The sequence below is a fragment of the Protopterus annectens genome, chromosome 12.part0 (assembly GCF_019279795.1).
Source record: "Protopterus annectens isolate FY-2018-M chromosome 12.part0, PAN1.0, whole genome shotgun sequence".
Taxonomy (NCBI): domain Eukaryota; kingdom Metazoa; phylum Chordata; order Ceratodontiformes; family Protopteridae; genus Protopterus; species Protopterus annectens.
In genome coordinates, this window is record NC_056746.1 from 982,538,345 (window position 1) to 982,682,523 (window position 144,179).

The following is a 144,179-nucleotide window of genomic DNA, read 5'->3' on the forward strand; positions in this document are numbered from 1 at the left end:
ATAACCTACTAAATAACATATATTTGTGAACTGGAGTACTGCATTAAATGCAGATGTGAGGTGTCATTGTCATAATGTTGTAAAATCCACAGATAAACACAAGTGCCCCATACAGGATATGTACACAGGAATCAGGGATACAAATCGAAGGTATAACGTGTAATGAATGATAAATCCATAGACTGTCCAAATCCACCACCTTCCCAAGAATCATTTTACTTTTCTGTCTAAATTAGTGCAGGGGTAAGGGGAGTAAGCACTATTAAGTGGGAGTAAGTACATTCAAGCAGTAGTAAGCGGGTTTAAGCCTGTTTCCACAGGGGTAAGCAATGTGCACACAGGTTAAGTAATATTGAAGCAAACTCTCTGTAATCATATTTAACCAGAGGTTAGCATTGCTTACCTTCTTGCAAACCTGCTTACAATTGCCTTAATCACTCTGTATGCAACAGCCACTGTTCTGCCCAGAAACAGAATAAACAGCCCTTGCAAGTCTTGAACCCAGAACCTTGTACACTGCCATCACAGTAGTTAACCACTAAACCATCACAGCAATACATACAATTGAGGTATCACCAAACAGATCCTCACTATAGGAATATTAAACTTAACATGTGAAAGGAATGTATATACAGTTTTATGTTGTATAACCTACTACATAATATAAATATGTGAACTGGAGTACTGCATTATGTGCAGATGTGAGGTGTCATTATGATAAAGTGTTGAAATCCCCAAATAAACACAAGGAACCCATACAGTGTACGTGCACATGAATCATGGATACCAAACACATATATAACATGTAATGAATAATAAATCAATGTCAAACAGCAAATAGTATGCAAATTAAAATTTAAGCAATGCTAAGCTTTGCACAGCCCTACTTACTAGGTGTAAGCAGTGTGTAGGCCAGCTAAATCAGTTTGCCCATTGGTATACCCCTTTAAGCAATGCCAACCTTAGGTAAGCAGGCTTGCCCATAGCTTAGCATTTTCAAAACAGTCCAAGCACAGCAAAGTGCGGGCAATTGGCCTATTTAAACTCCACAGGTGGGAATACATCTCATAACTGGTTGCAGCTTCCTCCTGTAGGCACTATGACTGGTATGGGAGAGGGAGTGCACTTTTGGGCGCAGCGCTGGGGCATCCAGGAATCCAAAGTCATGGCAGGACTCCTTGTTTTAAGACCATGACCAGAGACTGCTGCAGGGCCAGTACCAAGGTTCCCAATATAAAGCAGAAGTCTGGCACTGTCTCACCCATGATCTCACCCGTGCCACTGGCATACCTCAAACTGGTGAGCAGGTCAGGCATCACTATGCTAACCTGAAGCGGAGAAAGAGGGATCTCTTGGATCAGTGGATCCAAGAGGCTAGGAGGACAGGGGATGTCCCAGCAATGTGTAAGTATCAGTCCACTACCTGTTTAATAATTTCAAGCTCATGTATATTATGGATAGGTATGGCTAAATATTCTGACAGTGGCAGATGAGTGGGATGTGAACCGAGAAGCCCATGCCTGTAGATTGCAGATGTTGCGTAGCAAGGCAGGTTAGCAATACTCTTGCATGTACTAACATAAAAAAAAAATCTAAAAGTAGTAGTAAGTTAATTACCAGTATAAAACCTGTATTGTTTAAGGTATGTACTGAATACACCAGAGAATATGGCAGGAAGAGGCTCATATTGGTTGTATGTAAATAAAAGGTTAACAGCCTGACAATAAAGGTTTAACTGCTGGATTGCATGTGCTTACTCTAGTATCATATGGTAATGTAGAGTTGCAATCTCTTAATAGTACTGTTGTATTAAGCACTGTTACCCACACTGTGCTACATAAATAAAATGTGTAGGAATATCTGTATATGACTGTTGTAATCACAAGAGGTCATATTGTACAACTGAGAGAGACTTAGACAGAAAACAGTGAAAAGATAGACAACATAGTCCAAATAGCACACTCAAATGAGATGTGAACTGTTGTATTTTTTGCACACACAGCCATGGTTTGAATCCTGGGAGGGGTAGAAAGCTGTATGCGGAATCATACCCCACAACTGTACAGATATGTCCAGAATGTCCAGTTAATTGGCCCATATCCACTGCCTGTCACCCTGTCCCCTTGGCAAATCAGTGGAATGATCCCAGACGTTTAGGCAGCAACAAACCTGTCACTCTAGCATCTCCCCAAAATGTTATGAAAGTAATAAGCCAAGTATGTCCCATCTCCACCCCCATGTTGTGAAGATGTGACCAGAGTGTGCAGTAACAGAGTGAGATGTATGTGCATAATAATAATGTGGAATCTGGTAATATGTGTTGTAACATTCAAATAGTGCTAACAAACATTGCCCCCCCAGGTCTGTCAGATATGAAAACTGTGCCTAGAAATAAAAGATTGAAATCCTGGACTGATACTGTTTACTCTGGTATTGTATGGCATTGTTAGTGTTGCAGTTGCTCTGAATAATAAGGTATTACTCATCACTGTCATCCATTCTGTGCTACATAATAAAACTGTCTAGGAAACCCTGTATAAGAGTGTTGTAATTACAAGGTCAGATTGTAAAACCATGGGGGACTTATGGCATATCAGTGTGCTAATCTCTGACATGTAGGCAGCATTTAATGTCATATAACTGACTGTCAGGGCTGTACATATTTGGAAAATGTCAGTGAAAACAAACCTGTCATTGTACAATTCAACAAAGGTTTATAAGGCCAATAGTCAAAATATATCCCGGTTTCACCTGCATGTGGTCAAGACATGCCCAGAGTGTGGGCAATAAGAGATGGACAGGTATGTGCGTAACATCAACCTGGAATCTGGGAATATGTGTAGAAACAGTCAGGCAGTGTTAACAAACAATACCTCCACAGGTATACCAGGTAAGAGGTGTATACTGCAGGTAAAACCCATATCATGTATATAGTTGTCCACATCCATACCACTGCCCAAATTAAGGCCATAGGGTAGTGTAATAATATCTGTAAGGTACATATCACAGCACTGACTAGGAAAGTAATGAGAACTACAAGAATATACTAGTTGTTAATTGACATCTGCCACCCCCCACCATATCTGCAACAATAAACTAAATACACAACTCATTCGGTATGTGCTCCATTAAATCTACTGTTGGGACATATGTCCTATTGTTTGATAAATATTTAAATGTGTTTCTATGCATGTGCCATGTTGAAATACTCCCAAATTGGTGGCATGCCATCAATGTACCTGCATGCTGGAATATCTATGCATGCTGTTATACCTAATTCTGGAATGTGTTGACTATTACTAACCCACATATGTTGTAAAATTTAAACACCATAGCATGTTTTGGAAGGTCGGTCTCAGCGGACCCACCTCATCTGGCCATGGCACTGGGCATCAGCACATCTGCACCACCTTTTTTGTGGAACCATGTCAGGGGTTGGGGCTCACCCCCCACTGGTAGCAGGAGTGGACAGGAGACTGTCACCCGTCACCAAGTCTGAGGCATGGTGCATAGCAAACTCCGCAGGGAGGTTGGAGATCTGCAATGCCAGATTGAGGGCCACGTGGTGCAACTAGAGGGTCGGCCTGGCCCTCCTACTCAGTGCCCAGCACATCCACCTTCGGGGCAGTGAATATGTAGTGGTGACTGCCCATGGGTGGGGACCACAGTTCCACTGTTTCCACTAGGGGGCTCATGGGCTTCCAACTTCCAAATACCCCTACCCATCCAATGTGTTTACCCCCCACATGTGTCATATTCTGCCCATGCATGCTGTCTTGTCTGTCTTGTCTGTTATCCTACCCAAACTACATCACCAAATATACCTACTATACCTCCCCAACATCCAACTCTCACCTGAAAAAAAAGGGCAATTTGTTCCCCCCAAAAAAATCTCGCCCCATACATAGCTGTCCATTTCACACACATGTCTACTGGACACATGTAATATTGTCTAATTAGCTTCAAAACATATTATTGTTGTCCTCACCCCTCTCTTAGGGGTATGAGTATCCAAAAGTATCACCAAATTAGTGTATATGCACAGCTGTTGCTGTAGAAGAAAGGGGCAGCTATGGACCTTCCCTACACCTGTCCTTCACATCCCTAGCTATTTTTGCTACTGTCTTTCCCTCTTTGTGCCCCTTTTTCACCACTTTCCTATCAACCCTTTTTCATTTCTTTTAAAGAAATTAGCGCATGTTTAAGTGGGAGAAAGCACATTTAAGCAGCAGTAAGAGTGTTTAAGCTTGTTTGCACACAGGTAAGCAATGCCTACACAGGTTAAGCAACTGAGAAGCTAAATCAGTATAAGAAACTAGAACCAGACATTAGCAGTGCTTACCTCCATGCTAACCCACGCAAACCCACTTACAATTGCTTAAAACTCACTTAATCACTCTGTATCCAACTGCTCTTGTTCTGTGCAGCAACAAAACAAACAGCCTCTGCGAGGCTCGACCCCAAGACCCTGTACACCACAGCCAAAGTGATTTACCACTAAGCCATGTTAGATATACTTGATGCTGTTTTCACAAACATATCATCCAGCACAGTCATTCAACAGTACAGAAAATGTATTTATACATGTAGCTGTATGTGTATGTGTGTATGTATATATATATATATATATATATATATATATATATATATATATATATATATATATATATATATATATATATATATATATATATATATATATATATATATATATATATATATACAGATATATATCTATAGATATAAAAGAGAACATAACAAATATATATATGACCAAAGGCACCGTTAATGGGGGTGAGGGGGCCCAAGTGAAATATGTCTTGTTTGATATCACCCCTTGCCCCACAGCAAAACAGATCTGCCCTGCAATACAATTCCAACTGTTGCAAGTCCCATACCCAGGACCCTACATAACTAGGGCACAAGATGTTAACAGTAATCCATCCCACCTGTATGATGTCAGGATGGTGTCAATAACATATCATGCAGTACAGTCTGGCTACCATAGGGAATGTACAATGTGGAAGCAATAAAGTTTCCAAAGATACATATACACACACTCATATATGCAGATATATTTATTTCTATATATATATATATATATATATATATATATATATATATATATATATATATATATATTAATCTATATATATATATATATATATATATATATATATATATATATATATATATATGAAAAATAAATATATATATATATATATATATATATATATATATATATATATATATATATATATATAGAAGCTGCGGTGTTGCAGCGGTAGTGTTGTCAACTCACAGCAAGGGTTCTTCCATTTGATTCTGAGCTGTAGCGCCTTCTGTGTGGAGTCTGCATGTCCTCCCCGTGGTCGAGTGGCATACAAAAGACATGCGAAAATGGGTGTGCTGACATTGAAGGTTGGGCATCAAGCTGGCACATTGGCACAGTAAAAATCTACTGCTAATCATTAGTGGACCAGAGTTCCGCTGTGGTGACCCCTAACCGGGAAAAGCCAATAGAAGAACAACAACAATATATATATATATATATATATATATGTGTGTATGTGTGTGTGTGTGTGTGTGTGTGTAACTACACATACACACACAGAGATATCTATAGGAAGATACATATTAAGAAGGTGCACAGCATACTGAACAGCCAGTATTCCTACAGTTGCCACCTTATCAAATGGACAGTGTATGAGTTACCCATACAAAAGACAATTGTTGCCTGAAACATATACCCACAAAAAAGTCAAAGGATATGACACCACACACATGTTTGCATACATAAGAAAGTTTTATTTGTGTACTATTACAGTTGTATATGCCACATTATATAGCTGTTTAGACTTTGAAATACATACTAACTGATTAATGCAACTCTCAAGCAGATCATTTTATACAGTAATTCGAAAGCATAACATATGTTTCTGTCCAGGCCAAGGCCTTCAAGTAGTGCAACAGTAAAGACAGACTGGGCCACAGGATAACAATCAATCAACAGTAAGTAATGCAGATGTATAGTCCAGAAGCCTGTAACTACACTCTGTACTCAATCCCTAGGGGGAAAAGACTTAAGTTGACACAATAGGATGTATCTGTTACATAACAATGCATAACTGAAAACATCACAATTACACTGACAAACAGAACAGTCTGTATGGCAGTAAGCAGTAGGGCAGCAATGTTCCCAAGGTTAAATGTATGGTAATGTGCAGCCATATACCCTTAAGATGGCTTACTACTGATGTCCCTCACATGTTGCAACAGCCTAGGTTATTTATGCTGCATACCCCCCCCCATAGACTGACTTACAGGGGTATAAAACACTATTACATACACTGACCTCTGGACTGCAGAACGGCACAAATGATTTGTGCAGCTAAAGCCCACATATATATAGACCCTAAGCTGCAATATGTTTGGGGGCCACAATAGCACTGGAATGATGGCAGGAATGGCAGCATGACATAATCACAGGCCACTACATAACAACCCCTTACTGCATGTCGTATTGAAAAAGCCTGTTATGTAGGTAGAGGACAGAGGACGGAACACAGGCCGATATGTGAAATAGTGTTGTCCTACACTGAGTAAGTTGCTGGTGCTATAGGATAGTCTGCAATATACCCTTAGTCAGGAATATGAAGTCAGAAACACAAATGGATGTAGCCATGTACTAATAGCACTCAACACACACACTGTCAGTGATATATCTGACACAAGACCTGTGTGGTGGACAGACAAAACATAACAGGCACACCTCTGGCCATCATGTGGATAGACCCACACTTGAGAGCTATGCAGACAGACAGTATTCCATGTTAAACTAGTATGTACATACAAACCCTGTAACACAGGTGCTATACAATGCATATAACAACACTACTCACACTCTGTCTGTAGTTCTGGAACCTTATATAAATATATAGCTGGCCTGAGTCTGCAAGTCCTCTTGTAAGATGTATTGCTACCTGCTGTATGTGCCCACACACAGGAAGGATGTCTACCATACAGGAAAGCTAAAAGGACCACGCCCACATGATGTAGGGATATATAGTAGTGGGTTGTCATGACAGTGGTAATTGTAAATACTGCACAACATGCTGCATGCAGGTACAAGTGGAGGACATTGATTGGTGCAGAGGCCATCACCTGATCATGTGCATCACCTACAAGATCCATGCTGCAATCTGTTCAAAGCAGCTCAATCCATTTACTGGAGAGAGACTGAGATAGATAGAGGGAGAGAGAGAGAGAAAGAGAGAGAGAGAAAGAGAGTGAAAGCAGGAAAGCCAAAGGCAACGGCAAAGCCAAAGCAAAAAAAAAAAAAAACAAACAAACAACAAATAAAAATTAATACATCCAGCAAACTATTCAGAACAGACATCATTCCCACAACAGGTATGTGAAGTATATATGCATGTAATTGAATGTAGTACTTGGTCCATAATAATGGGATAGATGATGTTTAATGATTTATATGTGCCATCAGGTGTTGTTGTGATGATGTCCAGCTGAACAACTGCCATGGACAATAGTGTCTGTCCCTGTGGGCATTGGGCCATACCCACCAAATGTGAAGATCAGAACTGACTAACAAGATGTAAGCCATCATAGTGTGCATTGTATAATGAACATGTATAATAGTGTGGGCAATAGCTGGTGGTAGAAGTAATGTCAGTATGATGGACACATGGGTTCCAGAGCCCAACACTTGTAGGACACTCAAATTAATGTGTAATGTAGCATGCAGAAATGCCATAGGTGTATAATAGACTTACCTGCAATCTGTCCCTATATATGACCCACTAATGTTAGGCTGTGTCCACATGTGGCACCTGTCTGTGTTGTAGCAAGGCAGAACAATGCAGCTGTGCAGGAAGGAGAGTTAGAGAATGTGGACCTGATGTCTGAATATATATATATATATATATATATATCTACTTCCTTTGCCCTGACTTCCAATTGACTGACACCCATTTGCCTGACCCCATTTGACTGAAATTTTATTTGACCAACACTTCATTTGACTGACACTTCATTTGACTGACAAGTATTACTGGCAAGTAAATGGAATATGTCCCCTTCCCAACTGCAGTGCGACTCTGGAGTTAGAATATATAGTTGGGGGGTATGGAGGGCACTTTTGTTTTACTAAGCAATATGAAAGCAAAACCAAACAATATAGTATGAAATTAAGTGGGGTGCCTCACCCCCCACACCAACCATTGTAGGGGGCTGTGCCCCCACCCCCCCAACTATATATTCTAACTTCAGGGTCACACTACAGTGGGTAAGGTGACATATTCCATTTACTTGCCAATAATACTTGTCAGTCAAATGAAGTGTCGGTCAAATGAAATTTCAGCCATTTGGTCTCGGGCAAATGGGTGTCAGTGAAATGGAAGTTAGGGCAAATGAAGTAGACCCATATATATATATATATATATATATATATATATATATATATATATACATACATGCATAACTACAGATATGCAGACACCTATATGTATTTATATGTACATCTATATATAAACACACACACACATATATATATATATATATATATATATATATATATATATATATATATACAACACATATATATATACACACACACACACATAAAAATATATATATATATATATATATATATATGCGCGTGTGTGTGTGTGTGTGTGTGTGTGTGTGTGTATATGTGTGTGTGTGTGTGTGTGTATGTCTCCATATATACAAACACATACACACATATGTATATAAATACATGTCCGCTAGTTTTACATCACAGTGCTGCATGCTATGTGTGAGGGAACATCACACTTATCAATACACACACACACACACACACACACACACACACACACACACACACTATATATATATATATATATATATATATATATATATATATATATATATATATACATATATATAGCAGTAAGTGTGTACAACATGGACGGTTATGTCACATGTGAACCCCTTGTTGGGACCACATTGCCCTTATCTGTGAAGGTGGGATTGGGAATTTGGGGAGAGATAGCAAGTATATTTGTGGAGGTAGTTTGGGTTGGTAGATAGAGAAGACAGCCTACAGGGGCAGTATATGACACATGTGGTGGGTAAACACCCCGGATGGGGAGTATCATCTGCGATATGGAAGCCCCAAGAGCCCCCATAAGGAAACAATGGGAACAAAGCCCCCACCTGTTGCCAGTCACAACATGCACTTCATAGCCTTGATGGTGCCTGGACTGGCGGCTGAGCAGGAGGAGCATGTGGACCCTGTGAGTGTGTACTGAGAGCATCAAGGTGCTGTAGCTCACCCCCCAAGTCTCTGTGGAGCTCCATATGCATCAGACCCTGGACCTGACCTTGGGTGACAGGATCATGTCTGTGTGTGCTCCCAGGGGAGGGGGAACACCATCCCCTGAGGTGGTTCCACCTGAAGGTAGTGCAGGACCAGTAGATGAGGAGGGCTCAGGGTGGGTCCCACATGTGATGTGGCCTGGTAACATGGCCAGATGAGGTGGGAGAGGTGGTTCTGCTGTTCCCTAAACATGCTATTGTGTCACTGTTATAGAACATATGTGGGTAGTAATAGTCCACACATTCCCGGATCATGTCCAACAGCAAGCATAGATATCCCCAATAACACAAAACAACAGATGTGCAGCATCACATAGCAAACAGACCGCATGCATATATGGAACAATAGTGACCCTTACAATGGCATGCAGGTGACATTGTCTGTAATGGGCCAGCAATGATAGTGTCCCCACATGGAACATGGCTACAAACACATAGCACAAAGTGTGGTACAATACAAAATATGTCCTAATGCTAGGTATTCTGTAGCCATACCTGCTGAGTTGTGTGATCAAATTGTTGTTGCAGATATGGTGGGGGGAAGACAGAGATGTGCATTAAGAACTATGGTAACCTTGCTGTATGAGGTGCTCAGACCTGTTTCCATCTTTATGTCTTTCAGGCAAGATGTTGCATGAGAGATTACCTGTTTATACAGCGGATGAAAATAAAGTCAACATCACACACCTGGTGCAGCACTACCAGGTGTTGCTTGGCAGAACAGCCCATGAGCAACAGGGGCGGACTGCCCTGTGGAACGATCTTGTCCACAGGGTAAATTATGTTGGCCTGCATAACCGCAGTTATGAGCAGGTCCGGTATCATTGCAGTGACCTACTTAGCAATGCTCATCAGTGTGCTGCTACAGTCAGGGGGATCACCTCGCAGCTGGGGGGGGTCATGCCATCCACCCCCTACGACATGTGTTGAGGAGCTCCTTGCCAGCCTTGGGGCACCTGTCCACCCGCACACACAACTGGCAGAAAGTATAGTGGAGGTGGGTGCTACCCACACACTATCAGAGGAGCATGCAGGTAAGGCCACAAGGCACATCAGTAGACCACTGTGGCATATCCATCAGCATCTGTACAGGTAGATCATGCATATGTGAGATGACATATATATAGTCTGTTGCTGCTTAGTAGTAATAAACAGATGTGCATAAGCTGTAGTATTGTGGGCTTGTACCGTTGATGTACTGTAATGCTGCAACCACCCTGTACCAATGCCACAGCTGTGGCTACTGACATCACATCTCTCACACACTTATGTAGGTCCCTCTGGTATACCTCCAAGGCAGCAGCCTGTAGCTAGTGAGTAAATGTTTTTTGTTCAGGCTTTCCAATACACCGGTCATGTTATGGCTATGGTATATTCCATGCACACATTTAACACACCTACTCATAATGCATGCCGTACATGTTTACATATAGTTGCTGTTAACTGCACTGCATCACAGTGGTGACCATGATGGTGTATCTGAAGGGAATGTCAGACTCCTGCAATATAACTAACATCCTGTCATTGCAAAATGTGTCCACAGAGATGGAGACAGCCTACACAAATGGCCTACAGTAGGGACATGTCTGAAATATCACCCTTATACACTACTACAACAGTGTATATACCAGTATTACAATGGCAACTCTTACAGATCTGCACTATGGCATATCATGATACTGCGGTCTACAACCCTTACAACCTGCAATGTGATACCAAGCATGAGCAATGAGTGTGTAATATGGAATCGTAGGTTAGGGCAACAAATATGGGGAATACATACCTTCACAAAAACTGAAAGCATATGCGTGCACACACTCCAGATGAAATATAGTGGAAGCAGCTGTTGAGGTACTGACTGCATGCATTTGTCATGGAAATGCACCTTCCAGCAAGTATGTCCCCAATGTCACACCAAGTATTGGTCTGCTGTCCAAGAAGTTTGACCATCAAATGTGCACACTTACCTGCAAAAGATGCAGCAGTGGCTTGCACACATCTTACATGACATGGCATGGGTCCCATACCCAAAAGGTAGCACCCATGAGCTGGACATGTAGCCATACCTCACCATTGCATATGCCATGGCAAACAGTGCAGACAATAATTTATGTGGCAAGGATGTATGGGACAGGAATGATGTAGGAAATAAACAGATGGCCATCCATGACAGATGATATCACATGTAGCAAACTGGTCATGCAGGCTGCCTAGTAACATGCCACAACATTGAGGGGGATTCAGGAATATCTAGCAAGTACTGGCTGTGCAGTACCAGTGTTAGCAATTGCCTGGACTTTGCAAACATGTGGCCTTTGGGTTAGGGTAATCAGATGTGACAGTTGTACCACAGGAAACATCAGCCAGGCCTATCTACATGTAGCATATGCATAACAGAAGAGGTCCCCAAAAGGCATGCATTGCAATCTGTACTGGTGTACCAAGATCACACTGGAAACCTACAGACAGTATCACGTAAGATACATGTACTGCACAACCAATGCCTCACCCCACCTCAGGCCCACCATTCCCATCTGTACCATGCTGGTGCCAGTGTACACCTGTATGTTTGCCATTCATTAGCTGGGACTAGGCTATTACCCCTAGTGTTCAGTGTTTGGGACACTGCAAACTGACACACATGTGTAGGCTATAGTTTTCAAGCATCTGTAAAAAGGCTGAAGGTGGGGAAGGGATGTCATCATGGCACAAAAGTGCACTGCAGCTGGGATCCAAAGGATGCTACAAATGGCTGTATCTGCACACAGTCAGGGTCAGGATCTGCGGCAGATGTAACCCTTACTCCACAGCAATAGTCATGGCAGTGTGTGAACTCCAAGGGATGTGCACATGAGTTGACCTTGCAATCATGCAGAGTTGGGGGACATGTGTAGGGCAGACTGACCATATACTGACAAATGTAGATGGCCCATACTAGTATACCCCTGCCAGAAATAGTGGCTGCTGTGGTACACATAACAGTAGATGCAACAAACCATTATGATAAGGGCGTGCACACATATGCACCCATGAAGTGTATGCATCTCAGTCAGCATCAGCACAAATAACACATTTGTTTGACACTGCATTTGATTGTACAGGACATATGTCACATATCAGGCTCATGTAATGTTAACATATGCAGTAATGTGGTCCCATGGTATATCAAGGAAGATGGCATCATATCAATAAGACTGTGTACGCTCCTCAAAGCCACGGTAAGGTTTGACAGTTGTCAGTGTAATAGTATCGTATTGGTCATACATACACCACTGATGATGACATCTGTGAACCAGACATCAGGCATTCACAAATGACATCTGTCCACATATCATCCCAGGTATGTGTCAGACAAAAACATAGGGGCTGTGAGGATTAGATCAGACATAACTGATACAGTAATACACATTCAGCAATGGTGTGTACACCTGTGAGGTATGGTGCACAGTACATGGCAGTGTACTGAACAAGTGCACAGCAATACTCTGTACATGGGTGCAGGGTTTTCCAGGGGAAGGGGCATCACCTACTAACACAGCCCATGCATCACACACATGTATACTGTTGCTAGCATGGATTGACTATAGCCGCACTGCATGCTGTTGAGTACCATATGTTATGCATGTTGACAGATAGGTAATGGGAGGTCTGTGTGTACTATCTTTTTGCAACTTCACCTGTAAGTTTGTGTGTGTGTGTGGGGGGGGGTGGGAGGTTATTATGTCTATAAGTGCAATCTGGTGGAGTGGAGGGGGTTGATGCATGTAGGATGTGTGTGTGTGTGTGTGTGTGTGTGTGTGTGTGTGTGTGTGTGTGTGTGTGTGTGTGTGTGTGTGTGTGTCCATGTATGCACATGTGTGATTGTGGGGTTGTTCATATGTCAGTACTTCCCTTTGGAACTGTGCAGTACATGGACATGGACTAACACATGAGACACCAGAAATACTTGTCTGATATGTAATCTCAGGACAGCTGATAGTATAATAAGGTCTGTAGCATGGAAGATGCATTGGGAGGGAAACAAGACACCAGGTATACGTTAAAATTACAATCAGCAGAAAGATGAAAGACTACCCACATATGCAGCACTACAGATGCATTGAAGAATTACTAGACAACACCAGTGAGTGTATCCAAATATTACTGTTGTCCACATATGTTGATTGAGCAACAGATCTTGCATCTACTGAGCAATACATATGACACTCCAGTGTGTGACATCATTAAGTGATTGTAGTAGCCCCTAACATATGGGGGCCATGCTCACGATATCCAGACATACCCAGGGTGAACACTGGATGACAGCAGTGAGTCCATGTAAAACCTACTCCAACCAAGTCAAAGAGGCAATGGGGTAACAGGTCATGTTTTGTGATCACTTGTCGAGGCAATTAGCAGAATGATACGTTAATAATTGGTATTAATGAGTGCACATTTCCAAGTATGATGCAGGATGGAGAACTTATGTGAATAAACTTGGGATAGTCCGTAAACTCAAGGACAGGTAGGTATTATGGTAGAATGTCAAGATGTGGGTGTGTGTGTGTGTGTGTGTGTGTGTGTGTGTGTGTGTGTGTGTGTGTGTGTGTGTGTGTGTGTGTATGTGTGTGTGTGTGTGTGTGTGTGTGTGTGTGTGTATGTGTGTTTGTGTGTGTGTGTGTGTGTGTGTGTGTGTGTGTGTGTGTGTGTGTGTGTGTGTGTGTGTGTGTGTACGTGTGTGCATCTATGTGTGTGTGTATATGTGTGTACAGTTAAGCAATGATGTACAGGTCTTAAACTGTGTTTCTTGTTTTCCTCTCACAGGTGACAAGCTGGGTCAGGGTCCCTCCTGCATGCAATCTGATGGTGCCCATAAAGACATTAAAAATGATGATAGGTGTGTCGAGGAACAGGTGTGGTTGCCAGAGGCCAAAACTGCACCATCGTTTGACATCCCCCTGTTATCCACACCACCCCCACACACAGTCACAGTGCCTATACATACCCCATCACCAGTGGCCATAGCAGAGAGACAGTTGGCGGTTCGTGGAAGTGCACATGACAGTGTGGTATGTATGGCTGCTATGTCTAGACACAGCAGACATAGCCAGATGTCTGGCAGGGTACCACATAGGCAGATGTAGCGGGGTGCTCATGGGAGGGCCGCTGGTCATTGGGCCCCTGGAAGAAGTGTTACATCTGGTACTACCAGATGCATGTTTCAGGCTGTCATGGAGGTGCAGGCACGTATGGAAATGGTACACCAGACATGGTCTGCAGCTGCAGAGGGCTGCTTTTTCATCTGTAAGTGACAACATTTGTGATCTTGCAGGTGCCCAACCTGAATATACAGAGAACATGGATAGATAGTTGGGTGAGATGGTGGGCCTCATCAACTGTGGATTGCCCATGCTAGAGCATGTGGTGGGAGTGGTGCGACAGCTACGTGCACATACGCCAGCAACACCAACATCTGGCAGTCGACATGGACATGCAAGGACACCAAGCTGCTCCCATAGTGGCAGTACCAGCCCCAGCAGTGCAGGGGGGCTGTCCCACTACACCACAGCAGGCCACGTGCATGTGGCCCTGGCCAGTCCCAGGAGGGACCTGGTTCCAGCGGGCATATGTCATCACCAGGGGAGAGTAGCATATTCGAGGCTTGTACCTGGATGTGCCCATGGAACCCCTGGCAGGCACAGTTCTCATGCCCATGGGTGAAGGCAGTGAATTGCACACCCTGCCAGGTATGGTCTGCAGCTGTCCAAGAAACACCAGTATAGGGCAGCCACATGGCAGAATTGTGTGCATGCATACCCACACATAATATGAACACACCTAGGGCAACCCCATACCTAAACACACCACATCACCATGCACATACCATTAACTTACACCCCCCACTCAAACACATGGTGTCAAATGCATGGCCCACCCTAGGTCTCTGGCAAACCAACAACACACCTGTGCATATGATGATATCTGTGCCACATCCCTGTCATCCATAACATTGATGCAGGGACAGGCTTATATGGTTCTGATGCACATGGTGACTGTACTAAAGTGCACCAATGTATTGCTGTGTAACATGTTGTCAGCAGTAATGTTTAATGCTTACATGTCAGGTAATGTAGCTGGCCAGTCATGATTCATTATAGCTGTTAGTAACACTGAGTGATTGTGGTTTCCATAATGTTATCCATTTGTGTTGTAGGTGCAAGTGTGTCAGCAGGAGGATGGTCTACTGTCATATCTCACAAGGGCTATGGCACTGTGATGACATCATGGCTATACCATATCTTGAGTACAGTTGAACATCTGTCACATGTCTGTATGGGTCTATATTATAACATTGAAGTTCAAAAACATCAAATGTTATAATATCAAACCCTTTAGTGTGAAAGTTGAGAATAACGAAGCCTTGGAACATTGAAATTTTACCTAGGGTAAGATTTCGGTGGTCCGTGGCTTCGCTATTTACAGCAGTGTGGTGCGATGGTTACGGACTGGGTTTAGGGAAGTAAGCGAATTAAGGTTATGGATTGGGTTCAGGTAAGTGTGGTGTGATGGTTATGGACCGGGTTAAGGTAAGTGAGCGAATGGACTGGGTTAAGGTGAGTGTGCAGTAGTTAGGGACTTTAGGGTTAGGGCACGGGTGAGGTGAGTATGCGGTAGTGACAGATGTTAGGGTTAGGGGTGGGTTAAGTGAGTTAGGGTTAGGGCTTGGGACAGGTAAATGTTCGATTGTGTGGACGTCAGAGTTAGGGTGGGATAGGTGAGTTAGAGTTAGGGAGCGGGTAAGGTGAGTGTGCGATAGTTAGGGACCTTAGGGTTAGGGTTGGGTTAAGGTAAGTGGGTAGCTAGTGGTGTATGTCTGGTTTAGTGTAGGGTTTCATGAAGTGTGTGTGTGTGTGTGTGTGTGTGTGTGTGTGTGTGTGTGTGTGTGTGTGTGTGTGTGTGTGTGTGTGTGTGGATTATTTATTTTGGTGTGCTTGAGTTGTGTGTATTTTTGTCGGAACAGCAATTTTTTTCCCTTGGAAAAAAATTGCTATTCTGACTGTTTGGTTTTCTGGTGTTTCGAATAAATGGGGTCAATATTATAACAGTCAATGTTTTTAGACTTCGATGTTATAATATAGACCCGGTCTGTATAACAGTTACTGCCTGTGCCACATGGAGATGACCCCCTGTGACATGTATATTCAGCAACCTGAAGTAGATCCCTTCACATACATGCACACTCTTACTTGGCAACACTGGGACTAGAACCCTACCTAGGTATGTAGTGCTACTGATGTGTGTGGCTTTAACTGCACACAGCACACTGTGTTTAGGATGAGGTGTGTTCCAGGTTACATGTTACATTCAGAACATCCCCTGGAACATACAGTATGGTAATGGGGGATGTAATGTTTGTATATGGACAATACATAGTGTGACATACCATTGTACACATATTAACAAACACATAACAGCCAGACACACATCCGAGAGAGCTGGGCCTATCAGTGCTAACTAACTTATCAGTGTGTCCAATGAGTTACAGGTAGGCTGCACATAGCACATGCATAACTGGGCTGGTTAGTGTTATCAGTTACCTGTATGGTTTATGGTGACAGTGGTCACCATACAGTGGTACATGGGATATGTACTGGGGGTACCATGGTATAATTACAGTATATCCAGCACCCACACCCCACTGTGGATATTGTATGCACTGGATCCCATGATGACAATCTGGCATACACACCATCACACATTGACCAGGACTGCATTACAATCCTTTGTCCATCCCAAGAGTGCTACTACAGGGATATGCATCTAATGCACATGCCACAGGCATAGTAGGGTGATGCATTGTTATGCCTCACCTATGGGCAGCAACATCACTATCACTAATACTGTGTGGCAGTGTGTACTGTAATAGGAGTATGTGGCCTCAGAAGGCTGTACCCTACATATATACACACATGCACACATATACACACTTGACAGAACTCAGTGGATATCCCATGCCTATAAACCCATTTGCACAGCATTGTTGTGCTGGTACTGCAAGGCCCAGGGAGCCCTTAGGGAGAGGAGCGTAACAAGGTACATGTAATGTCTGGTACAGCAGCAGCCGCATCTAACTATGGCAATTGGTGTTGCGGTGGGTGTGAAGGGCCTCAGGGTATTCCCAACTACAGGTGTACTAACACACAGACACTGATATCCTCAGTAATGCACACGTACACATTTATCAGTACTGGGGTGCATCGCTACAGGTGTTCATAGGTGTGTAACTGGCTATTTTCCATGGAGAGATAGGAATTGTAGGGGATGTGTGTACAGTGGTATAATGCCACCTGCCATGTGCCAGCAGGCAATCTATCTACAGACACCACTGTGATGACCCTCAGGGTGAGAGTGACATGCATCAGCCAATCCTCTGGGTGCCTCCTGCAAATGGCCAGTGAGGTGCTCCAGCTGGCATGTATGCAACATGTATTACATAACATGGTTAGTGTCTGTCTTGGAGACCTGTACCCAAGCATGTTCTGTTGACTGTGGTAGTGTAGTGGAGGTACCCATGGCATGTGGTGCATACAGGGTGTTGTGTCCTATCTTTGCCAGTTATAACACAGCTGGGCAGACATGTCAGTGTCAGTCAAGCATAGGTTGCCTGTACGTATCCAAGTTGGATAACTGACATCTGCACATCTGTACAGGGACTGACAGACATCAGCTCAACAACTAGCTATGCAGTAGGATGAATGTGTTGACAGATAGATGTCTGACACCAATAGGTATGCCATTACTACATGTTGGCAGCCCTCACTAACGTGCTATACAGACAGTAGTCTACAGTTAATTTCCACATGTCAGATCATTATCCAGTAGGAAATATATAATGTGACAGCTCACACACCAGGAACATGATGGCAGGGGTGTGTGTTGCCAATACTACAATTAGCAATCTTCTCTTGCTTGAGAAAGCACTGTCAACAGTACTAACGTCATGATACACTACATGCCAGTGTGACTGCACATAACATGGGATACTACCCTTGTATGTAACACATTCACATGGATAAGAATGTTGTACAGGTCATATATACTTAAGTGTCCTAGACAGGAGACTCACACCCCTTGCTACTGTAATGACAACACATAGATGCATGTTATGTACATAGCATTACATACACCTATTACAGATGTCATTACCCTGCTATGTTATCAGACTGGGATGTGAGCGCAGGTTACCAGGGCTGAGCCATGCTTAGCAGGTGTCAACATTGCTGCAATATAACAGCTAAGCAGATTTGATCACTGGTAAGCGAAGCCTACATGGTGTAAGCGCCCGTACGTTTAGCCGTACCTTAGCACTACTTAGCTTCACACAAACCCGTGCAAAGACACTTAAAGCTGCTGAAAACTGCCTTAACCACTTTGCATCCAACAGCCCTTGTTCTGCCCATCAACAATGTAAACAGCCCTTGCAGGTCTTGAGCGCAGGACCCTGTACACTAGAGTCACAACAGTTAACCACTACACCATGACAGCTGTGAAGACAGTTGTTGTTTTTCCAATACATCTGTCGGTAGACATACTGAATAATATTGAACAATTGCTGTCACTTCTACAATTGTATAGTACATGTTAGTGATATTACTGTTGCATCACATATGTTGTTATATCTATATATACACATATCAGATACATACGTTGTGATACATCTGTGAAGGTATACAAAACAGTAATATTTACACATGACAAGGATATGGATATATACATATACATATGTAGATATATGTCTACATGTACATCCACATATATATTCATATATATATATATTTATACACATCTGTATAGGACATCATATATATGGCCATTTATAGATCTTTCTGTATATATATATATATATATATATATATATATATATATATATATATATATATATGGGTCTACTTTCATAGACCGAATGTACGAATCGCCGACACACATGTTCCCGACCCCAAACAACCGAAAACACACCACACCAACAACTCAACATACCGAACACCATAACACCGACACAAAAAACGCCAAGTACACATTGCACACAACAACATATCCACTAACCTTAACCTAAACCCTAACCCTAACGTCCGACACTACACTACACACTTACCCAACCCGCACCCTAACCCTAACTCACTTAACACACCCCTACACCTCAACACCGTCACTATCGCACACTCACCCTACCTGCACCCTAACCCTAACTCACTTAACCCACCCCTAAACCTCAACACAGTCACTACCGCACACCTTACCCTACCTGCACCCTAACCCTAACTCACTTAACCCACCCTAAAACATTCAGCCCGTCACTATCGCACACTCACTCCACCGCATTCTAACCCTGACACACTTAACACTACCCTACACTGCTCTACGTCACTTCCACACACTTACCTCACGGAACCCTTAGTCCGACAGCACCGCACACTCACCTTTCCCACACCCTATCCTAATATCCCTCACTATCGTACACTTACCTGTCCGCTCCCAATACTACATTTTTCACTTCGACACTTACCGTATCGCTCACACTCTGCCGTTGTCGGTCTCTCAGCCGCCGGGATTTCGCGTTTTCGGTAACCTACCTGTTCGGTCGTTCCGTCTCGGTCTTCCGGGTGTCGGTGACGTGGCGCTTCGGTCTATGAAAGTAGACCCATAGATATATATATATATATATATATATATATATATATATATATACATCATATATGTACATATATATCTATTTATGTTGATATATATGTAGATATCTATAACTATATGTGTGTGTATATATATATATATATATATATATATATATATATATATATATATATATATACAATGAAATACTGGTAGAGCAAAGCAAGGCACAATAAAACCGTAAAAGGCATAAAAAATGTTTATTTGTGAGCACTTTCATGGCTTACCATGCCGCTTCATCAGACAATTTTGAAAACACATTGAAAGTTATATTTAAAAAAACTCATAGCCAATAATAACGTAGTAACAACCAATTATCTAATTAAACAATTGAAATCATAGTCAACGATTTCAACAACCAATTATATTACTAACATAATGTAACTACCTAAAAACTACATAAAGTTTACTAAAAATTGTAACTAACATAAAAAATTCTTCATATACAAAAAAATCATGTCATGCAAAATGTACTGAGAATATGTCGATTTTTTTATTGAAACAGTTTAGAAGTGTCCTCAGCAACAACAAACGTGTTAATTGATACAAAAAAAAATTTTAAGTGATCTATATTTTTTTGTAAATCAAATAAATTGTGCCCCTTTTTTACTTGTAACTCTGGATGTCCAATCTTTATTTACTTGTATACCCAACGATATTGGTATAGATTTGTTAAAAGACTATCTTTGTACTAATAGTAAATTTAGTGGGACATTTGTAGAGTTATTATGTTTATTTATGGAGATTATTCTTGAAAATAATGTTTTCACTTTTGATGGATCATTTTACTTGCAACAAAAGGGTGTAGCTATGGGCACTTCTTGTGCCTATAGCTATGCCGACATTATCATGGCACACTGGGAGACTGCTAATATTCTTACAAAATTTTCAGAAATCACCTTCTATAGGAGATTTGTGGATTATTTCTTTCTATTATGGGAAGGTGACTTAAATTCGCTACTTAAATTTTATGAATACTTAAATTCAACCACTTCTTTTTTAAAGTTCACTCTTAATTATTCTATGGATTTTATTAATTTTGTAGATGTTACTGTATTTAGATTACCTGCCAATTCATTTTGCACTAGAACATACAGGAAGGGCTGCTACTGTAATAATTACCTTCACAGGAAGAGTATGCACCCACCTCATATCTATCGTAATCATAACATTATTAAGAGCCAAGGCCTTCAGGCATCTAGATTAAATGCTATTGATGCAGATTTTGTCACGGAAACCACATCTCTTTCATTGAGGTTTCATGAAAGGGGCTATAATAAATGTGAAATGGACAATATTTTAAAAAAGGTAACACAGTCTCATAAGAATGAAGGGAAACCTTATTTTTCTGAGGGACACTGGAATAGTTCTATGCATGTTGATAGGACTAAGGGTTTAGTAAGGGTGCCCCTCATTCACTCTGGCAACATCTGCAGCATTGAGAAGGTTATAAAAAAAACAATTGGTCTGTACTTACTACTGATCAAGAAGTTACATCTATTGTGGGCAAAAAGCCTAGTTTCTTATACAAAAATGAAAAGAATTTAAAAAGATTGCTATGTTTTCCAAAAATTTTGAACAATGTCTTAAACAATATCAATGGCACTTTCCCATTTAAGAACTGCAATTGGTGCAAATTTATTGATAGTTCTAGTGAGTTTTTGTACCCAGACAGAAGTAAACTTTTACATTTTCAAGTCCAAGCTGACTGCAACACTTCACATACAGTCTATCTAGCTGTCTGTCAAGCATGCAATAGTTTATATATAGGCAAAATAGACCGTCAATTTCGTGATAGGATAAGAGAACATATGTACAATATAAATAATTCCATTTGCACCCATGCTTTGGCTAAACATATAGTTTCACATGATGCATTACACACCTTTAAATTTATGGTTTTAGAGGTCATTAATGAAAATATTCGTAGGGGTGACATCGAAAATAAAGTGGAATCTGCTGAATTAAGATGGATTATTAGAATGAGGGATAATAAAGGTAAAGGGCTAAATGACAAGATTTGTATTAAACCGGTTTTAAAGAATATAATGTTTAGATGATAGAGACTTTATACAGGATGATTTTTTGTATATGAAGAATTTTTTATGTTACTTACAATTTTTAGTAAACTTTATGTAGTTTTTAGGTAGTTACATTATGTTAGTAATATAATTGTTTGTTGAAATCATTGACTATGATTTCAATTGATTAATTAGATACATGGCTGTTACTACGTTTTTATTGGCTATGAGTTTTTTAAATATAACTTTCAATGTGTTTTCAAAATTGTCTGATGAAGCGGCATGGTAAGCCGTGAAAGCGCTCACAAATAAACATTTTTATGCCTTTTACACTTTTATTGTGCCTTGGTTTGCTCTACCAGTATTTCATTGCATTTATTTTAATAGCTACTTTTGTGGTTTTGACTGGTGGCACATTTTTCCTCTGGTGGAATCTTATTTTTCTCTCTCAATGGATATCTATATATATGTATCTGTGTAGATTTATATAGATGTGTATATGTATATATATGTGCATGTATGTATATATATATATATATATATATATATATATATATATATATATATATATATATATAATATATATATATCCTTATATGTATGTAGATATGTATATGTCTATATATTTATACAGATATATGGCTATATATATATATATATATATATATATATATATATATATACATATATATATGTGTGTGTGTGTGTGTGTGTTTGTGTATACACATATATGTTTACTATATGTCCAGAACATGGAGTGGAGTCATACCTCAGCACCAACAGTCTCAACCTCTTAGTGCAAGGGGATGTCATGTATGTATAGCAGGTAAATATGTAGACTGTTGCTACTGTAACAGGGTTTGTCTTAACAGACATGTTGTATGTTGGGGGGGGGTCACATCTGCTATTGACATGTACGCTATCAGTTACTGACAGACATCCTAAGGACATCATAGCAAAGTTCCCCTGATAGCAAAGTAATGATCCTGTGGACTACAGCAGAGATATGACCAATATATGTGGACAGTCTGGCACACTCTGGTCAGTCCAGAGGTATGCACAGATCCCCTTAGTGTGAGACGTGGACCAAGCCTGACAATGTGGATATTAACAACCATGTACATGGATATATCACGTAAATACTGGACTAGATATGCCCACACATTTTAAGCATTCACACACTCCTCTCTGTCCTGACACATAATAACTGGTGGTGCAGAGGTCACATGGCCACATGCTACCCAGTAGTTAGTGACATACATCTGTACAGCATCCCACAGTTTTGTCAGAAATACAAAACAGTTTTGGTGGCTCGGCAGCAGTACATCTTGCAAATATCTGGACATAACATCACAGTGGGTAATTACACTAATCTGTTAGGCATGTAACAAAGCACTGTGCAAGCTACAGGCAGACTGCCACAACACTGGCCTACATTTCATATGGGGGAATTTACATGTACCTGCAAATATAGCAGGCTCTACAGGCATGTCGCAGCACAGAGTAACAGAGAGTAATAGACATCTGTGCAAAAGTGCATACCCACAACTATTGTGAATACAGCCACAGCCACATATGGTATGCAGGCTTAATATTACACTATATGGTTTACAAAGAAAATGGAACAAAAACAACTAGAAAATCCCAAAAGGAGAGCCAAACTGTAGGTAGACCAACGCACTGTCCAAACACAAAAGTGTTAAAATGATAAACCAGCAACGGCCAAGCAGTGAACCACAAAAAATATATCCAAACCACATTTAATTTGAAGCGCTTTTCGTTTGCAACAATGTGCAAACTTCATCAGAATCTGATTGGTGGCTGGTTTATCATTTTAACACTTGGCCGTTGCTGGTTTATCATTTTAACACTTTTGTGTTTGGACAGTGCGTTGGTCTACCTACACTATATGGTTTGTCTGATCAACACCATCCTCATATGTGCCACTCACACACTAACCCTACATACACTGGGTGATGACACTGTGTGGTCCAATGCCTATCTGTGGTATGGGACACATGTGTGTTTGGCCCTACAAACATGTGAGCCAATAGGGTGCCATACACTGGAGCAGCATGTAACATCAGATAGAACAGGACCAAGAACAATGTCATATACCACAGTCTGTACACAGGCCAAGGTACATATTCACAATTCACATACTGTCGACAATCATCATAAGTACAGACCCCACTACTGTACACACAACCACAGAATGCCCAGGTTATGTCCTCTGAAATAATCCTTACTATACATAACATGTCTAGCAGTGTGATATCTGCCTGGCTTGTTATCAGGTATGATGTCAATACATAATGGTGTACAGAACATATGCACCTCTTACTGAATGACATATGTACAAAGGTTGACAGACTTGTGGCTGGAGCCACAAACACTGGGCCAATATTGGCATGTTGCTGTGATACCCTCATACATTTACTGTTGTAACAGGGTTTGTTGTGACATATGACCTATGAGGGATATGAAGTCAGTAACTCTCATGGCTGTCACCATGTACTGACTGCAATCCTCAGACTATGCTTCTGCAGTTCTCAGATAGGTGAACTGTGAGTAACACAAGACACATAAGACTCCAAACACTGGCCTGTCTGCAGATAACCCTACAGGTGGGTGTTTCCTCAAACACATAACACTGTCATGACATATATTAAATCATTTAGACCAGCCATATCCACTCAAACCCTGTTAAGCCAACATTAATCCAAAGGCAGAAGAGCAACACTTACATTCTGTAGTCATGTCTGGAACATCCCCTTCCTGTTTGTTGGCTTGTCTCCTCAGTGCATGTTGTTAGAGGTATATCCCACTACCATCTGTGATGCTATTTGCCAAACACTGACATGACGACCTGCTCACAGTGAATGAAAAGGGCCGACACCCACATGATGTTACTAGTTATAGGAGTGTGTTTCCATGCAATTGGATATGGAAATGTTACTACAGCTGTCCCACATGCAATCAGCTAGTGGGGGACTGCAATTCATGCAGAGGCCATCAGCTGATCATGAGCAACCCTTAAAAAACATAAGCTGCTGCCTAAGCAAAGCATGTGTACTTTTCCACATCCACCAGAGAGGGAGTGAGAGAGACAGACAGAGACAAAGTAAGACAGGGTGGGAGTGGGAGAGTAAAACCTAAGCATGTTTATGTCACACACTTACCAGTACTGGGTTTCAAGCCCCTATCTGGCTATGTATTGCTATCACATGTCTATGCTGTTTTTGCATGCGCCACAGTGCTTATATGCTAGGAAGCTTTCCAGAGGTATATTCGATGGTGAGTGACATCCGCAACAGTGATAAAGGAGGGATAAGGTAGGTGTAGTGCATGTGCCTGTCCACATGCACAGGAGGTGTCAATGTCAACACAGCCACACTCTCTCTGGGACTCACACACATTATCACAGTTGGCAGGGTCAGGCTTAGACTTCATAACTAGCTAGTTTGCCACAATACAGTAAAATGCAGATATCACATGCTCCACATGGGTTATCAGGATGATAAATGGGCAAAGGGTATTCCAGGGTGTCTGACATCAGAAGGTGTGCTTCAGTAGGCCAATGGGAGGTGCAGTGAGTGTGAATGATGTCCAGATCATTATACTCCACACACACACACACACACACACACACACACACACACACACACACAGGTTGGCAGTACTGACATGCATGGGTGCATTGCTTCACAGGTGTGTAGTGGTTGACTGTGCCAGAAGGCTGTACAGGGCTAGATAAAGGGTATACCTTGGCATCAGGCCACATGAAAATGGTCTGCTGTGTGGCTCAGGGGTGTAGTGTCTACATTGGCCCACACAAGTGGGTATTGTATTCACCATCCAGGCATATGGGTTACTACTGTGGGTGGCCAATTTTTTGTATTGTGGAAGCATGGAGGTGTTTAGGTGAAATGGCAGTGGAGTTTTTAACTAGATTTTTTAATGAAATCTTGGAAAGTGAGAGGATGCCTGAGGAATGGAGAAAAAGTGTTTTGGTACCTATTTTTAAGAATAAGGGTGATGTGCAGAGCTGTAGTAACTACAGAGGGATTAAACTGATCAGTCGCAGCATGAAGTTATGGGAAAGAGTAGTGGAAGCTAGGTTAAGAAGGTAGGTGATGATTAGTGATCAGCAGTATGGTTTCATGCCAGGAAAGAGCACTACAGATGCGATGTTTGCTCTGAGAGTGTTGATGGAGAAGTACAGAGAAGGTCAGAAGGAGTTGCATTGTGTCTTTGTGGATTTAGAGAATGCATATGACAGGGTGCCTAGAGAGGAGTTGTGGTATTGTATTAGGAAGTCAGGAGTGTCAGAGAAGTATTTAAGAGTTTTACAAGATATGTACGAGGGTAGTGTGACAGAGGTGAGGTTTGCGGTGGGAGTGATGGATGCGTTTAAGGTGGAGGTGGGATTACATGAAGGATCAGCTCTGAGCCCTTTCTTATTTGCAGTGGTGATGGACAGGTTGACAGACGAGATCAGAAAGGAGTCCCCGTGGACTATGATGTTTGCAGATGACATTGTGATCTGTAGTGAGAGTAGGGAACAGGTGGAAGAGACCCTGGAGAGGTGGAGATATGCTCTAGAGAGGAGGAATGAAGGTCAGCAGAACTAAGACAGAATATATGAGTGTGAATGAGAGGAAGGATAGTGGAATGGTGAGGATGCAGGGAGTAGAGGTGGTGAAGGTGAATGAGTTTAAGTACTTGGGATCAACAGTTCAGAGTAATGGTGAGTGTGGAAGAGAGGTGAAGAAGAGAGTACAGGCAGGATGGAGGGGGTGGAGAAGAGTGTCAGGAGTAATTTGTGACAGACGAGTACCAGTAAGAGTGAAAGGGAAGGTCTACAAGAGGGTAGTGAGACCAGCTATGTTATACAGGTTGGAGACAGTGGCATTGACAAAAAAGCAGGAGTCAGAGCTTGATGTGGCAGAGTTGAAGATGTTAAGATTTGCACTGGGTGTGACGAGGATGGACAGGATTAGGAATAAGTATATTAGAGGGTCAGCCCAGGTTGGAAGGTTTGGAGACAAAGCCAGAGAGGCAAGATTACATTGGTTTGGACATGTGCTGAGGAGGGATGCAGAGTATATTGGGAAAAAGATGCTAAGGATGAAGCTGCCAGGTAACAGGAAAAGAGGAAGGCCTACGATAAGGTTTATGGATGTGGTGAGAGGGGATATGCAGGTGGTTGGTGTGACAGAACAAGATGCAGAGGACAGGAGGAAATGGAAACAGTTGATCTGCTGTGGTGACCCCTAACGGGAGCAGCCGAAAGAAGAAGAAGAAGAAGAATTGTGGGTGGCCAGTGCTGTGCAATGCTTGCCATGTATGCTTTCTATAGTCCTTGACATGGACAATGTCTGGGATGTGCACACATCCCACATGCATGTTCTGTGACATGTGGAAGTGTACCTGGGGTGTCTGGGGCATGTTGCGTACACAGATTGTTATCATCAGATGTGCCATTCCTGGCCTCATGTGGTGAGAACTGGCAATGGACACCAGGTTGACCCTGTACCTATATTGACAGAATGGTACAGGTATTCCCTGGTGTCAGTGGCATCTGTCCATACAGGGCATGTGTATAAGGCATGGTATGTCCTTTGTGGGTTAAATTTGCTGGCTCTACAGTTGTTGAAGGTGTCCAGTGGGGAACATAGTGAAGGAGTACTGTATGCAATGATGTGCCTATTGTAGGGATGGGACAGAGTGCCATGCCCTCTGTAGTCCACTGCAATCACACCATGGTTACTATCTGTGGGCAATATGCAAGGAACTACCAACTTAGTGGTTGTTGCCCAGCCGAGTGTGTTTGCGTATGAGACATGGGTTGAGAGTGTTCTCTGGGTAATACAAGGGTTGGCTATATTGTTTTCCAGGCCTTAATGTCACATGTAGGGGTATGGATTGTCTACCCCAGCCTCTCTGCTGTTTGACTTCTGTTATCCTTGTAAGGTGGACATTGTGACATATAATAGGGCCAACATACAAGAAATTTGCAAAACCCACTCCACAATGAGTCCAGTTGTTACACACTCACAGCCACCTCCACACAGAACATGAATAACAAACACACACACCTTGTCTCACAGTTGTCATGTCTGGGATTAGAACTCCTGCCTAACTAGTACATCACACTACAGCATTACACAGTCATAGGACACACCACGGAGATTACGGGGCTACTTTTTCCCCAAAGGTGTATTTCAAAGTGAATGACGTCAGCAGGCTTGCCAAAGAAGGGCAATGGAGGTAGTAGTGACTGTGAATGGCTCAAAAGCATTGCTCCCTACACAGACAAACATACAAACTTCTACACTTGCCATGTCTGGGAATAGAACTCCCACCTAAATAGTATATCACATTACAGCATTACACAGTTATAGGATGCACCACAGAGATTACTGGGCTACTTTTTCCCCAAAGGTGTATTACAAAGTGAATGACATCAGCAGGCTTGCCAAAAAAGGGCAATGGAGGTTGGGTTATAGTGACTGTGAATGGCCTCAAAAGCATTGCTCCCTACACAGACAAACAAACACACACACAAACATTCATACTTACCATGTCTGGGAATCAAACTCCTACCTGAGTAGTATATCGCACTACAGCATTACACAGTTATAGGACGTGCCATGGTGATTAAGTGAATGATGTCAGCAGGATTGCCAAAGTAGGGCAATGGAGGTTGTAGTGACTGTGAATGGCCTCAAAAGCATTGCACCCAATGCAGACAAACAAACACACACACAAACATTCATACTTACCATGTCTGGGAATCAAACTCCTACCTAAGTAGTATATCACATTACAGCATTACGCAGTTATCAGACACATCATGGAGATTACTGGGTATTTTGTCCCCAAAGGTGTATTTCAAAGTGAATGACATTAGCAGGCTTGCCAAAGTAGGGCAATGGAGGTTGCAGTGATTGTGAATGGCCTCAAAAGCATTGCTCCCTACACAGACAAACACACACACAAACTTGCCATCTCTGGGACTAGAACACCTACCTAACTAGTATATCACACTACAGCATTATGCAGTTATAGGACATGTCACAGAGATTACTGGGCCATTTTTTCCCCAAAGGTGTATTTCAAAGTGAATGACAGCAACCTTGTTAAGGTTGGGCAATGGAAAGTGAAGTTCATAGGTTCATAGGTTCATACATTGATACTAGGCTATCGGCCCTAGTGCCTATACATGCCTAGACATGACAATTCCCTGGCTATGACTTCCCACAATATTTACTTCCCTGCACCCCTGTCTAGCAGGGCAGCTGACATGATCCCTGGGGTCAATTCCTTATCTCCCATCCAATCGTCCAGGTTCCTTTTGAAAAGGGCCAAAGAGGCAGTCTGCTTGACATGTATGGGCAGTCTATTCCAGAATCTGGGGAGTCTCTGGGTCAGGAACATATCCCTCCAACATGTATTGTTCATTGTAATGACAAGATTTGGATCCCTGGTGCATGTGGCTGTAAGGGTTTGGAATTCTTCAAGTGTAGCATGTCCAACAGCTGTAGGTTTGACATGGTATGGTATGTTTAGCAGAGATCGCCTCTGAGAACACAATACGTGACAGAGTATAGATGGATGATTTTCAGACAGTCAGCATAGAGTATCTGGTTTAGGCCTGTGATTAATTTTGTGAGGTATGTCTGCAGCCTCTCTAGTTGTTGCAGATCTCTTGTGAGGTACATACATAATGGGCCATTGTAGCCTGTACTGGGTCTACTGAGACATGACTACAGTGGGACAATGGTCTCCTTTTCCTGGATGCAAAGCCCTAAGTGGGAGGTGTGCCACATAGGTCGGTTTCCTGACTGTTGTGGCAATGTGGTTATCAAAGGTGAGACCATTGTCCACCTGTGTCCCTAAGTCTGTTATCACACTTTAAGTGTTTAGTGTACTGCCACCTATGTGTTACTTCACAGGTACATGTCCCTTCCCAATGGGGATAACTATATATTTCTTGGCATTGATCTTGAGGCCATGGCTCAGGCACCAAGCATGTATTTCTGTAAGGCCTTTTTATAGAATATCCACATCATGTGGGGATTCATTATTGGCTCCCAGTGTGCAGTCATCTGCAACCATTGTTTGCCAGTGTCCCTTACTGTTGGACTGTACTTCAGAGCAGTAGATGCCAAACAAGTGCGGTGCCAGGACTGAACCCTAAGGTACTCCAACTGTAACTTATCTGGGGCTGGGGTTGGTGTCACCTACATTTACAGTGTGGTTTCTGTCAGTACAGCAGTTGGCAGTCGGTTGGGTGACATAGGGATTAATGGCCAGCTTGATACATTTATCTATGATACCAGACTGGAGGATGGTGTCGTAGGCCTTGGCAAGGTCTGGATAGGCTGTGTGAACCACCTAACCCTCATCTACAGCTCTGGAGCCAGATTCATAGTTGTCATTCAGGTTGAGGTGACATGATCGGCCCTTCACAAACCCAACTGGTTAGGGTCCAGTGTTTGCAGGTTGCCAATGTCTTTGTTTTAATTTCCATGATAATACATTCTATGGCCTTGCAGATCAGGCACGTCATACTGCTAGGGCTGTACTTCCTAGGATCCAAGGTGTATCCTCCCTTGTGGACTGGGATAACTGTAGCTGTGTGTCACCCACTGGGCACAAAGCCGGAGGTGTGGCTTTGATTAGACATGGCATGTAGGTGAGGTGCCAGTTCAGTTTGTAGCTCCTGTAGTACACAAGCCGGGATGTTGCCTGGTCCCATGGCTGCTCTTGTCATAGCTCTAGAGTGTGTTTTTTACTTATGTGGGCATTATTACCGGAATATGGCAATCTTTCCGTGTTGAGACGGGCCCTTTGGGGGTTGGGAGGGGGGTGCAGTTGGCACTGAATCGATCTGCCAGGATATTGGCAATATCCCTGGGAGCAGTATATTTAATACCATCCTGTTGTAGCTCAGAGCAGTTCTGAACATTGCCATTTAGATTCCTCACATAGCCATGGAATGGCCTGCAGTTGTCTTTGACATCTTTTGCTATACTATGGTGTAACTAGCTTTGGTGGATGTTATGAGGGATCTCTGCCTCTTGCTGTAGCTGGTAATGGAGTATTTTGCATCCTGGAAATTCCCCCGTTTCAGCAACAGTTTCCTCCTTTTGTTGTACAGTGTGTTTATGGCAGGGGGCACCACATTGGCTTCCTTTTCTTGGTGAGGAGTGTCTTGGTTCTATATTGGACGACATGATTCATGCACGAGTGGATGTGTTTGTACAGTACCTGCATGTATGAGTCAGCAGTCGTCCTTTCAGTTCCCATCTGCATGGGTGACATGACGTACGTCTGACATGTGTAGCATGACATTGGCTTTGGAGATGTGTGTTACAGAGGTTTCCTTACTGGGGTGTGGGTGAGGGATGTTGATTTTAAGGGTGATCAGCTCATGTGCAGACCTGATCACCGATGGGTGACCATAGGTGTGGAGCATTGATTTCCCATGTTGGTAATGACCAGGTCTAGGATATTAGAGCCCCTGGTGGGACTATGGGTTACTTGATCCAGGGCATTGTGATTATGACTTCCAAGAACCGTTGGGCACACGTGTTGGTACACAAGTAGTTTTCCCAGTTAATGGCAGGGAAGTGTAAGTCACCCAATATTAGGGTGTTTGCTTGTATCATAATATTTCATAGTATGTTTCAAAAGGTGTAGTGGCTATCATGGGGCGTGGGGGGGGGGGATCTGTAGCAAGCTATAAAATTTGAAATGGAGTTTAACCTACTGTTAGTTGCACCGGAGGTATTTCAGACACATTCTGTTGGGCAAGTAGCCTGGTGGTGTGAATATCCTTGGTGAATATGGAAACTCCTCCACCTTTATTGTTTTGGTCCTGGTTTCATGGCCAACAGGTGTGGTGAGAGCACCACCTGGTATTGCAGGGGTGCTATCTGGAGCCTTGGATCAGGTCTCTGTTACTGCACAGTTATCGATGTTCACCATTTTCAGGTGTGCGTAGTGACTGTGAATGGCCAATAAAACATTGTTCCCTACACACACAGAGTTTCACAGTTGCCATGTGTGGAAATTGAACACCTACCTAACTAGTACATTGCACTACAGCATTACGCAGTTATAGGACACACCACAGAGATTATTGGGCTACACTTTCCCCAAAGGAGTATTTCAAAATGAATGACATCAGCTGCCCTGCCAAAGTAGGGCATTTGACATTGTAATGAGTGTGATTGGCCTAAAAAGCATTGATCCCTACACAGACAAACAAGGTTTCACACTTGCCATGTCTGGGAATAGAACACTTACCTACCTAGTATATCACACTACATCATTACGCAGTTATAGGAGACACCACAGAAATTACTGGGCTATCCCTTCACCAAAGGTGTATTTCAAGGATGAAGACATCAGCAGGCTTGCCATAGTAGGACAATGGGAAGTGCAGTGTGTGTGCATGGGCCATAACCGATTCATCTAGAGGCAGACACACAACACTCAGGTACACACAGGTTTATATTCCACAGGTACATGTATACAACTGCTAGATGACTACTGACTTGTACAGTCATGTTACGCAGTTAGCACAAGCACCACAGACACTATATTGCTGAGGGATACCAGAAGCAAATGTCTACGGTGATAGACATTCGCACATCATGTGGTTTTAGCCAATTGGATGGGTGCTGGGTAGGACAGGCCTCATGATGGCAGGCGGTTTGTCACTGTCACTCTCTTCCATACATCTATGTATGTGTATTTTTGGCCTATTATAGTGTGTTGTCCTTGGATATATGTGTGTATTCCTATCCAATGTGTGTGTGCAAAGCATGACTGGTGTATACTGAGGAGTTTATGCACTAACGTCTGCGACTGTCAGATATGTATGGTCCACTGTTGTTGCCAGACATGGGCTTAATTTAAGTGTGTGAGCATGCCCAGTATGACCTTTCAGTATTTTGTTGTCTGGCGTGGCCTTCTTTTCTCTAAGTGTGGGAGCATGTCCAGTATGACCTTCTGTAATGAATGTGTGAATCCATTCCAGGTAGATTGTACTCCAGTGCAGACTTTTGTGTTCTACACCTACAGCTAGCAAACTGTTTCTGCATGATATCTGTAGATTGGTTGAAAATATGGGGTCAAAATGGGAAAAGGATAGCGAGTTACTGTAGGTAATTGTGTCTGTGCTGCCTCTGCTACATGGTCCTGGTGTTAGCAGAGTCATTCAGACATATGTACTGTTTTACACTGTGATGTTTTATGTCATTAAGTAGTCAGGTATACATATTTGCTTGCAATGATATCCTGGGGAACACAGGGTGAATGCAGCTGTGTCCAGTATTGTGGTCAGCAGCCTACATATTCTTGCACAATCATGCCATTCTGGAGGGGAAGCTGCAGACACTTGCTGCTGGGTCTGTGTAAATGGTTCAGCACCTTGGTGCAGTGGTGGCAGAGGATCTCATGCATGTACATCCATTGAAGTGACAGTAGGCCATATCATGCTGTGGCCATACCTCACAGCTGTACAGATTCACACAGGTTATCCAGAGACAGGGGTCATAATTCTCGACATTACCCCTTCACATTATTGTTTATGAGCAGGTTTGTAGCCACCCATTCTTGTGTTTGCAGCTAGGGATAGTATGTGCACACGGCTGAGTTTCGGACTTTACACACTCCATGTCACCCATACTCGTACCCCCCCCTCTGTTATTCTATCCTCTGCCATACATTATGCAAACATTATCTGATATGTTCCCTATAGTTATCACCTAATCCCAGCAGTAATTTGGTGTTGGTCCACAGTTCATGCAATAGGACATGGTGGGCATGTTACTGTGATTTGTCCACATGGTCTTGCGTTTGGGTTATGTGGACTGTGTTATGTTGTTATTTGGGAGTCCATGACATAACATACATTGGCAGTATGGATGAGACACAGGCCTTTGGCAGAGGACTGAAGCCATTTGGTAGTGATGCAGGCCAGCTGTAGCAGGCCATTGCATTCTGTCATGCCTACAGTCCCAGACTGCAATACACTATATTCCCCTAGGGTGACAGGGTAGGTGTGCAAGGTGTTCATGCCTATACTTTTTGTCATTATTGATCCAATTATGTGGATGCTGGCAGGGTGCTGCTTACAGCTGTTGACACACCTGCATGGGACACCTGTTCTGCATGCTGCATTCTTTAGCTATTGCCATACAGAGGTGGGGTCATATTGTACTCAATCTCAACAGCAGGGATAAGAATGGAGAGGTACCTGTGGGTGGTGGTGGGGTGAACTGGGTGCATGTATGCTATGGACACTACTTGCATCTGACTCACAGATATGCATGGGACATTCCACTTATGCTGGCTTGTGCAGGGACATCAGCTGTTTCTCAATACTTCATTCCTATGACATTTGTGGTTTGCCAGGTGTGTCCATTTGACAGTTACATATTATACACTGTCTGTCTGGGGTACTTCCCCCTGTGTATTGCTTGTATGTCTGGGTACACATTCATGCCATGTCCATCTTTCAGATGGTGATACATATTACTTCCAAACATTTACTATTGCTTACTGCTGGAATGTGTTTTGCTGGGAAGCATTGTGTTTGGCACTGCAGTTGTGAGAACTTGGCCCTGTCATCGGCAGTACTGGGCAGTGGCCACCAAGACAAACCTCACCATGCATACATACTGACCACTCTCACACAATATACGATGCACACTAACCTAACACACACAGCTCTGCATATTGTACACATGCTACAACCTATCCTGCTACCTTGGCCAGCTCAGGTAATCTGTGCTCCACTGTTATTATACCTACACATGCATGTTACTACATTTCTACATAGGAGTGGAGGGGCACACCTGACTGTTACTACATTTCTACATAGGATTGGGGGGGGGCACACCTGACTGTTACTACATTTCTACATAGGATTTTGGGGGAAAATACCTGACTGTTCCTACATTTCTACATAGGATTGGGGGGGCACACCTGACTGTTCCTACATTTCTACATAGGATTGGGGGGGCACACCTGACTGTTACTACATTTCTACATAGGATTGGGGGGGCACACCTGACTGTTACTACATTTCTACATAGGATTGGGGGGGGGCACACCTGACTGTTACTACATTTCTACATAGGATTTTGGGGGAAAATACCTGACTGTTCCTACATTTCTACATAGGATTGGGGGGGCACACCTGACTGTTACTACATTTCTACATAGGATTGGGGGGCACACCTGACTGTTACTCCATTTCTACATAGGATTGGGGGGGGGCACACCTGACTGTTACTACATTTCTACATAGGATTTGGAGGGAAAATACCTGACTGTTCCTACATTTCTACATAGGATTGGGGGGGGCACACCTGACTGTTACTACATTTCTACATAGGATTGGGGGGGCACACCTGCCTGTTACTCCATTTCTACATAGGATTGGGGGGGGGGCACACCTGACTGTTACTACATTTCTACATAGGATTTGGGGGGGGAAATACCTGACTGTTCCTACATTTCTACATAGGATTGGGGGGGCACACCTGACTGTTACTACATTTCTACATAGGATTGGGGGGGCACACCTGACTGTTACTCCATTTTTACATAGGATTGGGGGCACACCTGACTGTTACTACATTTCTACATAGGATTGGGAGGGGCACACCTGATTGTTACTACATTTCTACATAGGATTGGGGGGGCACACCTGATTGTTACTACATTTCTACATAGAGTTGTGGGGACACACCTGACATTTGTACATATTTGCTATGACTGTACTGGTATTTCAGGTACTCCAATTCATTCTGTATTCTAACCTATCATGCTGATCAGAGGCATATCAGTGTACTACAGGTCTTAGGTTTGATCGACATACATTTCAGTTTCTGACTTCTTACCCTTCAGAACTAACATCCCACTGCCTGACCTGTTGTAGTCTGTCTGTGTAGCCATCAATCAGAGGCCTTAGCACAGTCTTTGTTTGCGTTTGTCTACACCTGTCCTGCTGGCTGAGACTGTTGTTGGGTATGTGAGCCTCCCTGACTGGCATGTGTGTGTCCTATGGACACACATGTGGCTTGCTACCACTATAAATGTCTACTATCTGCTGGCATCCCATTCAGCCACCTGATTCCCTTGCATGCTCACATCCATACCATAGATACAAGTAACAACACATAATACTCCATTCAGCAATTGGTAGGAAGAGTGACTTTCCTTGTGGCTGTGCCAGTATTGAGGATGGTGCTGGTGGGATGACTATTTTGGATGTACATAGTACACTCCCTATACATGGTTAAGCACAGGTATGTTTGGCATCCCTTTTACTGTATGTGTGAGTCAGAGAGAGGTGTCATTCCCTGGGTCCGTACCATGTCAGTATATGTGCTATGTGTTACTTCTTTGCCAAGGTCTGGGCATACTAGGCACGCCTCCTTCTGCCTACTGGGGCAGGCTTAGGTTGTTCCTCCTCTGAGTCACTCTGTGCCTGTGCAGGCCTTGGCAATGGTGTGGGACTATGTGGCACTGCCCCATGCTGTTCCTGCTGCAGCTGTTTCCACAGGATCATATTGTGTAGCATGGCACATACAATGACAATTTGGGTACATGTAGCTGGTGAGTACTGCGAGGCTCCACCGGATGTGTCCAGCACCAGAACTGTGATTTAAGCATCCCAAACCCATGCTCTATTATGATTCTGGTCTGTGCATGTGCCTCATTATAGAGTTCTTGTTTGGGTGTGTGTGCATTTCTGATGAGTATCATCATCCATGGCTCCAGTGCGTAACCAGCATCCCCTACTAGGTGACTGTAAGGGATGTCCCCATTGTCAAATTTCTGGTACAGCTGTGTCAGATACCAGAGGTGGGAGTCGTGATATCCTCCAGGGCAGCCAGCACACACATTCATTATAATGCCCTGGGCATCACACACAACCTAGTAGTTGATGGAGGGGAAGCCCTTGCAGTTGATGTAGACCCTACTCCGTTCACTGAGTGGTGCTTTGATGCATATGTGCATGCAGTCTATAACACCCGCTACCTCAGGGTATTCTGCTATTTGGTGGAAGAGACGCATATTGCTGGCCAATGCCTCTCGGGTGTTGTGGAAATATATGTGCTCACCGGCATGTGCTGACATGGCATCCAGGAACTGGTAGAGTACCCTGGATGCTGATGCCTATGAGATCCAAATGATATCCCCAGTTGGCCTTTGGAAGGTACCTGTGGCTAGTATTTTTAGGCCTACACATACCTTGGTATCCACTGGGATGGGTTCCCCTCTGTTGGTTCTGTGTGTGAGGTGTGGCCAGCATAGTTCAACAATTTGCTGTAGGAAGTCCCTGTCCACCCTATAGCGCTCCACTATCTCCAGATCATGTAGCCCCTGGTAGGTTACCCTGGGTCTGTACACTCTTCTCCTTCTCCTCACTGTGGGTTGGTCAACAGCATTCTCATCCTCACCACCCTCAGCCTCTTCCACGTGTTGATTTATGATAGCTGCTGCAGTCCCTATCATTATGTTGCATTTGTTTGGTAAAATTTCCCTGCTTGTGTATACCGGTGGTGTAGAGTATGTGGAGAAAAAACAGAGGGAAAGGTGTTTGCATAGTTTATAGTGGTGTGCTGGGCTGGGCTGATCTGCTGCCTGTGTAATTGGCTGATTCAGATACATTTCAACTGCCAGCTATGCTAGTTCTCCTTGATTACCTTCCTACTGCTGTTTTCCCTTTCCATTGCCTTCCTGTTTAAGCCCAGGGGCACGCCGCATAAACACAGTGCTCAGATGTGCATGAAGCTGCTATTTCCTGGCTTACTTTTTTCCCTTTAAAACCCCGAGTGTGTCCTGCACACCCACTTAGGCAATGTAAAGAGTACTAGGCAGCCTCAGACACACACCATTGCTTAGCTCTGCTAAGCTCAGGGCAAACCTGAGCCACAGGGCTCCAATAAGCTTACAGTATGCCTGACACACCCCTCTATGATCTCAGCTAGCTCTTTGGTTTGCACCATGTTCTTCCTGCACCTACACGGCTGGGTGCAGGCTAGCAATGAGGGGCAATCTGGGATTCAGTATCATTACCCTCATTTGCATAGGATTGCCTGCTAATGCCTAGTTACAAGTCCCAAAATGAGCCTTCCCCTTTAGCAACCACTATTCACTGGCCATGCTCTCTTCTGCATGCCATTGAGTATAATGGCAAAATAGTGATTTTGGATACAATGTTTATTTCATTTTTTTTTATTTTGGCCGGATCCCGTTTGCACGCCGCTGCCCTATGCTTAAACAGCCAAAATTGGCTAAAAAAAGTTTTTTTTTATTTTTGCAACTGTTTTACATGCCAATGGCCATATATTTGGCCATTGGCATGCTTTCAACATAATACACACCCTTTATTTGGAGATGTCATGGATCTGTTTTATAGTTTGAAGAAATGTACTCGATTACTAACCGAGTACATTTCTGCAGACTACACTAGTCTTGCACAGCCGGCTGCCAGCTTCCTGGATCACAAATTCACCTCATTTGCATGGTTTTCTCCTGCAAATGGGGAAATTTGCATACAGGAGCTGTGTCCGTGTAGGAATAGTGCAGGAGCACTCGTGCACGTCCCTGGAGCTTATTCCTGGATCACAAGGCAACCATATTGCCCCCAGCAGCTCCTGCACTATTTCTGCACACCATGCAGAGCTTGCTGATTCCAGGGGATGATATAATAAGCAGAAAAATCAGTGTGCATTGTAATAAAGTCCTAATTTTATTTTCATATGCAATTAGTTAATACTAGACATGCCGGTAGCAAGAATAAGTGATGAACATTATTTATTTATTTACTTAGTTGCATTTATTTACTGTGATGGTCCATTGGGCTGGAATGAACCCATTTTCAGTGGAGGCCTGGGGACAAAAACTCCACACTAAAAAGTACGTACAATACAAGATTCACAGCTGAATACACAAGTAAGAGTCACAGTTGCATACACAAGGGTAAAATTGTCAATATCATAAACTTCAAACAACATACTAAGTATACCAAAAACTTGTGAAGATATGTTTTGCAAGAACATTTATAGAGATCTAGCATTAACAAGCCCATTCAGTACCAGAGTCACAGTCAAATATATCAGTAAGAGTCATATTTGCATACACAAAGGTAAACATGTCAATTTTGGAAACTTCAAATAACATAGTAAATATATTAACAATTTGTGAAGATAAGTTCTGCAAGAACATCAATAGAGATAAAGCAGTAGATACAACATAGGTGTACATGTCAGTCACATCAATTCAAAATGGATATCAAGTAAGAATTACAGCATAGCAAGCACATATAGCATTTCTTTGAGTATTCATTCTAGTGGGTAGAAGAGTTAAACTTGCCAGAGAGAAAGTCATTATGGGCAATAGTACTGCTAAGCTGAGGAATCAGGTTTTGAAAGGTGCAGAGTTGGCACATGTGCAGTACCATGGGGTGGACAAGTGTTGCCGTAGAGACTTTTTAAAAGAAGGAGCTTACCCAGTAGTCCTTATTAGTAATGAAATGGAATTTCACTGTTTAGCAACATAAAACGAGTATAGCATCTGTCCAACTGGAAGGTTTGTTTCTTTCTGCTTTCAGGAGAAGTTGGTTCTCAGATCTGAGAGGCCTAATTGGATGGTAGAGAGTAAATATAGAAGTAAGGGCTCGGCAGTATGAGGGTTTGAAGATAATTTTATGTGCTGTTGTTAATTATAAGTATGTAAGGTAATGTAGGAGTTTTAGCCAGATTAATAAGTGTAAGAAGGAACAGTGATGGGATGAGTATTTGGTGTTAGTTATGAACTTAGTTATTTTGTTGTAACAGGTCCTGAGCTTGGATTTTAGAGATGACTGAATGTTAGTAAGTAGTGGAGCACCATATATAAGAGCAGGTGGAAGGAAAGTTGAGGTAAGGGTTTGCTTTGTGGAGCGGCTAAGGAAATGTTTATGTTTATAGAGGATACCTAGTTCTTGGTGAGTTTTTTGATACTATTGCGCACATGCAGGTCAAATGTCAGGTTTTCATCTAAGATTACTCCTAGTAGTTTTGTATGAGAGACAACCTCGATAAGTGTTTTGTTTTGAGAGTATATATTGAACTCAGTCTTGTTTAGGGGAGTGGTTTTCTTAGGGGTGAATAATAAAAGTTTGTATAAAAGTTTGTTATTTTTAGGGTGGAGGGCAAGATGGTTATTGGTCATCCATGTTTCAGTAGATGGAAGGGCATTTTGCATGATTTGTTGAAGTTGTGATATGGAGTTGGCAGAGCAGATGATGGCTGAATCATCTGCATATTGTATTACAGAACCTTGACTAAGTGCAGTGTGAAAGTTGTTTATGAAAATACTGAAAAGAAGAAACCCTAGTATGGAGCCTTGGAGAACCCCTGTATAAGTGTCAAGGAATGGAGAGAGAGAGAGAGAGAGAGAGAGAGTGCTGCCATTTGGTAGCTTGTTGTCTATTTGTTAGGTAATTAGAGAACTGAATCAGGGAAGAGGTGGAGATGCCTAGTTTAGAGAGTTGTATGAAAAGTAGATGGTGGGAGACTGTATCGAAGGCTTTAGAGAGGTCAAGAAAGAGCGAGAAAACAAGTTTACCTGCATTTCGAGCTTGGTTGACTGTGTCTGTGAAGGATATAAGAGCTGTTGTACTGTGGCCTGGCCTGAACCTATGCTGGGTGAGAGAAAGGATTTGCTTATGATGTAGAAAGTTTAGAAGCTGAATGTGAATACATCTTTCCAAGATCTTAGAGATGGAGGAGAGGATAGCAATAGAGCAGAAATCAAAAATGTCAGAGCGGTTGCCACCTTTGTGAAGAGGAAGAATGTATGCTTTTTTCAGATGCTAGGAACATAAGATTCTTGGATGGGTCTATTAAGGAGTATGCTAATAGGGTAAGTGATGGGTTTAGCAGACGTTTGGAGGTATTCAGAGGGCAGGTTGTCAGCAGCATTAGTGCAAGATTGGAGCTTGAGAGTAATTTTGTTATTGTAGCAGTAGGTACAAGAGAGAGAAAAGCTGGATGGAGAGGGGTGGTAGTGTTTAACAAAGACTGATTTGGAGGAGTAAAGTTAGAATTGTAGTTGGCTTGAGGAAAAGTAGTGGTGAGGTTAGATACAGTGTTGATAAATATGAGTTGAAAAGGGGCGCTATTTCTGTAGGTGTTTTGTCAGGGTGTGGACATGGGTTATTCTTTGAACCTGGATTTAGCAAAGATGCAATGGAATTTCAGAATTTCTTTGGGTTTTGTTTATGATTATTTTGAAGACTTGTAAATCTACATTTTTGCCTTTAATGACTAGACATTTTACCTGATTACAGAGTTGCTTATATTGTAAGGCTGGAAGAATTTTTATTTTTTTGCCATAGTTTCCAGGATTTGTCTCTTGCAGTCATGAGTTGCTTGCTTGCCCTAGTGAGCCAGATGGCATGGTTAGTTTTTATTCCTTTTTGTCAAAGTGGAGCTATTCTATTTAGGATATTGAAAAATGCTGAGTTGAAGAGCTTGACAGCTTCACTGAGGGGAAGGAATTTTAGTATATCCCAGCTGATGTTTTTCAAGGTTTCATTGAGGATTGTTGGGTTAAAGTTAGTTAGATCTCTAGTTGCGTATATTAGTGTTGCATTACTGATAGAGCAGTGTTATGCAGAATATAGACAAGAAGGTGGTCACTGATACTGTTAGGTAGGGTGCCTGCAGATGTAATTTTGTTTGGGTCAGAGACAAGAATCCAGTCAAGGATGAACTACTGTCTTTGTTTCTGCTAGGTCTGGTTGGAGTGGTAATAAGCTGAGTAAAGTTAAATAAATTAATATTGGATGAAGGGGAACAGTGGGATGGGGTCTAGCCAATTAATGTTTACATCACCCAGGGTAATTTTTTCATTTTTTATATTGTTTGATGCCCAGGCCAGAATTTCTTCTAACAGATGAATGTTATTACCTGGGGGAATGTATAAGGCTATAATATAAAGATTTTTACAGTTATTCATTTTTTAGGAATCTTCTTCTTTCGGCTGCTTCTGTCAGGGGTCTCCACAGCAGATCAACTGTTTCCATTTCTTCTTGCCCTCTGCATCTTGCTCTGTCACACCAACCACCTGCATGTCCTCTCCCACCACATCCATAAACCTTATCTTAGGCCTTCCTCTTTTCCTGTTACCTGGCAGCTTCATCCTTAGCATCTTTTTCCCAATATACTATGCATCCCTCCTCAGCACATGTCCAAACCAATGTAATCTTGCCTCTCTGGCTTTGTCTCCAAACCTTCCAACCTGGGCTGACCCTCTAATATACTTATTCCTAATCCTGCCCATCCTCGTCACACCCAGTGCAAATCTTAACATCTTCAACTCTGCCACGTCAAGCTCTGACTCCTGCCTTTTTGTCAATGCCACTGTCTCCAACCCATTTAACATAGCTGGTCTCACTACCCTCTTGTAGACCTTCCCTTTCACTCTTACTGGTACTCGTCAGTCACAAATCACTCCTAACACTCTTCTCCACACACTCCACCCTGCCTGTACTCTCTTCTTCACCTCTCTTTCACACTCACAATTACTCTGAAGTGTTGATCCCAAGTATTTAAACTCATCCACCTTCACCAACTCTATTCCCTGCATCCTCACCATTCCACTATCCTCCCTCTCATTCACACACATATATTCTGTCTTAGCCCTGCTGACCTTCATTCCTTTTCTCTCTAGAGCATATCTCCATCTCTCCAGGGTCTCCTCTACCTGTTCTGTACTCTCACTACAGATCACAATGTCATCTGCAAACATCATAGTCCATGGGGACTCCTGTCTAATCTCATCTGTCAACCTGTCCATCACCATTACAAATAAGATATTATAATTTTGGTGGTAGAAAACTGTGGACACTATAGTAGAGGTATTTGGAAAGAGTAGTGCAACACCTCTCCTTTTTTATGGGGTCTATCTGCTCTTAATAAAATAGCCTGGGGGGATTTGGAGTCTTTTATGTATGGTTTTTGCCAGATTTCTGTAGCAGCAATTATATCTGGTTTGCTATAGGATACCCAAGCATGGAATTCTGGGATTTTAATAATACACCAAATAACGTAAAAAATACCCAATGGATATTACACTTGTAAAATAAAAGCACAACGACCATCCAAGTATTCCGAAACGTTTTAATCCACACACTAAGTGCTTTCACCATCAACACATGGCATCATCAGAGTGAATGGAATCAAATTGTTCCCTTGCTTTTATACATAATGTTAAAACAATGCTCTAATTGGCCAACACCATAATTACCTTGTTCTTAAAGAAGCATATGTCAAACTGTTACATACAGCTCGTGCATTTATACAAACTGTCTTTGTAGTGTAGTGCCTACTATGTAGGGAAGACCATTAGGAGACTAAAAGACAGGATAGGGGAACACCTTAGGGCTATCAAGGGTCATGACATACACAATGCCCTATATGTACATAGTACATAGGAGATTTGTATTTTTTGTTATAGATAGGGTGTTGTTCAGTGAAAGGGGGGGGAGATGAGAAATTAAAGGTGGAAGTTTTGGAATATAAATGGCAGATTATGTTAAAAGCTTTTATGTCACCTGGTTTAAACGAACACATCTCCCTAAAACCAATACTGAAACAAAGGGCAAATGTTATATAGAGGGGTAAAAAATGTATACTGTTGGCATACAATTATTAAAAAATTGTAACTTATTAAAAATTGTAACTTTTAATAGTGTTGTTTTAAAATGTTGTTATTTGTTATGCATATACATACATATTTCTCATTAGTAAGAATTTTGTAGAAATGTATATGCTTCACAAAGACAGTTTGTATAAATGCACAAGCTGTATGTAACAGTTTGACATATGTTTCTTTAAGGACAAGGTAATTATGGTGTTGGCCAATTAGGGCATTGTTTTAACATTATGTATAAAAGCAAGGGAGCAATTTGATTCCATTCACTCTGATGATGCCATGTGTTGATGGTGAAAGCACTTAGTGTGTGGATTAAAATGTTTCGGAATACTTGGATGGTCGTTCTGTTTTTATTTTACAAGTGTAATATCCATTGGGTATTTTTTACGTTATTTGGTGTATTATTTCGATCTAAGAGGATTCCTGAAACGGTATAAGTGTTTCACACAGTAATAACTTTATATTAAAAGTTATATGGCTTTCTGTTTAATATGGAAGCAGCTGTGGTTGAATTGACTGCTTCCGTTAAGCAGTTGACGGCATTGCTGACTAGTTCTAACATTTTACGTAATCCGCAAGTGACGTTAACTGATTTGCAAGTTGAATTGTTTACTCTGCATTCACTGCCAGCCCTTGGGGTGGTGAACAACCCAGTAGGAGATGGTGAATGAAATTTTAACGAAGTCGGAGGTGGTCGACCAAAAGGAAGGGATATACAACAATGGCTAAACCTACCAGAAGTGGACTTCTCAGCCCCGAATGAGGAGGGAAGAATTACCTTGTCCTTGAAGAAGCAAATTGAATGGTTCTAGGGAGTGTGTCAAAAATATAGATGCCTGCAACTCAATAATGCATTTCTCAATAAATCTATGGCACTCAAACAGGTGCCGAAGGGACTCAGGTTATGGAAATTACCGAATGGGATAGATGTTGGTTCAAAGGCGTATAAAGAGCTAGTGGACTTGTTCGACAAATCTGGTTTACAGATGATGGATATCATTGTTAAAAATAATCAAAGTAAGTTGTTAGCACTTGAAAAAGAAGTTGTATCTTTAAATGAAAATATTGTAAATGACATTTTATTTTCACAGTACATTAAGAACTATCTGTCTGTTTTGTCCAATTTGGAGCAGTATGTTGACAAAAGTGTTAAAATCAAGGTTAGGAAATTATCGAGGGACATGCATGACTACAAAAGTAATGTGGCCTATCCCCTAGGCAATAATAGAAATCAGAGGGGAGATAGGGTTAATAAAATGGAGGTACATAATGGACATAATGAAACAACATTGGACAATGATGTAGGTCAGAATGATTTTTTAGACTGGTCTCCACAATTAAGGAGGGCAGAACGTTTACAAAACAGGAGAGATGGTGTGGAACAGAACCATTATCAAGCTGGGCGACAACACGAACAATTACCACAAACGACGAACAGATATCCAATGAGGAGACTGTGGACCAACAACAATTACAACAGAAAGAAATACTAGATGAAGAAGTGAATTTGAGTTTATCTATATTTAGTAACAATAGTGTGTCAAACAAAAATGATGAAAGTTTGTTGGACAGTTCTAAAGACTCTATATGTACACAAGTGAATGCATTATCTTTGGTCAAAATTTATAAAAAAATCAGGATTTAATGTATATAATTGCAGTGCCATTGATATAAATGAATATCATCACAATGTCTTGAGCAAGGGTTTTTCCTTTGTACCTGAACACAAACTCAATATTGTGGGAACATATTCTAACATTAGATTATATGCTAGACAGTTAAATTTGGCAATATTTTTTAATGATACCACTGAGACGAACAACATTCCAGTAAATGAAGTGGCAACTAGTGTTTGTAATAGAAAGAGTACTTTTATTCCACCATATAACAATGAAGTAGCGATTTTTGAGAAAATGTGTATTGGTGGGTTGATTAATAATAGCAGAAGAAATCAAAATGTGCAGTACGATTATACCTTAAATAGGAGTGAAAGATAAGCTTTAATGCAATTGGCAACTAACAAAGAGTTAAGAGTTATGAAACCAGATAAAGGTGGGGGGTTGTCATTATGTCAAATATTGATTATATAGGCAAAATGATGGACATTTTGGATGATACCACCACTTATCTTAGAGTTTCTTTAAATGAGGTGAATATTTCTTAACACAGAATTGATTTGTTTTTACTAGATGCATTATATCAGGGAGCAATCAATGGAGACGATTATAACTATTTGAAAGTTGATTACTCAGTTACTCCAGTTGTCTTTGGAATTCCAAATACACATAAAGATTTATATAATCCACCGTTTAGATTCATAGTTTCATCAAAGGGCTCAAAAATGGAACCATTGGCTGCCTATGTGGATAGGAAAACACAGCAGGTTGTAAAAAGGGCTCAACATATATTAAAAAACTCCTGGCATTGTTTGCAAAGGTTAAACATCTTCTAAAGTATGGATATTGTTTATTTTGTTCTTTATTTTTTTGTTATTTATAGCACTTTGTGTACTGTGTATTTTTCTAGCTAGTTTCACTGTGTGTGAGATATTAACTGGAAATTGTCCACTTTTATTAAGCATCTGTTGGGTTGTTTGTTTCTGATAACTTGTTGCAGGTAAACTCTTTTTTCTAGAGGCTCCTTTAGCTGTTTAAAACTTTCATTTAAAGGCTCACTGCTGCTTTTCAGCTGTGAGATACATTTCTGCAGTTGTTCTAAGTAGTGGGGATATTTGTAGCATTTCTATATTCAGGCTTGTATTTGGGCCTAGTGTTTGTGGAGGCTGTGTGTCTGAGCACATATTCAGTGACATCTTGGTTTAGCCAAAGCCATCAGGCATTTCAGTGAGAGAGAATTGTTTGAGGTCATTGGCTGACTGAGGTCACCTGGACTACAGCTTAGACTAAGCACCTCATTGGTTCTTTTGAGATTTCTTTCTTAAAAGCTGTCTCAGGTTTCAACTTTCTGTTACCTAAGAAATTCAGTTGTGAGTGTTCTGCCATTTCACACTGAACTGATTGAAGGAAGGACACTGAGGAAACTTGGAGCTATAATATATAACATTAAGTATCCTGTTTTTGTTTATTTTGTTCTTTATTTCTTTGTTATTTATAGCACTTTGTGTACTGTGTATTTTTCTAGCTAGTTTCACTGTGTGTGAGATATTAACTGGAAATTGTCCACTTTTATTAAGCATCTGTTGGGTTGTTTGTTTCTGATAACTTGTTGCAGTTAAACTCTTTTTCTAGAGGCTCCTTTAGCTGTTTAAAACTTTCATTTAAAGGCTCACTGCTGCTTTTCAGCTGTGAGATACATTTCTGCAGTTGTTCTAAGTAGTGGGGATATTTGTAGCATTTCAATATTCAGGCTTGTATTTGGGCCTAGTGTTTGTGGAGGCTGTGTGTCTGAGCACATATTCAGGGACATCTTGGTTTAGCCAAAGCCATCAGGCATTTCAGTGAGAGAGAATTGTTTGAGGTTATTGGCTGACTGAGGTCACCTGGACTACAGCTTAGACTAAGCACCTCATTGGTTCTTTTGAGATTTCTTTCTTAAAAGCTGTCTCAGGTTTCAACTTTCTGTTACCTAAGAAATTCAGTTGTGAGTGTTCTGCCATTTCACACTGAACTGATCGAAGGAAGGACACTGAGGAAACTCGGTGCTATAATATATAACATTAAGTATCCTGTTTTTTGTTTATTTTGTTCTTTATTTCTTTGTTATTTATAGCACTTTGTGTACTGTCTATTTTTCTAGCTAGTTTCGTTGTGTGTGAGATATTAACTGGAAATTGTCCCCTTTTATTAAGCATCTGTTGGGTTGTTTGTTTCTGATAACTTGTTGCAGTTAAACTCTTTTTTCTAGAGGCTCCTCATTTAAAGGCTCACTGCTGCTTTTCAGCTGTGAGATACATTTCTGCAGTTGTTCTAAGTAGTGGGGATATTTGTAGCATTTCCATATTCAGGCTTGTATTTGGGCCTAGTGTGTGTGTGGAGGCTGTGTGTCTGAGCACATATTCAGGGACATCTTGGTTTAGCCAAAGCCATCAGGCATTTCAGTGAGAGAGAAATGTTTGAGGTTATTGGCTGACTGAGGTCACCTGGACTACAGCTTAGACTAAGCACCTCATTGGTTCTTTTGAGATTTCTTTCTTAAAAGCTGTCTCAGGTTTCAACTTTCTGTTACCTAAGAAATTCAGTTGTGAGTGTTTTGCCATTTCACACTGAACTGATCGAAGGAAGGACACTGAAGAAACTCGGAGCTATAATATATAACATTAAGTATCCTGTTTTTTTTATTTTGTTCTTTATTTCTTTGTTATTGATAGCACTTTGTGTACTGTGTAATTTTCTAGCTAGTTTCACTGTGTATGAGGTGTTAACTGGAAATTGTCCCCTTTTATTAAGCATCTGTTGGGTTGTTTGTTTCTGATAACTTGTTGCAGTTAAACTCTTTTTTCTAGTGGCTCCTCATTTAAAGGCTCACTGCTGCTTTTCAGCTGTGAGATACATTTCTGCAGTTGTTCTAAGTAGTGGGGATATTTGTAGCATTTCCATATTCAGGCTTGTATTTGGGCCTAGTGTTTGTGGAGGCTGTGTGTCTGAGCACATATTCAGGGACATCTTGGTTTAGCCAAAGCCATCAGGCATTTCAGTAAGAGAGAATTGTTTGAGGTTATTGGCTGACTGAGGTCACCTGGACTACAGCTTAGACTAAGCACCTCATTGGTTCTTTTGAGATTTCTTTCTTAAAAGCTGTCTCAGGTTTCAACTTTCTGTTACCTAAGAAATTCAGTTGTGAGTGTTCTGCCATTTCACACTGAACTGATCGAAGGAAGGACACTGAGGAAACTCGGAGCTATAATATATAACATTAAGTATCCTTTTTTTTATTTTGTTCTTTATTTCTTTGTTATTGATAGCACTTTGTGTACTGTGTAATTTTCTAGCTAGTTTCACTGTGTATGAGGTGTTAACTGGAAATTGTCCCCTTTTATTAAGCATCTGTTGGGTTGTTTGTTTCTGAAAACTTGTTGCAGTTAAACTCTTTTTTCTAGAGGCTCCTCATTTAAAGGCTCACTGCTGCTTTTCAGCTGTGAGATACATTTCTGCAGTTGTTCTAAGTAGTGGGGATATTTGTAGCATTTCCATATTCAGGCTTGTATTTGGGCCTAGTGTTTGTGGAGGCTGTGTGTCTGAGCACATATTCAGGGACATCTTGGTTTAGCCAAAGCCATCAGGCATTTCAGTGAGAGAGAATTGTTTGAGGTTATTGGCTGACTGAGGTCACCTGGACTATAGCTTAGACTAAGCACCTCATTGGTTCTTTTGAGATTTCTTTCTTAAAAGCTGTCTCAGGTTTCAACTTTCTGTTACCTAAGAAATTCAGTTGTGAGTGTTCTGCCATTTCACACTGAACTGACCGAAGGAAGGACACTGAGGAAACTCGGAGCTATAATATATAACATTAAGTATCCTGTTTTTTTTTATTTTGTTCTTTATTTCTTTGTTATTGATAGCACTTTGTGTACTGTGTAATTTTCTAGCTAGTTTCACTGTGTATGAGGTGTTAACTGGAAATTGTCCCCTTTTATTAAGCATCTGTTGGGTTGTTTGTTTCTGATAACTTGTTGCAGTTAAACTCTTTTTTCTAGAGGCTCCTTTAGCTGTTTAAAACTTTCATTTAAAGGCTCACTGCAGCTTTTCAGCTGTGAGATACATTTCTGCAGTTTGTTTCCCACCCTCCCTCCCTGTTGGCATAGTGTTTTTATAGTTGGTGGCTTTGCAGTTGCCCGCCCCTAGTGTAAATTTGATCTGGGAACCTCCTCCCAGTCTAGTGTCATTACCTCATTCTACCCAGTACAGGGAGAACATTTGAGAAGGCCAATCAGCTTAGTTTCTGCTACTCCTTTCTCTCTTTCCTTTCTCTCTTTCCACAAAAAAAAAAAAAAAAAAAAAAAAAAAAAATATCTGCTTTTACTGTATTTGTCTTTCTTCCTACTTTATTTTGCTTTTGCGTCATCTTAAAAGTACTCAATTGCATTTATTACTGCTTGGTGTAACTCATTCTAAGCCTTTTAGTTTAAGCACTTGGGCTTCAGACCAGTTGTTTTACATTAATAAGGTTTGTGGTCTGCACTGTAGTGGCAGAACAGGTAGCTTACATCCTTCTAAGTTGGGAACTGCTGATTGAGGGCTCAGTGTCTGTTATTCTAAAAGTGTATTAATTCTGGTTTAAGCACTTGGGCTTCAGGCCAGTTATTTTACATTAAAAAGGTTCGTGGTCTGCACTCTTGTGGGAGGAGAGGCTGGACTCTGCCCTTCTGAGCTGGGAATTTCTGGTTAAAGGCTTATAGTGCCTGCATATTTGAACTGCTTGGATTATGGTTGCATGTTGAGTGGCTGAACAAAGTTTGTTTGTAAAAATGGAGAAAAGGATTGAACCTTGAGGTACACCCATAGATAGAGGTAACAGTTGAAAATTATTTTTTCCACTTAACTGCCTGAAATTGGTGCACCTTGTTTGCTGTAGCATAGACTAGATCCAGGCCTGCTGAATCTAGCTTTGTTTGTATAACTTGAGCACTAATCCAGGCATTCTTTAAAGTATTCAATTGTATTTATTACTGCTTGGTAGTAACTTGATTAAAGTGTAGCTATCATTCTAAGTCTTTTGGATTAAGCACTTGGGCTTCAGACCAGTTGTTTTACATTAGGAAGGTTTGTGGCCTGCACTGTGGTGGCAGGACAGGTAGCTTACATCCTTCTAAGTTGGGAACTGCTGATTGAGGGCTCAGTGTCTGTTATTCTAAAAGTGTATTAGTTCTGGTTTAAGCACTTGGGATTCAGGCCAGTTATTTTACATTACGAGGGTTCGTGGTCTGCACTCTTGTGGGAGGACAGGCTGGACTCTGCCCTTCTGAGCTGGGAATTTCTGGTTAAAGGCTTATAGTGCCTGCATATTTGAACTGCTTCTTACTGTAATTGGTACACCTTGTTTGCTGTAGCATAGACTAGATCCAGGCCTGATGAATCTAGCTTTGTTTGTATGCTTGTTGTTTGTTTGCTTGTTATTTCCCTGAAAAGCTAATTCCACCTAAAACACGGCTTTTCAGTGCTTCTGTGGATCCCTAGTGATATCTGCATTGCTTACTGTACTTATTTCCTTGTTTCACTTGAACGAAAGTTACTCTTTGTCATTTTTGCATTTAAGTTACCTGTAACACATTGCATTTAAGTTACCTGGCACTTCCTCACTAAAGCAATTATATAAGTCAGCACTAAAAAATTAAAAGCACTACACCCTCACAAACTCCCCTTGAGTACCTTGTTCCCCATTGGCCCTTTTTTCAATTATAAAGGAATTCCCAATACTATTCTAGCATGTCCAAAGGTCAGTTGTCAATCTCCTCTCTGGTCCAGCTGGTGAATCTGGGAATCTTGAGGCAATGTTACAACTGCCTCATGTACACAGACAACCCTCTCCTCCTCCCAACAAATTCCAACACATGTGAGAGATGCAACCATATAGCCAAACTGGAGGCTAAGCTCTCTCAACTCAGTACTGGCGTAACCAGTCAGGAGGAGAAGGAAACCACACTCACTACAATTCCAGTCTCACATAGACCTACCACGACAGCAAACCAAACACATAAACACACAAAAACATACTCGGAGGCTCTAAATAAAAATCTGCCTAAGCAGCAGAGACCTCCAAAGCAGACACCCAAGCAACCGCTACCCCAAAACAAAACACGTGCAACACATAGCTCACAAAGACAGTGTGCCGAACAGTCACAGCCCTTAAGGCTAAACAACACACCTGATACACTTGTAATAGGTGAATCTATTGTCAGGCACACTGACATCCCGCTCACCAGGCTGAACAAGGAGAAGGTCATGGTGAGCTGCCTGTCGGGCGCTAGGATCCGCCACATAACACAAGCACTCAGGTCACTCCCAAGGCAAGTACAAATATGACTCAGTCATTGTCCATGCTGGTGTGAATGACCTGAGACATACCTCCCTGGACTACATGAAAACAGATATAGAGGAGCTTTCTGAGCATGTAGCCCAGGCCGGTATGACCCTGACCTTGAGTAGCATCTTACTCTCACCAAGAATGATGCCACAATATGAAGACAAGATGATCAATTTGAACAATTGGCTTAAGTATTGGTGTCATTCAAAGGGGATCCAATGCCTGCCAGTCTGGGATGACATGCTCGACAAGCCACGATGCTTCGCTAGGGAGGGCTTGCACCTGTCACCCCTGGGCTTTCGATATTGGCAAAGGCTCTTGCTACCCCCATAGTGCTTTTTTTAGGCAAGGCTCAAAAAACAAACCCACCTCCATAGGTAACACAAGGGATAAGAAACTAAGAGTGATACTACTCAATGCCAGAAGTCTAAACCTTAAGATGCATGCACTCGAACTCTCCTTAGCATAGAGAACATCGATATCTGTGCAGTAACAGAAACCTGGTTCAAGGCTCCTGAGAGCACCCCAGCACTACCAGGTTATACCTCATAACATGCTTTTCGGACCCAAAACATGGACCGAACCACAAAAGGAGGGGGAGTATCAATATTCATCAAAGATACCCACACCTCCAGGTTGGTGGCACAGCACAAAGCATCAGAGACTATCCATGTGCAACTAACAGTGGGTAAAACTGCCTTCCAGTTTATAGCCTGCTACAGACCACCCTCCCAAACACAGGAACCCCACTCAACCTTCCTGAGAACACTGGAAAATATGAAGGTCTCTCCAAACAGTATTATATTGGGTGACTTCAACTACCCAAACATAGACTGGGAGCATTACTCTAGCTCCAACACCCTAGCCCAAAGGTTCCTAGAATTTATAAACTCAAATGCTATGGAACAACTTGTTACCACTCCCACAAGAGGAGAAAACATACTAGACCTGATCATCACCAACATGGGGACTTTATGCTCCAGATCAGAAGTGTATCCCTCACTGGTAAGATCAGACCATAAACTAATCTCACTGGATATTCTCATCCCAACTCCACCCCCTGCCCAGAAAACCACAGTGAAAAACTTCTCTAAAGCAAATTTCACACTCCTCAAAACTGAGGTGGAATTCTTCAAAGCCCCCAGGCCTATGGAAAATACGGCCCAGACCGCAGAGTCCTTTATAAACGCATTCTATGAATACCTTCAGGAATGCATGGATCATGCAATCCCAAATAAAACTAAGACCCAATCCTCCAAAAGCAGACGTCCTGTCTGGTGGACCCCAGCCATAAACAAACTATACAATAGAAGGAGGAAGCTACTACATGACAGAGCAAAATCCCAAAAAGGGAAGGCATCTCTGATCAGTATTAGCAAAAAACTACGGGCACTCATAAAATCGTCTAAGGCCAGCTTCGAGAGAAAAATTGCACAGGACACTAAGAATAATCACAAGGCTTTCTTTAGTTATGATAGTAACCTGGGTGGGAATTCCCAGATATGCTCAGAATTAGTCCAAAATGACAAAAAATACACCGAACCCACAGACATTGCCAACATGCTAGCTGACAGGTTCAGCGCAAACTTCTCCCCCCCTTCCCCACCAAAAGGGCAAATATCTATCCCAGCAGAGTGCTGCCCCCCCTGACATCTCAGATGCTCAGGTAAGAGCCGCCCTCTCCAAAGCAAAAAACACAGCATCAATGGGACCAGACAGTGTCCTGGGCTGCGTCCTACATGAACTCCAAGAAGAGCTAAACCCAAACATAAAACTACTGTTCAATCTCAGCCTTACTACAGGATATGTACCCAATGAGTGGCGTACAGCAACAGTGGTCCCTCTCCACAAAGGTGGTGCCTCAACGGAGCCTAGAAACTATCGCCCCATAAGCCTGACTAGCTTGGTCTGCAAAGCTGTGGAAAGGATCATCATGGACCTCATAAATAAAGATTTTAGTTTTACTTCAATGGGAGGAACAGTTTGTCTTGAATTCTATATATAAAGACAAAATATTATTATACAATCGGTTCCTAGATGATGTCCTGATTTTGTGGAAAGGGAATCAACAAGAAGCAAAAAATTGTGTTGAGTATTTGAACACAACAGCTACGTTTTTTAGATTTACTAGTAAATGGAGTGACAAGCAAATATATTTTTTGGATATAACTCTTGTAAAGGGTGTAGATGGTATAACAAGTAAAATATATCAGAAAGAAACACACAGTAACTCACTATTGCATTACAGTAGTTGTCACCCTTTGCATCAACATAGGGGTATTGTAAAGGGGCAAATGGTAAGGTTGTCCAGAATTATAAACGACAATAAAATCTTGGAAGAAGAATTATATACCTTGTTTGGGAAGTTTTTGGAAAGAGGTTATCCCCTGAAATTGTTGATTAAAACACATAATGAAGTTCTAAACAAAAGAAATACTTCATTTTTCTTATTTTAGGGGTTAAGAATATTAATACTACGATAATATCCAAACAAGAAGATGCAGTTAATTCTAGGGCTTTAGTATTAACTTACAACAGTCAAGTAAAAGAAATAGAGGAAGTTGTTCGTACAGCATGGAATTTTTGTTTCAGTGGTGAACTAAAAAATCTACTAGGGACTTTCCCTAGAATAGTTTATTCAAGGGGAAGGAATATAACATATTTTTTGAAACAGCACAACATTAAAAATATTGTCTCTAAGATGAGTAAATGTGGTACTTGTAGGATGTGTATGTATATTAATGATGACCCTTATGTTACTATACAAGGGTACAACAGAACTATTTCCTGTCCAGGAAGAGTTAATTGTAATACAACTAAGGTGGTCTATTTGGCAACGTGTACCAACTGTGGTGCCTACTATGTAGGGAAGACCATTAGGAGACTAAAAGACAGGATAGGAGAACACCTTAGGGCTATCAAGGGTCATGACATGCACAATGCCCTATATGTACATAGTACAAAGTGTACTAACTTTAGGAGATTTGTATTTTTTGTTATAGATAGGGTGTTGTTCAGTGAAAGAGGGGGAGATGAGAAATTAAAGGTGGAACTTTTGGAATATAAATGGCAGATTATGTTAAAAGCTTTTATGCCACCTGGTTTAAACGAACACATCTCCCTAAAACCAATACTGAAACAAAGGGCAAATGTTATATAGAGGGGTAAAAATGTATACTGTTGGCATACAATTATTAAAAATTGTAACTTATTAAAAATTGTAACTTTTAATAGTGTTGTTTTAAAATGTTGTTATATGTTATGCATATACATACATATTTCTCATTAGTAAGAATTTTGTAGAAATGTATATGCTTCACAAATACATTTTGTATAAATGCACGAGCTGTATGTAACAGTTTGACATATGCTTCTTTAAGAACAAGGTAATTATGGTGTTGGCAAATTAGAGCATTGTTTTAACATTATGTATAAAAGCAAGGGAACAATTTGATTCCATTCACTCTGATGATGCCATGTGTTGATGGTGAAAGCGCTTTGTGTGTGGATTAAAACTTTTCGGAATACTTGGATGGTCATTGTGTTTTTAATTCTGGGATTTTGTTTCAGACACTTTGAAGGTTGAGAGCTGTGATATTTAGTGATTTATAGGAATTAAGGGGTTGAAAGAAGAGGAGGTAAGTCCTGGATTTGGGGAGTATCTCTCCACATTGGGGTAAGTTAGAATATTTGTAAAGGCAGATAAAGGGTATCTGCATTCTTTTTGATCTGTGTGGGTAGTTCAAGGGTGAGTGGTAGCAGGTGTTTTTTGAAGAAGAAGGATTTTTGATTTGGTGTACAGGAGTATGTTTATTTCATACAGGCTGGAGGATATCTTTGAGTAGCTGGTAAATGATTGGTTTGTATAGACGCTATGGGTGTAAGTTTGGGAAGAGGGTAAATAGTGTCCAGTTATGTTGCATGTAGGAAGAGACATCAAAATAGGCAGAGTCAAACAAGTAGACTATTAGTAATGAGAGACATTATGGAAGAAGGAAGGTTTTGATAGTAGAAAAAGGGACGTTTAACATAGTGGGATGGACAGATAGTGATATGGAGAGAATAGACTGTGCTTATAAGATTGTTCTAGGGGTGCTGATAGAGTGAGGTGAGGGAATCTGAAGGAGAAAGTTGTGATGAGGTAGAAGAGGGTAGTGATATTTATTTGTAGGTGAAGAGTTGAATTATACAATATTATGTGTAGGTAGGATGGCTAGTGAATAGTAATTGAGGATGTGGAGAGAAGTAAATAAATGAGGGATTTGAATGTTGGAGAAGAACTGGAGTAGCAGTTGATTGTAGTAATAGAGCAGTAGCTAGTAGTAATAGAGGAAGTGGAGTGAAGTAAATGAATCAAAGGATTTGGTGGTGGAGAGATGGGTAGTAAGGCAGATCAGGAATGGCTTGTGTGACTGTAGTTGGAGAGGTTAGATGACACAAATGCAGGGATATTGGGGGTGGGTGGGAATGGGGGTAAGGTAGAGGAGTAGAGTGAGCCCAAGCAAAATGAGGGCAAATGGAGTGGGCCCAGACTTGGACTATGTTTGCAGCAGCCTTCAAGAAACAATCAGTAAGGTACTAAGAAGTTTGGGTTTAGAAATAAGCTGTTAGGTATAGAAAGTGAGGAAAAGAAAATGAATGCAAGAAACAGATGTTTGCTATCGGTCTTCTACTGCTGTTAGGTTGCCGTGCATAAGCTAGAGTAAAGTAAGGGAAAATCCTGGTAACTAGAATCATGTAGGAACAGAGCAGTAGAAGTGGTAGAAACCCATGTAGGTTATTTGGAAGGTTACAGTATAATATGGGACTGCAGTTAACTAATGTTAAAGTCACTTCTTTGAGAAGGGTAAGTTACAGGAGAGATAGAAAGAGTTATGGGGGGAGAGATACCCTGAATGTCCCAGTGGTATGTAGCACTTAACGATGAGACATACTAATATCATATAAGGATATATTTAAAGTAAAACCCACATTAAGTTTAGATTAATCAGTAGCTATGCAAAATGTGACACAGGTACTTCTGTGTACACAATGCTTCTGAAGCACAGGTGGGTAACTTGCAGGAGGGAGAGAGCTAACTGGTGTAAAATCTGTGAAGAGGAGGTGAGAAAGGGAAAGGTTAGGTATGCTGGTATACTCTTACAGTGATGACAGAAGTGAGCTACATTTGAGAAAAAAGAGAAAAATGATGAAAATTAGGGAATATCATAAAAAGTGATGTAAAAATAGGCGTGTCTTCAGAATAAGGTACAGTGTCAGAATAAGGTACAATTAACAAAAGACATATCTTACAAGTGTCCTGAGTCATGCTATGGCCTCTTAATATATATCACCTATCACTGTGCACTGACAAATACACACAGTTCTTGAAAGCTCTGAGGTGTAAACATGGAAGCAGAAAGTATAACTATGGCAGTGTAAGTCCTTGTGCTAATGTCTTCATTAATATGCATGAGGCCCAAGTATTGGTGCTGTAGGACTTTGTGTTATTCTGGAAATGAAAGGTAGCTAAAAATGTGATACATTGCGTATATTCTAAATTAGTCACTAACCTGACACATTGCAGATTTAAGATGTGTATATGTTTATCTCCTTGAGAAGACACGGTGGTGCAGCGGTAGCATTGTTGCCTCACAGCAAGAGGTTCTCCCATTCAATTCTCGGCTGGAGCACCTTCTGTGTGGAGTCTGCATGTCCTCCCCGTGGTTGAGTGGCATTCAAAGACATGCGTAGAATGGGTGCGCCTTTGTTGAAGGTTGGGCATCGAGCTGGCACCTCGGCACCGTAAAAATCTACTGCTAGCGGACCGGAGTTCTGCTGTGGTGACCCCTAACCGGGGAAAGCCGAAAGAAAAACAACATATGTTTATCTCCTTGTGATAGTGCTATTGTTAGTTTGTGTAGTTCCTTAATACTAAGATGACAGATTGGTAATATTAGCTTAACATGCTTTCAGTGAAGGTCACTGTTAGAATTGTTGCTGTTTTATTGTCACATAATACTATATTGTTATACCTGCTGTCGGTATCTCCCCTTGGTCAAACCTTCTCGTATAAGCAAGCAGTTTAATTTTACTAATTTTATTTTTATTTTATTGTATTTTACAAATTGAGAACAGGATAGGTATGATAGTTTATTGATCCTTTTCAATCACAACTCGGGTACAAGAGTACATAAAATCGCTGAAACATAAAGTGCATAACAAAATATTAACATAAAGAACAGGAAGTTTTAAAAATGGATTTAATACTTTAATAAATCAAATAATCATTCAGCAAAGTAAGTAACATCAATATTTCCAATATTACAGCGGTTATGTGTTTTTATTTATAGAAAATGTGGAAAGACTGTTTACAAAATATAAAAAGGGTTGCCTGCAGTTATATGCTTGTCTTAAAAGTATGTACACATAGATCTTTTCTGAAAATGTTGCCTAAAATTTTATTGAAATGTTTCCAATGTTTCAAGGTTTTTTTATGACTGTAGGTAGTCGATTCAATATGGCAGGACCTATCTATATATATATCTCCATTTCTCCAGGGTCTCCTCCACGTGTTTCCTACTCTCACTACAGATCACAATGTCATCTGCAAACATCACAGTCCATGGGGACTCCTGTCTGATCTCGTCTGTCAACCTGTCCATCACCATTGCAAATAACAAAGGGCTCAGAACTGATGCTTGATGTAACCCCACCTCCACCTTAAACACATCCGTCACTCCCACTGCAGACCTCACCACTGTCACACTACCCTTGTACATATCCTGTGCCACTCTTACATACTTCTCTGACACTCCTGACTTCCTCATACAATACCACAGCTCCTCTCTAGGCACCCTGTCATATGCTTTCTCTAAGTCTACAAAAACACAATGCAACTCCTTCTGACATTCTCTCTACTTCTCCATCAACATTCTCAGAGCAAACATCGCATCTGTAGTGCTCTTTCCCGGTATGAAACCATACTGCTGTTCACTAATCATCACGTCCCTTCTTAACCTAGCTTCCACTACTCTTTCCCATAACTTCATGCTGTGACTGATCAATTTAATCCCTCTATAGTTACTACAGCTCTGCATATCACCCTTATTCTTAAAAATCGGTACCAAAACACTTTTTTTTCCATTCCTCAGGCATCCTCTCACTTTCTAAGATTTCATTAAACAATCTGGTTAAAAACTCCACTGTCATTTCACCTAAACACCTCCATGCTTCCACAGGTATGTCATCTGGGCCAACAGCCTTTCCATTCTTCATTCTCTTCATAGCTATCCTTACTTCCTCCTTGCTAATCCACTGCACTTCATGATTCACAATCCGCACATCAATCCAACCTTCTCTCCCTCTTATTTTCTTCATTCATCAGCCCATCAAAGTACTCTTTCCATCTGCTCAACATACTCTCCTCGCTTGTGAGTACACTTCCCTCATTATCCTTTATCACCCTTACCTGCTGCACATCTTTCCTAGCTCAGTCCCTCTGTCTTACCAATCAGTACAGGTCCTTTTCTCCCTCCTTAGTGTCCAACCTTTCATACAACTCTTCATATGCCTTATCCTTAGCCTTTGCCACCTCTCTCTTTGCCATGCACCTCATTTCCTTATACTCCTGTCTACTTTCTTCATCTCTCTGACAGTCCCACTTCTTCTTTGCCAACCTCTTTGCCTGTATACTCTTCTGTTCTTCCTCATTCCACCACCATGTCTCCTTGTCATCCTTCCTCTGTCCCGATGTGATACCAAGCACCTTTTTAGCCATTGAATGTGCGATGATTATATTGCTATATCAGATTTAGTTTGTGAATGCCATTGCCATCTCAATTACTGATTGCAGTTTTTGATCATTGGTCTTGTTGCATTTCTACTTATTGTTGATTACTCTACCATTATAGCATTTAAAGCTACTACTTTACAGGTTCTGTACTAGGCAGTACTTGACCAACTGATATACCTTTATTACCTGGCCGAATAATCTACTGATACTGCAATAAAACTATCTACTTTACATTTAATGGCACAGGGAACATTTCATTTAGATTAATTGTTATAACTGCTCTATTTATTTTATTTTATTTATTTTATTTTACATTTGTTAACCGGGCTAGTCTAACTGGATACATTTCCATTTTCAGTAGAGGCCCGGGGAGAAAAGCTCCAGTGGCAACAAATAAAAATTGAAATTTAAAAATTAAAAATTAAAAATCAATATTGATACATAGTAAATGAAAGGATTTCAATAGAAGATTATTAAAAATACAGGAAGTAATAAGAATACTAAAATAATACAGGAGTATTAATAAAGGAAAGTAGGTATTTACAATAGTAAAGGTGACAATATGTACAGGATAATTCAATATGCAGTGAGATACATGTAGACTATCAGTACATCAAACAGGATAGAGACTTTCAGAGCATCAAGCAGGATAGATTACACTAGTATGTTGTATTCTGTTAAGCAGTTACATTCCTACTTCAATGAATGTGAAATAAGTCGAGGTTCAAGAGGAGAAAAAATCTGTAGTGAAGGAGAAGGTTAATCAGGGTTGCTGCAGGGGCATAACCAGTGTGTTTTGAGGTGTCTTTTGAGGTTTTGTTTAAAGAGAGGCAGTGAAGAAATTAAAGTTAGTTCATTAGGCAGTAGGTTCCAGTTTTTTTCCCTCAGAGTTGGAAAACAGAGAAACTCCAGCCATGTTGTAAAACTTTCTTATGCTAGCAAGAAGTTTGCCGGAAGAGAGAAGAGAATTTAGATTTTTATAGGGGATTATGAGATTGGAAAGTATAGGAGTGCTGTTAGACTGATAAAATATCTTGTGGACAATGGTGAGTTGGGAGACTTTCAGTTGGTTTTGAAATTCAAGCCAGCCTAGCTGCATTAGATTCATACAGTGGGGAGTTCTAAAAGGATTGCCGGTGGCAAATCTGGCAATGTTATTATAGGAATTAGCTAGTTTGATGAGATTATTTTTCTTTAGATTAGTGTAGATTGGTGAGGCATACAGAAGAGTTGAAATTAAATGGGAGTGTGCAATCTTAGTTCTGGCTATTGGTGTTAGGAAAGGTTTAACTCTATATAAGGAGCCTATTTTTCTGTTGACAGTTTTTATGGTGTTATTTATGTGGCTGTCAAATGTAAGGTTATTGTCAATAGTAATTCCTAGCAATTTAATGGTAGAATCGGAGAATATAATTGTGCCATTACTGGAGATGACAGAGAAATCTGTGGGGGAGGATTTACTGGTGGATGTGAAGAGAAGCAGTTTAGTTTTTGGGCACTGAGCAGGAGGCAACGTTTTGTGAACCATGTTTCAACTATGTTGAAAACATTTTGAGTAAGAGAATGTAGATCAGTTGGGGGGTTTGCTGAGCATACTAGTATAGAATCATCTGCATATTGAATGCAGGTGGCTTGTGGAATGGCTACATGGAGGTCGTTGATAAACAGTGAGAAAAGAAGTGGACCTAGAATAGAGCCCTGAGGGACTCCGAGTGTGAATGGCAGAAGGGATGATATATTATTTTCCCAGAGAACTGCCTGTTGCCTATTGGTAAGGTAGGACTTGAACCATTTAACTGCCAGACAGTATTGATGGTTTCTATAAAGGATAATAGGGCCATTGTGGTGCTATGGGATGACCTAAAGTCATGCTGACAGCTTGCTATGATGTTATGTTGAGATAAATGGTTTAATAGTTGTTGGTGAATGCATTTTAACATAATTTTTGCTAAGGGTGATAATAGAGCTATTGGCCGGTAGTTAGAATAATCATTAGAGGTACCCCCTTTGTGTAGAAACTATAGTAACTCCTCCCGCATACATTGGATTAGGCTATCTGATGGTCATTACAGCTACTAGTTAGGCAGAAACCAAATTAACCTAGTATGTAAAGCTGCCTGATTTAAATGTGGCACTTGTTACTGATTACCGCTTTGGTCCTACATATTTTTGTCATTTTTACATTTATTTTCATTTCTGAATACTATAAATGCTCTCAAGTGACATCTTATTTATTTATTATTTATTTTTAATTTGTTAACCAGGGATGTCCGATGGGGCCAGAGACCCATTTTCAGCAGAGGCCTGGGGAGGAAAGCTCCTTTACGAAAAACATTACATAATAGCTGAAAGGCTTCGGTGGTGTAGAGATGTATAAAAATAGTGAGCCAATCGAGTCTAATGAGTGATTTAAACAATTTATTAAACTGAACAATAAAAATATAAAATAGTGAAAATGAACAAAATATCATGCACTTTCATCTCCTATGCAGGAGACTTTATCAAGAATAAAGCATGCCCATTGAAACATTTCCTTTATAGCATAAAGGTTAACCAGTATTAAACTTGTGCACCAATCACATTCATTGCCACTAAATAAATCATGTATTATGAGGTGCATTATTTAAAGGTGTATCTAACCAAATGACCGTTTATGTAGCACAGTAAAACCATTTACCTACAATACATTGAACCCATAACAGTGTATTATGCTGCCAGATGTTGACAATCCTGTATGATCAACAGAACTAACCAAATTTAAGAAGTTGTCAAGGCTTAAAAATGGATAAATCCAATTAAAAAGAAGTAAAAAAATATGTGTGTGAATATATGGTGTATAAGTATATAAGCACATATACATGTGTGTATATATACACACACATATATACCTATATATATATATATATATATATATATATATATATATATATATATATATATATATATATATATATATATATATATATATATATATATATATATATATATATATGTATGTATATATATATATATATATATATATATATATATATATATATATATATATATATATATATACACAAGTGTACAAACACATAAGCAAATAAATAAAGGTCATATAAATAAGGTCAGGGTCTGAATGCACATAAATAATAAGTAAATGTATGTATTAAAAAAAAAAAATATATATATATATATATATATATATATATATATATATAGTTTAACAATAGTTTAAAAGTATATATAACTGAGTGTATTTAAATATATTGTGATAAATAATCAAAAGATATGTTGTTAAAAAATTGATACGTGTTTCTTAATAATACAAATACATTCTAAAAACACATGTGAAAGTGTAATAAATGTTCATATAAATACTTTCAAAGACCATTAACATCTACCTATACTAAAAATGTTTGCACATGTTGCATATAAATTTGAGATAAATAACAAATCAGTGTATTTATACAGTCTATAAACCATATATGTCCTATTAAACCTATAACACCTCATGCTTGTTTTCACATTATAACATTCAACAAGTTTAAATCAATAAAATCTACCTATCTAGGGCTTTCAGTTTCAAAAAACAAGTGACTGAAATAGAATCTTTCAGACCTGGCCATTGAGTAGCATTCGTTCTCAATTGCCGTAAGGTTTCATTCCTTTCCAAATATAATGGCCATGGTCTTCCCCTTGGGTAAGACTCCAATGGTTCTACCACAGTGAATTTAAAACTGTGATCCGGCCATTCATTATAGTGCCTTGCCAAAGCGTTAGTGTCTTTTCTTAGTTTTATGTCCCTTAATTGTTCATAAATACTGCTTTTTAACTTCCTTTCCATCTTTCCAATATAAAAACAGGAACATTTGCACATAAGGCACAATAAACAACCTTTTTCTGTATGGCAACAGCATTTTTTCTTTAACACTACTCTGATGCCATTAATATTGAATTTATCACCTTCCATTATATGTTGACAATAATTACAAGCTCCACATTTTTTCTTACCTCCAACAGTTTGAGCCTAAGTGTTGTTTTCAAGTATATTTTTCAGGGACTGGCCTTTTCTGTACACTACAATAGGCCTTTCACTTATACATTGCCTGACCTCATTGCATGAGGATAAAATTATCCAGTTCTTGCATGCAAATCCATGCAATACAATACCAGAAGCACATAACAATTTTACAATACAATACAAGAAAACACATAACAATTTTACAATACAATACAAGAAAACACATTACACATCAAGAAAAATCTTGATGATTAGATGGGAGATAGGAAATTCACCCCGGGGATTACTTCTGTGGCTCTGCTCGACAGGGGCACAGGAAAATAATTTTCTTGGGTGGCGAAAGCCAGGGAACCTTTTGGCTAGGCTTATATAGGCCCTAGGGCCAATAGCCTAGTACCTACCTATGAACCTATTACAGGATAATACAAGAATTACAGGCAGTAAGTAAGCTAAACAACTAATTGACAAAATAAAGAGATGTCTAACAAAACATATAATATATAGTAATAATATTCTGAATAGAAAAAAATGTTGCTAGTTAGCATTTTGACAAATTAAAGTAGATTGTACTATCATAGGGAAATGGTAGATTTTTAGGTGAAATGTAATGGTATAGGAGGAAAATATTATTAAAAGCGGTTTACTATCATACTTGCGAATGTCATTTAGATGAACACAAAGATTTCCGACAAATATTGTCGGAAATCAAAACACCGAACAAACGAAATATCGAACGGAGCATTTCAGCAATGTTGAATATCGACTTTGCTGAAATGCTCACATCTGCCCACAACTAACAATAACGTTTGCAGGAGGGCAAGCCCCCTGCACCCCCCACACCCCCCTACTTATTTATACAAACTGTGAGATCGCACTACAGTGAGGGTAATTGTACATTTCCCGATCCCCAATATAGTGCGATCTGCACCGCAGTGTTGAAGCTGACAATAGCGACTGTTCACTCATGTCAGCTTCGACATTGTGGTGATTGAACTCTCAGTTTGAGAAAATTATTTTCACAGATATTCGATCGTCTAAATGACAATCGAATATGTGATAGTAAACCATTAAAAGCATATAATATTATCCCTTTTTTCTCATCCAACCCATTATACCAGTCTTTCTTCCACCAAGAGTAAGTTATTGAGCAATCCTGTTTTCCCGTACCATCTCAATTGCATTGGTCATTATGGACTCTCAGTCAAATTTTGCCCTTTCTTTAGCCAGCTTGTTAGCACAAGGTATTTTAAGGCCTTGCAGCTTTATGTTTACTGACAGCTCTTTATTGCTACCTCACAATGACTTAGTGTGTGAGAGGTATAATTGTTTACTGAACTAGGAGGTTACAATCTCACCTCTGAACATATTTGGTAAGCATTGAGCACATCCACTAAACCAAATGCCACTGAGGCTGTTTAGAGAACACTGCCTAAGTCCTGCAGACTAAGGACTAAAAATAGCCTAAGTTCACACAGCAACACACCCACCTTCAATTTTCAAACCCACAGCCAGTACACATACCTCAGAAAGTCACAAGGGTGCAGACTTCAACCCCTTAAGGCCCCTGAGACTGTATCTAATCTACCCTTGGTAATGTTTTAGTAATAAGTGACTCTATTGTCAGGTATATGGCCACAACACTCACTAGGTTGGATAAGGATATGTTGACAGTTATCTGCCTATGCAGAACCACAATCCCAGACATAACAAAGACTCTAAGAACCCTTCATCTTAATAAATATGATTATCTCCTGGTATTGGCCTTTGTAGGAGTGAATGACTTAGGTGGTTTATCCAGATGGACATGCAGAAGGATATGACTGAGCTTGTTATTCATGTTTTCAAGGCAAGGAAGACACTTGCTTTTGAATGATATTTGCCATCATTCAGAATCATTCCAATATTCAAAAATAAGATAATTGGCTTTCATAATTAGATATGTAGCTGGTGTCATTATAGGGGAATTCAGTATGAGTCAACTTCGTACAAGATTGCTGGGTAGACTTCCTGCTTTGCCAGGGATTGTCTGAACCTCTCTTAGCAAGGCTTTCAAGTCCTGACAAAAGCCTTTGCTGTCCTAAAATGCAATTTTTAGATGGAGCAAATTCAAATTTGGAACAGATTAAAGTGGCTCTACTCAACACCAGAAATGCCCAAACTTCAGACTCTCCAGCAACTCAAACACATTTATTTATGTATATATAAGAAGTATCAGTATTAGTCAAGGATATTATCACTTTAAGATAAATTCTTTGATACTCCAGATATGAACACTAAGATGTCCACATTACCCTATATATATATATATATATATATATATATATATATATATATATATATAGACCACTATGTCCACTTCTGAGCACTTTAACAGAAATCATATTAAACCCAACACATTTCTGCTGGGAGACTTCAACCATCCATCAATAAAATGACTACTCCACAAGTTAATTTTTTTATTATTATTTTTTATTATTTAACATTTGTTGACCGGGAAAGTCCGACTAGGTTCCACAGATCCTGTTTTCAGCGGAGGCCCGGGGAGAAATGTTCCAGAAGCATGTCTTTGTTTAAATAACATAATCATCCCAGTAGGGTTCCCATTACCCTTCACCTTGTTCTCACAAATATGTCTACTTTTTGTACACTTCAGTATGTACCCTCTCCCTTTGTTAAATCAAACCAAAAGTCTCTGACCTTTTCCTTTACAAATTATTTTTATTTATTTATTTATATTTGTTGACCGGGAGTGTCCAACTGGACGTAGGTCCATTTTCAGTGGAGGCCTGGGGAGAAAAGCTCCACAGTTAAAATAAACAGACAGTAGTTACATTGGATTACATAGCGATTAACAATTTACATAGCAATTACTTACAACATATTTACAGATGAAGAACATAGTACATCAGTAGACAACTAGAATCTTTATCTGTGAAGTACATAACAGACATTAACAAATTTACAATAAGAAGTTCCTGCTGTATAATAAGCTCTAGGCTTATGAGCATCTCAGCTTGCTACAATCAAGGTAGTTAGTGGAGTGAAAAGAAAGGTAGTGGTTGGATGGGGTGGGTGATATTAGAGTGGGAGTTGCAAGGGCATAGCCAGCATGTTTTTAGGTGCGCTTTTAGTAAAGTTTTGAAGTGGGTGCATGATGGTATGAAGGTAATTGTGGGAGGGAGGGAGTTCCATAATTTGGCTATGGTGCAAGAGAATAGTGCTACACCAACAGAGTTATTGGCTTTAGTGATATGCAAGTGATTATTGTTGCTGGATCTTAGTGGTCTGGTGGTGCGATAGGGCTGGAGTAGATTCTGGAGGGATGGGATATTTAGTGGATGGTTGACTAGTTTGTGGGCGAGTGAGAGTTGATACCATTGAAGGAGGTGAGGGAGTTCAAGCCAGCCCAGTTCAGCAAGTAAGAGTACTTCCCCTGTAAAATACCTCTGTGTTTAGGGACCACTTAAAACTAAACCTTCTTCATTTATTTGATGACCTAAATGCATTCTGCCATTATCCTCATCTGATGGATCCCTTTGATAAATGCTGTCTTTGCTGCTGACTTCTACTCCCATTACATGGTTACATTGATAAGACAGTACTTTGCCACAATAAATGTGAAACATTTAGAAACAAACCCGTATAGTGGAACATCCATATAAATAAATTGGATTCACTTTATAATCTAGAAATACTGAAATCTTAAATTTCAGTATCCCGAGCAAATCCCATGTAGTGTGCCACCACAACCACGGATTTGACATTTCAAATTCGGTCAAGTGCAGTTTTGCTCAACTGCACTTTTGGCACTTTCGTCTCGAGATATTAACATTTGACATTTCAGTATTTTGAGATAGTAAAGTGCTTTCAAATAAATTAGATAACAAGAAAAACAGATTAATGATTAGAAGATGTCTCATTCTAATTTACCGTAAGAACATACCTCTGAGGACGTCTGTGGATATAATCTGACGAAAGTGTTAAGGTTTTCAATAAATTCTGGTTCTCTGTTCCTGGTGTTGCTTGCTCCTTGCCTTCATTGTGTACCTTAAGAACATACTTAAACAAATTAGTAAAGTATGGAAACTATTAACAGGCTCAAATCTGAATAGCTACTTATACTCATTAAAACCAAAAATAACAACTCTTTATTTAACTATGTCAGGAAGTTAAGAAATAACAACCAACATAGTCTGTTGTTATTCCACAATACAACTGCCTACTCTGACCAAAGGAAAGAACTAGTATTCCAGCTGACAAATTTAATGCAGATTTTACTCATCCACAGTTATAGCTGTAAGGATATTAGATACTGTTATCTATACTACCATGACTGGTTGAAGTTTTGTAAATAATTGTAAATAATTGTAAATTACCCTGTATTACATATGCCAGGATGGCTATCGATATTTTGTAAATAAGTTCATGTCTTTTGATTATCACTCTGATTTATGCAAGCTATTTGAATGTCAAATAGTGTTCTTCTAGTTGACCAAATGTATGTGTTTGTTTTAAGAGAATTCTGAATGCATGTTATGCCAGAATCAGCTGACCTAAATGTAATATCATTGTGTGCCAGAGATGGGAGAATAACATCTTTACTGCAGCTGTTTGTTTACTTTTCAAACTTTGATATGACAGAGTAGAATTCTCATAGCAGCTTGCTGTTACTTTTAAAAAAGTTGCTATAAAAGTAGGTTCTCAGTCAGTTGTTCAGTTATTAGTTTTCCAGAGCTGTACAGCAGTAGTAGTCCAGTTGTTTCTAGAGTAGTTGTTCCAGTCACTGAGGACAAACAACAGCTTGGAGTGTGGACATAATTCCTCATTTTGCATTGCAGAAGTAAGAGTATAATCTTGCCTTGCTGAGATACTTAGATTAGATAGGTATAGTTAATCTTCAGATAGTCAGGAAAATGCAGCTAGTTAGTTACAGGTTTTCTAAAACCAATGTGAGATCTATCCTTTAGTGATGACCCCTAACAAGAAAAGCCAAAAGGAGAAGAAGGATGTAAGCTATATCCTACAGTATTATTTTTATATTTCCTGTGTGTGAAACTCTGTTGTTTATTAGAATCAGTTCTTCAGTATCTACATGTTTTAAATCTTTTCATTCATTATTAAATGATTTACTACCTATCATTGTGGCTGGTTATTTAGTGAATAATTTTAGTAACTTGAGAGTGTTTATGCTTATAGTGATAACACCAGGGCCACTCTGAAAAGTCTTACTGCTTGATATACATGCTGCCATTTGTTTCAATATCTATTTTACCCAATATAATTGAACACCCCTTTTGAAGGTTATTGTGGTATTTGACTGGTGGCAGCCATTACCTTGTAATCTGGGTAAAGAAACATAGCAAGTAAATATGCTGTCAGTCTTTATTTAATTGTTCAGTGTTTCTTATCAGCATTACACTGGTTGTATTTATTTGCTTATCAGTACTGCATTGTTTTTTATTTATTTGTGTAACAGTTCTGCACTAGTTTACTGCACTGTTTTTATTTATTTGTTTGACTGAATTATTTACTTTTCTGTGTTTCCATTTATATAGTTGCTGATCTGTGGTTGAATTTTTGTTTTCTCCTACTCTCCTACTCAGTTGCTGTTGTGTTCTTATATTTTGTGGCTTTTGCTGTTGCCCACCCCTACTATGAATTTGATAAGGGACACTCCTCCCAGTCCCATCTCATTAGCTCATTCTGCCTAATACAGAGATCATTTGAGAAGGCCAAATCCCGTAGTTCCTTAACCTTGAATATTCTTATGTTCATCCTGTCTCCCTTTACACTTCACTAACAAAACAAAACACTTTATCCAGATTCTTTTACTGTATTTGTGTTTCCTCCTCCTGCTCCATTCCTTCATCTTGCTTTTTCTGCTAATTGCTGCGGCTTGTTCTCTAGTGTTCAATTGCATCTTTTCTGTTGCATTTGTTACTGCTTGTTTATAGCCTATTTAAACTAAGCCTCTTTGTGTTGATTTAAGCACTTGGGCGTTAGGCTAACCTCTTAGCTCTCCCTAGCCTTCTCTCTCTCAGATTCTGAAAAATATGGATGGACAATTTCCAACAGTTTCTCCTGCCAATCTGGTTGATATGGGCATCCTGAGACAGTGTAGCAATTGCCTTATGTACACAGACAACCACCTACTGCTACCACCTAGGAACACAATTTGCGAGAAATGTAATTACATTAGGAACCTAGAGTCCATGCTCTCTCCCTGGCAAGCCAGTATATCTGGCACAGAGAAGGTTGTCAACACAATCACTACATCTCAAACACCATCCACACCTACACAACACACACCCACATATGTGGAGGCCCTCAACGAAAACATACCCAAGCAATGGAGACCTCTGAGGCAAAAATACACACAGTCTCTACAGCCCTCCACACCACATACCACATACAGTTCATATACCTGTGTCTCACATCCACTAAGGCCTAACCATAAACCCAACATATTAGTCCTAGGAGACTCCACTGTGAGACACACACATGTGCCTCTCAACAGGCTGGATAAGGAGAAAGTCACAGTTAGTTGTCTGTCAGGTGCCAAAATCCACCATATCACACATGCACTCAAGTCTCTCAACAACAGGTACTGTTATGACTCTGTCATAGTCCATGTTGGTGTGAATGACTTGAGACATACCTCCCTGGACTATATGAAGAGAGACATGATTGAATTCACTGAATATGTGTCCCAGGCGGGTATGTCCCTAGCCTTAAGCAGTATTCTACTGTCACCCAGAATGATGCGTCAATACAAACAGAAAATGATTGACTTTAAAAATTGGTTTAGTTTCTGGTGTCATTCCAGGGGGATCCAGTATCTGACAGCCTGGGAAGATATGATCGACAGACCACGATGCTTTGCCAGAGATGGCCTGCATCTGACTCACTTGGGCTTCAGGCTTCTGACAAAGGCACTTACCTCGCCAACAGTGTCTTTTTTAGAAAAAGTGATGAGGTTAAAACTACCAACATAAACATTTCAACAAAACCCAAATTAAAGGTCATGCTGCTAAATGCTAGGAGTCTAAACATGAAACTGCACTCATTGTAAGCATTCGTAACCCTGGAAAATGCTGACATCTGCACAGTCACAGAAACCTGGTTAAAAACTGTGGAGAGCACCCCAACCATACCTGGTTACTCATCCTATCATATATTCAGGCCCCAAACTGTGGGTAGTAAAGCCAAAGGAGGTGGAGTTTCAATATATATTAAAGACATACACACCTCCAGGCTAATCAAACAGTATGACACACAGGAGAAGCTCCAGGTGCAGTTAACCATTGACAAGACCCCTATGCAAATCATAGTTAGCTATCAGCCCCCAAATCTGACCCAAGATGCCCAAACTGGCTATCCAGACCTCTTTGAATCTATCATGATTCAACCTTTTACCCTGATCATGGGTGACTTTAACTACCCAAATGTAGACTGGAAGAACTACTCATGCCAGAACACAAATGCCCAGAGATTCCTCGATTTTGTCAATGCAAATGCTTTGGAAGAGCTAGTCGATACCCCCACAACAGGTGATAATATCTTTTAGTTGGTATTAACCAACATGAGTAACCACTGCATCATCCCTGCAGTATCATCCTCCCTTGTAAGATCAGACCATAAATCGGTCACATTCTAAGTCACCATCTCCCTGCCCCCCCCCCCCAGCTAGCGTTAAACAAAAAATCTTTTCCAAAGCTGATTACAGCCTCAAGAGGGATGGTATAAACAGCTTTATAGCCCCCTTCCCCTCTCTAGGAACTGGCACCAGTATCCAAAACTATACCAAATTACTATACGGACATTTATATAGATGCATGGAATCAGGAATACCTGACAGGACTAAATCATCCTCCGCAAGGAAGAGTAAACCTGTCTGGTGGACATCTGTAATAAATGAACTCTATAACAAAAGAAAAAAATGCTGTCCAGGACCAAGAAGGAGCAGGTGTCCAATTGGAAGCGATCTCTCCTTAGCCAAAACAAGCAAATAAGAGCACTAGTGAAATCCTCCAAAGCAAACTTCGAGTCCAAATTGGCCACATTTACTAGAGACAATCATAAGGTCTTCTTCACATATGTCCGTAATCTCAAAGGTAGCACCCAGATCTGTTCAGAACTGGTGGTGAAGGACACCACATATACAAATGCCGTAGATATAGCAAACTTGCTAGCTGACAGATTCAGAGAAAGCTTTACCCCTCTGTCCCCCAATCAGTAAATCAGGACATTCCCAGTACATGCCCCCTTCTCCTTATATCTAGGGATCAGGTCATCACTGCTCTCTCAAAGGCAAAAAATACAGCCTCTATGGGACCTGATAACATCCCAGGCTGTATCCTACATGAATTCAGGCAGGAACTCGCAGCACCATTAGGCGCCCTATTCAACCAAAGCCTGAGTACTGGCTTTGTCCTAGCTGAGTGGAGGACAGCCACTGTCATCCCTTTACACAAAGGTGGAGCGTCCACCAATCTGGGAAATTATAGACCCATCAGCCTAACTAGCCTGATCTGCAAGGTCATGGAACAGATTATCATGGACCTTATTAACAAGGAAATTGGCAACCTCCAAACACTCAATCCCACACATTTTGGTTTTGTCAAGGGGAGGTCATATCTGTTAAATTTGTCGACTTTTTTGAGACAATCACCAAAGCCATGTATGAGGGGAAAAAAGTGCACACCACCTACCTTGACCTGGCCAAAGCCTTCAACACTATTCCCCACTCAGGCATAATAGATAAACTCTTTCAACTAGGCATCAATCCATATGTTACTAGATGTGTAGCTAACTGGCTCACAGATAGAACCCACCTAGTCAAAATAGGGGAAGCCACCTCAAGCATAGACCCGTATCGAGTAGTGTACTCCAGGGTTCTGTCTTGGGGCCTCTGTTATTTGGGATATACTTTTCTGAGGTGCAGGCCAAAACCAGTGGGCTACAGCTGCCCAAGTTTGCAGATGAGTGTAAGCTGTGAGCTGTCATCAATTTCCATAGTGACATGGACATCCTCCAAGAGGGTCTCACCCAAGCAAATGACTGGTGCCAGAAACATGGCTGAATACAAAAAATACATCATCATTCCCTTTGGGGAGACTGATGTCCCCACAAATTATCACATTAATAGCAACATCCTAAGCACACAGTTAGTTGTGAGGGATTTGAGCACCCAGATTGATAGCAACCTGACTTTTGACCACCATGTTGCTTCCATTATATGGAAAGCTTTCTACATAGCCCATCTCATAAGTATGGGTATCTCATCCAGGGACAAGGATGTCATAACATCCCTGTATTCTTCCCTTATAAGGCCCATTATTGAGTACAGAACCTCATTCAGCATGTACCTCACAAAGCACATGCAGCAGCTGGAGAGGCCACAGAGGTTCCTCACAGGAGAATCCAGGGACTCAAGAAACTACCATACACAGATAGGCTAAAAGCCCTGTCCCTCTACTCCATTTCATACAGACTCCTCAGAGGTGACCTCTGTCTGGCATACAAGGAGATCTCAGGTCCCACCTTGATGGAACTGCTGCATATCCGCAAGTCAAGCTCCACTCGAGTAGCCCAATGTGGTCTGTGACATCTATGGGATTTGATGGCGGAACAGATTTGTGTCCCAGAGACTCCCCCATCTATGGAATAGATTCCCTCTCTACATCAAGCAGAGTACCTCTTTACCCCTTTTTAAGCGCAACCTGGATAACTGGGTGGGAAATAGTAAATACATCCCTGGGATTCCACCCATGTCCCTGCTGGACAGGGGCATCGGGTGCTGATTTGTCTATGCATGGGCTCAACTCTTGGCTAGGCTTATAAGGGCCTCATGGCCAATAGCCTAGTAACTTCCTATGATCCTACAAGAGTGTGTGTATTTGTGAATATCAGGCATTCAAGAGTGAGTGTGTGCGATACCTAGAACTGGAACATAGTATTTTGCAGTGGTTATTTTGGAGACTCATTTGGGGACTTAGAGTGAAGCATATAATTCAGTCCCAGGTTTTGGAACCTGTTCCCAGTGTACTCGTAGGGGAAATTGTGTATTTCTATTCCTGCTTTTAGTGACACTTCCTTACTGGAGACAGTGGTGAGGATTGAGACTCCTTAGTTACTGCCCTGGAGTAAAGTGGGCTTGCCACAGTAGCTATTCCTCAGATTCCTCAGTCCTGGTCACCTTTTTAATTAGTATGGAATAAGTCCTCTTAGCCCTCTCATAAGCTAAGAATACCTGATACATTTACCCAGATAACATACCAGGTTGTGTGATCATCACTGTGAAAGATGGACTGTCTGAACCTCTTACTTAGCAACTTTAATCTAAGCTTCTCCACTGGATGTATTCCTGAAGTATGGAAAGAAAGTATTGTATTGCCATTAAACAAGAGTGGCCAAACCATATACCCTGGCAACTTTAGACCGATTAGACTCACTAGCCTCATTTGAAAAGCTATAAAATGTATTATCACAGATCTCATTAATCCAAATATTGAAAATCTCGTACTCCCGGACTTTCATTAATTTGGCTTTGTCAGTGAAGGTCATGCCTGTTTAACCTCATCAGTCTCTTTGAAAAAGTCACTGAAGCAGTGGATAGCAGTTACACAATATATACAAACCTGGAGTTGGCTAAGGCCTTTGACACTCTTCACAATGCATGCATTACTGACAGATTTGTAAATATGAATATAAATCCTTATGTTGTGCAGTGGCTAGTTAACCAGTTGTCTGAGATAACCCATGTGGTTAGAGACACAAGTGCTACTTTTGGAAGCTAAACTGAACTGTTACCAGTGATATACCACAGTACTCAGTGTTGGATCCTGTCCTAGTTATCATCTATTTCTCAGACCTTCAGGCCAGCACTGGCAATCTAAGTTTGCAGACAATTGTAAACAGGCTGTTGTTATTTGATTTACCACTGATTTGTAATATCTTCAACATAGATTAGACCATGGTAGTAATTGGTGCAAGGACAATGGGGTCAAATTAAATGTAAACATGCATTGTTAATTTTGGTAAGCATAACGTTTTTCCATACTATATAAGTGATGCATCCCTATAATCCAGTATTGTCATAAGGGATCTTGGCATTCTTACTGATAAATCCTTACCTTCTGATCATCATGTTTTCATAGTAGCTTGGAAAGACTTCTGTCTAGCTCATCTAAATTCCAAAGGTGTCTCATCTTGAGTCAAAGAAATCTTAATTCTCTTGTACTTGTATCTCATCAGACCTATTAATGAATATGATATCTCTCTTGACATTTATTTGTATAAACATATCACTCACCTTGAGAGACGTCAGAGATTCCTAATTAAAAATATCAATGATCTCAAAACGTTTAGTTATGAGTGCAGAGTGGAGGCTTTTCTATGTACTGAGTTTCTTATATACTCCACCATGTGGATCTGTGCCTAGCTTTTTGAACCATGTAAGATATGACCCTCTTTGACCTCCATTTCTTTGCAGAGGAGATGGTTCTTAAAATAGCTGGCTAAAGGAACTAAACATTTATCAACAGATAAATAAGACATCTTGGCATGATAGACTCAGGCTTCCACTACATGTCAAACAGAGTAGCACCCTTGCTACCTTCAAGATAAACCTTGTTAACTGGATGGGCAACCTCAAATTCTCCCTCTGTATATCTTTTCTACCCTCTTTGACATTGGAAGGAACTTCTGAATATGGATTTTTGGTTATGCTTTTAATCATCTACAGACATATTGCCTCGTACTTACCTATGAACCTAAGAGGCAGTTTCACAGTCCTCATATATGAATACAGGAGGCAGAAACAGAGATGTAAATACACAGTATACAGAAAAGATATTTAATTAAAGGTGCACTAGGCAAATGTTGAACTGAAAAGCAAAGACTGTAATGAGGAAAAGCAAACCAAAATTTTAGGCTAGGTGTTGCTGTTGGGCCATTACAGCATAAGACATAAAAGAAGCTGCATCCCATGCTGCAAACAAGAAGTGAATGTCAACATCTACAACCACATACAAAAACAAAGCAGAGTTATATATGGAAAGGCATTTTATGTTTTCTTTTGACTTTGATATTTTCAAGTTATCTTTCTCCTGTTCTTGTGACCCTAAAACACAAGCAACTGAAGCTAATCACTTAAGAAGAATGCTGTTTCTGTAGATTGCCTTTTCATGTCATTATGTGTTTATATCCTACTGATATTGCCTTGGTGGTACGTAGTGACTGCAGCAAACAACAAATCATTTCTTAATATATTTATTTTCTTATTTCTTTGTTAAGTCAGTAAGTAAGGTGATCATTCTCAGATGCTTTTCAGTCACACCTCAAAGCAAAAGTGTTCACATATATGCAATATAAAATGAAAATTTAAGTAACTAGTCATCTGGTAAACTTTTTATGGAAGAAAACACACGAGTATTCTAGTAGGTCTTATACACACAGAAGGAACACAGAAACTTCACAGGAATAGGTGCATAGGTTCATAGGTGTTTACTAGGCTAATGACCACAAGGGCCTTTTTAAGCCTAGCCTTGCATCTCAAATCTCTGATAAGTTATTGTAAAATTGATAAATGTAAGCAGGGGCCTGGCAAATGAAATATTTACAGGCTGCCTGTGTCCATTAGTGACATAGGTGCCAAACCAGGGATGAATTTCCTGTTCCCCATTGAATTGTTTAAGTTACACTTCAGCTGGGTTAGGAAAGAACTCTACTTCATATGTATGGGTACCCTGTTCCAGAGAAGGGGTAGCCTGTGGAAAACATGCCTGCCTCACCAGCAGGTCCTATTTATATCACAGGCAAAGTTTAAGTCTTTAGAATGGGTAATTCTGGTGCTGTATCATTTGTGAATATGCAGTAGGTTCATTTAAGTGGGGGCTGACAATGCCTTGTATGCCAGGCATAGATCTCTCCTCAACAGCCTGTAGGAGACAGAATACAGGGATAGGGCCTTGAGGAGGTATGTGTAGGATGTGTTACTTATGCCCTCTGTTCTTTTAGTGAATAACCTCTATGGCTTTCCAGTTGTTGGATATGACTGGTTAGGTTCACACTAAAGGGGACATTGTACTCAATGAATGGTCTGATGAATGCCAAATACAGTGGAACAATGACTGGACCTAGATGCCACATCTTTGTTTACAAGTTGCACAACGTAAAATTATTTATTTACTACTGTAGACAAGTGATGGTCAAAGGTTAGATTGCTGTCTTGAGAGTCCCCGACTCCCTGATGTCTGGGTCAACTCTTACGGGTGTGTTGTCAATATTTATTTATTTATTTATTTAAATTTGTTGACCAGGAGTGTCCGACTGGACGTAGGTCCATTTTCAGCGGAGGCCCGAGGAGAAAAGCTCCACAGTAAAATAAACAGACAGTAGTTACATTGGATTACATAGCGATTATCAATTTAACATAGCAATTACTTACAACATATTTACAGATGAAGAACAAAATACATCAGTAGACAACTAGAATCTTTATCTGTGAAGTACCTAACAGACATTAACAAATGTTACAATGAGAAGTTCCTGCTGTATAATAAGTACTAGGCTTATGAGCATCTGAGCTTGCTATAATCAAGGTAGTTAGTGGAGTGGAAAGAAAGGTAGTGGTTGGATGGGGTGGATGATATCAGAGTGGGAGTTGCAAGGGCATAGCCAGCATGTTTTTAGGTGCGCTTTTAGTAAAGTTTTGAAGTGGGTGCATGATGGTACGGAGATAATTGTGGGTGGGAGTGAGTTCCATAATTTGGCTATGGCGCAAGAGAATAGTGCTTCACCAGCAGAGTTATTGGCTTTAGTGATCTGCAAGTGATTTTTGTTGCTGGATCTTAGTGGTCTGGTGGTGCGATAGGGTTGGAGTAGATTCTGGAGGGATGGGACATTTAGTGGATGGTTTACTAGTTTGTGGGTGAGTGAGAGTTGATACCACTGAAGGAGGTGAGGGAGTTCAAGCCAGCCCAGTTCAGCAAGTGAGAGACAGTGGTGACTATGGTAGGATGACCCTGTGGCGAATTTGGCGATTTTGTTGTAGCAGGTCTCTAGCTTGTTTAGATCACATTGCCTTAGGTTGGTATATACTGGGGAGGCATAAAGTAGGGTGGAGATAAGGTGGGAATTTGCTATTGAAATCTATGCTGCTTTGGTGAGAAATTGCTTATTTCTGTATAATGCTCCTAGTTTTTTGTGGACTATTTTTATGGTCATGGATATGTGAATGTCAAATTTTAGTTTATTGTCTATTTCCACTCCTAGCAATTTGGTGTGTTCAGTTGGGTAGATAGTTGTGTTGTCTTTTGCTGTGATGTTAAAGTGAGAGTTGTTTTGAGTATGTTTGATGGGTTGGAAGATGAGTAGTTTAGTTTTGTTTGGGTTGAGTATTAATTGGGCATCGGATAACCATGTTTCAACAGAGGAAAAGGCTTCCTGTGTGACTTTTTGCAGTTTGTATAGGGACTGGGCTGAGCAGATGATGGTTGAGTCATCTGCGTATTGTATGAGTGTGCCATGTTTGGTGGCAGAGGCTGGATTATTGCTGTAAACAGAGAAGAGTGGGGGTCCAAGGATGGATCCTTGGGGAACCCCTATGGAGACAGGTAGTTGGGGAGATATGTCATTCTGCCATACAACGGATTGTTGGCAGTCAGACAGGTAACTCTGAAACCAGTTGGTGACTGATTGTGAGAAGGACAGGTTATTGAGGACAGAGATAAGTTGTTTGTGTGGGACCATGTCAAATGCTTTAGGCAGGTCTAGGAAAGTAGCAGAGGAGAGATAGCCATTGTTTTTGTGCTGAAGGATAGTGTTAGTAAAGGAGAGTAGGGCAGTGGTGGTGCTATGGTTTGGTCAGAAACCATGTTGAGTACTGGAAAGGAGGTTGTTAGTAAGGAGGTAGTCTGAGACCTGAGAGTGCATGCATCTCTCTAGTATTTTGGAGAGTGGAGAGAGAATAGCTATGGGGCGGTTATTGGTTAGTTCTGAGGAGGGTCTGCCTTTGTGGAGGGGAATTATATGTGATAATTTCCACAGTGTGGGATCGTAACTTTCTGACAGAGATCGGTTAATCAAGATGGATGCTGTGGAGGCCAGAGCATCAGCTGCGATTTGTAGGTATTCACTTGGGAGGTTGTCTGCTGCTAATTTGGTGGGTTTAAGTTTAGTTAAGAGTTTTTTTATATTGGAGGTAGGTACAGGAGAAAAAGAGAAGGCAGTGGGGAGATTACTAGTTGAAGGTGTGGGTTGGAGGGGAGGGGGGTTGTGCTGTTTAGCTAGTGATAGTATGGTTTGGGTGAAGTGTGTGTTGAATGAGGTAGCAATATTTTCTGAGGAGTGAAGGATGTTAGGAGGAGGGGTACTGACTTTACCTGGGTGGAGGATGGAGTTTATGGAGGACCAGAATTGTTTGGGGCTGTGTTGTGAGGAGTCTAGGGCAGACTGGTAGTATTGGAATTTGACCTGTTTTATTAGCTTTTTGACTCTATTGTGTAGTTCTAGGAATTTCTGTCTAGCTGAGGGGGTTTTGGTTTTGCACCAGTGCTCCCAGGCATTATCCCTGTTTTTCATTTCTGACTTAGTGGTTTTCTGTAGCCATGGGGAGGGTTGTGCTTTGGTTCTGGAAAATCTTATGGGGGCATGGTAATTAAAGATTTTCAGGAAGGTAGTATTAAAAAATTCAACTGCGTCATCTAGACTGAGGTACTTTAGAGGATGCCAGTTACATTCTTTGAGGGATGAGATGAATGTGAGTGGGTTAAAGTTTAGTTTGTTACGTATCTGACGGGAGATTACAGGTTTAGCTTGGTATAGGTATTTTTTGAGTAGGAATGTTGGGGAGTGATCACTGAGGCTATCTGCTAAGCAGCCTGTTATATATGACTGGGGGCTCTTACTGACTAGTATCCAATCCAGGGTAGTATGCTTGCTGGAGTTTTTATTTATCCTGGTTGTTGACTGGACTAGTTGGGTGAAGCCATGAAGGTGTACATGATGGGTTGGATTGTTGCCAGAACAGGATTGCCAGTCAATACTGAAATCACCTAAGATGATAGTTTCTTGGGGGAGATGGTGGGTAGACCAGCTGAGGAGGTTTTCTAGTGGAGGGATGTTTCTGCCAGGTGGGAAGTAGCATCCAGTTATGTTGATGGTTTTGTTTTGGTTAATTTTGAGGTTGGTATATATTATTTCTTCATTGCCTATTTGTGGAGCTGATGATTTTAAGATCTGGATGTTTAGATGCTGTTTAAATATTATAGCTACACCACCTCCTTTTTTGTTTAGTCGGTCTACTCTTAGTATGTCGTAACCTGTAGGGAGTATTTGCTCACTGGTAATGTGAGGTTTTAGCCATGTTTCTGTCAGGGTGACTATATCTGGGGAGTACAAGTCTATGGTAGCATGGAGTTCATGGACTTTGTTGGATATACTTCTAATATTTAGGCTTAGTAGAAGGAAGTCATTTGGCTTTCTATTGGCTGTAATATGGGAGAAGTTGTGGTTTCTAGTCTGATTATGAGTATTGGGGTTGGAGATGGTAGGGCCAGGGTTGGCCTTGGTTAGCCAGGTAGGATGTCTCCACTTAGAGCTAGCTTTGATATGCATGAGATTATTAGTTTTCTCAGTTTTTGAATGTGTTTGTTTATAAGGGAAACTTTATGATTGTGCTCTGTGGGTAATAGGTATGGTGGGAAGGTTACTATGTTAAGTTGTAGGGATGCTTTATGTTTGAGTAATATAGTTGGTAGACTATGTGGGGGGTGCATAGGGATGGTTCTTGAGCTGGTGGGAGGGGAGCTGAGTGTGGGTGAGACATGAGTGATGGTGTGAGTATGTCAATATGATAGTTACCAGGGGTGGATGATTTCTCAAAGGATACTATTATGTATTTTTTGGCATTTAGTTTTAGTCTATAACACCAGTTATTGTTTCTGTCAGCCCTTCCTAGAGAACATTTGCATCGGTACAAGATTCAATGACAGCTCCTAATTTGCACTCATCTGCAAATTTAATTAGCCAGAGACCATTGACATTGACCTTGACTTCAGAGAAGTAAATGCTAAAAAATGAACAGTCCCAAGACTGATCCCTTAAGGAATCCACTTGTGACTGGCCTCTGGTAGAGGTGGACTCCTCAATTTTAATTTCCTTGGTCCTGTCTGTGAGCCAGCTAGCTATTCACCGGGTGACATAAGGGTCTGTATCTAACCTCTTGAGTTTGTCAACAATGCCCATGTGGAGTGTATGACTGTTAGATATTGTTATATGTGCTACCATGACTGGCTGAAGTGTTGTAAATAGTTGTGAATAAATGCGAATTACCCTGTGTTGCATATGCCAGCATGACTAGCTATAATTTTGTAAATTATTTTATGTCTTGTGAATATCACTGTCATTTCTGCAAGATGTTTGAATGTCAGACAGTGTTCTTCTGGCTGACCAAATGTACATGCTTTTTTTTTTTTAAAGAAAATTCTGAATGTATGTCATGCCAGAGTCAGCTGACCAGATGTGAATCATTGTGTGTTAGGGCTAGGAGAATAAAATATTCACTGCAGCTGTTTGTTTACTTTTTTACTATTCAAAGTCTGATATGAGAGAGTAGAATTCTCATAGCAGCTTCCTGTTACTTTTAAAAAATCTGCTATAAAAGTAGGCTCTGAATCAATTGTTCAGTTTGTTTTCTAGAGCTGTTCAGCAGTAGTAGTGCAGTTGTTTCTGGAGTAGTTGTTTCAGTGGCTGAGGACAGACATTAGCCTAGAGTGTGGACATAATTCCTCATCTTGCCTTGCAGAAGTAAGTGTATAATATTGCCTTGCTGAGTTATTTAGATTAGACGGGGACAGTAAATCTTCAGATAGTCAGGGAAATGCAGCTATTTAGTTAAAGGTTTTCTAAAATCAGTGTGAAATCTATCCTACAGTGTTGTTTTCATGTTTCCTGTGTGTGAAACTCTGTTGTTTATGGAATCATTTATTCAGTATTTACATGTTTTAAATCCCTTTATTTATTATTACATCTTTTATTACCTCTCATTGTGGCTGGTTATTTAGTGAATATTTTAATAACTTGAGAGTGTTTATGCTTATTGTGATAATGCAAGGGCTACTAAAATGTCTTACTGTTTGGGATACATGCTACTTTTTGTTTCAATATCTATTTCACCCATTATAATTGACCCTCCTCCCGTTTGAAGGGTATTGTGGTATTTGACTGGTGCCAGCCGTTACCTTGTAATTTGGGCAAAGAAACACAGCAGGTAAATCTGTATCAGTCTTTCTCAAGAGTGTGTATATGTGTGAATATCAGACATTTAAGAGTGAGCATGTCAGATACCTAGAACTGCAACATAGTGCTCTGCAGTGGTTAGTGTAGACTCATTTGGGACCTGAAGTGAAGCATATAATCGAGTCCCAGGTTTGGAACCTGTCTCCAGTATACTACTAGAGGAAATTGTGCATTTCTTTCCTTGCTTTTAGTTACACTCCTTTACCAGAGACAGTGGTGAGGATTGAGACTCCTTAGTTACTGGCCCAGGTAAAGAGGGCTTGTCACATGTGGTATATTGTCAAAATGCCTTGGCCATGTCAAAGTAGGCAGTGTGAACCATTTTGCCCTTCTCCATTGCTTTGGTGACCTTATCAAAGAAGTCAACCAGGTTAAGTAGGCATGAGTCGCCTTTGATGAAAACAGATTGGGTTGTGTCCAGTGTCTGGAGGGGTCCTCTGTCATTACTGATCATTTCCATGATAGTTCTTTCCATGACTTTGCATATGAAACTAGTGAGACTTATGGGTCTGTAGTTTCCACTGTCTGTGGATGGTCCACCTTTGTGCAAAGATATGACTGTTGCTGTTGTCCGTTCATGAGGCATGAAGCCTACTTGCAAGCTCCAGTTAAACAACAATTTCAGAAGGTCTGATAGGTCATGTTTCATGCTATTTAGAAGGCATCCTGGAATGTTGTCTGGACCCATCGATGCAGTATTCTTGGCCTTAGAGAGAGCATTAAGGACCTGTTCACTAGTTATAACAGGGGGAGTTATATTTGATGACATTTCCAGAAGGAAGGTTGAGGGGAGAGAGGGGTAAAGTTGGAGCTGAATTTGTCAGCTAGTATGTTTGGTATATCTTCTAGCTCAGTATAGGTGGCTCCATTAACAATGAGCTCTGCACACAATTGTGTATTGCTTTGAGATTGCAGACATTGCTAAAGAATGCCTTGTGGTTGTCTTTGGCCTAGAAGGCCACATTTACCTCAAATTTGGCTTTGGTAGATTTTATGTGTCCACTGAGTTGTTTGTTTAGATTGATGAGAGTGCTTTTATCCTGCTGGGTGTGCTGCACCCCCTAATATTTACCAGGATTTTCTTCCATCAGTTATACAGCTTATTGATGTTGTGATTCTACTAGGGTGGCTTGTTTTCTGAATTAGTTCTGTACTTCTTATTGGTGGGTACAGCTGCCTCTATGCAGCTATTAACATGCTTGTATAAGGTTTCTGTGAACATTTCCTCATAGTTAGCAGTGTTCTTCAGGTTTATGGGAGCTTGAAATGTTTCCAGGTTATCAATTAATTGTAGGGAGATAGCCTTCGAGTAGTCCCTGAATATTCCTGGGTCAGCTGGGGTTCCAAGTTTTATTTCTACTTCAAAGGAGACATTACATTAGGGGGTGTTCAGCACTCTCTGATATTAGTGAGGACCAGAGCCAGTATGGTTGTCCCTTAGGTTGGTGTATTGACAATCTGGTCCAGGAATCTCTGTGCCTTTATGTTTGGTGTCATAGATGATTGCCAGTTAATAGTGGGGTAATTAAAATCACCCATGGATATGGTATTGAATTGGATGGTGAGTATTTCCAATAAGTTTAAATACATGGTATGGATGTCCTGTGTCATAGAGGGGGACCCATAGCTTGCAAGGAAATGGTATGGGATTTTGTCTATGGTGATTTGAACATGGAGAAGCTCAAGTGCCTTTTTCTGTTTGACCAGCCTTGTGGTATATTTATTTTTTATATAAATCGATAAATTCTACTTTTAGTCCCTGTCCATGTAGTAGCTGGTCTAAATGTGTGGAAGGCATGCCTCAGTGACCGCACAGACTTCAGCATTCTCTAGGGTGTAGAGAGCTTCTAGGGAGTGTAGGATTTTCTTTAGACTCCTAGCATTGAGCAGTAACACCTTTAAATTTTCTTGGTTTTGATTTGTTATGTCAGAAGTACTTTTAGTTTGGCATTGCCTAAATAATTCACTATGGGACAGGATAATGTTTTAGCTAATATTCAAAGCCTAGAGAGGAGAAGTGCAAACCATCCCTGGCAAAGCAGCGTGGTTTGTTTAGCATTTCCTTCCATGCTGACAAATACTGCACCCCTCTTAGAATGACACCAGAAACTAAGCTGATTATTAAAGTCAGTAATCTTTTGTTCATATTATGACATCACCTTGGAGAAGGCAAAATACTGCTCAATTCTAGACTCATACCAGCTTGGGACACATATGCCAAGAGCTCCTTGATATCTGTCTTCATATAATCTATGGAGGTATGTCTCAGGTCACTTACACCCACAAGGACTATGACTGAGTCATACTGGTACTTGTAGTCCAATGGCCTGACTGAGTGTGTAATTTGGTGTATCCTCGTCCCTGAAAAGCAACTAACTGTGACTTTCACATTACTCAGCCTAGTGAGAGGGACATCTGTATGTCTCACAGTGGAGTCTCCAATGACCAGAATGTTGGATTGTGTGGTGGCTTGCCTTATGGGCTTACAAGTAGAGTATCCATGAAATATGGCTGTATGTGTTGATGTGGGTGTTGTTTTGAAAAAGTGCATTTGGAGTTACTTAGGGTATTTGTTATGTGGACTTTATCTAGGGGGTCCTTGGGGTTTTGGAAATTTACATTTAAGTGCCTCAGCATATGTGGGTCTATGTGCATGCTTTAAATTGTGTGCGATGGGTGCAGCATGTGTACCAATGACAGCCTTATTGACATTAAGAATACTTTTGTGTAAGAGCTTTTCCTTCAGTGACATTGTGTAAATACATCTCTCACATACCATATCAGTTTGTTTGAGAATTAAATGGATGCCAGTAAACATAAGGCAACTTCTGCATTGCCTCAAGACACCCATATCCACTAAGCAAATAACAAAGACAGTAGAAACGTTCATATCCATGGCAATAGGCCCTTTTTTATTGATTAGACAGTTGGAGTGAGAATATAAAGTAATATCAGGAGCATCCTGCTTGCAACTCTGGGGGCAGTGCTTGTCACAGCAAACTACTTGTTCAGTGTGCAGCTCTGTACTGGTGAAATTTCAATGGTGCTTTTACAAGAAAAATGTCAACCCAAGGTGTCTGTATCTATACAGGACACTATTAAACAATAGAGGAGAAATTAATAAGTAGATCCAGATGATTTATGGATGTAGTATTTAGGCAGATACTCTGAAATTAGGTTAGACAGCAGGAAATCAAGCAGTATTTACTGAAAAGAAAGAATTAAGCTTGTCAAGAATGATGGAAAGAGGGGAGTCACCTGAATGGCTACTGCTTGGCTATTACTACTACTGCTGCTGGTCTCACCATAGCTTCACACTACTGAGATACAATGCTCCTTTGATTCTTCTCTCACCAAAAGCGAAACAGTATCAACAATCCCAAGATGAGAAGCAGGCCACAGTCTCGTCCTAGATGATGCAGGAGTCTGTAGGCTTGTTGTAGCCTTTTCCTAGTAGATGCCTTGAATAGCAACCAGATACACAGACACTCACTGCCCAATCAGAAACAGTCAGGAATCTATGCACTCTGCTCCTTCACTCACCAGGAGGAAAATATAAGCACAAATTCCAAGTTGGTGGTATGAAGCAGTTGTTAGGCTTTCCAGTGATCAGCAGTCTCCAAGAAATAATGCTCTATGCTCCTTCTCTCACCAGAAGCAAAACAGAAGCACTAATCTCAAGATGACTACCCAGAGGCCGAATGCAGGATCTCCAGTAACTGGTGAGCTTGTAGTAGATGTTTCAGATTTTAAAGGTAAGATGTAAAAAATGGTTTAATGTCCAAAGCCTTGCAGTGCACACTAAGCAGTTAGATATGAAAGAGGGGGTAACTTACACTTTAGATATACAAAGGGAGAGACACTAATTTTAAATGAAAAATATAGACTGGAAGGGATGAGCACTTTGTATTCTGGTTCTAAGGAATACAGTGGGATGGCCAATAAATCTAAATAGCTGAAGGGGAGCGATTTCATAAAATGATCATTTTGTGCTTATTCACAATAGCCAATGAAAGAGGAGAGGAAGGAGGTATGTGGTCAAATTAAAATAAGGGGCAGGCAACTAGAAAGACAGTTAAGTTTAAAAATACAACAGCAGCAGGATGAGAATGAGGGACAAAAATCTGTGTGACTCACAGGAGACACAGCTGTCTCTCTTTCCTAGTTTAAATATGCAATTAAAACAGAATAAAGGTAAAACACAGTGTAAAGAAAATAAATCACAATAGACAAAACAGAAAAACACAATGAAGCAATACAAATGTATGAAAACAAAAACAAACAAAACAGCAAGTTGTGGCAGAGTCTGGATGAGCTTTTCCAGGATGGCAGATGAAGGTCAAGAAAGACTCCTTCCTCTGTTGTATAAAAGGACATCTGCCTTTCTTTCTTTTATGTAACAAAATATCTCTAGAGCAGGACAAGACAAATTTCTACACAGTAGGATCGGATGATCCTTCTAGAAACACTGAAATCTCTTAAGAAAAAAATAGACTGTAATTACCCATCCCTCCCTGGTTGAGTTGCCCAGAGATCCTTCCTTAAGTAATTTAGGCATGGAGAGTTTTTTTGAATGTCTACATTTTCAGTGACAAATTCTACATTAAGATGAGAAGAAAGAAAATGGATATCAGATAAAAGAATACTTGTTGATGGCTGGCACTAGCATGCCTGTTGTCCAGTGCTAAGTTTTGGAAGCATTTTCCAGACATATTGCCAGTTTATACCAGGCAGAATAGACCCTCCCTCAGATCCCACCAGGTGTATTAAATGGTCATCGGGAAGTGCTAGCTGCTAATAGTTTAAGAGCCTGAATCAATGTGAAACATGAATCAGCTGGAAAGAAAAACAGTAAGTTAGCTAAACATTTCTGGAGAAGTGATGAACAAACGTTTAGTACCAGATAGTACAAATATTACAGCATACAGATGAATAAAAAGGTTTCTTAAAAATGGCAGAAGGGAGATCCAGGGGATTGCACTGGGTGCTGAAACTGCTTATACTTTGCATATAAAGACATCAGTGATGTCTATGGTATTCGTCAGCTGATAATCCTTAACTGACAATAACAGGGTTTTATTTCATGGACGCTATGGAAAAAGTGGTAATCAGAAAGGGTCTTGGATAATTAAAAATGAAAAAGAAATACTACTAATTTTAATGTGACCAAAAGGATAAGCAGTGATTGGAAGGTGGCATGATGTACAAGTGAAGCAGGAAAAGGTCCCAGTGGTGAGAAGTGGGCCTTAAACTGAAGCTTTAGATGATGAATCTGTCTGACTCTCTCAGCGCCCTTTAAGCAGTAAAATTTTAATAAGTTAGTTACTGACAGCTAGGTAAGTGGACTGGTCCACAGCCCCTTGAAGTCAAGACTCAAGCCATTATCATGGCTGCAAAATACATATTACATTTGCATAAACAGGACATGTTTTGTAAGAATGCTAGCAAACACTACAGAGTCTTATTTTACAATGTCACTGTTTTTTTTTTCTCCATTGCTAATGACGTCTTTGTGTTTACCAATCTGCCTCATTTAAATGGAGCCTGGTATTCCTGGGGTAGGTAAGAGGGCTACAGGTCTATATTAAATCAAAGAAAATCCATTACATCGAATACCAAAACAACGACATGTATTACTCGAACTGTAAAAATACCAGACACACTAAACCATGAAATTTAAAATATCGAAAGTTCATAGTCAGCCAACCCCACCACCTGCTACATACTACCTACTCAAACAAAATAAATAAACCACATACATACACTAACCAAACCCTACTCCTAACCCTAAAGTAAAGCACCAAAACTCAACTTCTAACCCTACACTAAACCCCACAAACACAACTACCTATGCACTATCCTTAACCCCTCCCTAACCCTAAGGTCCATAACTACCGCACAGTTCCGCTACGGAGATATACCCAAACAAAATAAATAATACACATAAATACATTTAACAAAACTCTGCTTCTAACACTACACTAAATTTTACACACATTACCTATCTATGCACTTACCTTAACCCGCACCCTAACCCTAAGGTCTGTAACTATCGCACACTTACCTTATGGAGCTATACCACAGACGGGCCAACGAAAACACTTCGACATTTCGAATTTCGCAGTTTTGCATGTCCGACAATTACATATTTTGCGCAATACGTGTCAAAGATTTCGTATTTGTGTAAATGGAGTTTCGACAATCTAATAGGAACCCGAGGGCTACAGCCCATTCTTACCAGGAATCCCTAAAACCCCTACTTTCCCCAGGGAAAGTTAGATGGTAGGGGTGGACCACTTTGCTGGTCTGGGAGGACTGCCATCTCTCACTGATCCCTTTGGGAGCACCCCTTTTCCTGCATCATTGGTTCATTTGAGCAAACAGTTTCTACTTTCTAAGTAGAAGCATGCCTCCATGTGCCAAGTTTCACTCAACTGCATAGTCTAAATGCACTAGTGGCAGCATTGACTCAGCCATTTCAGAACTTCATTAGATGAAAACACCTAGTGCTCTTGCTAGGTATCACCTGTGTGACAAGCTGCAGCCACCTCCCTCCACCCAGGATGGGTTTGTTAGCAGTGGCCACTCTGTCCCATCCTCCCTGGTCAGCTCCTACAGACACCTGAGCCACAGAAGTTCCTCACTAAAAGAATACAGGGTGTAAGTAAAATGTCCTGTGCAGACCACCTCAAGGACCTATCCCTTTATTCTGTCTCCTACAGGCATTAGAGGGGAAAACTATGCCTGGCATACAGGGCATTTTCAGATCCCATTCTGATGGACCTCCTGCATATCCACAAAACAAACAGCACCAGAATTATCTATTCTAAGGACTTAAACCTTGCCTGTGATATAAACAGGACCTGCTGGAGAGACAGGTGTAGATCTCAGAGCCTACCCCTGAAGCCGAGTTTCAAGCAGCTTTTTGTTTCACTTGGAGCTTCTCATCTGTGAAACAATTCTTAAGAACCTTTCTACAGTGGAGTGTAAGCAGTCAAAAAATATGCTGATTTAGAGCTTTAAGATCCTTTATTGGTTTTCAAGAAGATTCTTTGGTAATAGACTTTTCCACCAATGAAGACCATCAAACAAACAATTAGCATAGCTGGACAGCTGGTCCCATACTCTTAAGGAAATACCTGCTATCTCTTTTAATAAATTAAATAAAGTAAAATAAAAAATAGACTAAATTAACAAACCTTGCTCCCACAGGTACAGCAAAGCGGAGAGAACAGCGAAAGCCTGATACACAGGAGCTCTCATGGGACTCTGTTTACAAGACCTCCACCATACAACCACCCAAAGGGGTAAGTGAGAATTTCTGAATTAGCTAGTTTGTTTCCCCATCAACAAAGGGGCCATTCTCATGACATGGGCTACCATTTATGATCTGACTCCATATTATAAACACATGGAATGCAAGTGCCATTTGGTAGTTGCAAGTGATGAGGTTGCAAAAATATGCCTTTGTTTTGTAAAAAATCTTTTAGGAAATACATGGTGTCTAAGGAACACATGGCTAGATGGCTGACCTGGCTGCAATAAATAAACTGCTCCCAAAACCTGAGGTCCAATATGAAAAATGAACTTAAATATATCTTAACATGCAATTTATGACTACAACTAGTGCCACTGTAAATTTTTAACAAAAACTGTGGAAATACTTTGCAAAAGTAATGGGGAAAATTGCAGGCTTTCTTATCCAACTACATTACCCCCTTAGCAAATTAAATTGTATACTGCAACTTGTATTAATCCATAGCTTACTAGATAGACATGCTACCATATGTAGGTGTTTATTTTTGAGTTTTTTTTTTAATGCAGTTCTTTGCACAGTCCATCCTCAATGTCCTCTAAACATTACAAGTAGTGCAACACATACATTTTAGGCATTCATTTGTATACTTCCTCTTTCAATAGATTATATTGGAAGCCCAATTACCTGTCTGTTTGCTGAAAGATGAATTTATAACTTTATTAGTGAACTGTTCTACTTTCCTGTGCCTAATTAAATGCACTAAGTAATGACATTTGATTACAGAACTCTTTAACTGCAAACACAAGCTGCCTAAAAGAGTGATAATGGCATGGCTTTCACGGACATGGTCACTAGTGCAAGTTGATGTGTGTTTACATTTTAATAAGCATACTGCAAACTTACATCAAATCATTGATTTCATATGCCTTGAACATCCTCAACATTTTAAACAACAAAATCATTTAAACATTTCAGAAATTTAAATTAACACTTTGGATAAACTGTTAATAGCAAGGAACTCAGCCATATAGAACAAATCTTTCTGGCTACTGAGTCCTCCAAGTAAAGGGGAACATTTCACCTATTCTTGCATCTACTGTTAAATTTTATTTCTCACTGAAAACGCTTCTAAATGATTGGATTCATATGCTCACTTGTAGCGCATAGTCTTAATAAAACCAGGCACAAAATAAACCACTTGTAAAATAACTTATCTTTACTTTCCTTACCATATACTACAACATTTTGTTAAACTGTTGTTACTCTTTTGTTAGATTTTTGCTTAGCTATGTAAAGATTCAGAATTTTTAGTGATTCTTAGCCAAAATATTTGTTGTGCACTATAAAAAACATGACTTTTGTGCAGCTAGCAAAATAAAAATTACTATGACTTGACAACACAACAGCCAGTCCAGGAATACATGAAGCCTGTATATTATTGGTACACTTCACATATTAATTTATTTGGAAAAGATACTTATTCAGACCTCAAAGGCCCTGGACTGTAGGTTGTAATGCAATGAACACTCAGATCAAAAGGACATGTGTCCACTTGGGAGACACTGTTTCTGTAGAGTTGCAAGATGGCAAACCTAGAAGGGACTGTCCCAAACCATTCATAAAAGAGTTAGTTTGTAAAGAAATTCTAGCTCTTACCATTTATGAAGCACAGATCTCCATGAAAGCAGTTCTGACTATAACAATGATACCATCTGCTATGGTACCTTACAGCGCTGTTAAATGGTAGGTTAGGGAAGGTTTTGTTTTGTTTTTTTGTCTGTTTGCTAGAGAATGAGTTGTGGCAAAAAATTAAGGAAATGAAAAGTACTTAATTTCACACCATATTTTTTCTCTGCATATTGTCCAAACCATAACACAATTTTCCCATCCTTAACAGCTCCAACATTTCATTGATTCTAATCATCAGCCATTAGCAGCTTACACTAAAGATCTTATTATAGAGATGCATGCTGCAGCTGATGTGTTGCATGAAGCAATAATTGTACAGGTAGGCAAGTTAGTATGAGGGTCATGGCTAATGACAAAAGACCTGTGCATTTTTAGGCATCGCACAGTAACAACCAGCAGAAAAACTTTTGGCATAAAGCTACCTTAATAGAACTGTCTTATGCCTTCTTCATTTCAAATGAAGCATAATGTACCTATATCTGCCTCCAAATTAGCAATAAACATTCTGTTGGAGATGGGAAATTATTGTCAGTAATTTCACAGATGTCCTATTAAGCATTCTCACTCTTTGTTAATTATGTCATGTTAGTATGTTATGAGAGTTTGATAGATGCACTTGTACCTTGTGTTTCACATTATTCTGCATGCGTACGCACACACACACACACACACACACACACACACACACACACACACACACACACATATACACATAGGCTCCGCAGTTACAAAAATTTTGTTGTGACATGTGGGAATCCTTTTACACCATACAAGACTTGCCTTGTTAACTTGTAACTTGCATTGCTCATTTGAGCCATAAATTGACTGCATCCGTCTGCCTATAGCCATTAACTGATAAATTACTGCCCGGAAATGAAATAATGCTTCACTAGTAAGAAATGTGGGTTGAAGGTATGAACATTTGGATATTGTTGCTAAGGCTTGGAATAATTTTTTACTTTTTTAATAAACTCTCACCTTTGTGCATGGGTTGGCACAGAATCTTTACATAGTCTGCTTATATTTAAGCTCATTTCCACATGTCATGCTAGCCAATATATTATTAGAGATAGAAAAGCTTTTAGACTCAAAGACTCCGTTTTGTCACTGTTAGAATGTTAATAACCAATAATATGTTAATATCCAATCTAAATTAAAATGAATTTTTGTGCAATTCTGCTCCTGAAGAAATCCTTAAAGTCTTTAGTTTGTAAAATGACCACAGGCCTTAAATTGCTCCTTACAATTAGCAGGTAGCTGACAAAGCACTCGAAAAGGCTGTTCATTTTCAAATCACGGAGCTCATTTTTTTAAATTATCCATTGGTCTAGAAGACATTCAATGAATTTTCTTACTCAGCTTAATGTGGAGCTGTCAGAAGTGACCTGTACAGTCTAAAAAAAAACTATATGACAATGTGTAGAGTAGCAAAATAAAGCAACATTTTAATATGTGTGATATATTGATCAAAACAGAATTTATTTGTTAGAAGTTTATTTAAACTGTGTAATATAAGTCCTTATTAAACCCATAAGAATATAAGCTATATCTAAAGCTATAAGTAAGTTTTTCAAAATTTATACCAACCTACATTTTCATTAGCAGTGACTACAGCATAAACCTAGTTTAACTATAGTAGTGTATGTAACCTATCAACCATCACTGTTGGCTATAATAAACAATTAAAAATACTCTACAGACTTTGGAACCTATGTGCTTGATGTACTCTCAAAAGCGGTGAAAGAGAAGATTAAAAGGAAAGGGCCTAGAACAGATCCTGGCAGCAGTCAGTGAAAGTACTTATTGAATAAACAGCCTGATTTTAAAAGCTATTCCTGACCTTTACCTTTGTTACTATTATTTATTGCTACGCCCCTGGTGTTTTACCATGATTGGCAGTGCAACAAATTTTATTAAAAAAATAAGAGAAGTTTGAAATTTGGATAGTTGAGAGGTATGAGAAAGACAGGAGAGAGAAAATGCAAGGAAAATCAGGTACATTATGCAAAACTAAACAAACGTATTTGATTTTACTTGTATTTTCTCTGCTCTGCCTCTTTTGTTCCTCTCAAGTGATCCACATTTCAAACTTTATTTATTTTTTTTATTAAAAAAAAAAAAAGCAATGGAGATCTTCCATTTGCTCCCTTTCCAACCACTGACATACTGCATAAGTGTGCACATATGCAATACATCACTAAAGACCCAGAATACTGAAAAAAGCAGAAGACCACAGAGCTGTTATACAAAGATATTATTTAAAAAAAAAAAGTAAGTATTTTTTTCTTAAATAATGTTATTGTATAATACCAATAACTAACTCCAAGTATGATATATTGAATATTTACCTATGGTTGCCTTTGTTTAATCACTCAGGCTTCACCCTTGTATTAAACTACACCAACCATGATTCAATCTTCAATATAGCACAACCAATCATTGGTTATTGCTATAGGTTCATAGGTTCACAGGGGGGTACAAGGCTATCTACCCGAAGGCATTTATAATCCTAGCCAGAATGTGTTGGCTTTCACCATCCCCTTAGATTAGTTCCCTGTGCCTCTGTCCAGCAGAGCCACTGAAGTGATCCCCGAGGTAAACTTTCTGTTTCCCATCCACTCGTCAAGGTTTCTTTTGAAGAGTGTTAATGAGGAGCTCTGCCTAATGTAGATTGGGATCTTGTTCCAAAGCATGGAAAGTCTCTGGGACAGGAATCTATCCCTCCAGCACGTCCTATTTATTGTTGTGGTGAGGTTTAGATCCCTAGAGCATGTGGCTCAAGGGGATAAGGTTTTCTTTAGGTGGAGCATGTCCATCAATTCTGGGTTGGACATGGCCTTGTATGTCAGGCAGAGATCACCTCTGAGTAGGCTGTATGCAACTGAGTGCAACTGGGGTTTCTTCAGTCGAGCTGCATAGGGCATCTGTTTGAGGCCATTGATCCTCTTGGTGAAGTACTTCTGTGGTCTTTCCAGCTGTTGCAGGTGTCTTGTAAGGTACATCCAAAATGGGGCATTGTACTCTAAGATGGGTCTGATGAGTGATGAGTAGAGGGGCACAATGACCTCTGTTGATCTGGATGTGAACCCTTTTGTGATTAAGTGGGCCACATAGAAGGATTTTCTAACCACTTTGGCAATGTGATTATCAAAGGTGAGATTACTATCTACTTGGGTCCCCAGATCCCTTATTACGTCTTCCAGATTTAGGGACTACCACCTATGTGGTAGTTTGTGGGTACTTTGTTTTTTCCAAAGGGGATGACTATGCACTTTTTGGCATTTAGCTTGAGGCCATGATTTTGACACCAGGTATCCGTCTCAGTGAGACCATTTTGGAGGATGTCTGTGTCAGCTGGAGAGTCAATTATAGCCCCTAGTTTGCAGTTGTCTGTGAACTTGGCCAGCCATAGTCCTCCTGTGCTTGCCTGTACCTTTGAGAAGTATATGCCAAACAGGAGTGGTCCTAGGACTGAGTCCTGGGGGACACCACTTGTAACCGGTTTAGAGACGGACCTAGCTCCCACAACTCTTACCATGTGGGTTCTGTCCATGAGCCAATTGGCAACCCATCTTGTGACATAGGGGTTTATGTTCAGGCTGGTGAGCTTGTCTATAATACCAGAATGGGGAATAGTGTCGAAGGCCTTAGCGAGGTCTAGGTAGGCTGTGTGTACCACCTGTCCCTCGTTTATAGCCTTGGTAACTGTCTCAAAGAAGTCCACCAGGTTTAGGAGGCATGATCTGCCCTTAACAAAGTCAAACTGGGTAGGGTCTAGTGTTTGGAGGTTCCCAATGTCTCTGTTAATGAGTTCCATGATGATGCACTCCATAGCCTTGCAGACCAAGCTAGTCAGTCTTATAGGGCGATAGTTCCTGGGGTCTGTTGTGGTTCCACCTTTGTGGAGTGGAATAAGCGTTGCTGTGCGCCATTCTATGGGTATGTAGCCTGTGGAGAGGCTGAGTTTGAACAGTGTGTTTAGGTGAGGGGTTAGTTCATCTTTGAGCTCATGTAGGACGCAACCTGGAACACTGCCCGGTCCCATTGATGCTGAGTTTTGGGCTTTGTAGAGGGCTGTTTTAACCTGAATGTCTGTGATTTCAGGGACTCTACATTCTTCTGGTATGGTTATGGACCCTTTGGGGGTGAGAGGGGGGGTGAAGTTTGCACTGAACCTGTCTGCCAGGATGTTGGCGATATCGGTTGGTTCAGTGTATATTGTGCCATTCTGCACTAACTCCGAGCAGATCTGAGCATTGCCACTTAGATTCTTGACATAGCTAAAGAATGCCTTGTGGTTATCATTGGAGTCCTTGGCAATTTTTCTTTCAAAGCTCACCTTGGATGATTTTATGAGGGATCGTAGTTTCTTGCTGATACTGATCAGGGATGTCTTCCCTTCTTGGGATTTTACTCTTTTCTGTACTAGTTTCCTCCTTCTATTGTATAGTTTGTGTAAGGCAGGATTCCACCAGACTGGTTTCCTTTTCTTGGAGGAGTGAGTCTTGGTTTTGCTTGGGATGGCATGATCCATGCAGTCTTGTAGCGGCCAGTAGAATGCATTAATAAAGGATTTTGCAGCTTGGACAGTGTTATCCTTCAGCATGGGGGCTTTGAAACTTTCCACCTCAGTCTTAAGTAACGTGAAGTTTACTTTTGAAAAGTTTTTCATGGTGGCTTTCTTGTCCATGGGTGGGGGCGGAATATGTATATTCAAAGTGATTTGTTTATGGTCAGATCTAACCAGCGAGAGGTTGACCTCTGGTGTGGAACACCGGTCGCCCATGCTGGTGATGACCAGGCCCAATATGTTGTCACCTCTGGTGGGAGTGTTAACCAGTTGAACCAGGGCATTTGAGTTTATAAATTCTAGGAAAGGTTGGGCAAGGGAGTTAGCACTTGAGTAGTTCTCCCAGTTAATGTTTGGGTAATTGAAATCACCCAAAATTAGGGTGTTTGGTAGGACCTTTATGCTTCCCAGTGTTTCCAGAAACATGGAATGTGGGTCCTGAGACATGGTGGGTGATCTGTAGCAAGCTACAATTTGAATTGCAGTTTTGCCCATTGTTAGTTGCACATGGATGATCTCTGAAGCATCGTGCTGTGCCACTAACCTGGAGGTATGGGTATCCTTGATGAATATGGATACACCCCCACCTTTTGTATTTCGGTTTGGGTTCTGTGGCCAAAATGTATGGTATGAGTTGTAGCTTGGTAGTGCTGGGGTGCTCTCTGGAGCCTTAAACCAGGTTTCTGTTACTGCACATATATTGATTTTCTCCATACTGAGGAGTGCCTCGAGTGCATGCATTTTGAGGTTTAGACTTCTGGCATTGAGTAGCATTACCCTCAGTTTTTTGTTACTTGTGCTATTTATGGCGGTGGGTTTGTCTTTTGAGTCTTGCCTAAAAAGGCACTATAGTATTTCATGTTCCAGAATGGAATGACCCAGTCTGTTCTATATGCCTCAGTGTTTCTTGCTTTAATAATTCTTGTCAATGCAAGTATTTTCGTGACTTTGGCTTTCCTTGTATTTCACTGCTTTATAACTTTTATGCAAGTTACTTTTTTGACACCCACATCTCTTACTTCATCTTCATCTTAAGCCTGATAATCCCCACATTCTAAATATTTTTGGTTATCCTTACTTGTATACATGATGTTACGTTTTTGAAAATAAAATTTATGTTTATTTATTAAAGTCTTTAAAATTTGTAAAAATAAAAAAATGTGAATTAGGCACAAATGAATGACCTTCCACACAGAATTAATAGTTAAGCACTTTCATCCAATTTAATACAACAAACTTCTTCAGAACTGCTTTAAAAATTTGTCTCTCTGTCCACAAAGATGCTTCTTTTTGCCACAGTCTTATATGCCCTTTGCGTCATCAGCTTATTACTCACACAATAAACCTAAGTAGATTAGGTTGTCACTAACAAGTCAAATAAGGCCCAATACAGACCTCTCATGTGAACTTCATTTTGCCTTACAGCCTTTAGAGAAGCTGTGTCAATACTTGCAGAGTGCTACCCCATCAGGTAACCAACAACAAATTAGCACAGGTTGCTATTAATAATTATTTACTTTCACCATTTTATATCATAACTGAGTGACCCAATGATCAGAAACCTACTCAAAATATAAAAAGTCACCATGCCTAATACTCCATCTCCTGCAGTGCGTCTAATGTATGCCAGGAATACCAGATGAGTTGTTTAGGAACTCCTCAGTGGAGACATTTTAGCAGATATCATTATGTGTTTCTTAATATTGACTATCCTTTCCATAACCATCTTCTCAATCAGTGAGGTAATACTGATCATACTCAGTGAACTCCTGTGCAGGAAATAATGCCTCCCTTCCATACTGGGACCACAGTGATTATATATAAAATTTAATTCATGCTACTTGTAATGATTCCATTTTTATGACAGTGGCTAGAGATTTTTAGCAGTGTTTTCTATTCTACAAAAATTCATGCAAATATTTCAAATGACCCAGTTGATACATACAGCTGTATCCTGAAGTGGTGTCCATATTCTTCTGTGATTAATTATATAGTTGCGATCCTGCAATAAAACACTTCAGAAGCATTCATTGCATTGCAGTAGGCAATTCTGCATGACAAGTGTCCACATGTAGAGTGTGTAGGATTCAGAGGTGCATGGAGGCCAACTGCAGGATGCCGAGCAACATTAATCAAAATCAAAAATACTTTATTGATCCCGCAGGAAATTGCTTATGTTACAACTGCACAGATAAACAAAGGCACAACATAGACCAAACAGATATGTTGCATAATTAGATATGACAGAAACTATACTCACTTCTGTTACCCACATATATAACACCAACACCTGACATAAGTACATTGTTGACCATAACCAATGTATTAGATGAGTCTGATACCACATATAGTAGTGACATGAAAGGGGAAGCCGATCATGTTAATTTCCATTCATCCAAGGATATGGGGTCTTGCAGATTACAATGCTTTAACTAACGTATAGCATATTATGCAAAAGATAATTGCACTGATTATTAATATTGCTCTGATAAAAGGGAGAGAAAAAAGATGGGGAAAAAATAAACATGGGTAAGAGTTTAACATTGCACTATGTGGTCTCCTTCAGTAGTGATGGTGGTGCTAAGACAGTAGGAGATCTTACAGAGTCTAATGGATGTGGGCAGGAAGTATTTCATGTGACGTCCAGTGGAGCACTTTATGCTCATCAGTCTCCTGCTAAATAAACTTCTCTGCCTAGCCATCACTCTGTTGAGTGGGTGGTCAATATTTTCCATGATGGACTTTAGTCACACTAACATTCTTCTCACAGCCATGGTTTTTAGGGTATCCAGTTCTCCTTCAACTACTGAGCTAGCCTTCCTTACCAATTTATTGAGTCTGTTTGCCTCAGCCTTCTTTATGCTACTACCCCAGAATGTCACTGTGAAGAAGATAATGCTGGCCACTACAGTCTCATATAACAATCGCAGTATAGTGTTGCTGATTCCAAAAGATCTGAATCTTCATAGTAAGTGCATCCTACACTGACCCTTTCTATATGCCACCTGCAAGTTTTTGGACAAGTCCAGCTTACTGTCCAGGTTCACCCCCAAATACTTGTAGTCCTAAACAATCTCCCCTTCAACCCCCCCTAATTGACAGAAGGGTAATTGGCAGAAAAGATTGCGATCTTCCTGAGTCTACTGCCAGCTCCTTCATTTTACTGATGATCAGCTGAAACTGATTAATCTCACACCAGCTCACAAAGCTGTCTACCACCCTCCTGTATTCCTCCTCATCTCCATGCCTGATACTCCCTACTATGACCAAGTCATCCAAGAATTTTTGCAGATAACAGCACTCAGTATTATAGCTAATGTCTGTGGTATATTGGGTGAAAAGGAAAGGTGATAAAACTTCCCCTGTGGTGCTCCAGTGATACATAGCACTGTGTCAGACATGCAGCCCTGCAGTTGCATATATTGGGGCCTAGCGGAAAGATAATCCAGGATCTATGAAATTAAGGGAGCATCTGCATTCATTGCTGACAGCTTAATCCCCAGCCTGTCTGGTTGGGTGGTGTTAAAAGTACTTGAGAAGTTGAAGAACATGATTCTTAGGGATTCTCCTGGTTTGTCCAGGTGAGTGCATGCTGTATGCATAAGGTGGATAATGGCATCTCTGACCCCTATCTTCTCCTGGTATGTGAACTGAAGGGGGGTCTAGTTCTGACCTGACCTTGGGGCAAAGTACTTCCTGGACCAGCCTCTCAAGGACATTCATGCAATGTGTTGTGAGTGCTACAGGCCTGTAATCTGAAGTATCCCCCGGCTTTCTTTGGCACCAGAATCAGGCAGAATGCTTTCCACACCATGGGTACCCTATGGGTACTGAGGCTCAAGTTGAAGATCCTGAGTAGTACCTCTCCAAGCTGCAAGGCACAGGTCTTCAGCACCTGTGGGCTAATACCATCAGGCTCCATTGCTTTTGTAGAGCAAAGTCTTCTTAGTTCTCTGATTACCCAGTCCTCTGATAGGATGATAGTCGAACTGCTAACCTCTGCTTTGCCAGCTGAGGTGGGAGTGTGAGCGTTTTTTTGTTTGTGCCATGTGGTCTGGATGTGATTGTGTACCTTCCTTGCCCTGTGTTGAACAGCAGAGACTGGGGAGGGGGAGTGGAGGACAAGGTATGCATTTACTATACAGAAGGACATCTTCCCTTTGCAAGTTGGGACCACATCTCATGTTTGTCTGGTGTGTGTTATCAAACCTATTCACGAACATGTTAAACTCATTGGGTCTCTCTTTACTCCACTCTGTCACATGGCTGCAGGACTTATACCCAGTAATTGTCTTCACCCCCCTCCATACTTCTTTTCCTGCTGCACTTTTTGTTCTAACTTCCTCCTATACCTGTCCTTCCTCTCCTTAATCTTCTCAGCCAGCTGTTTCTGTGCCCTTTTCACTGTGTCCCTATCTCAAGACCTGAATACTCTCTTTTTCTCATTCAGGTGGTTTCCACACAGAAGTTGATGTATTCAGTGACACAGTCAGTGAGGCTATTGATGTCTTACCCATGAGGCTCACAGGGGCCATCCCAATCGGTGGTCTCACAGCAGTCCTGAACGGTTGCTCTGGCTTCCCTCATCTACTTCCTGACCTTCCTGGCTGCCTCTAACCAGTGGCACATAGAGGAGAAGGTGAGTGGTGGGATGGCTGTGCAACTGTATGCTTCTTTAATATTCGCATACATTAGCTCCAGTGTTCTGTTCTCCCAGGTATACTCACAGTATATGCTAACGGCTATATAATGACTTGGTAATGAGCAGTAAAATGGGTATCTCTGTGCATACAAAAGAGGAGAAATGAGATGGTGAAGTAACTCAGAATGCATAAGGAGTGAGACATGACATGCGATCACCAGTGTTCATGGCCATAGTGAAATCCCAGTGTATATGCAGGGGAGTAGCAGAAATAAGGTAGGGGTTGCCACAGCTTTAGTGGATGTGTACATGTAATAGGCTGTTACTGACTTAGTAGTCACAACTGTACACCCTTGGAGATGCCATGTTATCTGACCTTACTTAACATTTCATTGCCTCTGCATCACACTGACATAGTAGACCGGTGCCGTATGGACAGAAACACCATAAAGAAGCTGGTAGATGTGTGTCTGTCTTACCTGCAGGCTCATAAGAGTCATGGATTACCTATTCCAGTGGATACCAAAGTATGTTGGACTTTACATATATGTATGCATGTATATATATATATATATATATATATATATATATATATATATATATATATATATATATATATATATATGAATGATCATAGGATCATAGAAAGTTACTAGGCTAATGGCCCTGAGCCCCTTACAAGCTTAGCCAAGTTCTTACCTTTATTTCCATGATCAGCACCTATTGCCCTTGTCCAAAAGGACACAGAAGGAACCCCCGGGGTGACTTTATGATCACCCATCCAGTCATCCAGATTAGAGCTGCTCTGTTTGACATAAAGTGGGAGTCTGTTTCAAAGGTGTAGTAACCTCTGGGAGACAAATCTGTCCCTCCAGCAGGTTTTATTAATGTCACATACCAGGTTAAGGACTTTAGAGAAAGTAACTCGTGTGCCATTTGACTTACAGATATGCACCATTTCCAATAAAGCAGGGTCAGAGATTGCCTTGTATGCAAGGCAGACATCACCTCTGAGTAGTCTGTATGAAACAGAATAAAGTGACAGTGTTTTCAGATGATCCCTAGAGGACAGATATTGAAGACCTTGAATTTTCCTTGTGAGAAATCTTTGTGGTTTCTCCAATTGCTGCAGGTGCTTGGAAAGGTACATATCAAAAGGGGAATTGTACTAATTTATTGGCCTAATGAGGGAAGAGTACAGGGAGGTTATAACTTCTTTTTTTTTCTGGAGGCAATGCCCTTACTTATAGGTTCATAGGTTCATAGGTTCATAGGTTTATACTAGGCTATCTGCCCTAAGGCATTTATAAGCCTAGCCCAAATTTTTGTGGCTTACGCCACCCCTTATATGAAAAAATACTGTGCCCATTAGTTTGTTGTGCCTCTGTCTGGCAGTGACACAGAGATGATTCCTGGGATAAACCTACAATCTCCCATCCACAGGTCAAGATTTCTCTTGAACAGAGCCAGCGAGGTGCTCTGCCTCACATGGATTGGGATTTTATTCCACAGCATAGGGAGTCTCTGAGTGATAAATCTATCCCTCCAGCACGTCCTATTTATATCCATGCTAAGGTTTAAGTCGCTTGCTCTAGTGGTTTTGGTGGATTTGGATTTTTTGAGGTGGAGCATGTCCATTAATTCCGGGTTGGACATGGCCTTGTATGTCAGGCACATGTCACCTCTGAGCAGACGGTATGCAACTGAATAGAGCTGGAGTTTCTTCAATCTGGCAGCATATGACAGATTTTGGAGTCCCTTTATCCTTTTGGTGAGGAACCTTTGGGGTCTCTCCAATTGCTGCAGATGTCGGGTGAGATACATCCCGAATGGGGCATTGTACTCAATCATTGGTCTGATAAGTGAAGAGTACAGGGGAACAATGACCTCACTAGATCTGGATGTGAATCCCTTCATGATCAGGTGGGCAATGTAGAAGGTCTTTCTAACCACTTTAGCAATGTGAGTGTCAAAAGAAAGGCCACTGTCAACTTGGGTCCCCAGGTCCCTGATAACCTCTTCTGTGCTTATTGGATTGCCACCTATATGGTAGCTTGGGGTTACCTTGTTTTTTCCAAAGGGTATGACTATACATTTTTTGGCGTTTAACTTCAGGCCATGGCTCTGGCACCAGCTATCTGTTTCCGTGAGTCCCTTCAGAAGGATATCCATGTCCGATGCACTTTCCACTATGGCGCCCAGTTTGCAGTCGTCTGCAAACTTTGTCAGCCAAAGTCCTCCCATGTTGGCCTGTACTTCTGAGAAGTAGATGCCGAACAATAGGGGGTCAAGGACCGAGCCCTGTGAGACACCACTTGTGACCGGCTTGGAGTCTGACATAGCGCCAGCAACTCTAACCCTGTGGGTTCTGTCCTTAAGCCAGTTTGCAACCCATCTTGTGACATATGGGTTTACATTTAAGCTGGTAAGTTTTTCTACAATACCCGAGTGGTGTATTGTGTTGAAGGCCTTTGCAAGGTCAAGGTAGGCTGTATGGACTGCCTTTCCCTCATCAATGGCCTTGGTGACTGTTTCGAAGAAGTCGACCAAGTTCAAAAGGCATGATCTGCCCTTGACGAAGCCAAACTGGGTCGGGTCCAATGTCTGCAAGTCCCCTATATCTTTGTTTATGAGCTCCATTATGATCATCTCCATAGCTTTGCAGACTAGACTTGTTAAGCTTATGGGGTGGTAATTACCAGGGTCCATAGAGGCACCACCTTTGTGGAGTGGGACCACAGTTGCCGTACGCCACTCATTGGGCACGTATCCTGTGGTAAGGCTGAGATTAAACAGCTGCCTTATGTGCAGGTTTAATTCCTCATTTAACTCGTGTAGCACACAGCCAGGGACACCATCCGGTCCCATTGATGCTGTGTTTTTAGCTTTAGAGAGAGCAGCTTTCACCTGCGCATTTGAGATGTCTGGGAGGCTACACTCTGCTGGGATAGTTATCTCTCCTTTAGGGGGGGAGAGGGGGGTGAAGTTTGCACTGAACCTGTCTGCCAGTATGTTGGCAATGTCTGTGGGTTCAGTGATTTTTGTATCATTTTGGACTAATTCTGAGCATATCTGGGAGTTTCCACCCAGGTTCCTAACATAGCTGAAAAAGGCCTTATGATTGTCCTTTGAATCCATGGCAATGTTTCTCTCAAAATTGGCCTTAGTTGATTTTATGAGTGCTCGGATTTTTTTACTAATAATGATCAGGGGTGACTTCCCTTTTATGGATTTTGTTCTATCATGTAATAGCTTTCTCCTCTTATTGTAAAGTTTGTTAATGGCTGGGGTCCACCAGACTGGACGTTTGCCCTTTGTGGAAAGAGTCTTGGTTTTATTTGGGATTGCCTGATCCATGCAGTCCTGGAGGTGTTCATAGAAGGCATTTGTAAGGGCTTCCGCAGCTTGGGTTGTGGTTTCCACTGGCTCAGGGGCCTTGAAGGATACCACACCAGTCTTGAGTAGTGTGAAGTTTGCTTTAGAGAAGTTCTTCACTGTGGTCTTTTTTTGCTTGGGGTGGGGGCGGGATGTGGATTTCCAGTGAGATTAGTTTATGATCAGATCTCACCAATGAGGGATATACTTCCGGCGTGGAGCATTTTGTCCCCATGTTTGTGATAATGAGATCTAGTATATTTTCTCCTCTAGTGGGACTCATAGGTTCATACTAGGCTATCTGCCCTAGGGCATTTATAAGCCTAGCCAGAGATGTGTGGCTTTCACCACCCCTTAGGTTGAAGAATACTATACCCATTAGTTTGCCGTGCCTCTGTCCAGCAGTGATACAGAGATGATCCCCGGGGTAAACCTACGATCTCCCATCCACTGGTCAAGATTCCTCTTGAACAGAGCCAGCGAGGTGCTCTGTCTCACATGGACCGGGATTCTGTTCCACAGCATAGGGAGTCTCTGGGTGATGAATCTGTTCCTCCAGCACGTCCTATTTATATCCGTGTTGAGGTTTAAGTCTCTTGCTCTTGTGGCTCTGGTGGATTTGGATTTTTTGAGTTGGAGCATGTCCATTAATTCCGGGTTGGACATGGCCTTGTATGTCAGGCACAGGTCACCTCTGAGCAGATGGTATGCGACTGAATAGAGCTGGAGTTTCTTCAGTCGGGCAGCATATGGCATATTTTTGAGCCCCTTTATACTTTTGGTGAGGAACTTTTGGGGTCATTCCTATTGCTGCAGGTGTCGGGTAAGATACATTCCGAATGGGGCATTGTACTCAATCATTGGTCTGATAAGTGAAGAGTACAGGGGAACAATGACCTCCCTTGATCTGGATGTGAATCCCTTCATAATCAGATGGGCAATGTAGAAGGTCCTCCTAACCACTTTGGCAATGTGAGTGTCAAAAGAAAGGTTACTGTCAACTTGGGTCCCCAGGTCCCTGATAACCTCTTCTGTGCTTAATGGATTGCCACCTATGTGGTAACTTGGGGTTACCTTGTTTTTACCAAAGGGTATGACTATACATTTTTTGGCGTCTAGCTTAAGGCCATGGCTCTGGCACCAGTTATCCGTTTCTATGAGACCTCTCTGAAGGATATCTGTGTCTGATGGATTTTCAACTATGGCGCCCAGTTTGCAGTCATCTGCAAACTTTGTCAACTACAATCCTCCTATGTTTGCCTGCACTTCTGAAAAGTAGATGCCGAACAAGAGGGGGCCCAGGACTGAGCCCTGTGGGACACCGCTTGTGACCGGCTTGGAGTCTGACATGGCACCAGCAACTCTAACCCTGTGGGTTCTGTCCTTGAGCCAATTTGCAACCCATCTTGTGACATATGGGTTTACATTTAAGCTGGTGAGCTTTTCTATGATACCCAAGTGGGGTATTGTGTCGAAAGCTTTTGGAAGGTCAAGGTAGGCTGTGTGAACTGCCTTACCCTCATCAATGGCCTTGGTGACTGTTTCAAAAAAGTTGACCAAGTTTAAGAGGCATGATCTGCCCTTGACAATGCCGAATTGGGTAGGATCCAATATCTGTAGGTCCCCTATGTCTTTATTTATGAGTTCCATTATGATCCTCTCCATAGCTTTGCAGACCAGGCTTGTTAAGCTTATGGGGTGGTAATTACCAGGGTCCGTAGAAGCACCGCCTTTGTGGAGTGGGACCACAGTTGCCATACGCCACTCTTTGGGTACGTATCCTGTGGTAAGGCTAAGATTAAACAGCAGCCTTATGTGTGGGTTTAGTTCCTCATTGAGTTCGTGTAGCACACAGCCGGGGACACCATCTGGTCCCATTGATGCTGTGTTTTTAGCTTTAGAGAGAGCAGCTCTCACCTGGGCATTTGAGATGATTGGGAGGCTACACTCTGCTGGGATAGATATTTCTCCTTTTGGGGGGGAGAAATTTTCACTGAACCTGTCTGCCAGTATGTTTGCAATGTCTGTGGGTTCAGTGTTTTGTATCATTTTGGACTAATTCTGAGCATATCTGGGAGTTTCCACCCAGATTTCTAACATAGCTAAAGAAGGCCTTATGATTGTCTTTTGAGTCCTTGGCGATTTTTCTCTCAATGTTGGCCTTGGATGATTTTATGAGTGATCGTAGTTTTTTTACTAGTATTGATCAGAGATGTCTTCCCTTTTAGGGATTTTGCTCTATCTTGTAGTAGCTTTCTCCTCTTGTTGTAAAGTTTGTTTATGGCTGGGGTCCACCAGATCGGGCGCTTGCCTTTGGTGGAAAGGGTCTTGATTTTATTTGGGATTGCTTGATCCATGCAATCCTGGAGGTGCTCGTAGAAAGCATTTGTAAGGGATTCAGCAGCGTGGGTTGTGGTTTCCAATGGCTCAGGGGCCTTGAAGGATACCACACCAGTCTTAAGAAGTGTGAAGTTGGCTTTTGAGAAGTTCTTCACTGTGGTCTTTTTGTTTGGGGTGGAGGTGGGATGTGGATCTCCAGTGAGATTAGTTTATGGTCTGATCTCACCAATGAGGGATATACTTCCGGTGTGGAGCATTTTGTCCCCATGTTTGTGATGATCAGGTCTAGTATATTTTCACCTCTTATGGGAATGGTGACAAGTTGTTCCATAGCATTTGAGTTTATGAACTCCAGGAACCTTTGGGCTAGGGTATTGGGGCTTGAGTAATGTTCCCAGTCTATGTTTGAGTAGTTGAAGTCACCCAATATGATGGTGTTTGGAGAGACATTTATACTCTCCAGTGTCTTCAGGAAGGCTGTGTGGGGTTCCTGAGTTTGAGAGGGTGGCCTGTAACATGCTACAAACTGTAGAGCAGTTTTGCCTATGGTTAATTGCATCTGAATGGTCTCTGATGCTTCGTGCGTTGCCACCAGCCTAGAGGTGTGGGTATATCCTTGATGAATATGGATACACCCCCTCCTTTTGTGGTACGGTCCGGGTTTTGGGGCCGGAACGCATGATATGAGGTAAAACCTGATAGTGCCAGGGTGCTCTCAGGAGCCTTTAACCAGGTTTCAGTCACAGCACAGACATCGATGTTCTCCATACTGAGGAGGGCTTTGAGGGCATGCATCTTGAGATTTAGACTTCTGGCATTGAACAGCATTACCCTTAGTTTTTTTCCATTATTGTTTTCTAGGGCGGTGGGTTTAGAATTTGAGCCTTGTCTAAAAAAGGCACTATGGGGGTGGCAAGAGCCTTTGCCAATATCTGGAAACCCAGGGGTGACAGGTGCAAGCTGTCCCTTGTGAAGCAGCGTGGCTTGCAAGCATGTAATTCCAGGCAGACAGACATTGGATCCCCTTAGAATGACACCAGAAATTAAGCCAATTATTAAAACTGATCATTTTGTCTCTGTATTGTGGCATCATTCTTGGTGAAGGTAGGATACTGCTCAGGGTCAGGGTCATACCAGCCCGGGCTACATAATCTGAGAGCTCCTTTATGTCTCTTTTCATGTAGTCCAGGGAGGTACGTCTCAGGTCATTCACACCGGCATGGACAATGACTGAGTCATACTTTTACTTGCTGTGGAGTGACCTGAGTGCTTGTGTTATGTGGCGGATTCTAGTGCCCAACAGGCAGCTTACTGTGACCCTCTCCTTGTTCAGTCTGGTGAGTGGGACGTCAGTGTGTCTGACTATGGAGTCACCTATGACAAATGTGTCTGGCATTGTGTTTGGCCTTAAGGGCTGTGACTGATTTGCACACTGACTTTGTGATCTATGTGTTGCATGTGTTATGTCATGAGGTGGCAGTTGTTTGGGTGTCTGCGTTGGAGGCCTCTGCTGTTTTGGTAGATTTTTGATCAGTGCCTCCGAGTATGTCTTTGTGTATTTATGTGTTTGATTTGTAGTTGTGATAGTTCTATGTGAGACTGGGTTTATGGTGTGTGTGGTTACCTTCTCCTCCTGTCTGGTTTTGCCAGTCCTGAGTTGAGAGAGCTCAGCCTCCAGTTTGGCTATATAGTTGCATCTCTCGCATGTATTTGTGTTTTGTGGGAGGATGAGAGGGTTGTCTGTGTACATGAGGCAATTGTAACATTGCCTCAATATTCCCAGATTCACCAGCTGAGCAGGAGAGGACGCTAGCAACTGACCCTTTGACATGCTAGAAGAAATGAAAAAGTTTGCTGTGTAACTGTCAGAAAGGACCTATAGGGAAGTGGGTACTCAAGGGGGTTTTAAGCTAGTGAAGTACTTTGTATAATATAGAAGTGCTTTACCTGACTAAAAAATGCTTTAGGAACAAGTGCTGAGCTTTACAGATAGAGAATAGACTGTTTAGATTACAAGTAGAGCAGTTCTAAGGGAAAAAATGAAGAGCAGACTTTACGGAGCCAGAAATAGTTTAACCTTGTTTAACCGGTGCTGCCCGATAGTGCTCTAGTGGCAACTTTGCGCTAAATGCAGAAAAGGCAATAAGTCAGTAGTACAGGCTAGCACACTTTAGTGGGCAGCCAAACAATTAAATTAAACAGCAAACAAACACTTTTCGACTTGAATTAGACTAATTTCGACTAAAATGTTCTTTTAAGTGCAGATAATTAAAAATGCAGTAAATAACTATGAAAACAGTTAAAGCTTGCTCTAGGTAAGCAGTAGAAGGTAAAACAAATATAAAAAACAGCAGGATACTTAATCAGGAAAGCAGCTGCTTTTTTTCATTTCTCTGTAGCCAGGAAGACTCAACAGGACCACATGGAGCTGTGTCTGAGCAATATGGCTTCAAAAAATGCCAGAGGCAGATTTTAACCAGGGAACTTCAAAAGAGCTAGAAATGGTCCAAAATGACCAATTACTACAGCTTCTTGTGCTGAGGTCACTTCCCTCAAGGACAGGTAGGCTATTCAAGGCTCCCCACTCCCACTGGTGAGCTAAGAAACTTCCTTCTATCCAAGTAAGGCAATGGACAACACAGGAACTACAACACAGCCCAGGATACAGCAAGGCCTGTAAACTAGTCTAACTAGTTTAGGAGAGGCAGGAAAACAAGGAATATTTTTTGTTTTTAAATAGAAACACACAGAAATGCAGAAAAGGCAATAAGTCAGTAGTACAGGCTAGCACACTTTAGTGGGCAGCCAAACAATTAAATTAAACAGCAAACAAACACTTTTCGACTTGAATTAGACTAATTTCGACTAAAATGTACTTTTAAGTGCAGATAATAAAAAATGCAGTAAATAACTATGAAAACAGTTAAAGCTTGCTCTAGGTAAGCAGTAGAAGGTAAAACAAATATAAAAAAACAGCAGGATACTTAATCAGGAAAGCAGTCGCTTTTTTTCAGTTCTCTGTAGCCAGGAAGACTCAACAGGACCACGTGGAGCTGTGTCTGAGCAATATGAGGTGAGCAATATAGAATGCCCTTCTTACCACTGTGGAGTCATGGTGGTCAAAGGTAAGATTGTTGTCAACCTGTGTGCCCAGGTCTTTCACCACTGAGTGTGTTGTTAAGGTGTTGCTATTCATGTGGTAGTTAGCAGGAACATTACTTTTACTGAAATGAATGATAATACATTTTTTGCATTGAGTTTAAGGCCATGACTGGCACTAATCATTTGCTTGTTTAAGACCCTCTTGTTGGATGTTGACATCATATGAAGATTCTATGACCGCTCCTAGTTTGCAGTCATCAGCAAACTTTGTCAGCCACAGACCTTTAGTTTTTGCTTGAACTTAGGAGAAATAGATTCCAACCAGTAGTGGTCCCAGGACTGATCCCTGTGAAACACCACTGGTTACGGGTCTGCTGTTGGAGGTGGATTCCCCTATTTTGACTATATGAGTTCTATCAGTGAGACAGTTAATGACCCATCTAACGATATAAGGGTTGATGCCTAGTTGGGTGAGTTTGTCAATTATGCCTGAATGGGGGGTAGTGTGAAATGCCTTAGGTAAGTCCAGGTAGGCTGTATGCACAAATTTCCCTTCATCCAGAGCCTTGGTGACTGTCTCAAAGAAGTCCTCCAGGTTTAACAGGCATGATTTCCCTTTGACAAATCCAGACTGGGTAGGGTCAAGTGTTTCGATATTACCTATATTTTTGTTGATAAGGTCCATGATGATTTGCTCCATAGGCTTACAGATAAGGCTAGTCAGGCTAATAGACCTATAGTTCCCAGGGCTAGTGGAAGCACCATCTTTGTGCAAGGGAATAATGGTGGCTGTTTTCCATTCAGCTTGTGTGAAGTCAGTGCTTAGACTATGACTGAAAAGAGTACCCAGTGGTGTTGCTAATTCATGTTGGAGCCCATGTAGGATGCAGCCTGGGATGTTATCAGGTCCCATAGATGCTGTGTTTTTGGCCTTAGAGAGGGCATATATGACCTGCTCTTTAGAGATACAAGGGAGGTGACAGGTGGTAGGGTTGTCATGGGGTACATGTGGTGGGGACAGGGGAGTGAAGTTTTCATAGAACCTGCTGGCCAACAGGTTAGCTATGTCCACAGGTTCAGTATATGTAGTAGCATTAACGATCAGTTCTGCACAAATCTGGGCCTTTCCTTTTAGGTTACGGATGTGACTATAGAATGTCGTGTGGTGGTCATTTGTTGAGGAAAATAATTTAGACTTGTAGTTTACTTTGTATGACTTCACAAGAAGTCTTATTTGCTTGATTAAGCTGAGGAGGGAGTGTTTTCAGCTTAGGAGGGCTCACTCCCTCTTACTCTTAGACAACAATTTCTTCCTCTTATTGTAAAGCCTGTTAATGGTAGTTGTCCACCAGGCAGGTTTGCTCTTCCTTGAGGAGCTTGTTTTGGTCTTATCAGGTATGGCCAAGTCAATGCAAGTATACAGGTGTTCATAGAAAGCACTGGTGTAGAGCTTGGCATAGTTGCCAGTTCCATCTTAGGGAGTAGGTGCAGTGAAGTTATGTATACCATCCCATATAATCTGCTTTCTGCTTTGGAGAAGTTTTTTACTTTAGTTGCTGCTGGGGGGTGGTCAAGTGTGATCATCATCTTCTTTCAGCTGTTCCCGTTAGGGGTCGCCACAGCAGATCACCTGTTTCCATTTCTTCCTGTCCTCTGCATCTTGCTCTGTCACCCCAACCACCTGCATGTCCTCTCTTACCACATCCATAAACCTTATCTTAGGCCTTTCTCTTTTCCTGTTACCTGGTAGCTTCATCCTTAGCATCTTTTTTTCCAATATACTCAACATCCCTCCTCAGCACATGTCCAAACCCATGTAATATTGCCTCTCTGGCTTTGTCTTCAAACCTTCCAACCTGGGCTGACCCTCTAATATACTTATTCCTAATCCTGTCCAACCTCATCACACCCAGTGCAAATCTTAACATCTTTAACTCTGCCACATCCAGCTCAAACCCCTGCCTTTTTGTCAATGCCACTATCTCCAACCCATATAATATAGCTGGTCTCACTACCCTATTGTAGATCTTCCCTTTTACTCTTACAGGTACTCGTCTGTCACAAATCACTCCTGACACTCTTCTCCACCCATTCCATCCTGTCTGCACTGTCTTCTTCACCTCTCACCAGGGAGAACCTCACAGTGAGGGTGCTACAGTGGTCTGCCATATTGGTAAGTACCAGATCCAGGATGTTGGCATCCCTTGGGGGGTGTCAACCAGCTGGTCCAGGTTACTGGAATTAACAATGTTGAGGAACCTTTGGGCAAGTGAGTTTGATCGCGCGCGCACACACACACACACACACACACACACACACACACACACACACACACACACACACACACACACACACACAAATATATGTTAGATGGACCTTTTGGTGAATGACAGGGGGTAGAGTGGAGGTATTTTAGGCAACTGCCTTTTGAATACTCTATCAATTTCTTGATCCCATGCTGCAGAATGTAGGAGAGTATATATAGGGCATTTATGGTATAGTCCATTGCCCTGAGGTGCTGAGGGACATAGTTTATACCCACACTGAAATAAAAGCCCACCTGGTAAGCTGGAAAAAAGGTATGTGAACTGTAAAGATTATTAATCCATTAACTGCCAAATGGTCTGCAAGGCACAGTGTATTATCTACAATGTGTCTGCAGGACACCCAGGCAGTTACACTAACTTCCACATATGGCACACATGTGACTTGGATCAATGGTTTGTGAGGGAGAGTGACTTTCCTCAGGGGCATGTTATTGGATTGACAATGCCAGATATGCCCTGGAGGCATTGTTGATTTCCCCTATTCAAAATCCATAGATCATTGCAGGTAATGGCTACATCTATGCCATATCACAAAAATGGGTAATTGTGGAGCATGTGCTTAGGCTACTAAAGGCAGGCTTTCACTGCCTGTATGCATCTGGTAGTACCTTGCATTATGAGCCTGGACATGTGCTAAGATATTTTCATTGTGTATGATAATACACAACATGATAATGAGGAAGCAGTTGAACAGAGAGGCTATATGCAGAAGGAACATTTTTCAGCACTCATGGCAGAGGAGGGTGAAACAGATGAGTTAACAGAGAATTCAGTTGCAGGATATGAACATGCTAGAAGGAAGCTGACACCGTATGCTGTGTCATTAACAAAGATGCAGTGACAATCACATAGTTTTGGGCTATAGTAAAGTATATACACTACAGTAATAGGTGATACATGCAAAACCAGTTGTACACTGTGCTTACACATGTGTAGTCTGGTCATACTGTGCATCAGATATAAGCAACTCAGGTAGAAAAGTACAGAAGGGAGGGTACAGTTATCATGTTTTTTACAGGTGGAGGAGGGAAAATGAGTGTGCAGTGGACTACGACACAATGGTTTCAGAGTGGGTCATGCACATGTGTGTCTATTTGTGTGTCTGAGTGTCTGCACATGTGCATATGTGCACTTGTGTGTGATGTGTGTGTGTGCATGTTGGGGCACAGTATCAATAGTTGTTATAGTATGACAGAGTGCTGTAACAGATAGGTCTAAAGCATGCATGGAAATAGTGGTGGTACATGACCACAACCTTGGCCTTCCATTGCCACCTTCAGTAGATGCAGATGTAGGGCAGCTATGTGATATTGACATAACTAGTTCTGGGGGAGAGTTATACCCATGCCATCAATGGACACTATTACACACAACCATGTGGTTATGTCCACACCCTATGGAGCTTGTGGTAGGCACTGACAGCTGGTCAGGGGGGGCAACACACTGCCTTGACTGCATGTGTTCAAACCAACCTGCTATTTGTTTGTTGTGTTGTGTATGTCTTGGATGGTATCCAAAGGTGCAGAAGTTGAGTCTATGGCCTGGGTAGGGGATTTGGTCTGCATGGTTCCTGTGTCAACCGATGACACTGCACTCTCTGACCTTGCCAGGTGCTCACTGCCATTATAGTCAGATGTGAACCCATCTCTAACATAAGTGAGTGGAATTTATTCAGTGGCAAGATGAATAGACCTTCACGTGTGATGAAGACACAAAAGCAGAAGACCCAGTATAACTCATTGCATCTAATTTACTCTCAGTACAGAACTAAAAGGCAGAGTGCATAGAGGAAATGCTGAATACTATAACCTTATCTTGTACAAATGCCATTGCAACTTGCAGCCCTGACATACCTAAATTACAGGAAGCACAGAATACTGATGTCATAGAGAGCAGTGAAGAGAATGATTCATGTCTTAGCAGAGGAAGAGCAAAACACACCTGAGGCATTACGAATAGATACTCTAGAGGCACACTGCAGCTCAACTCCAAGGTGTAACACATCACAATGTGTATATGATGAGTCCAATCTCTCACAATGAGTAAAGAGAAACTTGTCCATCTCTGTCATTGGTGGTTTGGCAGATAGCCCTCCTCCCAGTGTCCTAATGTCCCATGCTAGGCAGACAGCACCATTTTCTGCAAATGAATCATGTCAGTAAACATATATCTGACCTGTTAGAGTGATCCTGGATGTCACCTGAAGCTGTAGTGGTATACTGAATGTCAACAGATTACTGGACCTAACATGAAGACCGTGTGTGTGTGTGTGTGTGTGTGTGTGTGTGTGTGTGTGTGTGTGTGTGTGTGTGTGTGTGTGTGTGTGTGTGTGTGTGTGTGTGTGTGTGTGTGTGTGTGTGTGTGTGTGTGTGTGTGTGTGTGTGTGTGTGTGTGTGTGTGTGTATTTTAACCTATATATCTATAGGTGACTTACTATAGCTTCCATGAACCCATAGTAGAGCTATCCAGCATACAGACAAGGTTAGGTCACTTGATGGCTTCAGTGGATAAGCATTTCTTAAATGAAAGTTCACCAGTGGTCTGTACAATGGCCACCACTAATAATACAGTAGTAGACGCCACCTCTGATACATTGGCAAGGGCTGCTATAAATAGGTCTGTGTGCCCAATCATGTCAATGGATGCATTTGCTTGGTACATTTAAATACTGCTGTTCAGCATTACGATGGGGGTCTGCCTCCCTTTACTTTTCTCATTAATTGTCTAAAACATTTGTTTCCCATGTGATAGTTACTCTTGTTAAAAAGCATTTCATTTATTGTAGAAATTCCTAAACACACTATTAGCACAACAAATTCTTCAGTTAGCTATTACAACCAAAGAACTGAAAGGAACATGTTACGTGTACAGCAATGACTTAGCCATCCAGCTCTTCTCCTTGTTAATTAGCTACCACTGTAGTAGATAGTTCTGTATTCAGTGCTCTACATCATGTTCTGTAAATCTTTGACCCTCTAAGAAGCTATTAGGGTTTGTATCAAGCAGATCTGAGCTTCTTAGCATGATGATTATGCAAATGAGGGCTAAGGTAATGTCATACTGCTCGACCTCTCAGTGCAAAAAATCTGGACAAAGACAAAAATAATGGGTGGGGGGGCAAAAGCACAAAAATAGGGACAGATTTCAAATTTTGCTCTTACAAACTACAAATGTTGCTAGAATAAAAGGTATTGCATTAATACTTATTTTCTGAAGGATATAAAATCTGAAAATCAAACGTCTGCCATTATTTAGTGACTTCAATCCTCAATGACTACAGAAAACCACAGATTTTATGAGGAACAGACCAGACATATGAGGTAAAAATCTGGACATTCTGCAAAAATCTGGACAGTTGAGAAGTATGTGTATGCATATAAATAGGTTTACCTTCATGTGTGCATATTGCACATGGGCGAACAGCGAATGGAAAAATGTTTAAATGTGCAATGAACAAATGCACAGTGACATTCGCTCATTGCACATTCGACATTTTGGGGTAGATTGCACTATAGTGGGGATCGGAAAATGGTCCCTTTCTCCACTGTAGTGCAATCTCGGAGTTAAAATATTAAAGTGGGGGGTGGGGTGCAGGGGGGCTTGTCCTCCTGTTTTACACTTCATTAGATTTTTTTTCCCAACATTAATCTTCGAAAATCAGTGAATCTGCTTTTCGATTTGCTGATTTTCAAACATTTAAAACTGTCGCTGTTTTCATTTTCGTGGTTACGATTTGCTCATATGAACAATCGCACCACTGTGATTCAGCTTTGTAAAGGTAAACCTATAAATATCATTCATTCTACACATTGAGCCCAGAAGCAGAGTTTTTTGTACAAGCTTATGTGGCATCATGCACTGTCTGGAGACCTGTGAGATGCATTTAGATTGTGAGGGCATATTGATGTCAAAAAGGGGTTCCCCACATTTCATGATTTAAGCTTGCCCATCTATAGATGCACTAAAGAACACTTTGAAATAGTTCAACTACATGGTTCAAATCACACAACAGTGTCTGTTGCATTTCACACCTTCCAGTCCCTTTGTTACTCCAATCAAAATGGCATGATCCATGTTGCACCTTGCCCCTGGTCACTCTAATAAGTTTCTGTATGTTGCATGGCCAATCTTGGAATAGGAAATGTGTACGACCACAAGATGCTAGTCAAGATTCTCTGCTATGAGACAATGTAGGGCTATGGCTTCTAATGACACTGTTCTATTCAGTGTGCCTCAGTGGTGCTCTAAAGAGACTGATATATATACCACATAGGTGGTAGTCCCCTAAATACGGAAGAAGTAATAAGGGATCTGGGGACCCAAGTAGATAGTAATCTCACCTTTGATAATCACATTGCCAAAGTGGTTAGAAAATCCTTCTACGTGGCCCACCTAATCACAAAAGGGTTCGCATCCAGATAAAAGGAGGTCATTGTACCCCTCTACTCATCACTCATCAGACCCATCATAGAGTACAACGCCCCATTTGGGATGTACCTTACCAGACACCTGCAACAGCTGGAAAGACCACAGAAGTACTTCACCAAGAGGATCACTGGCCTCAAACAGATGCCCTATGCAGCTCGACTGAAGAAATTACAGCTGTACTCAGTAGCATACTGCCTACTCAGAGGTGATCTCTGCCTGACATACAAGGCCATGTCCAACCCAGAATTGATGGACATGCTCCACCTAAAGAAAACCTTATCCCCGCAAGCCACATTCTCTAGGGATCTAAACCTCACCACAACAATAAATAGGATGTGCTGGAGGGATAGATTCCTGTCCCAGAGACTTCCCATGCTTTGGAACAAGATCCCAATCTACATTAGGCAGAGCTCCTTGCTAACACTCTTCAAAAGAAATCTTGACGAGTGGATGGGAAACAGAAAGTTTACCTCGGGGATCACTTCAGATGCTCTGCTGGACAGAGGCACAAGGAACTAATCTAAGGGGGTGGCAAAAGCCAACACATTCTGTCTAGGCTTATAAATGCCTTCGGGCAGATAGCCTAGTACCTACCTATGAACCTATGAACCTATATGTTCATTTTTTCCCCACATAGAAACCACTATGGCCATTTGATTTGGAACTCCTATCAGGCTCTTCACTATAAAGTGGATTTCTGGTAGTGCCTCAGCAGGGAAGTTACTGCTGCCAAAGGCATTCTCTGAAATGGCATACAGTGCAAGCTCCACTAAAGTGACCTGCAGATGCACCATCCAGACCTTCTTAACCAATAGGAAGAAGAGGTCAGAATGAGGGCACCTGATGGACTATATGTATGCTGCAAGGATTTGTCCCCTATCCTACCATTGTTGACTGTACAATAATTATATCTATCTTTCTTCCCACAACCCAGGTCAAGGAGGCAGAGACTATCCTCCAATACCAGTGGAGATTGTCTAGTCTTAACAGGCAGAAGTTTAAGTATACACATTTGTATCATATATCTAGAATTATATTTATTTTTTTCTCAGTATAACCTTTGACATATATTACCTTCATAACAATACATACATGCATACATACTACATAGCCTACCATAGAGAATCTTGACAGCTTTTTATCATTGTTGATGGCCCGCCATCTATTGAATTGAGTTATGGTTGTGTAGTAATCAATTAATATATAGTCATGGTGCACAGTGATTACGCTCCAGTATTTAGAAAAAGATAAATCAGTTAAGCACTAGAGTGACACAGGACCTGTCCTTAACAAATGTTAACCACCTCCTGCTTGAGTTGTTAAGGTCTGGACTTGGGCTAGGCAGTAAAGTCTACCAGTACTGACCAGTAAAAGACAGTGGTAGAGTCAAAGATTTGTTTTTCCATGCTGTTTGTCAGTAACATGTCCTGACTTCCTGTTATAAACTTAGAATGTTACTACAGTAACAGGATGTGTGTTTGCCTGCATTTTCTGAGGATATGAAATCTGAAACCTACATGTATGTCATTATTTAGTATCTTCAGTCCTCAGTAATGTATCCAAAAAACATAGAATTTATGAGATGCAGACCAAATGTATGAGGTAAAAATCTAGATGTTGTGTGATGTCTCCTCTTTCCCCATGTTCAAAGCTCAATTTAAAAGGCACCTCAATCAAAAATCTGGCTGCAGGTACTTTTCTACTGGGCATATAACCTAACTTCTTCCTCACCTCTACTTTGACCATCTGTTCTCACCTGCTGCTTCCCTCTCATATTTACTAATAAAATTAATTAATATTTGGTTTTCTACTCTGTTAATAATATTTACATATTATATCAACTGTTTATGGGATTATCTACATTCTGTGACTACTCTGTAAATTTGTTCTGTTTGTATTTTTTTGTGAATTTCTTCGCTCGAGTTGTGTCTGCAAATGGTCTATTGTGACCAGTATACTACCCTGTAAACAATCTAAATAAATAAATAAATTAATTAATTAAGACATACATACATACATACATGCATATATTTCCATAATAATATTGTTTTTTTGTGTAAAATCTTTTATTTCTTTTTTATGAAAACATATATAGTGAGCATAATACTGATATTTGACAGGTAGCAGTAGGACCAGTGAATACATTGCTGATTAATTAAACATAAAAGCAAAATAGTGAAAACTATTTACACATATGCCAAAAGTCCATCTTTAATTACATATACCAACTTCAAATTAGAATGTGTTCGAAAAGGGATTTCCAACATTCTCTAAAGTGGGTGTGGGATTTCTGAGTGTAGGTTAAATATTTGTGAGCTAGTAGGTGTTTAGTAGTTAATTGTTTGAAACCCTCCCAGGTGAGTGATGCTCTATCCTTCCAATGTAATGTAATGAATTAGTGTTATTAATATATGTGTCAATATATGTATTAATATACGTAGTTTAGTCAGGCAAGTGGGGGTGATGTGTAGAAGAGCTAGTTTCCAAGATAAGGTTGCTTTTTCATAACCCATTTTTTCTAGATGGACTCTAAGTGAGCACCATAGCTTATAGGTGCGCTTGCAGCTCCAGAAGATGTGGAGTAGATCAGCCTTGTGATTATCACAGTAGGGGAAGAATGGTGAGGTGGTTGGGTATATTTTATTTAGAATGATTGGAGTAAGATAGGCATTATGTAGTATCATGATTTGTATATATTTAAGTTTTTTAAGGGGAATAAGTTTGGAGGTAAGCTGGATTGCTTGAAATATTTGTTTGTTTGTGATTGAAGGATCTGTTTCCTTCCAGTAACTAGAATAAATAACCTATTTTTGCATTTTGATTGATATAATAAATTTGCAGGAGTTAGATAACATTGTTATGTTTGAGGATAGGGGGTTCCATGGGGTTTTACAGGTTTAAATGTCATTTGAGTTGATATCAGGATTGTCTACGATATATTGGCTAAGGTCTGGAATTTGCCGTAAAATGATTGTATAGCTTTTAGGGAGCCTTATTTATGTTCTCATTTCAGTGATAGTATTATTCTTGGAGGGAAATATATCAGAGATGGTTAGTTTCTTGATGAGGGGATAATTGTTTAGGTTAATCATATTGTTATTCATCTTGAGAGTGGGGTTAAGGTGGATTGGTTGTAAGGAAGTGAATACATAATATAGATTTAATGATTTAACATTCTTTGTATAATAGTGATTTTATGTTTAATGATTGGGTGTATTTTAAGATTTTTCAAATTTTCATTGTAAAGGAAAGGGAGGGCTCTGGGGTTGATGCATAGTGTTTTGATATAGTTGTGTCATAGTTTGACTCAGGTTGGAGACCATTGTTGTGGTGATGATCCATAATAATGTTGTTGTAGTTGCACTAGAAAACTATTATGACTGTGGGGAAACAATACTGTATTTCATTTTATATTTGCATTTCTCTTCCTTCCCTCTTTGTTGCTTACCTTTATTTTTACAATATTTGTTTGGGCTATTATGTTGCTTCTTTCTATTTATTTTCCAGTTCTTTATAGCAGCTGCCATGGCAATACTTGTGACTCCACCATGGACTACCAGCCCCCACTGAAACACACACACACACACACACACACACACACACACACACACACACACACACACACACACGCGCGCACGCACGCACGCACGCACACACACACACACACACACACACACACACACACACACACACATGCATACACACATCTCCAAGGACACCTGTGCCTGTGTGTGTGTGTTAGGGCCATCTTATTGGTAGGCTAGGCAGTTAAGGATTATACGCCATCCAGTCCTGTCCCTGGTAGGGCTTCATCAGTCAGGAGTACTGTTGTTGCCACCAGTGGTTCTCCCGTGGGTGGACACTACATCACCTACAGGCAGCTGAAGTGATGGTGGATCTGGTGGAATGGTGCCTTAATGCCCACATATGCCATCTTGAAAGAATCCTCTTGCAGCTTGCTGAGTCACTGGCAGCTTTATCTAAACCAGGATCCATTGGTGATGGAACACAAGATGGTGTTTAGGCTCAAACTTGGTATGACTCAGGCAAGACAGTACTGGAAGCCAAAAACCCTTTCCCCATCCTGGCATTTCCCTAACTTTTCTGTCATTGCCCTCCCTTATTTGTTGTCCACTCCTTTCCAACACCATTGCTTTCCCTTTATTTGTCCAATATGTGAGCATTCACTGTCCTCCCCCACCCTCAGAGTGTTAGCAGCAATCTCTGCCTGGATCAATGACCTGCCCATGTACATTTTGTTGGAAATGTCACAGACATATATTAGAGACAATGCAGGTTTGTTAGTGACACCACAACCCCTGCATCTTTCCCCTGTGGTTCTGCCACCTTAGAGACAGTGTGCAGTTTAGATGTTGTGTGGGCTGGTGATGCAGTCTACAGTCATGCTCCAGTAAGGCCATGTGCTTAGCCCATACCTCCTATGTGAGGGTGGACATGGTTGACATTACAGAAAGAGCCACTCTGTCATTGGACCATGTTAATCGATTGCCACCATTATCATAAGCTAAAGGTGTCTTGCTGATGTTGTCCTATGTTTCTCATTGTGCTGGAAACTCAAATAGTGGAATCCATGAATGTATAAAAACACATGACACCATTGTCGGTCCACAACTGTATCCTTCTACATCCCTCTGTGGCATACATACATACTGGTGCACATGGAAACAATGTTAAACAATACATTGAAAGGTGTAGCTTGTTATGCAGGATTTTGCACTTTCTGACAGAGGTGCCTGAAAGGAAAGATATGCAAGTGGGCCTGGGTTAATCCCTCTTTTCAGTCATATAATGGTGTGTGATGTAGTCTACTATAATGGACATTACTAGTCTGGTGCTTACACATAGGTGACTGGTACCAAATATGCTCCCACATTCAAGCTACTCACAAGTGTGAGGAGCTGATCCCTCCTGGCTGGTCTGTTACATAAAAAATTCCTACACTTCTCTCAGCTGCCTTTGTGCCTGTCATCCTTCCTTTCTGATGACCTGCCTGCAACAAAATTTCATGCGTGTTCCTTTGCATGGAGCATCACATCATTAACCCTTCATCACACCTGTTGTACAGCCCTACTACGGCTGCTCATGCCACTCACATCTGGCATCAGTCTCTGCCAAACTAGGTCCTGCTAATGCTTCCCTGTAGCACCTTTGCCGAGCAAGCACATGCCACAAGTGCAGAGGGCCTGCAGTAGCAGTACATTCACCTTGTTAGTGAACTTTGTAGGTGTTGCTCCCTTCATGTGGTCATGTCATTACCTTTATACCTCTGACTAAACATCATTCACTGGATGTATATGCTATGCTATGCACATAACTAAGACCATGGCTTCTCTTCCCACATATGCACCTGACTAATAGTTGCAGTTACTACTATGTGCAGCATGACTTCCTCCATATAGTACTTTACCAGTGCTTATTCTCACAAACATGAAACCTCTGACCACATATGACATGCAATCATTGCAGTGTCTTATGTTCACGACTTGTTCTGCCAATCCCTTTCATATGAGCCAGCACTAATGTGCAACACAAGTGTGACAAGAATCTAACTGCACATACAAGATATGTGGCAGTCTTCTTGATAGCCAAAACATGATTTGTAGTTGGGGCGGGGTACTTTATCAGGTAGAACTCTTTCCTTAACTCTGTAAAGCTTCTGATTCACTGAGATTGTATTCTATATGTCAGTTGTATGGCTCTAAGCAAGTGGTATGGAGGATAGTGGTGGCACTTTATAGTAAGCTAACAGCAGGTAGTTGGTATGTTTAGTTTGCAAATGAAACCAGACAGTGCTAATGCCTTTAATTACATCCTGTGCACAATGCACCATCTGTACATATTGGAGTGAGATGTGCTCATACAGTTTAGTGCAAGGTACATGACCCTGAGTGCAAGGTACATGACCCTGGTCTTTGTGCAAAAGGTATGTGTATATTCATAGAGCTGTAGCACAGAGCATTCCATGACATGTGACTCACAAACATGCACCAGTGCACTAAGGATAACATTGTTGTTCAAATATACATATTGGGTGGTCACAGCTGCTCCTGGGTAAGTCTAGGCTGTGCTCATGCATGGTCTTTCTGCTGGAGGTAACCTGGAGGGCTCAGTGGGAACCTCCATGAATGCTGTTCAGGAAGGGGATAAAGGCTCTTCTCCTCTCTGGAAGGTGAATGAGGGGAACCAGGGAATCTCTAGTGCTATTCTATCATGAGGTGTGGAAGCATCTTGCCATGGTGACTGCCTCATGCATAACTGGAAGAATTGCACAACTGTTAGGCCCCACTTATTGAGCCTTAGACTCCCCCCTCCCAGTGGATGATGCCTGTGTTTGGTGCACTCTGGGCCAACCTGACACCCAGCCATTCCAGGAGCTCATCCTATCCCTCCTCATTTTCTCTCATTCCTCATTCCTTTCATTTTATTTATTGTGTTTTGTAACTTCTTTGCCTGTTGTCCAACTCTGTCCATCACCAATAGTCCACTCCACTCTCTGTATGTATCTGTCCATCTTCTGCTATTCCCATCTCTTTTTGTGTATGTCACCCTTGTCTGTCTGTGTCTCTGCTCCATGTTATCTGTCTGCATCCTCTCCCTTCCCTTTTCCATTTTTCCTACCCATCTCCAACCCTTATTACTTTCTCCACCTCCCCTTCACTTTTCAAAATGAAAAAAGGAGTTCTATCTGATAAAAGGTACACTTCCTTTCTCCTTTACTAGTCGTGTTTTACAGATAGCCTTCTCTGTTTACCTCTGCTTGCTGATTTGCCATTTATTACTTTCCTCCTACTCTACTTTCTCCTCATTTATATGATGGAGAGGGTTGGTATTTTTCCTCCCTTTTAGCCCATAAATTTGTCACTGTGATGAGCTGTTCTACCCTTCTTGTGACTGTGTGCCATTGGCTGCATCTCAGTACCAGTGTATAGCATGTTTCAGAATGCACTGCCTTGAGCACACAAGTATATCATGTCCTTTATATAATTCAGATTGTCCGTGCCTGCTGTTGTAACACTGCTCTAGATGTAGGTAACTGCAGTGATGATTTTCATATTATCGCAGATTTTGATGTCCTATGCTTATCATGTAGCCACCATTGCCTGCATCTTACATTTATAATTAGCTCTCCAGTACTTTACACAGAAAACGTCTCAAAACATAGAGCTATTCAGACATGATGCGCTTCTCTGTGAACCTCATCCATTACCACAAACCAGGTCTATTCATGAACATGTCAGATCTGCAAGAGTTTCCAAGTACAGGAATCACAGCACCTAAACTTTTGAAAAGCAGTTCTATTGGTTCTGCTACTATATTTCAAAACTCCAATGCTCTAAATACAATTTTCAGTCTGAGTATAGACAGACACAAATAAGTGTATAACATCTAATGAATGAAGCAAGCCTACTTGAGTGCACATATTGTCTAAGCATGTGTACTCAAATGTTAACTAGTTTGTGCAAACAAGATGTGCACAAAGCATTCATTGTGGGGGAAAAGGTCCCCTACATTCCCCATATGCCCACCACTCCCATACCTTCCTTAGTTTTTTAATTTTGACTTCATGGTTACACCAGCTTCTAGAAAGAGCAATCACTCAGCAGTAAAAATAATGCCGCACTCTTTCTATCAGATATCAGAGTCTTAGAATCAAATGAACAATGTATAATTTGATCCCATACATATAACTAAAGTGTGCAGGAGAAGCCCAAGAGAGGCAAACAAATTATCATGCAAATATAACATCAGCAACCAGGAATAAAATGTATGAAATTAAACCAGTCTTGCCCCATGACTGCAAGTAGTGTTTAACCCATCATGGGTGAGTACACCAAGTTACTGCAGCTAGAGCCAGGATGACATTTAGTGCCTCCAAGCCTGATAAACCTGAGTCTTGAGACCAGAAATAGCCATCTACCCATTATAACCAAAACAGAAAGGCAGAATGCATGCAACTAGAGCACATATAATATCTCAGAGTTATGCATGGTGCATTACATCCTTTGGAGGGGATTTGTCCTGCTCCTATTATGAACAGATTTCTTCTTGTCAGAAATGTTTAAGTTTCCATTTTTTTTTACTTTTAACAATTGCTGTGTTAGCCTCGTATCTGGTTAGTGTCCACCTCTTTAAAATGATTTTCTTAACTACCTTCACCCATTTCCTAAGGCAAATTGGATCAGGTGCTGCAATATATCAGACAGCTTTATATCCTGGTATCCTGTTAATTTATTGCTTTTTTGTTGCTCACTCTTTATACTGGGGTCTGTCTGGCTAGTTCCCCTAAACTGTAAGCCAAGTTTTTTTGTAATGTTATTTCTCAGTTCAGTATCTCTATTTCCCTTGCTGCAGTGCTTTCTGCAATTATGCAGTCATGCATAGTCTTAATCATGCATTATTATTACACTTGATGGAATTTTTTAATGTATTCCTGTCTGCATTTGTTTTGTAACCCAGACTGTATTTGTATTGTCATTTACCAAGTAGCCCAAGTTGTGGCAGAAAAGAATCCTTCGATCAATTAAGTTGCACCGTTAATAAATAAAAATAAATAAAGTGGTTTGGCAAATTTAATGGGACCGACTACGGTAGCATTAACTACGTGTGCCACATTTCTTCTTAGCAGGAAAGATAGTTTCAATGTGCTAAAATTGCAATGACTAGGGTAGGATTCTTCATAAAAATACTAATAAGGGAAGTCAATTTCTAAAAGGCCAGAAGTACAACCAATGTGCATTATAGCAGCAGCTGTGATATTAAAACTCTTAGCTTTATCGTTCGGCACCACTGCTAAAAACAGTCAATCCAAAGTATCATTTAAGCTGTAATGCATCTCTCAGCTTTGGTATTTTTCTTTAAAAAATATTAAACAATTTTTAAGCGGGCATGTTTCAGGTAATGAGGTCTGATATTTTTAGGTACTAACAGCAGTATGCAAATTAGTTTACTGTACACTTATTGGAGCAATGCACCTTAAGCCAACTCCCTTTACAGTACTGAAGTAATTAATGAAGATGTACGGCAAAGGGAGACATTCTAACAAAGTAACACATCAAGGTTGCCTGGAAATGATTTCTTTCTGTACAGAACAAGCAGTAGATCAAACTCTGCTATAAGACATGCTTATCTTATTTCTGCTTTATATTCAGTCACCTTGTCACCTCAGACTGTGAAACTAAACTCTGTTTGTCACAGAGCTCTCTGGCTTGTTGCATAACATATTTTGTTTTTCCATATGCCTTTGAACATCAAAGTGTACACAGTGACATGCTTTGTGAATACATCTTCTCTTCTTAACAGGTAAAATAAGACTCCAGTGTTGCTGTGCTCGACAGAAAGAGAACAACTGCAAGGTATAAATAGATTACGAGCCATGCAGACCACATGTGATTTATAACTACCTGTGCTGTCACATGTTCTGTTGTGCTGTGCAGCAGGGGCATTGCTAATTACTTTCACATCCTGGCAGGTAGCAGGGTACATTCATAACAATGTTTTCTTTCTTTCTTTTTTTTTTTTCATCAAGAAATACGAAATTTAGCTCAGCTTTGGAAAAACTGTTACTATTTTTCTGATTATACTGCAAATTCAGTAAACAAGATACTTGCAATTAAATAATTATGCCAGAGTTTATATACATCATGTTCCCCTAAAAATGAAACTGGTTTTAGAAAAAGAATGAGTGAATCTTGTAATGTCATGAGATGAGAAAGACAAATATTTCTGTTGCTGATTTAGTGTTTACCATACAGAACTGGCCTAAAGATGAATTTATGAAAATATATCCCTTCAAAAACTAATAAAGAAATCAAAAGGTGTTATTTGTTTTAAAATTTTATTTATTTATTTATTTTACATTTGTTAACCGGGGGTGTCTGACTGAGCCGAAAAGGCCTTTTTTCAAAAGAGGCCCGGGGAGAAAAGCTCCACAAAGAAAAATTACAGATACATTTAATTATTTAGACATGATCAGTATACACACAAATTACAAAAGACATGTTTTTTACAGGGGTATGCAGCACATCAACAGTTAAAGTGGAGAGAACAAACAAAAAAAATATTAATTTAAAAATAAAGGTAATTAATAGATTTGTGGTGTACAGCTGAAATTTGGAACATAGGTAGAATACATACATAGTACACAGGTACAGTACAACATTGTAGATTAGCCAGTGTTTGTGAGTAAGACTGAAAACTATTATCAAGTACTCTAGATTTAGTATGCATACCTTATCCGCTTTCACTAGCCTGGGGAGCAATCATGGCACTGCCAACTTTGCTTGAGATGTTGCCTGATGAGGTCTTTAAAGGAGGCTTTGGATGATGTGTTTTGAATGCTAGTGGGGACAGAGTTCCATTTTTTAGCCAATGAACTACTATATAGTGCATCTGCAAAGCTATTGTAGCTGTTGGTGACTTCTAGTAGTAGTTTGCTTGATGATCTAAGAGGCCTTTTGGCTGAGTGATGTTGTACTAGGTTTTTGAGGGCACGACACTTATTGGGGAGGTAATAGATAGAATGACAGAGGCAAAGCTGATTGTAGGTTAGGAGGTTGGGTAGTTCAAGCAAGTGGAGCTGTCTCAAAGCAGTGCAGTGATGAGTTCTATATGAGCAATTTGCAGCAAAGGGGGCAATTCTGTTATAGCAGGCTTCCATTTTGCTTAGTTCAGTTTTGTCAAAATTAGTCAGAATGGGAGATGCATAGAGTAGGGTGGATAGAAGTTGGGAGCAAGCAACGGCTGATCTTGTGTTGTTGGTAAGAAATGATTTGATACGGTAGAGTGATTCCAGTTTGGATTATACTTTTTTAATAGTTAAGATGAGATGACTATCAAATTTTAGGTGGGAGTCTATGGTTATTCCCAATAACTTAGCCTGGGCCACTGAGGCAATTGGAGTAGCATTTGTGGAGTAGATAGTGAATTGACTTATCAATGTTTTTGTTAGAACTGGTTATAATCATAAGCTGAGTTTTCTTTGGATTGAGGATAAGTTGGGCTTTGTTAATGTAGTTTTCAATGTCAGAGAATGCTAGTTGAGTTGTTTGCAGGAAGGTGGGAATGTTTTGTGCAGCACAGATTAAGGTAGTGTCACCTGCATACTGAATGATAGATGCATGCTGTGTGGAGGTATGGAGGTCATTTGTGAAGACTGTGAATAGTAGTGGTCCTAAGACAGAACCCTGTGGGACTCCTATAGTTATGGGCAGCTGAGGAGAGAGAGAATTTTCCAATTTCACAGCTTGGTACCTGTCAGTTAAGTAGCTTTGGAATGAGGTAAGAGTGGAATTTGATAGGTGGTATTGGTTTAGTTTGTTGGATTTGGTGTGAGACTGTGTCAAATGCTTTGGACATATCCAAAAAAAGAGTTGACACCTGTAGGCCTTCATTTTTGAGACGGTTTACTGTGTCTGTGAAGCAGAGGAGGGCTGTAGTGGTAATATGGGCTGGTCTGAAACCATGCTGAGTAGGTGACAGGATGTTGCTGTCTAGGAGATGCATCTGGGTATGGATGCATTTTTCTAGGATTTTGGCCAGGGGGAGAGTAAAGCAATGGGTCTGTAGTCATTAAGTTCAGTGGAGGTCCCGCCTTTATGTATGGGTGTAACATAGGATATTTTCCAGAGTTTGGGCACATAGTTTTCAACAACTGATCTGTTTATGAGAGTGGAGACTGGGATAGCAATAGCATCTGCTGTGAGTTTCAAGAAATAGCTGGGGAGTAGGTCGGCTGCTGTTGATGAGGTTTTTAGTTTGGAGAGCATGCTTTTGATTGAAGTGGTGTAAGCTATTTTGAGGGTAAAGCTTATATTAGTGTTATTTGTGTTGGGGGGGGGGTAGTGTGGAAGGAACTGTCCTGTGATACTAAGGATAGAATTGAGTTCACAAAGTGGGAGTTGAATTGTGTTTCGATGGGAACTTTAGTGTCAGGGGTGGTTGGTTTGGGGGTAGCCGTTTGGGTGAATTTTAGCAGCTGGTTTACATTTTTCCAAAATTTGGGGGGGTTGTGTTAGTATTTAATTTGTAATGTTGTGTAGTAGGATTTTTTTGTCCAGCCTAATACATTTTTTTTGCACGGTTGTGCAGTTCTTGGTACTTGGGCTTTGTGTTTCTTTGTTTTTTTGATAGTAAAGCCAGGCAGTGTCTCTGGACTTGAGGATTTGTTTGGTTTCTTTACTGAGCCAGGGGTTTGTAGAGGTTCTAACCTTGATTTTGCACAATGGAGCGACAGTGTCTAGGTGTTGTAGAAATGTTTTGTTGAAATATGCTACAGCCTGGTCAAGTGGGAGGGTTTTTAGGGGGGTTCAGTCACAGTTACAGAGTAAAGTGTTGAGGACCTCAGGAGAGAATTTTTTTGTGTTTCTAGTGGATATATAGTTAGTGGTTTTGCATATGCTTGTTCTACTACGTATAAAGTATATTATGTTGTGGTCACTTAAGGTGTTTGGGAGACTACCTGTGTGAGGGTACAATGTGGGGTTGTTAGTTATGACCCAGTCAAGGATGGATTCCCTTTTAGATTTTTTATCACATCTAGTTGGAATTTGGACTAGCTGCTGGTAGCTATGGAGATTTATTAGATTACTTGGTTGTTCTGATATACAGGTGAACCAATCTAGGTTGAAGTCCCCCAGAATAAGGGTTTCTTGTGAGTATGTGGAAGAACACCGGGATAAGAAGTCTTCAAGGCTTGCAGGTGTATTACCAGGGGGAATATAGATCACAATTGTTTTGAAGACCTTTTTAGGGTGAAGTTGAAGTTGTGAGATAAGTATGTTCCAATTATTGGGGGAGGGGTAGGAGTTTGGTAATTGACGAACAGTTAAGCTGGAATTGTACAGTAAGGCAGTTCCACCCCCTTTACGAAGTGGTCTGTCTTGTCTAATGATATTGTAGCTGGTAGGGAGAACTTCTGAGTTAGCTATGTTTTTATTTAGCCAGGTTTCTGTTAAAGCAACTATGTCTGTGGAGTAGTGTGCTATTGTGGCCTGGAGTTCAGGTATTTTATTTTTGATACTTCTAATATTAATATTTAGCATTAAAATATGGTTGGTTTTGCTGCTGTTGTTGATTTGCCCAGGGATGAAGATAGTGGGGGTGTTATGTTCTGACATTTGTGTTGGAGCAGTTTGTGTTGGACAGGATGGATTTGGGGCTGGGTTGGGGTGGATATTCCCACTTATGGTGAGCCTGGTGTTAAAATGATGATACAGATGTTGAAGTTTGGTGAGGAGTGTGAGAAATTATTGTGTTTTTTTGGAGTAGGAATGAGAGCATATGTGTTTAGTTCTGAATTGGTCCGTTATGTAGTTCTTGAACAATTATGGGCAGATATTATTATAATGTGTGGTGTCTGTATATGAGAGTGCATAATGTAGTGTTGTGCTACTAAGTTTAGGGATATTGCTAGAGTGATAACTTGTGGTGTTGTAAAGAATTATGAGAAGACAGACTAGACTTAGTTGTGTGATAGTCATGGTTATAAAGTTTAAGTTGGTTCTAGGTGGGGGTGGTCTGAATAGAAATTATAGGGTTGCACTATATGTGGATGGGGAAGTAGTTTGGGTGATGTAAAAAAATGCCTAGTGGGAATGAGAGTGATTGAGAGTATTTTGTGTGGAGCAAGTTGTGGTATAATATGATATGATATGACTTGAGGAGCTGTGATTGGTGAGGTGATGTGAGGGTGAGCTGTGGGTGTGGCTGTGATTACTATAAATGCACAGCCCACCAAGACAAGAGAAAAAAGTAAGTATTACTTTACAAATCTGAACACTTTAAACAAATTCCTGACATTTAATGGTGTACCAGCAAGCAGACTGTAATTGCTGAAGAGCACTTGTGTCCTGGTGGAGACTAGAAATTTAAAGATGGCTCCATACTTAGTAGGATTCTAATATAGACTTCGTATTGCGGGAGGGAGATAGCACAAGTGGTGCAAACCAGGTGGAATGCAAAGAAACCAGAGAGGCAATCAGTGGAAATCAGTGAAGGCCTCAGAGGGGCTAAGTAATAATTCAAACTACCTGTAAAGTGAAGGAGAGAAGCGACAGCAAAGTTTATTAGGGTTGGGAGTGTGTCTTCATATTGACTTGCTGATTAGTAACCAGTTTGTGCACAGATTAGAGTAGGGAGATACATTAGCAATGAAGGGGAATGTACAGAGATGCAAATAAACAAGTGGGCCTCCAAGTGATACAAACTAAGGCAGAAAGCACTGAGAGGGCTGCTTGATGGTTAATTTAGTCACAGGGATCTGAATTAAATGTACACTGTCTATTGGACAGTTAGGATTACTGTAACTAGCTGGGGGGGGGCACAAGGCTACAACAGTCAGTTTTATTAGCATGCTGAGAACTACTAAGAAATACTGCTAATGTAATAGCTTCACTCTAATAAAACATACAAGTAGAATGCCTGGGTGGACTGACCCTGCTCTTGAGGCTCAAAATGTATATCCTTGTTTAGTTTGCAGTACTGATTCCTTCTTATACTGTATGGGTGGAGTGGGAGCCGCAGACTGCAGATTTGCTTGAGTGTGCTCCTGCTCTTGAGGCTCAAAATGTATATCCTTGTTTAGTTTGCAGTACTGATTCCTTCTTATATTGTACGGGTGGAGTGGTAGCCGAGACTGCAGATAACTTTGTATTGACTGTTTTTCATAGATATGGCATAACTATTAAGGATACAAATTTCTGACTAATTCAGCAATATAAAACTTTTAAGAAAAACACCCAAATCATGAATTTCTCTGAGATTACTAAAGCATACTAAATGTGCATCATATTCATTTCAGAGAGTCATGGGATCATAAGCAGCATGCCTTTGGTCATTATAAGTATGCAGTGCGTGAACATTATACAGCCTTTTACGTTTGTAACTATATCTATGGTATGATGTTAACAGCAGTTATTTTTCAAATAAGTATAGATTTCATGATTAATTAAAAGAAATCACATATATTAGCTCTGCATGAGTCACAGCCCATCTTGGGAAACATGGAATAAATATAATGCATGTTCATTATTGCATCTTTCACTTTCACTTGCATGAATCGACATAGCAAGAACATTGCTAAAGTTAGAGTTTACGAATGGCTGATCTAGAACAGGCAGATGTTAGCAAGGCTTTCCGCTACTCTCTAGTTTAAAAAAGCTGACAAAGCTCTGAAAATAAAGAATTGCATACTGCATTTAGTTTATCTGTACATATTTGTAAAGATTAAAGTTTATATGGCAAAAATATAAAAAAAAATATTTGCAGGTTTTTATTGTGAAAAATGTTTATTTTTAGATCCCATTGATTTTATTGTGAAATGATAGGCAACATTTTTACTTAGAACTAATTACCTTTTGCTAATGCTGTTGCTTATTGTCAACACTTTTATGATTCCTGATTGTGATGTTACACTTCACAGACTTTGTCCATATGGACATAATCTGTTCTCTGTTATTTATATAAGGCAGATTACACAACATCGTTGCAATTGTCTAATATATCTTGTAATACAACATGTATTGATTTGTGTGTAGATGTTTTCAATGTATTAGTGAGTTAGAGCTTGGTTTGTTTTGTTATAGGTGTTGTGCTTGTACTGAGGGGAAACGTGGAAAAGAAGATAAAGGTAAGCTTTGTGTTTTATACAAATTTTCACCTTTCTCTGAATCTTTGTGATGTTGGAGGCAGCATATGTAAAGTTTGTGGAGTGAGATACAGCCTTAGTATTGACAGGCACTCATTCAGTCACACTGTTACATGTCACAGCTGACTCCTGGATTGATCCCCTCGATAGCCATCACTATCCATGGAGTTTTCAAGGCAAAGTGGTGGGAATGAAAGTCAGTTGGCAGGTCTTACTTTTGAATCACACATGCATGCACTCACACCTATGGACAGTTTAGAGTCCCCTTATACACCTAATGCATGCGTTTTGAAAGTAGGAGGAAACTGGAGAATGTGAAGAAATCCCAAATGAACACCGGGAGAACATTCAGGGTCTACACAGATGTCACCCTAGCCAAGAACTGAAGCACAGCACCTCTTGCTGTGAGGAGGAAACACTTCTACCCCACCAGAAAATTATGATTTTTAGTATTTAATAATGTTTTTGAAGTGGTTGCTAGCAATACAGTTTTGTTCAATTCAGATATGGTAGTTGGGATATTTTGCTTCTTGACTATGAGAAGCAATGTTTCATGGTAAATCCAATGATTCACCAGTACAGCTAGCTAAGATGCCACTGCTTGCAATATAATGATACTATTTGTAGAAAAGTACAAAAATATTACAACTCATACATTTCAGTGATTTTAATAAAACTGGTTTATACATGTAGACTTCTCATTCTTATATTCAGCCATAAAAATCTAATCCAGTCTAGAATATATTTATATGCTAATTATATTAAGTACTTTTCTGAAAGGCACTCTTCCCTACATCTGGACTACTAAACTTTATACTCTGTTTTATTTCTGAGGTATGTCTCATCAAAACAAGTAATATTCTGGATATAGTTGTTGGACCCCTTTGTGTAAGACTGCATCATCCTGTTTGTGTGACTCACAATGAGGCTGCCCACACTTGTCATACTGCAGGACTGCATCAGAGAGACTGAGACGAAAATAGCTGCATCAAGTGAAGAAGTGAAGAAGAAAAGAGATGATACACTCATATAGCCAACAATAAATCTTACAGAATTTTGCGAAAGTGGCTGCAATGCAGAAGCTTTATTAAAGCCAGCAAAAATCTTTCACTTGCATGCTAGCACAAGGCAGATTTTCAAATGCCAGTACAGAAGTATACAATATTGTTTTTACATATCACAAATAATCAGCACTCTGCATCATTCAAAAAAGAATGTAGAAACCTAAGAACCTCTGCTGTTCATAAGTTATAAAGGATCACATGTTCAAAACACCAGAAAATTCTAGAAAAACATAACTGCCCAGCTATTGATTGTTCTAAGATTATGTTTTTAATTATTGCATTTCATTAACTGTGTTCCCTGTTGAGGAGACCATAAAAAAACTACAATACCTACTCACCATGCACTAGGAAGCAAAAATTGCAAGCAGTTCACACAGGAACTTTACTATAAATAATTATTTTAAAAAATAACAATTTGGGACAACGTTGAAGACAAGCAGAGCATTTTCTGATTTAACAAAATTGTTTTGGCAGTTTCATAAATGAAAGGCTTAAGGCATAACATCAAATATGCATCAGAGACAAAAGAGGAAATCTTTTTAATAATGATATTGATTTAAACTTTATTCATTCAATCATGACAAGATCTATAATATGAAGTGAAACAATATGTTCTGCATTCATCCTTTTCAGATACAGTGTCTATGGACCAGTAACTATTGCCAATGTCTTATCTCTGTTATTACCTCTACTTACAGATTGTTCCAAATTACTACACTAAAAAGTCTTTTGGCTTCTCCCGGTTAGGGGTTGCCACAGCGGAACTCTAGTCCACTCATGATTGGCAGTGGATTTTTACTGTGCCGAGTTGCCAGCCCGATGCCCAACCTTCAACGAAGGCATGCCTCTTCATGCTCGCACCTACCTGCATGTCTTTAGCATCACTTGACCGCAGAGAGGACATGCAGACTCCACAGAGAAGGTGCTTCAGCCAAGAATTGAACGGGAGAACCTCTTGCTGTGAGGCGACAACGCTAACCGCTGCACCACCGCGCTGTAATGTTTAATTTCACAGTAGTGATTATTTGTGTGTTCCTCCAGTCAACTCTCTGTACAGTACTGAAATAGTTAATGAAGAATGCTCATAATGCTTCCATTTAGAACTCTGGATTGTTTGTTGGAAATTCCTGCTTGTCTGGGTATGTAGACCAATGTTCACTGCAGACACCTCATTTGGCTTCCTCATCACTTTGAAATCCCGACTTGTTATAAGAATCTGTAGTATAGTATAATAACCACCTGTTAATTTGCTCCCATGTGTACCAGGATGGTTGGACTTGCTGGGTTCATTTATGTTGGATATGAAGATATTTGGACAGTCCTCTGGGGATGCTTTACTGCTTTGGCTGTACCATCCAGGATATTATTGGAGACTTTGCTTGTTATTGCCGCTGTTGTGTCCTCTGCTTCTGTGCCATGTGAGTTATTGCCCGATGCTTCATTTGGTTACATGTCTTTTTCTAGCTCCAAATAACACTGACATCATTAATGGCATCCCACCAGGTATGGTCATGGAAGGGACAGTTAGATTTCTTATGCCTGATCTTCCACCAACAATGGAAACAGAATTCCCATAGCAAGATGTCAGTCTCTATGTAGGAGAACTTGTTTTTTTCTTGCTTTCCTCACTGTGACATACTTGTCTGAAATGGAAAGTATATATGCATGTGAGAACTGTTATAGTCCTATCCAACATAAAAGTATAAGGTGCAGATGTGCCAAGAACTGTGTGAGATTGATATAACTATGTATAGTAACTCACAGATATATAGGATGTGCATGGGAAGATATGGTAACTTAGGTCTTACCAGGCCCAACATCAGCTACCCCTCCCCCACCCATCAAAAAATAAAGCAGAATCCACATGGCGGTAGCATATAATCCCCTCTCTCAATATTCAACAGCTAAGTATCATGACTGTTAAACATGCCTCTGAAACATCACACCCTTAACAATACATCTATCAGAACAAACTAAGTTGTACATGGAGTTATTATTTGTATACATATAGTAAGGCATAGGTTCATAGGTGTGTACTAGGCTAATGGCCCTGGGGCCTTTACAAGCCTAGCCCATAGGATTACCCTAGCATCATGCCACCCGACCTTAGTTCCCAGTGTCTCTGTGAACTAAAGCCACTGGAATGATCCCTGGGATAGACATTCTATTTCCCATCCACTCATCAAGATTTCTCTTGAAGAGAGCCAGTGAGGTGCTCTGCTTGACATGTATAGGAAGTCTATTCCATAGCATGGCAGTCTCTGGGTTATGAACTTGTCCCTCCAGCATGTTCTGTTGATTGTAGTAATGAGGTTGAGGTCTCTGGGGCATGTGGTGCAGAGGGATGGGGATTTCTTTAGATGTAGCATTTCTGACAGAGCTGGGTCAGACATGACTTTGTAAGTCAAGCAGAGATCGCCTCTAAGTAGGTGATATGAGACAGAGAATAGTTAGAGTTTTCTGAGTGTGTCCATATAGAACAAATGTTTAAGGCCTAGGATCCTCTTTGTGAGGTACTTTTGCGGCCTCTCTAGTTGTTGCAGGTGTTTAGTGAGGTACATACCAAATGGGGCATTGTTCTCAAGGGAGACAATGACCTCTTTCTTCTTGGATGCATAACCCTTAGTAATGAGATGTGCCACATAGAAGGACTTTTTGACCACAGTGGCAATGTGGTGGTCAAAAGAGAGGTTGCTGTCATCCTGTGTTCCCAGATCTCTTATAACACTTCTGTGTTCAATGGACTACCATCGATGTGGTAATTCATAAGAACTGGGTTTTTCAAGGGGATGACGACACATTTTTGGCATTGAGCTTAAGGCCATGGTTCTGACACCAGTCGTTCGTCTCAGTGAGACCTTAATGTAGGATGTCAACATCACTTGGGGAGTTAATAATAGCTCCCAACTTGCAATCGTCTGTGAACTTTGTCAGCCAGAGTCCCTTTGTGTTGGCCTGGACTTCAGAGAAGTAGATACCAAACAGGAGTGGACCCAGGACCGAACTCTGTAGGACTCCACTCATGACTGGTCGGCAGTCTGACTTGGAGACAGCTACTTTCACACTGTGGGTTCTACCAGTGAGCCAGTTTGCAACTCACCTAGTGGCATAGGGGTTGATGCCTAGCTTAGAGAGTTTTTCCTGATTCCTGAGTGAGGAAGGTATCAAAGGCCTTGGCCAGATCTAGGTAGGCTGCATGAACCACCTTGCCTTCATCCACAGCTCTGGTGACTGACTCAAATAAGTTGACCAGGTTGAGCAGGCATGATCTATTATTCACAAAACCAGACTGTGTGGGATCCCTGAGTAGCATCCTGCCATCACCCAGAATGATACCACAAGACGAGGACAAAATGATTGACTTCAACAATTGGCTAAGCTTCTGGTGTAATTCTAAGGGGATCCAGTATCTGTCTGCCTGGGATGACATGATCGACAGACCACGATGCTTTGCCAGAGATGGCCTGCACCTGCGACCTTGGGATTCCGGATACTGGCTAAGGCTCTTGCCAACCCTATAGTGCCTTTTTTAGTCATGGGTCAAATGACAAATTCACCACTGTAACAGGTACAAGCAAGCAAAATCTGAGGGTAATGCTACTCGGTGCTAGAAGTCTAAACCTCAAAATGCACTCACTCGAGGCACTCCTTAAAATGGAGAACAATGGCATCTGTGCAGTGACAGAAAACTGGTTCAAAATTCCAGAGAGCACCCCTGCATTACCAGGCTATAATTCATGCCACACCTTTTGGCCTCTTAACCTGGACCGAAACACTAAAGGCGGAGGCGTGTCCATATTCATTAAGGATATCGACACCTCCAAGCTAGTTGCTCAACATAATGCATCCGAGATTATCCAAGTGCAACTAACTCTGGGCAAGACCGCAATCCAAATTGTAGCTTGGTACAGATCCCCCACCATGCCCCAGGATTCCTACTTCTCATTTCTTGATACATTGGAAAATATTAGTGTACAATTCAACACCCTAATAGTAGGCGATTTCAACTACCCCATCATTAACTGGGAAAACTACTCATGTACCAACTCTTTTGCTCAAAGTTTTCTGAAATTCATAAATTCCAATGCCTTGGATCAACTTTCCACACCCCCACCAGGGGCACAATATTCTAGACCTGGTCATTACCAACATGGGTGACCGGTGTTCCTCACCAGAGGTCAATTCCATGTTGGTCAGATCCGACCACAAGCTAATCACCCTAGACATCCACATACCGTCCCCACCCCCCATTAGTGAAACCACAGTAAAAAATGTCTCCAAAGCCAACTTCATGTTTCTTAAGACAGAAGTGGCAAACTTCACGACACCCATGCAGGCAGACAATAGAGGTACAACTGCTGAATCCTACACAAATGCACTTTATCAGCACATACACGAGTGCATGGATCATGCTATCCCTAACAGAACCAAGATGCTATCCTCCAAAAAAAGGAAGCCAATCTGGTGGTCCCCTGCCATAAACAAACTCTACAACAGAAGAAAGAAACTGTTGCAAAAACAACTAAAATCCCATGGTTGGAGGAACTGCCTGATCAGCCTCAGTAAGAAGCTGAGATACCTCATAAAATCCTCCAAAGCTAGTTACGAAAACAAAATCACCACTGATTCTAAAGACAACCACAAAGTATTCTATAGCTATGTCAAGAATCTCAATGGCAACACACAGATCTGCTCTCTGAGTTACAGCACAATGGCGCTAAATACACAGAACCAACTGATACTGCCAACATCCTGGCAGATAGGTTCAGTGCTAACTTTACCCCGCTCTCACCCCCTAAATACCCATCTCTATACTGGAAGAATGCAAAGTTCCTCTAATCACGGCTACACAGGTAAAAAAATGACACCCCTCTCACCCCCTAAAGGGCCCATCTTTATACTGGAAGAATGCAAAGTTCCTGTAATCACGGCTGCACAGGTAAAAAACGCACTCTCCAAAGCTAAGAACACAGCATCCATGGCACCTAAGTACCATGTTCAATCATAGCCTCACCTTAGGCTTTATGCCCACTGAATGGTGCACAGTGACAGTTATCCCACTCCACAAAGGGGGAGCCACCACGGACCCCAGGAACTACTGCCCCATTAACCTGATGAGCCTGGTCTGCAAGGCCAGGGAACATATCATCATGGAACTTATAAACAAAGACATTGGTAATCTCCAAACTCTGGACCCCACCCAGTTTGGGTTTGTAAAAGGCAGATCATGTCTTCTAAACCTGATAGACCAGTTACCAAAGCCATAGATGAGGGTAATGTGGTTCACACAGCCTATCTAGATCTCGCCAAAGCTTTCAACACCATCCCCCACTCTGGAATTATAGATAAACTCACTAAACTAGATATAAAATCCCTATATCACATGATGGGTTGCCAACTGGCTAACTGACAGAACCCACAATGTGAAAGTAGCAGACTCCAATTCTGACTTCAGACCAGTGGCAAGTGGAGTACCACAGGGTTCAGTCCTGGGTCTTCTCCTGTTTGGTATCTACTTCTCTGAAGGACAGGCTAACACAGAAGGTCTTTGGCTAATGAAGTTCACAGATGACTGCAAACTAGGAGCCATAATCAAAACTCTTAACTATGTGGACATCCTACAAAAGGGCCTCACTGAGATAGATGCCTGGTGTCAAAGCCATGGCCTCAAGCTCATTGCCAAAAAGTGCATTGTCATCCCATTTGGTAAAAACTCTGTACCCATGAACTACCACATAGGTGGTAGTCTACTTAACACCAAAAGTATGATAAGAGACCTCAGGACACAGATGGACAGTAGTTTCTCCTTTGATAATAACATCACCACACTTCTATGTGGCACACTTCATCACAAAAAGTTTCTCATCCAGGAAAAAAGAGGTCATTGTTCATCTCTACTCATCACTCATTAGACCCATTATAGAGTACACCTCTTTTGGTATGTACCTCACAAGACATCTACAACTGGAAAGGCTGCAGAAATACTTCACAAAGAGGATTACTGGCCTCAAACAGATGGACTACGCAGACCGTCTCAAAAAACTCCAGCTTTACTCCATTGCAAATCGCCTACTCGATCCCAGAGCTGTTGGACATGTTCTGCTAAAAGAAATCCCAATCCCTCCTAGCTACATGCTTCAGGGACCTAAACCTTGTCACCACAATAAACAGAACATGCTGGAGGGATAGATTCCTGTCCCAGAGGCTTCCCACACTCTGGAACAAACTACCTATCAAACTAAGCTCCTCATTTGCACTCTTCAAGAAAAATCTTGATGATTGGATGGGAAATAGGAAATTCACCCCAGGGATCACTTCTGTGTCTCTGCTCGACAGGGGCACAGGAAAATAATTTTCTTGGGTGGTGAAAGCCAGGGTACCTTTTTTGGCTAGGTTTTTATAGGCCGTAGGGCCAATAGCCTAGTACCTACCTATGAACTTATGAACCTATGGAGATTCCCTGTATCCTTTTTTATTAGGTCCATGATGATGTGTTCCATAGCTTTGCATATCAGACTAATCAGGCTAATGGGGCAATAGTTCACAGGTCTGTAGTTACTCCTCCTTTGTGGAGAGGGATGACTGTAGCAGTGCGACATTCAGTAGGGACAAAACCTGAGGTGAGGCTGTGATTGAACAGGGCACACAGGTGAGGTGCCAGTTCACTCTGTAGTTCATGTAGAACACAGCCAAGGATATTGTCAGGTCCCATAGAAGCTGTATTCTTGGCCTTGGACAGTGCTGTTTTAACCTGTGCAGCAGTAATACTGGGTGCCTGGCAATCTACTGCTATTGTGACTGGTCCCTTGGGGGGGGGGCAAAGGGGTAAAGTTGGCACAGAATCTGTTGGCCAGTATATTGGCAATATCTGTTGGCTCGGTATAGGAGGTACCATTGTGCTGTAGCTCAGAGCAAATCTGGGTATTGCTATGGAGATTCTTTACATAACTATAGAAGGCCTTGTGGTTGTGTTTACTATCTGCTGCAATTCTGTTTTCATAGCTAGATTTAGAGGATTTGATGAGGAGTCTCAACTTTTTGTTGATGCCGATAAGGGAGTTTTTCCAGTCTTGGGACTTCACCTTATTCTGCATCAGTTTCCTCCTTCTGTTGTACAGTTTGTTTATGGCAGGGGACCACCAGATTGGCTTCCTTTTTTTGGAGGAGAGAGTCTTGGTTCTGTTGGGTATGTGAGATCCATGCATTTGTGTATACGTTCATACAGTGCATTGGTGTATGATTTGGCGGTCATGCAACTGATCTCCATTTGCATGGATGCCGTGAAGTTAGCCACCTCTGTTTTTAGGAGCCCAAAGTTAGCTTTGGAGAAGTTTTTCATGGTGGTTACCTTTGTGGGAGTAGGGATTTTTAAGGTAATTAGTTTGTGGTCGGATCTAACCATGCAACAAACACATAAGGCAAACACTACTAAGCCCAGAACTACTTAAAAATACCACATATGATTTGTAAAATGTCATGGACATATTGGCATGTGCTCTGGAAAATGGCTTATGTAGGTTCACAGACTTAATTATTAGGGAGCTACATGAATGCTGCCTAAAGATGCACAGTGTATACAGCTCTTCTCACAAGACTACCTAGTCTCCCACCCTCCCCCACTAGCTAATTCATAATGCACATTGCTAACCAGGCTTATCGACCTGCAAGAAACACTTGTCTTACTATCATGTACCATGTTCCACCTGTCTCTCCTACTCATTTCTGCATCACACACAAGCACCAATGAACATTAAACAGTCTGTACTGTAGCAGCTGCTGTAGATATTTAAAGCTGTACATATTGTCAGAAACCTGTCATATCATTAAACACTGAACAGTCTGTGCTATAACTCTCAACCTGCAGACATTATTAATAGGTACAAAGGCCCTTGAAAAGTAGGTACAGACATTTAAAACTGCTGTTTGGCTGAAATGATTTTTGCATTTCCTTCATTTGTTAGATATTTCCATTACTTTTTAAAATGTTGATCTTATTAAATTCCAGTTTGTTGAATTTTAAATGTTTTATTGCAAAGGGTTTTTTTTCCTTGAACTCTTAAAAGTTGTTTACAGTCATTTAGGAAACATTCCTTTTGCATTCATTGGTCGAATAGGAATTAGATCTAGCTAATTAGTGGGAGGAACTGAGAAACAGTTTTCTTATTTAAAGTGCTCACAAACATTCCTCTTTGGAATAAGAGCTGAGTTCTGTTGTGCTTTTAAATATGGTAGCTTTTTAGCTGCCCACTCCTACTGTAAATTAATGTTTGCAAGACCCTCCCAGTGCCATTTTTACTGGACACTGATAGGGTCATAGGTTCATAGAAGGTTACTAGGCTAACAGTCCTAGAATGCTTACAAGCCTAGTCATATTTATCCAAAATTGCCCTAATTGTCAGTGGTTAGATGAGTGAAGTTCACAAAGGTAAACGTCTATGGTAGCTAACAATGACTTCCTCTGTCCAGGTGGGACATGGACACCAACGCAGGAGTGAATTTGCGGTCACTTATCCATTGATCTGGGTTGCATTTGAAGAGGGTCAGGTAGGAGCACTATTTCACGTGACCTGGAAGCTTGTTTCACAGAAGTGTCAGTCTCTGGGAGATGTATCTATCTCTCCAGCATGACCTGTTCATTTCAGACACTAGGTTAAGATCCCTGGAGTGAGTGACCCTCATGGAGTTTGACTGACAAATGTGCAGCATTTCCATCTGGACTGGATCAGAGACTGTCCTGTAAGCCAGTTACAGGTCACCCCTTAGCAACCTATAGGAGACAGAATACAGTGATAGGGCTTTCAGTCTTTCTGAGTAAGACTTGTTTTGTGTGCCATGTAATTTCTTGGTGAGAAACCTCTGTGGTATCTCCTCTTGTTGCAGGTGTGTGGTGAGACACATGCTAAAGGGAGCATTATACTCAATTGCTTGTCTGATGTGGGCCAAGTATAATGGAATTATAAAACCATTAGATCTAGATGCGGTGCCTTTACGAATAAGATGTGCCACATAGAAGGGTTTCCTTACTACTGTGGATATATGGCAGTCAAGTTCAGATTGCTGCCAAACTGAGTACCCAGATCAGATACCACTGGGTTTACATTTAGGGGGATGTTGTCTATAATGTAATTAGAGATTACAGCTTTCTCAAAGGAATAATAATAATACATTTTTTGCATTTAACTTTAGTCTGTGGCTTTGGCACCAATCATTTGTCGACATTAACCCTGTCTGCAGTATGTTAACATTATTGGAGGACTCATTGATTGCTCAAAATTTGCCGTGGTAGTGGTGCTGCGGTAGCTTTGTCGCCTCACAGCAAGACGTTGTCGCGTTCGATTCTCAGCTAGAACGTCTTCTGTGTGGAGGCATGCGTGAATGGGCATGCCTTCATTGAAGGTTGTGCATCAGGGCTGGTAACTCGGCATGTAAAAATCCACTACCAAACATTAGCAGACCGGAGTTCCGCTGTGGCGACCCCTAACCGGGATAAGCCGAAAGACACAACAACAACGAGTGATCTTGGTCAGCCACAGGCCACTCAAGTTTGCCTTGACTTCTGAGAAATAAACTCAGAATAGTAAGCGGCCCACCATAGAACCCTGTGGTACTCCACTGGTGACTGGTCTTTTGCTAGAGGTGAAGTCACCCACTTTGACAGTATGTGTCCAGTCAGTGAGCCAGTTGGCTGCACATCTGGTAATGTTGGGGTTACTTCCCATTTGGGAGAGTTTATCTATAATACCTGAGTGGGGGATTGTGTTAAATACCTTGGCTAAGTAAAGATAGGTGGTATTCCCTTGTTCAGGGCCTTTTCAAAGAAGTCAGTCATGTCTAACAGACATGATCTACCTTTAAAAAATTTGAACTGGGTTGGGTCCAGAGTTTGGAGATTACCTATGTTCTTATTAATAAGGTCCATGATGATTCTTTCCATGGTTTTGCAGATAAGGCTAGTCAAGCTTATGGACTTAAAATTACCAGGGTTGGATGATGGTCCCCCTTTGTGCAGAGGCATTGCAGTTGTTGTCCTCATTTCTGCCGGAACACAGACAATTCACAGGCAGTGGTTAAACAGGGATCCAAGTGGGTCTGCTAGGTCATGTTTTCATGTTTTAAGTTGTTTAAAAGGCAACATGGGATGTTGTCTGGTCCAATCTGTAAAAAACTGAGGGGCTGCCAGCCCAGCCAGAAAGAATTTTGTAGATAATTCTATGTCACTGTAAATATTAATATAATCCACAGGCTTGTTTTACAAATGTAAAGAGAACTATATGTTATGATTAAACTATATGTTGTACTGAGCTTCAAAAATGTAACCACATTGCACCCTGCTGGAAGAAAGCTGTTAAGTAAAGAATTTTACAACTGTGTTTGATCTCAAACTTGGAGCAGCATGTCTGGGCTAGGAAATTCTTTCTGTTGTTCTAAGACAGAGATAATTACTAGATTTTACATGCAAAGTGTCCTTTATTGCTGTGGCTTCCTGGAAGGTGCAAGATTGGAAAGATATGTTAAATTTTGAGTTCTGTGAGCCTGGGAAACTTCAGCAGGGGTGCCAAGAATGATGCAGTCTGAAATGACTCAGCAGTACTGTGTATTATCAATTTAAGGGCTATCTCAAAAAGAAAGAATGACATTTTGTATCTTGTCTTGGATTTAGTAAGAACATCCACTTACCAGCACTTGCTTGCTCTGTATGTAAGCAGCATTTAGAACAGTGATTTCTCTTAGAGTTTGATAGGAATTTAGCCAGATTAGTCTGTTTTCTATATTTGTCAGAATAATATTGTTTTCAAGTATTTCCTGTGATTTCTGAACTCTGTAATGTCATTGTGTTGAAATAATAAGTATTGTCTTGTGTTTTTATAATTTATTATTAAATATTTTTGAACCTTTCATCTGTGGCTATTTTGTGTAGAGATAATTTAAGCTATAGAGTACTTGCTTGTATTTGGTGAAACTGTATAAGCCACTCCAATAGTCTTAAAAGTTCTGGTCACACTTACCATCCGGATGCCAGTAATATTGCACAGTCAAATTGGACACCCTTTGGTAAGGGCCTTTATAGTAGCTGATAGCAGTGGTTGGTGGCAGTCAGTACTATCTTATAGTCTGGGCAGAAAGTGGGCAAAGCCGGAGAATCTGTGCCAGCCTTCCCCAGAAGTATCTATATGTTTGTATAAAAATCAAATCTCAAAGTGTGTGTGTGTCAGCTACTTGGGCAGGGACACAAAGCACTGGCTGAACAGAGAAGGTGCTGGAGGTTTTGGCTTGACCACTTGGCTGAGATCTGAACCCTATAGCTCTGCCAGTAGGGAGTCTTATTGGGGATCTGGAGAGAAAGAGAGAAACCAGCCCCAGACTGACTGTGATCTCTGTGTGCTCTTAAGGGAAATTGTACTTTACTGTGTGTGTATTTGTTATCCTCCCAATGTGCATGCTTCTCACTGGTGCTAGTGGTGAGGAGTGAGTCTCCTTGATTAATGGGACAGTGCACATGTGTCACACCATCAATGCGGTGTTTTTGGCTATGGGGCATGCCAATATGACCTACTCTCTTGAGATAACAGACTGAGGAATGGTGGCAGGTATACTTTCAGGGATGACTGGAGAGACGGGGGGGGGGGATGAAGTTTGCTCCAAATCTGTCAGCTGACATGTTGGCTATTACCTCCAGTTGAATATGGTTGGTGCCATCCACAACCAGTTCTGCACATAGCTGATTATTCCCTTTTAGATTTAGGATGTAGTTTAAGACTGTCTTGTGATTATCCTTAGGTAGGGAGGCTGTTATTACTTTGTAATTAGCT